The sequence below is a fragment of the Salvia hispanica genome, chromosome 4 (genome assembly GCF_029641045.1).
Source record: "Salvia hispanica isolate PSC_SH4W2 chromosome 4, Shi_PSC_v1, whole genome shotgun sequence".
NCBI lineage: Eukaryota > Viridiplantae > Streptophyta > Magnoliopsida > Lamiales > Lamiaceae > Salvia > Salvia hispanica.
In genome coordinates this window covers 19,717,191-19,859,575 of record NC_142695.1, presented here as the reverse complement: position 1 = coordinate 19,859,575, position 142,385 = coordinate 19,717,191, and the positions used below count along the sequence as shown (strand labels likewise).

The 142,385-nt window shown below is 38.0% G+C and overlaps 15 protein-coding genes across 23 annotated transcripts in view; 8 read left to right on the top strand and 7 right to left on the bottom strand.

The window, feature by feature from the left end:
• Positions 1-2,459, top strand: part of LOC125196302 (Calcium-dependent lipid-binding (CaLB domain) family protein) — a 2,522-nt gene extending 63 nt beyond the window's left edge. The window contains exons 1-7 of the mRNA XM_048094758.2: positions 1-278; positions 366-470; positions 542-668; positions 748-819; positions 1,642-1,687; positions 1,786-2,071; positions 2,157-2,459. The exon at positions 1-278 is cut by the window's left edge and continues 63 nt beyond it. Of these exons, the coding sequence (XP_047950715.1) occupies positions 236-278; positions 366-470; positions 542-668; positions 748-819; positions 1,642-1,687; positions 1,786-2,071; positions 2,157-2,203 (726 nt within the window). The 5' untranslated portion in view covers positions 1-235 and the 3' untranslated portion in view covers positions 2,204-2,459. The remainder of the gene's footprint in view (positions 279-365; positions 471-541; positions 669-747; positions 820-1,641; positions 1,688-1,785; positions 2,072-2,156) is intronic.
• A 2,974-nt stretch (positions 2,460-5,433) lies between these two features.
• CYCD3;1 (CYCLIN D3;1) lies at positions 5,434-7,168 on the top strand. 3 transcript variants are annotated; one of them, XM_048090940.2, is made up of 5 exons: positions 5,434-6,071; positions 6,143-6,344; positions 6,418-6,548; positions 6,632-6,667; positions 6,747-7,168. In XM_048090940.2, exons 1-5 carry the CDS (start codon positions 5,619-5,621, stop codon positions 6,768-6,770), a joined length of 846 nt encoding a protein of 281 aa, XP_047946897.1. In that variant the 5' UTR covers positions 5,434-5,618; the 3' UTR covers positions 6,771-7,168. The 3 variants fall into 3 exon arrangements, with proteins under 3 accessions (XP_047946897.1, XP_047946895.1, XP_047946894.1); XM_048090938.2 differs by having other exon boundaries at positions 6,735-7,168; XM_048090937.2 differs by having other exon boundaries at positions 5,435-6,071; positions 6,632-7,168.
• Positions 7,169-22,358: 15,190 nt separating this feature from the next.
• On the bottom strand, positions 22,359-26,857 carry LOC125192699 (cyclase-like protein 2). Its single transcript, XM_048090327.2, has 6 exons — positions 26,213-26,857; positions 24,552-24,596; positions 24,372-24,444; positions 23,309-23,406; positions 22,765-22,835; positions 22,359-22,686 (listed from the first exon to the last, which is right to left on the bottom strand). Exons 1-6 carry the CDS (start codon positions 26,625-26,627, stop codon positions 22,558-22,560), a joined length of 831 nt encoding a protein of 276 aa, XP_047946284.1. The 5' UTR covers positions 26,628-26,857; the 3' UTR covers positions 22,359-22,557.
• Positions 26,858-27,107: 250 nt separating this feature from the next.
• Positions 27,108-29,799, bottom strand: LOC125192692 (cyclase-like protein 2). The gene is made up of 6 exons (XM_048090320.2): positions 29,261-29,799; positions 28,771-28,815; positions 28,587-28,659; positions 28,213-28,310; positions 28,045-28,115; positions 27,108-27,838 (listed from the first exon to the last, which is right to left on the bottom strand). The coding sequence occupies exons 1-6, from the start codon at positions 29,616-29,618 to the stop codon at positions 27,716-27,718; spliced, it is 768 nt and encodes a 255-aa protein (XP_047946277.1). The 5' UTR covers positions 29,619-29,799; the 3' UTR covers positions 27,108-27,715.
• A 1,822-nt stretch (positions 29,800-31,621) lies between these two features.
• Positions 31,622-32,994, top strand: LOC125193399 (uncharacterized). Its single transcript, XM_048091181.2, has one exon. The coding sequence runs from the start codon at positions 31,689-31,691 to the stop codon at positions 32,847-32,849; it is 1,161 nt and encodes a 386-aa protein (XP_047947138.1). The 5' UTR covers positions 31,622-31,688; the 3' UTR covers positions 32,850-32,994.
• Positions 32,995-33,650: 656 nt separating this feature from the next.
• Positions 33,651-37,244, bottom strand: LOC125195707 (D-3-phosphoglycerate dehydrogenase 3, chloroplastic-like). 2 transcript variants are annotated; one of them, XR_007171775.2, is made up of 6 exons: positions 36,639-37,244; positions 35,966-36,342; positions 35,750-35,860; positions 35,552-35,647; positions 34,479-35,227; positions 33,651-34,287 (listed from the first exon to the last, which is right to left on the bottom strand). XR_007171775.2 is itself a non-coding variant. In XM_048093878.2 (5 exons), exons 1-5 carry the CDS (start codon positions 37,168-37,170, stop codon positions 34,556-34,558), a joined length of 1,788 nt encoding a protein of 595 aa, XP_047949835.1. In that variant the 5' UTR covers positions 37,171-37,244; the 3' UTR covers positions 34,350-34,555. The 2 variants fall into 2 exon arrangements, 1 of the variants encoding a protein (XP_047949835.1); XM_048093878.2 differs by lacking the exon at positions 33,651-34,287 and having other exon boundaries at positions 34,350-35,227.
• Positions 37,245-66,716: 29,472 nt separating this feature from the next.
• On the bottom strand, positions 66,717-70,320 carry LOC125196677 (putative LRR receptor-like serine/threonine-protein kinase At4g37250). Its single transcript, XM_048095284.2, has 2 exons — positions 68,443-70,320; positions 66,717-67,584 (listed from the first exon to the last, which is right to left on the bottom strand). The coding sequence occupies exons 1-2, from the start codon at positions 70,097-70,099 to the stop codon at positions 66,929-66,931; spliced, it is 2,313 nt and encodes a 770-aa protein (XP_047951241.1). The 5' UTR covers positions 70,100-70,320; the 3' UTR covers positions 66,717-66,928.
• A 2,884-nt stretch (positions 70,321-73,204) lies between these two features.
• LOC125192284 (uncharacterized) lies at positions 73,205-74,683 on the top strand. The gene is made up of 3 exons (XM_048089819.2): positions 73,205-73,253; positions 73,351-73,703; positions 73,901-74,683. Exons 1-3 carry the CDS (start codon positions 73,205-73,207, stop codon positions 74,681-74,683), a joined length of 1,185 nt encoding a protein of 394 aa, XP_047945776.2.
• A 271-nt stretch (positions 74,684-74,954) lies between these two features.
• LOC125197201 (uncharacterized) lies at positions 74,955-76,313 on the bottom strand. Its single transcript, XM_048095914.2, has 2 exons — positions 75,734-76,313; positions 74,955-75,639 (listed from the first exon to the last, which is right to left on the bottom strand). Exons 1-2 carry the CDS (start codon positions 76,067-76,069, stop codon positions 75,223-75,225), a joined length of 753 nt encoding a protein of 250 aa, XP_047951871.1. The 5' UTR covers positions 76,070-76,313; the 3' UTR covers positions 74,955-75,222.
• An 849-nt stretch (positions 76,314-77,162) lies between these two features.
• On the top strand, positions 77,163-78,419 carry LOC125192254 (B3 domain-containing protein REM10-like). Its single transcript, XM_048089777.2, has 3 exons — positions 77,163-77,373; positions 77,459-77,723; positions 77,815-78,419. Exons 1-3 carry the CDS (start codon positions 77,290-77,292, stop codon positions 78,246-78,248), a joined length of 783 nt encoding a protein of 260 aa, XP_047945734.1. The 5' UTR covers positions 77,163-77,289; the 3' UTR covers positions 78,249-78,419.
• A 7,571-nt stretch (positions 78,420-85,990) lies between these two features.
• LOC125195773 (Restriction endonuclease, type II-like superfamily protein) lies at positions 85,991-88,773 on the top strand. 2 transcript variants are annotated; one of them, XR_016137553.1, is made up of 4 exons: positions 85,991-86,280; positions 86,845-86,898; positions 87,141-88,222; positions 88,519-88,773. XR_016137553.1 is itself a non-coding variant. In XM_089069588.1 (3 exons), the coding sequence occupies exons 1-3, from the start codon at positions 86,271-86,273 to the stop codon at positions 88,085-88,087; spliced, it is 1,011 nt and encodes a 336-aa protein (XP_088925714.1). In that variant the 5' UTR covers positions 85,991-86,270; the 3' UTR covers positions 88,088-88,290. The 2 variants fall into 2 exon arrangements, 1 of the variants encoding a protein (XP_088925714.1); XM_089069588.1 differs by lacking the exon at positions 88,519-88,773 and having other exon boundaries at positions 87,141-88,290.
• Positions 88,774-88,928: 155 nt separating this feature from the next.
• On the top strand, positions 88,929-91,406 carry TIC21 (translocon at inner membrane of chloroplasts 21). The gene is made up of 4 exons (XM_048093997.2): positions 88,929-89,310; positions 89,739-89,996; positions 90,734-90,937; positions 91,107-91,406. Exons 1-4 carry the CDS (start codon positions 89,035-89,037, stop codon positions 91,218-91,220), a joined length of 852 nt encoding a protein of 283 aa, XP_047949954.1. The 5' UTR covers positions 88,929-89,034; the 3' UTR covers positions 91,221-91,406.
• Positions 91,407-91,664: 258 nt separating this feature from the next.
• On the bottom strand, positions 91,665-94,129 carry LOC125195874 (PRKR-interacting protein). Its single transcript, XM_048094144.1, has 2 exons — positions 93,685-94,129; positions 91,665-92,171 (listed from the first exon to the last, which is right to left on the bottom strand). Exons 1-2 carry the CDS (start codon positions 93,943-93,945, stop codon positions 91,905-91,907), a joined length of 528 nt encoding a protein of 175 aa, XP_047950101.1. The 5' UTR covers positions 93,946-94,129; the 3' UTR covers positions 91,665-91,904.
• Positions 94,130-94,238: 109 nt separating this feature from the next.
• On the top strand, positions 94,239-100,658 carry EMB2804 (tubulin folding cofactor B). 5 transcript variants are annotated; one of them, XM_048094141.2, is made up of 11 exons: positions 94,239-94,375; positions 94,835-94,963; positions 95,756-95,907; positions 96,387-96,505; positions 97,204-97,262; positions 97,626-97,667; positions 98,506-98,639; positions 99,214-99,283; positions 99,433-99,509; positions 100,118-100,186; positions 100,319-100,658. In XM_048094141.2, the coding sequence occupies exons 2-11, from the start codon at positions 94,865-94,867 to the stop codon at positions 100,371-100,373; spliced, it is 876 nt and encodes a 291-aa protein (XP_047950098.1). In that variant the 5' UTR covers positions 94,239-94,375; positions 94,835-94,864; the 3' UTR covers positions 100,374-100,658. The 5 variants fall into 5 exon arrangements, with proteins under 5 accessions (XP_047950098.1, XP_047950096.1, XP_047950100.1 ...); XM_048094139.2 differs by having other exon boundaries at positions 100,316-100,658; XM_048094140.2 differs by lacking the exon at positions 94,239-94,375 and adding an exon at positions 94,411-94,547 and having other exon boundaries at positions 100,316-100,658.
• Positions 100,659-101,194: 536 nt separating this feature from the next.
• LOC125193221 (cinnamyl alcohol dehydrogenase 1-like) lies at positions 101,195-103,762 on the bottom strand. The gene is made up of 5 exons (XM_048090983.2): positions 103,587-103,762; positions 103,333-103,446; positions 102,459-102,686; positions 101,954-102,393; positions 101,195-101,569 (listed from the first exon to the last, which is right to left on the bottom strand). Exons 1-5 carry the CDS (start codon positions 103,673-103,675, stop codon positions 101,367-101,369), a joined length of 1,074 nt encoding a protein of 357 aa, XP_047946940.1. The 5' UTR covers positions 103,676-103,762; the 3' UTR covers positions 101,195-101,366.
• Positions 103,763-142,385: the final 38,623 nt, after the last annotated feature.

Here is a 142,385-nt window from a genome sequence, read left to right as displayed (position 1 = left end):
TGCGACTTTTCAACTCAGTGTACGCGGTTGAGCTTTTTTGATCATATGCACAATTTGGTATAAGTAAGTAGTAAACCCTAATAACAAATCCCAAATCTATAATTTCATCACATCTTGTGCTTTTTTGATTTGGAGATTTGTATTCTGAAACCAAAGCAATCTACGATCCCAACTATACTGTGCACATAAAGTCAGCGGTTATCTTGCTATTCAATCTACTCAAATTTGCACTACAATGTCGGTCTCCGGCATCCAAGGTCAACTTCTCGAGGTCACAGGTGCGCTTTTTTTTTTTTTTTTTTACCCTGCTTCTCGAGTTTCGTCGATTTGATTTGTGTTTGAGTTTAATTTTTGGGGGATATCAGTGGTCGGATGTAACAAATTGAAAGACACCGAATGGATTTCAAGGCAAGATCCCTACGTTTTTCTCGAGTATGGAAGCAGCAAATTTCGCACCCGAACTTGCACAGGTTGGCTGATTTTGCATTGAATTAGTTGGTGATGTTGATGAGATCTGACCTGATTACTCCAATTTGTGTAGATGGGGGCAAAAATCCTACTTTTCAGGAGAAATTTGTGTTCACTCTGATAGAAGGGCTGCGGGAGTTGAGCGTCGTAGTCTGGAACAGCAATACTCTCACTTTCGACGATTTCATCGGCACCGGAAAGTAATATATCTATCTTAAGCAAATTGCTTTGCTTATATATTCAATTGTGGGATCTTGATCTTCAATTTGGCTTGTTCAGGGTTCCATTGCAGAAAGTTTTGTCTGAGGGTTATGATGATACCGCATGGCCTCTCCAGGACAAAAGAGGGAGGTACGAAATTAATGTGAATTGCATTTTGTGGTGTTCTTGGCTTCGTGATCCAGTCGGCTTAGCACCTTTTTCTCTGCATTTCAAATGAGGGTTGGTGTATCAAGTGGCATATATTAGATGGTTGGTTTGAAAATGAATGGAGTGCTAGTCGTAAAGTATTATTCTCGGTGGCGAATTAAATTGGCAGAGGTTGTCTACTGTGAGTGATTGTCTTTATCTTTTTGGGTGAATGGAATGTTATCACTGAATAGCCACAATGGAAGAAAATTAGATCCTTCCTTGACTTGAACTAATAATTATGACCAACAGTGTTAAAGTTAATGGCCCTGTCCTACTTTTTCCGTCACTCTCTTTTGTTTTTTCCTTTCGCCATTGGTTGCATTTGTAGCTGTTTGGTTGCTTTGGTCTTGGGTTGATATAGATTGTATTAACCAGTTTTCAAAATGTGGATTAGTCTTGGTGCTGTCTCTACTAGAATGCCTATTGGATATATAGAATTTGTACCCAAAGCTTATAACTTATAAGCATTCAAGATATGTGAAACTGCAAACGAGTTTTTATGCCTTTTAGTGGAGGCAGCGAGTAGAGTTGGGAATAGAGGGTTGAGAATCAGAGTGTTGTTCAATCTGGTCAAGATTATCTTACTGCTGAACAAATTGTGTTTATTCTCCTCTCGGGGACTTAAATAGTATTCCATGATAGAAGTAATGATAGTTGCATTAATTTTCTTTGCTGGACTCCTACTTTTATCTACACATTCACATGCTTGCATTTTGTATATGATGTGCGAGTAAGCTTCTAATATGTCTGTTTCATCTACAGGCATGCTGGAGAAGTTCGATTGATAATGCACTTTTCTAATGCCAAAGTAAGCTAGATTTTTCCGTTTCTTTGTTGAGCTTTTATTAATGAGCAAAGAGATGAGGAATCATGTTATTTACTTGCAAAGCCTCTTCTTCTTTTCAGAAGGCAGCGAAAAGCCACACTCCATCAGCTCCATCGTATTCAAATGCACCTCCATATTCAGCACCTCCACCAGTAGCTTCTTTTCCCCAGGCAAGCTATCCTCCATCGGGCTATCCTCCAGCACCTCATTATCCTTCCTACCCTCCAAATTCTGCAGCATATCCACCTATGCAATATCAACAACCGCCAGCTGCCACTTATCCTCCAACTTACCCTCCGACTTCATCATATCCGCCACAGTCGGCCTATCCCCCTCCTCCGCAGGACCCACATAACTACCCTCCAGGTATAGTTCTGGCCCCTAATTGTCTTGATGGACAACCCTGCAACTAAAGATCCAAAACTAACATGAATCATTTACTTCCTAGCAGGTCCATATCCTCCAGTTCCATATCTATATCCTCGACCACCGTATTGAGGTGTATTGCCCTCAGACAAAGTTCACAAAGAAAACAAACCAGCCAATAGCTGTCTGGTAGTCAAGCATCCTTAACGTGAAGTGTATATACTTGGTAGCTACATTGTCATTATAACGAAGCCTTCGTGTTCCTGAAACATTTTCGCTTGCTATGTTGCCTGTACCGTTGTATCGCATCTGCATCCTGCACACTATCCCTCCAGATTTTTTGTATCGCAATTACTATCAATTTCTCTCAATGAGCGTTTTGTGGCAATTGGCTATGGATGCGACAACAGTAGTAACTATAAGCCCAGCTGTTGATATTGAGTCAGTCACTACTTCTAAGGCTTTTCTTGGCATTTAGAAACAAGTTCGAATGGACCAAATTATATTTTAATATATAAAAAGTTGGAGAAAATACAATATTCAATCTTAACGTAATAATTGAAAAATAATTGTTCGGAAGACTCTGATTTCGTCTCTACACTTAATTGATTAGTCTTAATTCTCCCACTTCCAACTTCATCACAACTGTCAATCTGTCATAGCCTAGCAATTGTACTATGACCCCACCCCCATGAAATAAATTATGCAGATTAAATGCAGCATTATAATGTACTTATACAGCAGAATCACACTAATCATTTCCGGATTTAGAAAGTGGTGGACAAATGATTTGCCACTTGAGATAATGACAGATGGGGCCTTAATTGTCATATTTGAGGTTTGTTTTCTGAGACATAAAAATAGGCCTCTTTGACTTTCTTAGTATTTCACTTGTGATAAATCTTTCTATAGCTGAAGGAGTGAAGGTGATTTGATACCAGCAGTTGTTGGTTAATGGGTTGATTAAGATGGATAACAACTGTAATAATAAAGCTACTTTTTATATGATATCTAATCACCACCTTCTTTTGTTAAAATTCAGTTGCATTTAGTTGGCATCCTTTGACAAACCAATCCAAAGTTGATACCCAAGGCCAAGATTCAGTTTTCTCAAAAATTAATTCGATCTCAAAATCTCGCTTTAATGATCTTGATCTACACATATTTAAATGTGTTCGGAGGGAGCTCGAGCCCCCACCCATATTTTTTAATTACGATATACTGATGAAATACTTTTATTTTGCGTGAATTATTGTACAAAAGCCTATAACAAATTGGATTATAAGAAAAGTTCGTTTATCAAAATCATAAATTAAAAAAGTTAAAAATCCGGTTTCACCGATAATTTTTTCTACCTGCACTAATTGCATATTCATTCTTCCATTTAGCTTACATTGTGATGCACACTAGAACATTAAGAGAGATCAAAGAGATAAATTAGTTTTGAAGTGCAGAAAATGAAACATTAACTCCACCAACTACGTAGTTTGAGGCACCTAACAAGTCTTAGGCCCAACATCTTGATTATAGTAGACTTAAATTTGTGTATACATGTTAGTAGTGGTATGGAGTATTAAATAGTGCTGAAAACTGGGAGACAATACGGCACTATTAATGGCTTTTTCAAGCCAATAATCAAGAAACAAGTAACAGCCATGTTGTACCATAAAAAGTCCCTTTACTTTTATTGGACAAGTATGCATTAGATATGTATGTGTCTTACTATTAATCAGTAATTTTGGACAGATTGCACTTACTAAATGACAAAATAGTACAAGATTTTCTAATTCCTCATCAACTATTTAATTAACTTGTACTACCATATATATTTCCTTTATAATGGAGTTACAATTTTAACAATACAATGTTGGTTTTCATTTATATTTTGTCTATATAAATAGTGGCTAGTAGACTAGTAGTGGCCTCTTTTGGTGTAGCGGCGGGCTTGGACCAGCAATTGTGGGCTAATACTATGATGACCAATTCTACCTACGACTGAAATTGTGTTACATCCAAATATCTCATCATTAATTATGATAAGGTATTTATTGTTTTAAAAATAAGAAGCAAGTGTGTGATTGTTTAGAATTGTTGGTTGCTTTGATTATCCGTTCATCAATACAAAAAAAAAATCATGTTAAGAGATTATTTATTTTGTATAATTCATTTACTTTTATATGTTATTGTACCACTAACAAATTATTATCATATCATCTTGTTAATCTGTTATCTTGAAAATTTATTAATAATGACAGAAATCTGATAAGTTGTAATGTCAATTCATGTCGTCGAATCATAATTATGTGCATCAACGTGATACAAATTGTTGAATAAAATACGAAAATTGAATTTATCTCCATGGGTTTATAAATAATAAAGTATTAGTACATAAACATAATCATGAGCCATAGTCTTGGAATGAATGACTACCTAAACACTAACACATAGTATAATACTAATGATCAAACTGTTAAAGTAACACTGGCTTTGTACTTGATTTCATATAGTAATTTGCATTTGCAAGTACATAAGACATTGGCTTTGTACTTGATTTCATATACTACTAGTTCAAGATTCTTGATAACTTTATATTAGATCATAATTATGATTATCACAATCATTATTAATCAAACTACCGAAATAGTACAAGTCTTGAATTTAAGCACTTGGAATTGGAGAAAGATGGATGCATACACGATGATTGTGCAGTGTCTCTTAATGTTGCTTCCATCACATGTAGCTTTCAAGGGGCCCTGCCTTGTGTTGTGTGTGTGCCGTTAGTTTCGTTTCTCCCCGCCAATGTACAATTAAATCCATATATACTTACACCCTTTAATGAAGCTCAAATATAAAATCGAATAATATCCATTTAAATTACGTTATTTGGACAAAAGTTGACAAGGTTTGAAAAATATGACAGAAGATTTATTTATTCTCAATCTATTCGTCCGTCGAATTTGGGATGAAGGAAATGGTGATGTGACAATAAAAATTTCCAACGAAAACCAAACATCGTTGTTCAAAACAACGTTCTCGGTGATGAGCCTCAAAATGACAACGCTTCATCAAAAATAGAGAGTTATTTTCTGTATGTGTGTACATTGCAGGAAAGAGATAGAAAGTGAGGATTTAGGATGAAGCCACATTTTCTAAAATTGTGTTATGAAAAAGAGATTGAAATTTCCGTAAAAGACAAATCGAGTAAATAATGAAAATTCATGATTTAAAATATACGAAGCTCCGTATGTTTCATTCAAAATGATAGTAGTAATTAATTAATTACAGTGTGTAACAAAATCCAGATAAGAGTATATGATTAGCAATTTATAGGGGTAAAGAAAGGACAAGCGTGGCAAGCAGTCTGATAAAATCTCCCTCTTTATCGAACTCCCTTCCCTTCTTCCATTAACTCACACTCTCTCAAATACAAAAACAAACACCTACTAATTCTTTTAGATAGAGAGAGAGAATGGGGTTCACTTTACTTTTCCCTTCTTTTCTCGCATAATGAACAGAGCAGCAGCAACAACCCATCTTATCAGTATTAATGGCTATCGAGCAATCCGCCGAGAAATCCTTCCTCGACGCCGCCCTCTACTGCGAAGAAGAGAAATGGGGCGACGTCGATGAAGACAATGAAGACAACGATGACGATGACACCCTCTCTCTCTCCCCATTGCTTCTCCTGGAGCAGGAGCTCTTCTGGGAAGACGAGGAGCTCCAGTCCCTCTTCCTCAAGGAGACTCAAACACGCCCCACCATCTCTTTCTCTCTCTCTCCATCCAGAAAGGAATCCGTCCACTGGATTCTGAAAATCAACGCTCACTACTCCTTCTCCCCTCTGACCGCCATCCTCGCCGTCAACTACCTCGACCGCTTCCTCTCCTCCCTCGCCCTCGCCGACGACAAGCCCTGGATGATGCACCTCGCCGCCCTCACCTGCCTCTCTCTCGCCGCCAAGCTCGAAGAGACCCACGTCCCTCTTCTCTTAGATCTTCAAGTAAGGCTTATTATATTATTACATACTCTTCCAACAAATTCCCATCTTTGTTTGTTTATGTCTCGCTGCAGGTTGAGGAAACCAAATACGTTTTCGAGCCCAAGACTGTGCAGAGGATGGAGCTGCTGGTGCTCTCGGCGCTGCAATGGCGGATGAATCCGGTCACCCCGGTTTCGTTCCTCGATCACATCATAAGGAGGCTGGGATTGAAGAGCCACGTCCACTGGGAATTCCTCACCACCTGCCAGAATCTCCTTCTCTCTGTGGCTTCAGGTTCAACATTTGATTCCATTCCAACGTTATTTAAAAATAGATTAAATCTTTGATGTACTAATAAATATGACAGATCCGAGATTCACACTGTATCTCCCCTCTGTGTTGGCCACTGCGGCAATGCTTCACGTGATACACCGGTTGGAGCCGCGGCGTGCCGTTGAGTATGAGACCCAGCTTCTCCGCGTGCTCAAAATCAACAAGGTCGGTTTGGCTTTTTATTATTTTTAGTCTTGATCGAAATGGAGATTCTGGTAACAAATATTAAGTAAAAAAAATATGTGCAGGAAAAAGTGGATGAGTGTTACGAGGTGATTCGAGAGGTATTAGATTCAATTTCAAACAATGGATACAAGTACAACAATGGATTGAAGCGTAAAATTTGTCAAGTTCCACTTCCAGGTAGCCCAGATGCTGCAATTTTGAATTCGGATTGCAAGAAACCAAGACTTCATCAAATCAGACTCCCCTCATTAATTACACACTCTCCCTCTCCCTCTCCCTCTCCCTCTCTCAACATTTAATTTTCTATATATTCCTCTTAATTACTCCATTGTTTCTAAATGGCCTTTCCACCAACAACTTTGTGCACAAGGAGAAAAAAAGAAAAAATACTTATATATATATAGAGAGAGAGAGAGAATGAAAGAGAGAGAGTTGGTAGTGGCAGGAAGAGCTGGCATTTGTGAGAAGGGAGTAGTGAAAAAAAAGACAAGATGCAATGAAGAATATCTGCACTCTGTTTTATCTACTTATGTTCACTCTCTCTCGTATGGACAATTCATGAATTGAGGCATATCTTAATGTTAAACATCTTTCTTGTACATAGATATCTTTCCCTTTTTATCTCTCTCACATTTGGTGAATTATTTGCCATTACTAGCTGCTTTGTTTTGTTAGTAGATAAATAAAATCATCTGAAATTAGGAAAAAAGTTGAATTGTCGGTCACTGTGGTTTGACCTCGATTGAGGAGCTCTTTTTTTCCTTCTCTTTCATGGCTGGCTTTTCATATGTTTTGTTTTATCTAATGTCTGTATTTGGGAATGACAGTGGGCTTCTTTTCATCAATTTTTCACTGAAAATTGTTTGGGTAAATAGAAATGAAATGTGAAATTATTTGATATATGCATAATAATGTATATATTGTCTGTAACCTTTAGAGATGCATGCATGCATAGATTAATACTATTACTATGTAATTGTAACGCTATTTATTAAGTGGGTGCCACCGTGTGACAGTCATCATATATTGTGTATATCAGTGCTGCATGCATCATGCATGTGAATATTTGACTCCACACACATGGAAGAAAAATTATGATTAGGTCCTTGACATAAATGAAAGTCTTAAGGGTCTTCATAATTCTTTTTTTTCTTTTACAAACAGTAGAGATGTGCAAGTTAAAAAATATTGAAAAATGAGTATTCAGCAAATGCTCCATTTTTACATGATGTTTCAGTATTCCTCAATCTTATTGTCTTCATATAGTAGGGTCGATTCACGTGGATAAAGATTTAAGTGAACTATTTTTGTGTTCCACTTTTACTTTTTTCACATATTTTTTATTACTTTTTAAATTTTAATTATGCATGTTTCAGTTGAATTTATTGAACCAAATAAGATTTTATACATATAATTTTTAAAAAAATTATTATCACTTTTTTTAATTAATAGTATTGATTATTAGAGTTGATAAATTTAAAGTAGAGTATATGTTAATTAAAAATCTAAGCTTTTCAGATAAATTATTAATCATGATCTACTGAGCTTTTTATTTATATGTAATAATAACTAATTTAGGTATATGTGATATGGTAAATGTAACACAAAGAGTGGGATGTCCACCGAATTTCAATCGAGATTCACATACTATCCTTATGGTATGAAATTGCATTTATGAACTATCCTTCAAAATTTACGTCGACGATTTTTAAGATTCAGTGTAGAATTACTCCCTCCGTCCCACAAAGATTGTCTCATTTTTCTATTTTCGTTCGTCCCACAAAATTTGTCTCATTTCACTTTTTACCATTTTTGGTAGTGAACCTCATATTCCATTAACTCATTTCTACTCACGTTTTATTATAAAACTAATACTTTAAAAATAGGACCCACATCCACCGACTTTTTCAACTCACTTTCCATTACATTTCTTAAAATCCGTGCCGGATCAAAGTGGGACTATCTTTGTGGGACGGAGGGAGTATTAGTTTACATCTTATCTGATCACTAGTATTTCTTATACTGCTTCTTAGTAGAGTTTAACGAGAAAAAATATAATGCAAAATATTAATTAAAACAAAAAAAAAACGCATCTCGTGACATTGGTTAGATGAACTGAAGAAGTCAATATAAGGGCAGAAATAATTGTACGAAATGGCAACCAAAATTTGATCAGTATTAAAACAATAGTAGTAAAAGAAATACTCCTATGATACTGTGAAAGTGTGGAAAACTGAATACACATCAGAAATAATTGGTTAATTTCCTTTATTGAGTTTGGTCAACGTAAGACAATTGGATGGGAGACAAAATGATCATAATAGTGATTGCTGGTAGAGATTGAGCATATGCAAAGCATGCCCCCTCCTACCCAATCATAAAATCTAGCTTAATTAGCATCCAAATATTAAATTAATCTAGAAGATAAAATCGAACCAAATCAAAGTCCGAGTAAAATTGAACTCAGTAAATTGAAAATAGAACAATGAAAATTAAATTACATTGAAAAAAAACTGAAATTAAATAATAATATCCAAAAAATAAAAGAGTGAATTACATTTTTAGGCTTTATACTTTCAGTGACGAACATTTGCGGTCTCTATACTTGCAAAATATCATTTGCGATCTCTAGACTATACTAATTGCTCATTTTAAGATGCTTTTTCACCTTATGACTAAATTTTTGGACAAAAATGCCCCCAAAGTCTAAAGGACATTTTTGTACACTCATCCTCCAAAAATAGATACTTATTTTGATATTTATGTAAATATTAAATTTGAAAATGACCACATAAATAATTGGATTGCCATATACTACTATAGTATGTATAGTTATATTGACAACATAATATGATAATATTATACACATAAAAATGTAATCGCATTGCATTATTTTTCAAGTTAAGAAAAAAAATTATATTACAATTTTGTAATAGTACTAGTACTATTTTGGATTTTATGGATAAGACTTCTTTTTTCTTGTTTTATATTTACATATATACAAAAAATTTACGCATAAAATTTAGCATAATAAATTATACTTATGTGGTTTATATTATTTTTTACCGTGTATAATACTCCTGTTATCATACATAGAGTAATGGCACACCGATTACATAATAATATTATTATTTTAAATGCAATATGATTAATTTTTTTATGTGTTTAATAGTAATATATACACAAAATAATGGCACGCCAATATTGTAAATGCATTATGATTACTTTTTTATATGTACGTATAATATTATCACAATGTCAAATACATATTCCGTGTACTTCGTATATATATGGCATTCCAATTAATTTCATGGTAGTTTCCAAATGTAATATTATGCCACTTTATATAAAATGATTAAATGGATCTCTCTATTTTGTGTGCAATTGACGTGGCCTGTGAGCTTTTTTCAATTCCATTTGTCAAAGAATTAAATTAATGGTGAGGCACACTAGTTATTATGCCGTCATGGTATGGAATGACCAGAAAATTTTACTCCTAAACTATAACCAATCCAAACAAAAATTATCAAATAAAACACAAATAATAGTTCAAATACCCAATCTAACATAAATATCAAAATAAGTATCTACTTTTGGATAGCGAGTGTTCAAAAATACCCTAAGGCTTCTGGGGGCGTATTTGTCCAAAAATATGGTCAAAAAGTGAAAAAGCACCTAAAACGTGTAAGTGGTATAGTCTAGAGACTGCAAATGATATTTTACAAATATATAGACCCCAAATGTTCATCGCTGAAAGTATAGAGCTTAAAAATGTAATTCACTCAAAATAAAAAATCCAAATTTATATATAAAAAAAAAATCAAATGTCCTCATGCTTCATATATATAGTAGTAGTACTATTATAAAGGCATAATATGATGCAATCATAGCAATATCTAGGTAGTCAGATTATAACTTAAAAATATCATAGATATATCCCAACTTGATAGAAATGTAGATGTAGGTAAAACTAAGATTTTATAGCAGTTCAATAATCAAATCCGTCTGCAATTTTGAGAGGCCTAAATTTCAATGGTTAAAAGTGGAATGTGCTGACGTGATTTAGTATAGAAATACTTGGTTAAATTGTTGTAGCCTTTTTGCTTATAGGTACAAAATTAATTGAATATATATACTTTAAATACTATACACTTCATTATTTAATTTAAGTTTGGTTTTTATTTTGATTTTTTATGTACACACTATTTTTTAAATACGTTTTTAAAATTATTTGCGCACTTCTTGTTGACAATGTGTTTCTAATCTAATTAATAGTAGGTTTAATATTCGATTCACTATAACCACAAAAGATAAATGATTTGTTTTAAAAATATTTCACTAGTTATTTTACCTTCTTGTAATAGTAGTAATTAATGATCATGAACATTGATCAGGACATATACTACATTCTTGCAAGAAACTTGTTAATTAATACCTGTATAATTTAGGATGTTACTATAATCAATTGAGTTTTCCTAGGCAATGTCTCATGAGTTAAATAAATTCAACTTAACAAATAAATTGAATTACTTATGTGATTATATATTCATTAACTCAATAAAGATAAAAATACCATATACTTTTGCTTTTTGATTTATTATTTTCCTCTTTTTTTTCTTCTTTAATTTCCTTTTATTGGAGCACTAGAATAAAAGTTTACCACCCCTTTTGCTTCTTGGTATTGTCAATTTTGTAAATATGGAGAGTGTAGAGAATGTGAGCATGCCTAAAACCCTTTTGGCTTTTCTTATTTGGTTGTTTCTTTTTTCACGTGTTACACTCGATATTATTTTTTTACAAAAAAGCCAAATTAAATTAGTTATTAGTTATAAATATATTTTTTCCGTGCGTGACAACTGGTTTATTACATAATCATCCATCCAACATAGTAATATATACTCCACTTAATTGCTGAGCTCTTCGTGCAATCGTCATTATGCGTGTTCATAATCATACTGAAATAAAACTAAGATATTTAAGAGTTAGAATCGTAGACTAATTTAATCAAAGGCGTTTGAATTTTGATGTTTATATGTATATGTTCGTATAATTGTAGGATATGATTTTGCATTAGCTAACTTGATCTTGAAATCGTTTTACAGCCTAAATAAATAACATATTGTAATATAACTTAATCTTCCATCATCTATACAAAATTACACTCACACACACACATAATTATACACACTTCCGTCATCTATACAAAATTATACACACACTGACACACAGAAGTTCAATTGGACATGGATATTATGGTTGTTATATGGACCTTTTCATCTGTATGCACATTGACTCTAATTATACCAAATACAACATACTAATACATTGGATCAAGAAATGTGTGATTTTATTTTGATCTATAATTATTTGAATCAGTATAGTTATTTTTTTATTAACCAAATTATCATTATCACATTAAGAGAGATCTAAAAACTAACAATAACATTGATGATTTCAATGAAAGATCAAAAGCTGTATAACTAAAACTTGGAGACAAAATCTACGATTTTGTGGAACTTGTCTTTTTTTTTACCTTCTTTTCTTCTAGAGAAGGAGAGAGAATATGTGTGTTAATTTTGCATGCTTGTGATAATCATTTTGAGGGGAAGGTTATGATTACCGTTTGAACTGGTATATTTAATTTACACTTACCACATTATAATTTGTACTAGTTCGAACTACACTTAAGTAAATGTTTCCCCTTATAACACACATAGTAATTGAAAAAAAATATGATAATAATGTAATTCGCCTTACTACAATATTTTTTCAGTACAACTCCTACTTTACCAGCGAGGCTAGTCCGGAGCATAGCCATTGACGAAATTATCCTCATTTTGTATTCTACAACCTAAGCGCGACTAATTTGATTTAAGGGTTTTCTCGTCATTTCAACAAAACTCTACTCCCTCCGCCCGCGAATAGGAGTCTCGTTTTTCCATTTTAGTCCGTCCGCGAATAAGAGTCCCGGTTCACTTTTACCATGTATGGTAATAAGGTCTCACCTTCCACTAACTCATTCCACTCACATTTCATTTAAAACTAATATATACAAGTGGGACCCTTATTCCACTAACTATTTTCCATCTACTTTTCTTAACATTTCTTAAAACCCGTGCCATTGAGAAATGAGACTTCTAATGGTGGACGGAGGGAGTACTGGTTAAGTGGGCAATAAATTTTTCTCCAGTGCTCTGCACTCTGCGCTGCCTGAACAGAAATAATATGAGTATTATTAGTTATAATAATAAATTAATACTAACTGCTAATTGCAAAACAAAAATGCATTTCCATATTAAGTCAACTAAAATAATGGAAGGAGAAAACTGAAAAAGCATGAAAGTTAGTTTCTCAAGTAGGAGGAGAGAGAGAAGTCCAAACAATGAAAGATCACAAAGGTAAGTTTGTGTTTGTCCCCACAAAATAATTGTAGTATAAGTGTACGATGATGCTCAAGGGGTTTACTTGGTTCATTTTGACATAGGTCATTTTCCTTATTTAATTTTTAGAAAACTTATAAAAATGAAATCGTTGGATTGTATGATTAATAAAGACGCGGAAATAATGGTGAAAAGTAGTAAAAATATATGGGATGGAATTTTACCTTTTGATTTGTTTCTCCGGTGTCACAGCTGTAAAGCTGTAACTGTAAGGACCGGAAAATAAAAAATATAGGGAGGGAATGGGGTCACTCCACTTCATCCAAAATATTTGTTTGGTCCCTCAATTTATGGCTATTTATTGATTTTCCGCCACCTCTGCCTATTTATGGCTATTTACAATTTTACTCACATTTTCACTTTTCCGAATAGTGTTATTATTCCCTTCATTCATTCCTCGTTTTGCATAAATTCTACATTCCAAATTCCTGTTTTCATTCTTTCAATTATGCCGTGAATCTTCTTTCATTTAGTTTAAATTATCTTGTGGATAATATAGTTACATATGCACAACATAATTTTGAGGATTTATATTGATTTAAATAGTTTGTAGTTTGAAGTAAATGAATGCAATTTGGAGAAAACTTTTTTCCTTTTAAGGGATCAGATTTTAATTTCACAATATAAGTTAAAAATTTGAAAATCATATGTTTTTAGGTTTCATTTTTTTAGAAATATTTAAGAAGTGATGATCACAATATTTTTTTGTCGATTTTAAGATAACATCAGAATCTCTTAAGACTATCTTTATCAGCAACCTTGGTCGCATGCCATGTCATTTCCTTAATTAAAAAAATAAAAAAAATAAAATGGCGGTCGCCCTCTCTCCTCAACCGTGGTCTCCAAGAGGTAGACCACCAACCTAGGGGTGACAAATCATGCATGTTGTGTCGTTATCGTGTCGACACGATAACAACACGACACGATAACAACAAACACGAACACGACCCGTTAAGAAAACTCCAAACACGAACACGACCGCTATCCTCAGACACGAACACGACACGAACTCATTAATGTCACGAACCACTTCGGATCAACACTACACGATAACAACACATATGACACGACACAATAACGACACTATAATAATAATATCTTAATATATTAATATTATTTCTAATATTAAATTTTAATTTTAAAATTTTAAAGTTTTAAAAATAAATAAAAAATAATAATATTATAATATATTAATATTATTTCTTAACGTGTAACACGAACACGACACGAAGTTTTCGTGTCATTATTGTGTCGACACGATAAGGACACGAACCCAATAAGCTTTGCCACATACCCATTAATTTCGTGCGGGTTCGTGTCGTGCCAAAAATTGTCAGCCCTACACTAACCGCAAGATCTCCAACCAATTTGTTACATCAACCAATGAAATTGTGTCATTTGGCACAATCTCATTGGTTAATAAATATTTTGTTTAAAATTTAAATATTTTATATATATTATAATAAAAAATTATAAAATTTTTACCAAAAATCATTACTTTTCCTTCTCTACAAATGGAAATCACGTTTGTTATACTTTTGTAAGAAAAAAAAGTATTTTTTCCACATAATCCTTCTGTTTTGAGAATCAATTAATATTTCCTATTTGTATTTCAATTTTTGTAATTTATATTTTTGTTATTATTTTAGTTTATCATTTATTGTTATTTTCTATAAAGTTTATTGTGCAATTTTAAAATGTTTAAAATAATATAATCATAAAAATAAGCATTAATTAATATATGGTGTGGTTGGGTGGTCATTGATAAACTATCAAAATAGATATGGTTGAGTTGGATGAATATTAGTAAGGTTGATGATGATGTGGAGGAAATAAAAACTAATTAAATATTAAAATAATGAATGGTTGGATTAGATTGAATGGTTACCGATAAACATAGTAGTTTAATGGTGAAACTGGCCTCTAGTGCAAAACAAAGAGCTATTATAAGTCACCAGATAAAAAATAAGAAGACATAGATTGAATAATATAAATAAATTTATATCCATTATGATGTGTCATTATAAGGGTATTAATGTTATGTTTTAAAAAAAATTAAAAGCGGTGTACCCCGTTCAATCTAATTTCATTATATAGCATAATAGTTTAATTAACCTAGTGCCAATATTTATTTGGAATGGACTTAAGCCACCCAAACTTGTGTAATGTCTTATGTTGATATCATGTATAATGAGCAATGATATTCGTCAGTGTTATGCTGATATATAAACTTCTGATTTTGATATAGTGTATAATGAACAATGCTATTTCTCATGGCTACGATGATAACAAAATCAATTAAAAAAATCATAACAGAGGTCGGCTACTAAAATATTTGTGTAGTTAAATTATTTTTTATAAATATTGTCACATGTCATTATTTATACCATATCTTACGCTAGTTATTAATTCTAATTTAAGACGTGGTTCTCATTTAATAAAATATGTATGGAGTATATAACATGGATTATAATCAATCTCTGAAAAATTCTAGCGTCTGAATTGTCAAATTCATCATTTTAAATTAGTTTTAGTTTATTTTATAGGAAATTTATTTTTAGATTGTTCTAGCTCATAAACTCTTTATTTTCTAATAATAAACTATTTGTTGGTTCGATATTTTGACACTAGAAATTAGTTCTGGATACTATATCACGACCCTTTTTTTTTTATAAACATATTACAAAATATATATAAGGCATTAGATTTTAATCTGAACGATATGAATCACGGAACACGAGTTGCATCATATAGTTGTGTATTTCGCATTACAAGGGTTGGAAGGGCCCTTTAAGTGAATTTAGGTAACTCGATTTGTATAAGGTCTGATTTTTCGAGTGTAATTCTAGGGAAAATATCATTCACTCCCAATTCTATTTTTTTGTTTTAAACCGCATATGTTCTGAACCCGTTTTTGGCAGATCTGATTAATCCTACTCAGCTGATTTGCAGATTTGATTAATACTACTCAGCTGAGTCGTCTATATTATTAAAACAATCTAATCACATTTTGATACCGTAATTCCTGTGTCCAAACGAAATGTTTCACGAAACTTAAGAATGCCGAGAGCTTAATTTCCTCTAGTTTAGGCCCGACTAAATGACACCATATAAATAAAATTGGATTTAATTTGAATAATAGCTAAGATATAAAAAATAAATGAAAATTCAGTTTTTAATTTGTTAATTTTGTTTTGCATGACATTATTATTTCAGAGTTAGAAGTTTAGGAGAAAATAGACGAATTTTATAAACACATATGAGTTTAAGTTTTATTTTTAAAATAAATATGAAATGCGATATTATTCGTTCCCCAAAGTTGAGGCATTGGCGATTAGTGAGGAAGACACACATTGAAGTATGAAAGTAGTAATTAAATATGTATAGTTCATTTAACACTCCAATCTTAAATGCCTCGACTACCTCTATTGGGATTGGGAAGAAGCATTAATATCCAATGTTTCTCAGAAATAATAATTGATGATTGTGCCAAAAGAATAATAAAATAAACGGAAAAACTATTTGACAAAGAAAAAAAAATTATCTTTTAAAATATAAATATTTTTTTGATGGATTATAATTGATAAAATAGCACTATTCGTGAAAAAAGAAACATTTAACATTGAATTCATGCCCAAGTCCCCACACCGTGATGGGTCCATGATCTAATTGGGCCGGTAAGTGGGCCTTGGCGTATCTGCGAAGTGACCTCATTTATACTGTCCACACACTCCTCGCGTGAGTCAAATTATTACTCTCCTCCATGAACATTTATAGCTCCAAATATATTAACTTATATTTTAAATATCCAGAAAGAAATTATTTTAAAATTTAAATCAATTTTATTGATCTTGAAAATGAAATAATTATTATATTTCCGTGTCCGTAACACAATTCTGCATATCATTTGACACAACATGTAAAACAATTGTGCGTATGAAGTTGCGGGTGCACATATTACGTGCCATGAATTAGGCCTTGACCAATGGCATGGCGTGTCGTGTGCACATCATCCCTCCGCGACTAGTTTCGACTTCAACATTGTTTTATTTCTAAGTAAGAAATGTGAAAATTGAATAATATCTATTAAGTTTTCCAAGGTACAAGTACAGGAGCATATAATTTAAAATAATCGTAAAATCCATGAATAGATCATGAAGTCTCTATAGTGCACATGCACATAGTAAATGCCCTTTGAACACGATAAGCTTGGAAATTCATGGTGTTATGTTATTACCAAAGCTATTGTACAATATAGATACGATAAGACCAACAATGAAAACGAAGCACTATATCAGCACTATTAAATAAAAAACAAGACTCAGTTTTTGCAAATATATAAAAAATGATTTTTTTTTATTTTATTTTTATTTTATTTCATTTCGTTGGTACAACATAATAATGATATAACGCGATAAATTCAAACTATAGTCAATAAATAAAATAAAAGAAAATGACAATAAAATTAAAAACAGTAATGTTGATATGCTATTTGGAAAGGGAGTAGCTTGGAATTAAATTGGGTAAAGGTCAAGTGGGAAAATGATGGTACGAGAAACACATTAAAGAGAGTGGGTTTGAAATATGCCATTTTGTGCGTGATAGATGGTTCGTGCAATTAATAATTTTATTGGAAATCTTCAACCAAAGATATGAGACTGTGTGCATCTGCTCTTCCAGCAGATGAAACTTAAATACTAGTATCTTCATGTAGGACCTTTATTTAAGTCCTCTAACTCTTTTTTTGTTTTTCCTATAAAACAATTGATTATATTATTTTCCTCTCGAGGCCATTGTGTAGTATATGTGTTTGCTTCTAAATTAATCTTAGTGTATTGTGATCTCAACCATAAGTTGTAACATGATCTTTTTTTAATTGTTTTCTACAACAAGTTTTATGGTTTCTAAATTTTGAACTTAAAGTTCAAAGAAATAGCAAATTCAATTTCGATTAACATCATTAAAAGCATTCTTGTGCATACCAGTTTTAATGCGTGACATAAGTTTGTTGATTTAAAAATCTGAGTACTGAGAAAAAAGAAGAGTACACATCATAAATGAGTGATAACAATAAAATTTGGATATGTAAAGGTGGGATCCAACATCCAGCCCACAAAAATGGAACCCTATGAAGTCAAGTAATTTTGCCTCATTTGAGAGAAGGGTCGAGTGTGTTGAGAACGAGACAGGATCGAATCATTCAATGTTAGTGCTCCTTCGTTTATAACTAAGTGGTCCAAACCCTATGAAGTCAAGTAATTTTGCTCATTTGAGAGAAGGGTCGACTCTTGGTACTAGGGGTGTCGAAACAGGTAGCGGGTAATGGGTATTTCAATACCCGGGGTATCGGGTACCCGCTACCCGCAAAAATCGGGGTCGGGGTCGATCGGGTATTCAGTCTAGGATATTATCGGGTATCGGGTATACCCGTTACCCGAGCGGGTATACCCGATTACCCGACCAATTACCCGATTCAAACTTTAAATTTTACCCTTTATTTAACTCTCCTTTCTTATTTCTGCAGCTATGCTCCTCTCTAATTACTTTTAAATTTATAAAAATTAAATGAGTTTAAGCATATGATTACATCACAAAGTAATAAATCAGATATGTTAAAATTTTATTCTCCTACATCTACATTGACTAATGTTTGATATGTATAGCTAATTGTTCGGCTGCTTCACACCAATTTTGAACAACGTTCCATAGTACTTATATCACCATGTCAATTGAGCTCTCATGAATAGAAAAGTTGCAAAATGATAAAAGTATTAGCTGAATTATTTCTTTCAATTAATGAGTTAATATCTTACATTAACTTGAGCAATAATGGGATGAGAATATTTTATACTCTGTATTAGTAATAGGAGAAGCTTTTTAAGCAAAAACAATTCCCACATTGATGATAGATAAAAGGAGGCAGACCAAAATCTATATAACTAACAATAGTTTCTCATTACTTAGCGGGACATGCAGCGGGTGCGAGTACCCGCATATGCGGGTTCGGGTACCCGATGCGGGTAGTTGGGATGCCTGCATTGCTCTGCGGGTTGGGTATCGGGTACCATAAAACTTGAATTGTCGGGTTCGGGTACCCGCAAAATCAGGTGCGGATACCCGTGGGTACCCGTTTCGACACCCCTACTTGGTACTACATCATATTGTGTACCGAATCGAAATTGCGTATGTATAAAAATCACTTTTTTAATCAAAATTTTCAGCCTATCAAATTTTAAATATGACCAATTTCAATATACAGATATTGTACCACCTTTTTGATATGTCGTACCAAACTTTGGTATACCGGAATTTTACGGTATATAGGATTTCGGTATTATATATCACAATACCATCCTACCATTATATCGCTATATAATAGATAGAGTATTATAAATATATTTGATATATATACAAATACATTTGGTATTCACAAAATATACCGTTATGTTGGTAAGCCGTCAGTATAACTAATACAGTATGTGATACTCCCTCTGTTCCACAATAGTAGAATCATTTCATTTTTTATACTTGTTTTGAAAAATGATAGTAATAAATAGTTAAAATGAATAAAGATTAAAGTAAGAGAGAGAATAATGTAGAGAAGACTATTATCTACATTATTTTTTTTTACTTTACTCATTTCCCACTGTAACTTTTTATTAATATTATTTTTTAAAAACGAGTGCAGCAAATGGAATGACTCTACTACTGTGGAATAGAGTGAGTAGTATCTTTGAATCGACACTCTCGTATTCAAACTTGTTTTATTACATCCAGCGAGAACGTGCACCCATTATGTTTATTTCTTAATTAGTTCATTACCTAACTATTTTGACGTGATACTTGCAAATTTATACTCCCTCCGTCCCATATAATATGCAACATATGTTTTTCGGCACACATGATTTTATGTAGTGTTGTTTGTGAGTTAATGCAGAGAGAGTAAAGTAAGAAAGAAGAAAAAGTAAAAAGAGTATTGTTTCCATTTTTTTAGAAGAGTGAACTGCATAAAAGGTCCCTGACTTTTCGACTTGTTGCACCGTTGACCCCTAACAAAAAAAAATCCCACTTCAGGGGTCTAACAAAAACTAAATTCACAAACCTTGCATATTTTGCCATTTTTCGGACGAAATTGCCCAAATGGCTGGAAGGGCACTTTCGTCCGATTATCCATGAAACCTGCCACTCTGCACCCCTACGAAGTGACTACTAGGTGGCGTGTGTAAGAGATGACTCAGGCGACGCGACTGAATTCAAATTCGAAGTGATTTTGTGATGTATAAAATTATCTCTCTCCATCCCCTTTCTTCTTCCTTCCTTCTTCGTCCTTCTTCGTCTACCGTTTTTTTTTCTCCGTCGTCGTGTTGTGAACCCCACGAATCGCCATCCCATACTCGAGTTAGTGTGGTTCTGTTTAATTTTTTGTAGAGTGAACTGCTTCCAAATCGATTAGCATGGCAAATTAGGGGTTTAGGGTTTTCAGATTTCTGGGTTATCTACATTGCAAATTTTAGGGGATTTAATTTGACAGTCCAATACTTCCCGATTAGGCAAATCGATAGGCAAAAAGTGAACCGTGATTGTTTTTTTTAGCATATGATTCATTTTAATTTTGCAATTGTGGTAATAATTTTGGCAAGTTGGGCGACTGGATTTAAGCTTATTATTTGGGGATTTCATGTGTTGTTGTTTTTTTGCTTTTGAATTAAGTTTACAGCTGGTTTGAATTATGTTATGTTGAATTGAATTCAGGCCCAATTGCAATGTCCTCTTCTTCTTCTCAATCTTACGGGTCAAGCTTCAATTGGAATTGGCCTCGTCCTGAAATTGTGAACTGTAATCACGATCTTGAGGCGGAGCTTGTGATATCTAGGACGGCTGCTAACCCGGGTAGACGTTACTATCGCTGCCGTATATGGAAGGTTAACATCTTGTATTGTATTCAATATTTCAAAGGAATTTTGTTGGCAGAAAGTTTAATCACAAAGTTTTCTGTTGTGCAGGAAGATGACTGCAAGTTTTTTCGATGGGTTGATGCGGGTTTGTCCCCAAGCCAAGACAGTTACTTTCAAAGAGTGAAACTTGAACGAGACCAATTCGAGTCTCAGCTTAGAGCGAAATCGTTAATTGAAGGTGTTCTTGAAGAGAAATTGCACAAAAAAAGTGAGGAGTGCGAAGCGTTGAAGTTACAATTGGCAATGAAAACTGACGAGTGTGGAGCATTGACACTGAAAATCGCTAATACAATGAAAACATCCCGAAGGTTTAAATTCACAATCGTGTTGTTATGCATTGTAATATTTCTACTTTTGTAACAAATTTATGGTATGTAATTATCTTCTACTTTTGTAACAAATGTATGATATCTAATTATCCTTCTACTTTTGTTAACCTACTTTTGTAACAAAGCTACTGTCTTCTGTTATCTAATTATTTTATCCTGTTGATTTGTAAAATTTTGCATATGATGAACACCAAATATAATACACTGAACTGCACAAAAACATTTACTGTATAATTACACTGAACTGCACAAAAACATTTGTAATCACTGAACAGAGCAGGTAATAGGATAACAATCACATATGAGGACACACAGTATCAAAAATCACGGATGAAGTTTGCATGTTTTTCAGAAATCACGAATGAGGTTAACCATTCAAATTTGAAGCAACACTCCCAAACCCTCAATCAGTACCAACAAAGATGAAAATTACTCATGAACATTAGCATCACATTCAAATTCGTTAATAACTGTCAGTTTTAAGCATCAGTTCATCACTGCTATGCTACCAAAATATATAAGTTCATCCTTGCCACCAAAATACACCATCATTGTTTAACGTCGAATACATCCGGACGACCGCGTCTAGGAGACGGTGGCGGAGACGAAGACGGAGATGGAGTCGGAGACGGAGACGGAGACGGAGACGGAGACGGAGACGGAGACGGAGACGAAGACGCCGGCGGGCACGGATGCTTTTTCCGCCGCGACGACGAGGGCGGCGGTGCCGGAGGCTTTTTCCGCCGCGACGAGGACGAGGACGCTCCACCAGTAGCAGTTCGTTTTCGTTTAGGCGACATTGATGAATGGCGTCTGTGAGAGAGAGAATGGAGGGAATGGAGGGACTAAAAGTGAAAGTGAATTGGAGGGAAGTGAAAATAAGTGATTTAATTTATTTCCTCTCTAATATTTCCCTCAATCTATTCATCACAAAAAATTTCATTTCAGGTAAAACAAAAAATTTCACACTATTCTGCGTGTGAGAAGCGACTGTCTACTAAATCGACTAATTCATTTCAGGTAAAACAAAAAATATTTTGAGAAACGAATTAAGTTATGTCAAAATTTACGTTTTAAATGGGCTGGGCCTACTTCATTTTTATTTGGACTGTCTACTAAATCGACTAATTCATTCAACTCAAATTTTACAAACACACTCATTCAGTTTATTAAAATTTGGGTCGAGAGTAAATGAGACGGAGGGAGTAATATAGTTGAAATCAGCATACAGGAGAGAACGCCATGGTGATGTGAAGACAACAACTCATGGCTTGATGAGAATACATCTAATCGGAGATCCCTCGGCACCCGCCAATCTCAAAGGCAAGCAGTGCACTGAATATATTCCTGCTTCTGCACCATCAAGTTTCAGCCCTTCTACTAGGATTATTTCCTGAACAAATTCCACAATTTCAAACTCAAATGTATGTGCATTCAACAGAGTTTGAATACTCAGACAAGAAATCCTCACCCTTCCTTCAAGGAAAACATAATGAGAAGGAAGTAGGTCGTCAAACGCAGCCACTGACAGGTAATCCACTCCTACCATCAGAGATCAAAATGGTTTCATTTCAGCATCAGACTTATGTGGTAACACTAATAGCTAAGAACATGCTGGTTCGGACAGCACTTTTTAAGCAGCAGGAGTTTAAGTTGACATTTATAGCCCTATTGAGAAGGGTGAAGCAACACTTGTAATAAAAACCAATAGAACTGGAAGCTGTGGCCAGGAAGGATAGCAATGCAGGAGCCTATTGGATCAGTGTGATTATATAGTGAAAAAAAAATTGCACTTTCTTTGTAATCCAAGAAGAAGAGACATGTAGAAGGGATCATCTGTGGCCAGAAATTTGCTATAAAAACTGTGTAAGAATATACAACTGTGCATAAGGTGAAGGTACTGAAACATACAGAACAAACATTAAAATTTTGAGCTTGAAAGAACAAAAGTTTCTTCCATCTAATAGAACTCAATGGCGAAAAGATTAATATGAAGCAAAAAATTTAAGTCTTACCCACAAGTTTGATGTCAGTATTATCGACAAGCCACTGTGCCCCATCTTTCATGAACCCAACATAACTTGTGTCAAATGCCTTCTTGTACATCAGGCCTCTGAAAATAATTTATGCAACAATAATCCCAATTGGATGCTTTTAGAAACTACCCGATAATGTGCTGAAGTTAAAGTATACTTTCATGAAACATTGTGTTATGAAATTATATTAAGCATAAATAAGAGACAATACTTTATTCGTCCAGACATTAACCCAAAGAAATTTTCTTTTGGCATGTAAGACTAAGCAGTTTTACTTCATAGTAATTATTTGGAAAAAAAAAAATTTATTGAACATTTAGCTCACATTTTATACTGCCAACATTCTACTCCCATTTGGCTGAACCACAAAAACAAAGCATTACATTCTAAGAAAATAAATACTCCCTCCGTCCCGCTTTAGCAGTCCCATTGACTTTTCTGCACTCGTTTTGTAAAAATGATAATAAATAGTTAAAGTGGAAAAATAATAAAGTAAAAAAGAGAATAATGTAGATGAGACCCTTCTCTATATTATTATCTTTTTTACTTTATTATTTCTCCACTTTAACTATTTATTATCATTTTTACAAAACGAGTGCAGAAAAGTCAATGGGACTGCTAAAGCGGGACGAAGGGAGTATTAACCAAAATGAATTTACTTCAGACAAAGAATTTTGTCTTCTTAACTTATTCTGTTTCTACAGTTTGCTATCTAAAAGATTTTTGCCACTAAATCACTCAAACAATAGAACTTTTGGCACAACCATCCATATATTGGAAAATCTCCACTTTGCCATGTATAGAACAATGATGATGATTGATGAGGATGAACTTGCTGATGTCCAAAAATAAAATTTCAATTCTCACTCTAGTAATGGAGAAAACTGCTACCATTCTTGTTCAAGACTTCTCCATTATAAAAAGAAGGTAACAATTTCCCTCCACTAGACCCAAAACATGTATATGGAACACATTTCTTACCATACCTATGCAAACTCAACAAATAGTCGTAAGAAGAGTTTAGGAGTTACCAGTAATATACCTGTCCGTATTTAGTGTTCTGAAGAGTACTCTTCGTACTCCCTTTGGAATATTTAAGGTCTTCATAACTTCAGCTAAAACATGGACATGGCAATAGAAAGAATGTGATGATTACTTTAGTTATTCAGCAAGCACATACCAATTTGTTCATATAGTAACAATCTAGTTATATAGCTCATACCAGTGATATTTTTGTCTCTTGGAACATCTACAAGCAATGCATTACCTATTCAAAATAATAAGAAAATCAAGAAAATTGAATTGTGATAAACATAATTACATCAAGGCTGTAACAGAACTCAAAAGAACAGATAATTTAATGGGTAACACAAGATCTTACAATAACCAATTTTACAATGACAGCCTGTCGCAAATTGATATTAAAACAGATAAAAATGACAATAATAAAGAGATCAGATTTCATGTATAGCTTATACTTTCGCTCATAAAATGACCAAAGTCAAGTAATCAGAATTCCTGTGTAGTTCATATATTCACATATGTAATGTTTGAGCAGAATGGAAATCCAACTAGGTAAGATTAACCATCTGTACTGTTCTACTAATCTTACATCAATCCTCAAGGTTCACCTATTAGTCACAACCAGGCTTATGGCATCAAAGGGGAAAATACCTATAGCGCCATATCCCCCAAACTGTTGTGCGGCATCTCTTTAGTTTTAAAACAAGAGCATATACTTTTAACTCTCAAAATCTGCTAAACCTCAGAACAAAGTGTAAACCTCTTTTCACTAACCCATCTATTTTAATATGAGTGAACAGTGAAGAGCTTTCAAGCTGATTGTGAGCAGAGTTTCAGGCCATTTCATGCAAGAACTTATTCAAAGGTGGTTCTAAACATTTCATATACAGTCCACATGCCCAAACTCAATTGGGAAGTTCTCTAAACTGAAGAAATAGGAGGACATGGTGCTGACAATTGATATCATTATTACCATTGGGGACTCGTACATACTATCAACACCATACCCTTCATCATAGTAATTCAGTAATTGTCATTCGTGTGCCCAGGTGCATCTACATATGTTCCACATTGAACAGGTATTTTCATCTCAGAGAAATTGTAGTCAGACCCATCCTTCATGCCCATCAATAGTGTAAGGAACTGCCCAAGTCCCTCAGTAGAATCACCCACCGGTGTATGAGTAAACTTATGAGTAATATCAAATATATATCCATTTTCATATGCTTCCATTCTTGAAGGAGCATCAGCAACCCCAACGCAATCACCCGACCCATCACCATACCCTTCTAGGTACACAACATCCCATGGTAGAATAACCATACTCAGGCAAGTAATTGCTTGCACGACAGAACAAATCAGTAAAGCATGCAAATCCCTCATTTCTCTCACAGTTGAAGCAAACTTAGACTGTCTTATTCGCCTTAGTCAGGCTAGATGGCTGTATAGATTCGAGTATATAGCTAGAAGTACGTAGACCACTTATTTAAAGCCTATATGTGCATTTATACGTACTAAAATCGAGAAAATCGGATGACAAGGTGAAACGGTGAAACCTAATCCACATAAGATATGTTTTACAACGCAGTTGTTATCAGAAGAATGCCCTTAGATTCATGCACCGAATTTGGTACTACTGAACAAGCAAAAAAGATCATCAACTTCTCACCGAATTAAGTAAGTAGTTCCTATGTAATTTAATCGAGCACGAAACATTCAACAATAGCTAGTGACATAACACCAGAATCACGCAGTCAGAATCCCCCATTTCTATGTCTTATTAGCTAAAAAAAAAACAGAAAACAATGAATTCATTCGGATAGTAAAAAAAGGCCAATTAGTTAAGTGATTGAATGGTACCATTGAGAACATCGAGGTCGAGCGTGTCAACGTCGAAGCCCGCATCGAAGTAGTGATCGAAGACGTGGCCAGGCGCATCGACGTGGGTCCCGGTGTGGGTGGGGAGCTTCATCTCGGAGTTATTAGCGAGCTCCCCCTTTTTGATGCTCTTAGCGAGCCACAGGAAGTGGCCGAGGCCGTCGGGGGACTCCCAGGACGGCATGTCCGGGTGGTACCGGTGGCTTATGTCGATGATACGGCCGCCTCCGTACACTTCGCGGCGCACAGGGACTAGATCATCGGCGGCGGGAGTCCAGGGCTGATCGAGTCCGTATGGCGGAGGATAAGCCTCGTTGGAGGTGGCGGAGGCGAACGGGAACAGCGTATGCGACAGAAGCAACGCAGATGTTAGCAGGAGGAGTTGCGGCGGAGTCATGTCGCCGGGAATCCAGCTTCAGAGAGAGTAAGATAATGGAATTTGGGGATAATGATTTGGTATTGCAACTTTTTAACTACTACTCGTTAACAAATTCAGCAACCAGCAAACATAGAAGATTCTTTCAACTAATTAATTTGATGAATCGAATATATACTGATTTAGAAATTTAAGAGTCTCGTGAATCATCCCGGTTTCAAGATTTTGTTTTTTCAGAAAAAGTATAGGCGCATTCAAATACACTTCTAAAATTGGTCAAGTATTGATTCACGGTCTATTTTTTATCTATTCCAATTTCCAAATTCCAACGGAAATAATCCATTTACAAAAATACAAACAATTTATCTCTACTTTACTATATTCTTCTATTTATTCTTTTTATTTAACAAACAAAATAAATCTGTCAAACTAAAACAGCAATATTAATTTACGGCCACAACAAAGAAAACAGGCAATAAAAATATAGTAACAAAGACAAGAAACTTAAAAATATTATATTTATCGATTAAACAAGGTTAAATCATCACAAAATATCATAAAGTTTTTCTATTTTGGTTCCTCCGATATTTTAAAATCGGAAAGAGATCACAATTGGTGTGAGAGACAGAAAATCATGTGGACTAAATAACTGACAACTCAAACGACTTCGTTTGTTAAGATATTAATCGATGTCATTTCATCAAACTAAAACAGCAGAGGCAGAGATTCCAGATGTATCCGCTGCCCCGATTCAAGCTTGAGCACCGCTGGAACGTTTTTTGCTTCTCTTCGGAATCCGCCTGCTTATTGCCAGATTTTCTAGGCAGTGGCAGTAAGGGAAGAGCAGCGGGCGAGGGTGGTGGGGTGCAAGGCGTTGTTTTACTTGGACCCATCCAAAAATAGCTCAACTGCGGAGGAGGATTCCTGGTCGAAGCTCTCACGAAAGACTCGTAAAGTTGACTTCAATTAAGAAAAAAGGAGGCATTGAAGCAAATGTGCTGCTTGACGGTGTTTGGAGTATTATTTTATTTCTTCGACCAAAACAACATTGTTTAGTATACGTCAACAACCTAATCACACGTCCTCAGTTTACGAGACGCGTGCGTCACTTACATCAGAATACATCTAATGGGTGAACCCTCAGAACCAACCAATCTCAAAGGCAAGCAATGTACAGAGTATATTCCAGCTTGAACATCATCAAGTTTTAGCCCTTCAACTAGGATGATTTCCTGCAAATTTTGACCACAATTAAATACACTGTTTTGCAGTTGGTGTTACATGCTCCGAAAATTCAATTATTTAGACAAAAATATAAGATGAGATCAACAACGGATATAAGTTCATTTCAAAACTTAAACTCCAAAATCAGCTGATGGTATCTAAATGCAAGCAGACATATAAGCAGAGAGCACGGTATTTGAAAGGCCCAACTTACCTTGCTTTTAAGAAAAACAAGATGAGCAGTGGTTGCATAATCGAAAGCACCAACAGACAAGTAATCAGTTCCTGCAATGGAAATGGTTCATCAAGATCAGTTCACAAACAACAAGTGCAGGGAATTGTTAAAATAGCACATGAAAGCAGTTCTACTGTTATGTCTTACCCACAAGTTTAACATCAGTGTTATCTACAAGCCACTGTGCTCCATCTTCCGTGAATCCAACGAAACTCGAATCAAATTCCTTTTTGTACATTAGGCGCCTGAAAAACACCCGTGGACAAATCCCCAACTGGAAAAGCTTAAAAGCCTTAAAAATGGAATCAGTGAGCCGGTTTAATAATTTAAAGAGTGTTTAGAGTGTCTCACTTATGCAGAATGAAAAATGAGAAATACAGACTCTAAAGCCAAATACAAGCTTTGAGATGCTGAACCGGAAAACACAAAATGTCCTTAACCACATCAAAATGAGACCAGCTGACCAGAGTCATGCAGCACAAGAGCGAAACTATAAAGTTGCTTGATTAAGTTAAAATTACCTATCTGTATTTAGTGTCCTGAAAAGTACTCTTTTCACACCCTTGGGAATGTGTAAGGACTTCACTACTTGAGCTGAAATAGAGAAAACCAAAGAGATGAAAAGTGGAACGAAAGGACTAGGAAACAAGCACATCTACTCCAGCACATATATTTGAATCTATCATGAATGCAACTTTAGCATACCAGTAATATTCTTGTCTCTGGGAACATCTACAAGCAACGCAGGACCTGTCCAAACGCACAATTCATGACATTATAAACCATCAAATGTTAGCATATCTATATCTATATCAACGCAGAAGTTTAATACAACTCATTAACTAAACAAACCAAGCTTGACAGTATTTGGCATGTTAACTCGTGAGCAAGCTCATTATATAAGAACACGGAAATGAGGTGAACGGATTCCTAATGAACAGACCTCTTCAATTAGAGGGGAGTTTATAAATTGCTCATCTAAGAAGCAGGATATTATATAAGCCATATGAGACATTAAACCTTCACATCCAATTAAAAATGAAGTAGTAAACCGATTTGGGTAGAAACTAAGCTGACTACTAAAACAGAGATCATTCTATATAGCGTTTTAAAAGTGATAACCTAATTGCAGTGCAAAAATCCAATTCGAGCGGAAATCAACAAATGTAGAGTGAATTAAAGACATGAATTTGACCATTGAGTACTCTGAGGTCAAGGGAATCGACATCAAACCCTTGATCAAAGTAGTTGTCGTAGTAATGGCCCGGCGCGTCGACGTGAGTTCCGGCGTGAAGGGGCAGCTTCAACTCGGAGAAATTGAAGTCGGAGCCATTCTTCATGCTCCTCAGAAGGGTGAGAAACTTGCCAATTCCGTTAGGGTAAGTGCCCGCCGGTGTATTAGGAGTGAAGCTATGAGTGATATCGTGTATTTCTCCACCTTCGTAGGCTTCCTTCCTTAGAGGCGCATCGTTGGAATTGGACGGTGAAACAGCACAAGCAAGGATACAAATTGCTAGAGCAATAACAGGAATCCTCATCTCTCTCACTTTCATCAAAGAGTCTGTGTTTGTGGTGGGATTGATTGAAATTTTACTGTGTTTTAGGAGTAGTTAATAAACACAGGTTGTGACCAAGATTTCCCGGCTCCGCATTTCGGACAAATTGTACCTTTTCAATTCCAAGTCCAACCACCCCCTCCCCCAACTTCAATTCTATCCAATCTGCAAAGCATAATCAAAAATCAAAATTTACCATATCAAATTTTGACCAATTTAATACAATCGGTGTCCCTGAAGTCGGGGGCCAAGTGCAAGAGTGTTGAAAGGGAACACTTTTTATTTTGTTTAAATTTTTAATTTAATTGATTGTTGACTGTTTGATTCATATTTCATGGAATTAGAATTTCTGGTGTAATTGTTGAGTGACGTAAAGGTCGAGACTATGATGTGTTCTTTAAATTTCTATTTATTTAATTATAAATAAAATATTTGTAAGTAGTACTAATACGTGATCGGGTGCATTTTAATTTATTTCCTTTTTGAAGGTATTGAAGAGTGAAGGTATTGAATATTTATTAGAGCTACTCCAAGGGAAGAAGGTAAATGTAAAAAGTATATTATGTTTATATCTTTTTAAAAAGTGCAATATATCTTTTTGAAAATCAATCAACTCCAAGGATAAAAGGTACTCATATAAAAAGATATATTATTTAAAATAAAATAAAATAATAGTACAAAAATATTAAAAAAACATAAAGTGTAATACCTTCTCAAATATCTTCCCCTTGGAGAATGACTTTTTTATGAAAAGAAGGTAAATATGGTGGTTATATGATTTTACCTCTCCATTGATGGAGAGGTAAAGATACCTCTTCAAAATGAGAAAAAATATAATACCTTCTCAAATATCTCTTTCCTTGGAAAATGATTTTTTATGAAGAAAAGATAAATATGATAGTTATATTAGTTTACCTGTCAATTTACCTCTCCTCTCGGAGACGCTCTTACATTCTTATAAATCCTTATGAGTTTATGGTTGATTCATGTTTGATTTGTTGGAATCATAATTGGTTAAAGGTATTTTTAATGTAATTAATATTCCATATAAGTATATTATGAGAAAATGATGACAAGGTCCAAACTTAAAAATACTGTTAAGATATCAGAGGAACCAAACTTAATAATATTCCATATAACAAGATTTGTTAAATAAGATAAGAAATGCAGGTTTCGTGTCAAGATAAGCTCGGTTGAAGGTTTTTTCGTTGTTGTTTGGTAGACAAGAAATTATCTAGATTTTGTATTAATAAATCATAATAAATGAGGTAGAAATGCTATCCGACTAAATTTGTGAGTTACATATCTTTGTATTTTAAGGAAAAATTTGCGGGCTCGGATGGGCCATAGAAAAAACTACGGGCTGACATAATAGGTTAACTATTATATCAAACACTTAGAAATAGTCATATAAGTATCTATATCTAGGCATTACTAACTTATCAAACGAGCCCTAGTGTATTCAGCATATTACATAAGGTAACGTGGGTGTGGTGCACCAAAACGGCGCCGTTCAATCTCCATTTGAATAAAATTCCATTTTCCATAATTAAACCCACCGATTCCATCACCTTTCTTTTCATCTTTTACTCCTTAATTAAACCCCTTGCCCAGATTATTAGTACAAACTTAAAGTATAGAATTGGAAGAGTAAAGTCGTAATAATTTTTATATTGGAATTTGATTGATCAGATTATTTCATAGAATTCTTCTTTCAAAAACCAGCAAACACTCAAACCAAAAACCGCAAGAAGTCTATATGCAAAAAAACTTCAAACCATTCTTTCACCACTCTCTTAGAGTAACAATATTTATGTACCCCAGTTTTAAAATCTTGCTATTATTACACTCTCTTCGTCTTTAGTTTCTGGATCCAACTCTACATTCTAATATTTTCAATCCTAAAGGTATAATTTTAACGGTGCAAAAGTATAATTAAGAAGACTTGACCTTTTAATTTTTCTTGTTTCTATAATTATACAAGTACTGCCTTATCCTTAATATTCTCCCAGATTTTCTCCGAATTAAAATCCTCTCATTTTCCAATCATATCTCACATTTATCACCATGGCCGCCGCCAGCGTACTTCTCCTCTTCCTCCTCCTAGCGGCCATGTCGCCTTCCCTCTCATCCACCATCCCCTCCGAGACCGCCGCCCTCCGCGCATTCAAATCCGCCGTGAAGCCTTCCTCCATCCCTCCATCCTCCTGCCTCGCCACGTGGAACTTCTCTGCCGATCCATGCGCCACCCCACGCATCACCGACTTCACCTGCGGCATCACGTGCGCCGGCGACCGAGTCGTCCAACTCACCCTGGACTCGCAAGGCTACTCAGGCACGCTCACCCCACTCCTCTCCCAACTCACTCAACTCGTCACCCTCGACCTCGGCGAGAACGACTTCCACGGCCCCATCCCCCCTTCCATCGCCTCCCTCCCCAATCTCCAAAACCTAATCCTCCGCTCCAATTCCTTCTCCGGCCCTCTCCCGCCCTCAATCGCCGCCGCCAAATCCCTCCAGACGCTCGACCTCGGCCGCAACTCCATCTCCGGCCCCCTCCCCGACCTCAGCCCGCTCCCCGCCCTCACCAGCCTCGATCTCAGCTACAACAACCTCACCGGCCCAATCCCCCGCCTCCCGCCCAATCTCGTCGAATTGGCTCTCAAGGCCAACTCGCTCTCCGGCTCACTCACCGAGACCTCCTTCGCCGAGTTGACTCACCTGATGGTGGTCGAGCTCGCCGAGAACTCGCTCTCCGGCGCCGTGCCGTCGTGGCTCTTCCTCCTCCCGTCCGTGCAGCAGATCGACCTCGCCAAAAACGGCATCACGAGCGTCTCCGTCGCCGCGCCGCTGGCTGAGTCGGACTCGGACAGCGAGCTCGTGGCCGTGGATTTGAGCTACAACAAGCTGGAGGGGCTGTTGCCGGAGAAATTCTCCGATTATCCGGAGCTGCGATCGCTGGCGCTGAGCTACAACAAGTTCGTCGGGCCGATCCCGGGGCAGTACGGCAGGGAGGGATCGTCGCTGCGGCGATTGTACCTAGACGGGAACTACCTGAACGGTTCGGCGCCGCAGGGGTTTTTCTCGGGCAACGGGCAGGTGTCGGGCAGCTTCGGAGATAATTGCCTGCGGAGCTGTCCATCGGCATCGGAGCTTTGTTTGAAATCGCAGAAATCCGCCTTCATTTGCCACCAAGCATATGCTGGGAAGTGGGATCTAATTGCCTAACGTAAACACTCGTGCGAAAGATTTTAGAATATTGAACACTAGATTTATTTTCAAATTATACTAGTACTATGCTTTTCGGTCAAATTATGGTCGTTTCATGAGTTTTGAAATTACAATGGAATATATAAAGAATGAATGGCTTGTATTTGATGGTGATAAAAAATATTAAAAGAATGAAAATGTTATTCTTTAATATTTCATTTATATATGATTTGTGAATATTATTAATACAGTATAAGAATGGAATGAAATTAATTGAAATATAAATAATATACGTATATTACCGGCGTCCATTGATGAGACAATTGAGAAAAACTAAAATTCTTTGATTTAATATTTCAATTTCAAAGTACATTCCAATTTCAAAATCGGCGAGACACACAAAAATTAGAACAAATTTATAATTTAAATAGCTATTAACTTTTTAAATATCACATGATATACTTCCGGTATTGCCTAATCATGAACATTGAACAAATTGTCCGGTAGTCATAAATTTTGGTCCAATTTATATTTGTCGCCCAACTTTAAAAAATCGGTTGAAAATTGAAATAATTATGAGATTTAACGTTATTTGTAATTATCACATAACTAAATATTCCGTCAAATAGGCCACGTGGGCCAATTGAAAACATAGTTAAACCTAAGTTTTTAACCCAATTTTTAAATTAGCAAGATTGACTAAAAAAATTTAATTTTCACGGTCTTTTTCAGTAATTTTCCCCAAAACAAACTAGAAATTAGGCAATATTCCAAAAAAACGCAAGAAATTCTGTAATTTTCCCCAAAATAAACAAGAAATTCATAAACGTGAAATATTGAATAAACAATAAGCACAAACAAATCAACAAAAATAATCTCATACATGATGAATGATGGAAAGAAACAAAACCAATGAATCTTAACGACTATCTGGCAGATTAAATAGCAGTAACCAAGAAATTAGAGATATTGAAAGAAGGCGGCATGAAGAGCTTCTGCCTCTCCCAACGGCCGATGTCGTTGCGGTAGAGGGACGGGTGCCTGTCGATGCTCCAGAAGCACTTGGTGCACCTCGATCGCACCGTGTACACCCAGAAGAACCCATGACTGCCCGGATGGATGTACAGGTAGCACCACCGCATAGGGAAAGCCACGTGCGTGAAGCTGAACCGGTACGTGCTGTTTGGTGCCAGCTCGTACAACGAGTCTCCCTTGTGCGTCAACTGGCACATGAACCACACCGGGGTCTGCCCGTCGTTTGCCAGCGTTATTTCGACCTCCGGTAGCATCCCCTGCGCCCCAGTCCCTGGGATCACCATGCAGAGAATCGCCCCCACCAATGCAGCCGCGGCCCAGGCCGCCACCGCGTTAGTTTGTCCCGTGGTGGCCATAACATGAATGTAAGGGAAGGAATGGGATGGTCTCTACTTTATGGAAACTGAATGCCTTCTCATGCCTTCATTTTTTGTGTGTGGTATAGACATGATATATATTTTTAGAATGTATGGTGTGATAAAATAGAGAATTCACAACATCCACTAGATTAAAAACACAACCAATGATATGTGCTATAATTACTATAGTAAACAACCTTGCAGGATAAAATTAAGTAAGAAAATAGAGAAATTGCAAACAAAATTTTCTTACATTTTATCATTAGGAGCATACTCTCCTGGTAACAAAATTTGATGAGATGACCACTGCCAACTGGGGAGATACACGACTTAGAGCTTAAGGTAGACGAATTCCTCAACGGCCGAGATTTCACCAATCCTCTTCAACGACTGCTTGCTTGGTTCTTCATCTACTCCAATGGCCATCACAGCTTGCTTCCTCGGGGCTATCCTTCCAACGCTCATGAAGCTCACATTCACGTTTTCCTCTCCTAGAATGCTACCCACTTTCCCAATCATTCCTGGCTGATCGACTTGCCTGCACAAAATCAGACTGCCTTCCAAGCTCACGTCCACTTCAAAAGACCCCACCTTCGTTAGATGTGGAATTCCGTCCTTGACCCGACCTTCAACTGTGACCTCACCAGAATCAGAGATGGCACTGGCGAATTTTGACTCCACATTTGCAATTTGGACTTGGACAGACTCGAGTGGGTTTTCAGGTGAGCCGTCCAGGATGATACGTTCTTCAGTTATGCGGAGTCCTCTCTGTTTGGCTGTGAAATCAGCATTCACCAAATTCACGAAAACGCTTGAGATGGGCTCTATCAGACCCTTGGTGATCATGGATCGGAGCAACCTCGTGTCCAGATCGTCTGGCGCCCTTGCAGATGCATATGTAACTTTCACAGATTTCACGCCGTCCCCACCTGCAACTAACTGAACAGCAAGCCTGCCAAGCTTTTCACCAAGGGCAACATAGGGCTTCAGCTCGGTGAGAACCTGCATTCAAGGAAATCGTATATAAAACCATCAGCAGCTTATAGTTTCCTTCACAAGGAGTGCCGGATTGCTAAAGAGTTCATCAAACGAAATGATTTGATTATGACAATGAAGGGTTAGGGCAGAGCATGAGCAGTTTCACCAAATGCATCACTTGGCCCAAGTGGATCATTTCTGAATTCTAATGCCAGAGAACTATATTATGTTAATGAGTATCATGTTTATTACATGCTCCAAAGAAATACATCCCACAATGCCTCATTCAGGCTAAAGTTCACATTCACAATCGAGGACACAAGAAACCTACTAACACTTTTTGAGTACCTGAGCAGGCACCATAGGTGCATTGACAGCAGTTGCAGCGAGTTCCCCCTTTAGCGCACCCACCACAGCTTCAGCTATTTCAATAGCAACTCCTTCCTGGGAGTAAAACACGTCAAATTATAAACACAAGCAAGCAGAAATACAGAGGAACTGAGAAAGCAGTTGATATAAAACCAAGCTGAGAAGTGTTCAACAAACCTGAGCTTCCATCGTGCTGGCGCCAAGATGTGGTGTAGCAATCACATTTTCATGCTGTACCAACTTGCTATCCTTGGGCGGTGGCTCGACTGTGAAGACATCCAGTGCAGCCTGGAAAGAGAGACAAGAAAACCACAAGTGCTTCTTAACAAAATGATCCGCTTAAATATCAATTAGTATTAACTTATAGTAGCTACTTCATAACAAAAAGTATACCTGTGCTACAATGCCAGCATCAATGGCCTTCACCAATGCTTCTTCATCAATCACACCTCCACGAGCAACATTTATTATTCTAACACCCTTTTTCATCTTTGCAAAATTTTCATCATTGAGAATTTTAGAAGTAGCAGCGGTGAGGGGCATGTGAAGTGATATGAAATCAGCTGTTGAAATAGCCACATCAAAGCTCACAAGTTGTACGCCTATTGCATGAGCACGGTCAGCTGGGGCATAGGGATCGTGCGCAATGACATGCATACCGAGCCCCTTGGCACGCCTAGCAACTTCTGATCCAACCTTACCAAAGCCCATCACTGCCAGTGTCTTACCAACAAGAGACACACCAACGTATTTGTTCCTCTCCCATTTACCTGGATAGATAGATTGCAACACGATTACTTATAGAAAGTCGTCGTTAATAACAAGAATAAACCCCTTAAACCTCATACTAAAGAGGCAAATTTAGCAAAGAAAAAACTAATAAAGCTGTATTATGCTAGTGAAAAACAACCTCTTCAAAAGTCTAATTGTCATGAGCATTGTGATTAACAAACCATTAAACCCTAACTGTAAATTAATTAGCCTAATTGAATTGAATTGGAAAGGTTTGATACCTAATTGAATCAAACTCCATAAAAATAGTAATCATATCCAATGAATGACTGACCAGCTTTAACAGAAGCGTCGGCTTGAGCGATGTTCCTGGCCATGGCAGTAAGCAGAGCTATGCCGTGCTCGGCGGCGGCGACGGTGTTGGCAGTGGGAGCATTGACGACGAGGCAGCCGTGCTCGGTGGCGGCGGCCAGATCCACGTTGTCGATCCCGACGCCAGCCCTGCCGACGACCTTGAGCCTGCCGGCGGAGGACTCGAAGACGTCGCGGTTCACTTTGGTGCCGCTCCTGACAATGAGGGCATCGCAGAGGGAGATCTTGGTGCAGAGCTCCTCGGGGCTGAGGTTGTAGGAGCAATCAACGTTGGCGAACTCCTTGAGGAGGTTGAGGCCGGCCTCTCCCAGTTTCTCCGACACGAGAATCGTCGGCTTGGCGTCCATGGAGAGGACGACGAGGCGGCGGGGCTGGAGGTCGCGGTGGTGGCGGAGAGAGAGGCTGCTGAGGCCGAGGGGCCGGTGGCGCAGCCATGTGGCGGTGGTGGACGGCGACGACAGTTGGAGGCTTGCCGACGAAGCTGACGCCGCCATTTCAGAAACGGTGTCGTCCGGGTGTGGTGGGTGCTAAAATGCACTGGGGATGGGAGGGAGTGGAGACTGATGAAGTCGGGGGGTATTTTTAACTTTTATCGATTGTCCATTTTGGGTAAAATGGGAATTTCCAGATTCTCAATGTCCATTTCAATTTTCAAACAGTCTGACACTCTGGCAGTGAATGAAAATCGGTTACTTAATCCAAAAAGAATGACATATGAATGCGATGTTTTAGAAATCGGATCGGCAAGTGAACCAGTAAGATTATCGGTTTACGGTTCAACTAGTCCAACCGGTTGGACTATTGGTCGAACCGGAACACTGTACAAACATATACATAAATATTTATTTTATATTTACACGCGCATACACAATCAATTACCGTATTTAAATTAATAGCTACACATAATTAGTTAATTACTTATAAGGAGCCGTTTCGTTATCAAGATGTGTTATTAATGCTTTCGGGCCCAAATTTGGTTTATTATCAGGATCTGTCTTACACAATGATAATCCCATTATTTGGTTCCTCCACTCAACCAATTACAATAATCTCATCTCATTGTTTGGTTACTTTTGGTCGTATTGTTAGTAGTCTTGTAGTGACCCTTTTGTCCCTAAGGTTCTTCAAATATTTCGATGAAATTGAGTGTAAATACCGCGCCTCCTTCTTCATTTTTCACACTTCGCGCTTCCTTTCATTCTCGCAGCGAGGAAACCCTACACAGAAAGTGACTGCCTCAGGTCGTCGACGGCTACGAACATACTCAATCTCAGGTTAGATTTACTGATTTTGTGGCCAGATATCCATACGATTCCGTGAATGCACAGAATTGTAAATCGGAAATTTCTTAAATTGTTGACTGTATATTTTGTTCTTCAGTCATCTTCACGTTTTCTTTTGTTTTACTGATGGAGATCGAACATCAGTGGTTGATTAGTCGAATGCGGTCCCATTTTTACCTAGATTTTGTCTGTATAAAACCGACGCATTGTTTATTTTCCTGTCTGATCTTCTGTTTGCATTTGTGGTTATAATTTGCTTATGCTGTCTATTTGTTAAACTGACCGGGAGTAATTGTGTTTAGTGCGTCGATCGCCATGTCTGACTGAACCTTCGAGAGTTGTACATTCTGGAGACGGTAGCCAAGGCCATCAAGGTTAATTCTGTTATGAACAACCTTCTCCTCAATTTATGTTGTTATATTGTGGTCCTTTTACTCGAATTATAATCACGAGTGCCTGTTTTACTTTTTTTTTACCACAGGGAGTACCCAGCTCCGAAGGTCAAGCGTTCATAGAACCGACAAAGGGCGTCAATCTTGGTTTGATCGTGAAAAGGCAGTACTTATGGTTGCACTGAAGGATTTGGTGGCGCTCGGCCGGAAGTCAGATAATGGGTTCCGGGGCAGTTACCTCAGTAAGATCAAGGAATGGATGCAGAAGGAGTTCCCGAGGACTAATATAAAGACCAACCCACGCATTCAGTCTTAGATAACAGCGCTGAAAAAAAAGCTACAACTTGCTAGCAAAGATTCTTGATCGAAGTGGGGTTGGATTTAACGTGCATGGTGACTTCAAAATTGACTGCTCGGATGAACAATGGGATCAAATTGTGAAGGTTTGTGCCTTCTATGTTGTTGTTGAGTTCATTGATCATATGTTACTTAAGCTAATACATGTGCCTTAACAGTGTATACATGTCAACTGGTATTCTGTAGCAAGACAGCGGTGCACGCCAAATGCGCACAAGGTCTTGGCCATTTTGGGAGGATTAGAAGATTATTTTTGGCAAGGCCAAAGCCACTGGTGCGAATGCCGAGGGGGTAGCTGAGGCCGCACGAAACAGCTTTGATGAGGTGCCTGTAACTGAAATAGGGACAACAATGACTATCACCCCAGCTTTGAAGACTTTCTTGGTTATGAGCAAGTTCAGGCTACGTTTGGGGACAACTTGGTCGATGACAGAAGCGCCCACAACGGCCAGAATCCAACTGCAATGCCGGAAGTTCCAAAAACGATCAAGCGCAAGCGGAAAGTTAGTGAGGGTGATGATGCCATCGTGGAGCTCAGGAAACTGCACTCTGAGACCAATGCCTGTCTGGATACTTTGTCTGAACGTATAGGCTATGAAGTTGATTTGGGGAAAGATAGAAATGAAATCTTCCGCCATCTGAGCAACATACCTTACTTGATCTGTTTTTTTGTCTCTTATATATAATTAGACATATATGGACAATTTAGCCTTAATTAAAGGGTAGTGTGGTATGAGTTTTTTACTGTCATTCCATATGTGTTGCTGGTTTTTGTCTAGTATTATCTAACTGAACACATCGTATTATGAATGTGTAAGCACTGATGGTATCCTAGCTTTACTCACTGTTGGTGATTTCAGACTACTTATCAGCGCTGGTTGTAATTATCATTCATGGTGTGCCATTACATGTTTTATTGTTTGTGTTTTAGATTTACTACCTCTATTCGTGGACATGATATTAGATTTAAAAGTGAGATTTAAAAATAAATTAAAATTCATTATACTTAAACAATATTTGTATATAAAAGTAGTTCAATCTATGATTTTATACTCATTATACATTAATAATATATAGATTATTCTCATAATTATTTATAATGTTACCTTCTATTGTATTCTTTTAATATGACTATTATACCTGTAAATATACAATATTCCATGGACATAAAATTATACAAAATAAAATATGTTTACGATTCAAAGATGTCACAAATGTATGATATGAATGTACTCAACTTTGGGGCATTTCTTGACAGACTAATCCTCGTTGTCTTTCATTCATAGAAATCCCTTTCTCAAACGGTGATTCCATTATTAAATTTAAAATTACAAAAGTAAACAACCCATGCTATGTTGAGAATAAAAATGATGCAAATATTCCCCTCATGACAATGCGAATTCATATAATAAAAGGTAGATACTGACATAGATTAAAACTTCACCACAAAATAAGCCATTTAATACGGTGAAAATTGTTCTCGATGTATAAGAACTTGGTTGTCGATCATAGCTATGTTTACGATAATGTTAATGGAGTACATAAGATAGCCTAAGTAACACTAATATCATATGCGTGCCAAGCCAAAATATGAGGTGACCAATACATAGCTTGTCGTCAGATTCTTCTACGATTCATATGTTGGGCTTTCTAGGCATCCCCCACATGGTCTTGGGGCTATTTGAAGCGCATGAGTAAGCCAAGTTCGGGCTCATAGGTGGTTGCATGTGCGGCAATACACGGGGACCCCTTTTTCTCGACCTTGCGTTCAAGCTTACCTTTTGCGTAGGGCACATAGTAGCAAACAACAGTCTTGTTGGTCGACTCTCGGTCAACTAGGCCCCCTTCGTCGAACATGAGTTTACGTCTAGCAAACGAAAAACGAGGGTCGCTATTCACCTCGCCGAACTCAACTGATGGTTCGTTGATTTCAGGACCAGCAAAAACTTGACCCATTGTTGATTTGTGTCGGACAACACGATGATGGTCTTCTCGTGCTCTTCCCTCATGCGCATCCGAGGCGAACAAATCGCATAGTTTACTATAAGCTGGGTCGCCACGGTGGTGATAAGCACCGAGAAGATGGTTTAGCTTCAAGCAAATCAAGACATATACGACTAATCAGTAAGTTTTCTGCGAGGGAGTTTTGGTACTTACCTCAAGCGCTTCGTGCCAATTCGGAGCCACAACAATGACGACGTTGGTTTCAGTGTGCCAGAAAGTCCCCTCTAGCTTGACGATCTCATTGAAAGTTTTGATTCTCCTTTCCAGAAAGTGCAGTCGATCGACAAGCTCAAACCACTTGAAGGAGTGGCCCAACTGGTTCTGGATAGCGTTCTTGGCCTCGAAGAAGAAATGACTGGGGAAAAGGTTCCCCTCACATCCAGCGCCATGTTTCAAGGTGATTAACGTATCAAGAAAGACGACGTCAATCTCATGGCTCCACTTGTTCTCATATAGGAACGAGCATTGCGGGGGATGTTGTCTAACATTTTGAGAGAGAGGAATGGCTTGGGTAACAATGGGAGTGTATGCGTATATGTATCTACATTTTCACTGCATTTTATATGACAAACGACATTGAATACATGAGTACGATGCTTCAATTTTTTTGACATGTATCTATCTCATTAAATTTGCAGGAACCGCTGCAAAGCTCCACTAAATGAATGCACATTCTTTTTGTCATGGGGAAAGGTAAGTTAGACAAATAAAATGGGGTTTGTGAAGATTGACTACCCAATTTATTGAGAAGTGCCGCTTGCAGAGGATGCTATCATATCATATCTTCCACCTCTTGAGCCATCTCTCAACATTTACAACTCACACTCCACTATCAAAAAATTGAATGTATCTCTCAAAAGATGGTCATATTCAATATTTTTTCACCCACCACGATGGGTTTCATTCAATGTTAGATTGGAATAAATTTACAAAAATTTGTCAAATGACCATATCAACACTGCTACTTCAAACCAATACGCCAATTTTGCATTAATGATGTAAATACACATGCAATATAAGTAGAGTTTCTGCCAACATTCATCAAAACTCAAAACCATTATGAAAATGGATCCTACAAAATAGATTACTACATGTCCATAGGTTAAAATACCGTCTAAGCAAGCCATGAGACAAATAAAACTACATCATCCAAGTTCAAAATAAGTCACAGAGGAGACTAAAACAATTTGCCTATTACAATTCCAAGCAACAACAACATCACACCCAGCAAAACCTGAATGAACTGGCAGCAGAAGCGTGCGTCGGATTATCATAATTTAATAATTATTAATCGAATAAATAAATCACATAATAATCAGATCTATTTAGCAGATTATTTAGACAAAAGTTATTCGCGTAATTCTCACATGTATCATGCTCATAACTTGAATTAATCATGCTTTAAGAATATTGAAACCTAAAACATGCTTTTCTACGGAGCAGAAATAATACCTAATTAATTCTCCAAAGAATTGATGATGGCTAGCAGCTTCTCCACGTGACGCTTTGAATACTAGACCACAGATCTTCTCTCTGGTTCCCGAACTGTACTCCAATATCAGTGTGGGCTGATCTCAATGACTTAAATAAAGAAGACAGAAGAAAATCCTTTTCCAATTTGGAGAGAATTTCGAACTCCTCTTAGTAGAGGGGGACGAAAATTTTAGTAGTTAAAATTACGATTTCTGTCTCCTTTATTCTCCTATTTATATTAAGTTCCTTTTGGGCCCAGACATGGATCTATGGAAGGTTTTGGATATGGGCTCATCCAATTTACTTTTTACTAATTAAATCGAACCCACAATTTAATATAAGTTATAATTGGAATATTACGAGAAGCCACTACAAAAGTAATATTGAACTCTCCTCATCCAAATCCGAAATTATAAGTAATCCGGGTTTCCGTTTAACTTTCATTTCCCGTGGTTAAGATAAAAATATCCATTAATTAATTAATGTCTGCTATGGACTTAATTAATTAACTTCTTATTAATTACAAGAGTGGACTTAGCATGAAACGCTTATTTATTATTCATAGAGTGATCAAACTCCAACTAGCTAGGTTCCGAATAATATAACCTTGTTTCGCGCTCCTCTTGAGGACATTATCAAACGAGACTCACCTCACGCACGATTCAATATAATAGCAATCCTAGCACCGCTAGGTATTAATCACCAGTACCCAATATATCAGGATTATTGGGTTACGAAAAACCCACACCATTTGATTAGTCAAAGTAATGCATAATCGATACCGTATGCTCAATGCTAACCTAAATTGATTAAGAAACAAATATTTATCAAGACCTCGCCTTTCAGTAGATAGCCCAAGGACATGTCTTGCTGTTAGATCCGTTTAGTGCTTTACCACACCAATGTCATCTTATTTCAGTAAGACTTAGAAATATGCGGACTGACATTGCAACCTTTCACGATGGATAGTCTAATTCCATCTAGGTTGTGAAATTCATCTTTTTCTTTGTTTAGGACTGACCATGTTACCTTAAAGTGGACGCCGCCTACAACCGGTCTACTAAAACAAAGACTTAGACTTTGTTAAGTTAACTTATACATTTAAACATACATTAACATCCATTAAATGTAAAACATAACAACATTATGACAAAAATAATCTGTTTTATTCCTTGGAAAATAAAATAAGAGTTTTACAGTATTCAATCACTCGAAACGTGATTTCTAGTATACAAACTCTAACAAAACCAACACATGGTTCATCTTGTTTTCAGCTTGACAGTGGCCACAAACTCCACAACCATGAACCGATCTACCCATCTTGTTGCTCTTCACTGCATTAGTATTGCACAATCCTTTATTTGGACGATACTCTTGGTTCAACACAAAATCAAGGAGCTTCCCATTTCCAATTTTTCTATGGTAGTCATCACACCATAAAAAAGAACCCGAACGTTTTGCATTTGTAGGACATTTGTAGTAGTACCTCCCACAATGTATCGCATCGGGTCCCGCACACAACAGCTGCATCGTCCCTTCACCACATCCACACCAGGTATCAGGTATCAGGTCACTATCGATCGTTACCATCGAAAATAGCTTGCTGTATTGCTTTAAAAAGATAATTTAAAAATATCAGTACATTATAAATAAATGAAGCATTATGAAGAAGAAATAAAAAGGCAATCATGGAAAACAAATTACACAGTGTATTCGAACACACGTTGTTCCACATGGAGTTAGCCAAATCCTCCCGCATTTGTGTCCAAGTTGCAGAGGTTTCCACTTGCTCAACGAATTCAGGGTCGCCGTCGATTTCATCTAGAGCAGCTGCATGGGCGGCAACATCGACCTCCTGTTTGATTGGGTCATTACCCATTTCACCCCAGATAAAATTGTGTAGTAAGAAGCATGCCATTATCATTCGGATCTGGATCTTAATAGGGTAAAAACTAGCACTCCGAAGTATCCCCCATTTCATCTTAAGAACAGCAAAAGCACGCACGATAATGTTACGGGGTTTGCTATGACGTAATTTGAACAACTCACGTGCGTTCTGAGGTCTTTGTGTGCCAACGCCCCATTCCTTCAAATGATATCGTACATTTCTATACGGCGTCAAGAACCCTTCACAATTCGCATAAGCATTATCGCATAGGTAATAAGTTCCTAACAAAATATCACAAGTGGACAAGTTCCTCGTTATGTACTATAAATTAAATAATCAACTTTATTTAAACTGCATATATCTTAGACAAAGCTAGTGGGTAAATTAAACCTTTGGGCACCCTCAACCCTCTATCTGTACCAGTGGCGGACACACAGCCAAGGGAGGAAGGGCTTAAGCCCTCCCCAATTTTTTTTTTTTTTAATATTTTGTACTTCAAAAAATTTCAAAATGTCTGAAAAAATGTCTTTAGCCCTCATCAAATTACTGTATCTGAAGTCTAAAATGTAAAAGATTGAATGAGAAGGAGGGGCTGAAACTTGAAATTGCATAAGAAAGTTTTAAAAAAATGGCTGTCGTAGCCGCTTGAAGAAGAAGATGATATAACTAATGCTAATTAAATTAATAATAATACTCCTAGTAAAATTTGCAAATGTCAAATCTCACACCTATAGGCTACGCGGCTACACCTATATCACTTGTTCCACTTTTTTTATTAGTACAGTACGTTTTAGTGATTTAAAAATATTCAATTCTTGCACTGTAATTTCAAAATATCTAGTACTCCTACTACTCTACATGTTTTCACTACTATTATTAAATACAATAAGTTCAAATGTTTATCGTTCGATTCATTAGTCATTTTAAAATTTTGAAAACCTTTTTATCGTATATTATACTTCTTCCGTCCCAATTTAGATAAGTCGTATTTTTTTATAAAACTTCCCAACAAAATTAAGTCATTTTCCTTTTTGACTAAAAACAAAATATTCAATCACTCTTACTTAATTTTATCATATGTTCTATTATTTATTTATCTCTCCTACTTTTTTCTCTTCTCTATTTTATTCTACTTTTATTTAATCTATTCAACACAATTTCTTAATCTATGTGCCCAAATATTTGTACCAACTTAGTTCGGACAGGGGAGTATTATTAATGGCGTGGATTCCATCCACTGCCACTAATACTATTTCAACTAGTTTATCAGTTTATGTTTCAGACTAATTCAATATCACTTTCAAACTCGTGCCCTGCAGAAATCTCTATTTTTAAAGACGAAAGAAGTTTATATTCCCTCCGTCCCTAAAGAATATACAATTTGGATTCGACACAAGTTTTAATGCAAAATTTAAAAAGTAAAAGAGATATTGAAAGAAAAAGTAATTAAAGTTTTGTTAGGGGAGAATCGGTCCCACCTCATCGGATTTTTAAAATTAGAAAGTGCATATTTTTATTGTGGGACGGATGGAGTATTAACTAAAAAATTTAATGTACAGCCCCTCCCAGAAAATATTTCTGCGTCCGCCACTGATCTCTACCGACTGCATCCCTAAGCACACGAGAGTAGTCTGCAGAACCCTCCCACCCGGGTAGAAAGTATAAGAATTTCATGTTTCGATCGCACATGCAGCTAGTGTATTTGTAGAGATTTGCCCTTTCCGCATGCGATAGCGTGGCTTGTCCGCGTTACTGACAAGCACATTTATGTATGTCCCATCCAAGGCGCCGATACAGCCCTATGTTGAATCAACAACAAGCATAAAAAAAACAAACAAATTCTTACAAAAAACTGGGAAATTGCATATTCATCTAATCACACACCTATTGACCTTAAAATGTTTCCACCGAGAATTGACACAAGTGTAACTGGCTCTGTCTGTGGCAATAGAATGTCATAGAGCCTAAGGACTGCCCGTAGAACAAGATGAACATAATGCGAAATGGTTTCGCCAGAGCGTTTAAAATCAAAGCCAGTAATACGAACTTTCTTATGATGGGCTAGAATGCTGAAGAAAATAGCCACTTTTTCCTCTAACTTCACATATCTACCATTGCGCAATCCACCGACGTCTCTTAAAAGAATACACAAACGACCAAATGCATTCCTATCCATACGCAGGTTATTGAAACAGTCTATGTCACTTACTTCCACAAGTTTGTTTATATGTTTCAGCTGAGGAGACATCCTTTGTAACATCCTAGACCTTGTACGTGTCTCATTTTATATATATATTGTCTTTTGCATTACAAACCTATTAAAATTGTGTGAGCGAGTGTTATAAACAATAAGAACAAATAAGAGATTGATATTATTATTTTTATGGATAAATATTGATTTGATTTAGAAACAACTAAAATAGAAAATATTTTCTACACAGTAAATTATTAAAATAGATTATCATGTTATTAATACTACCAAATTATACTAATGAAATAAAAGTATTTTGTGATCACTTGTGAGATGCAAATAAGTTGTGTATATGTGAATTTTAATTATTATTTTCTATAATTAGTGTCCTATTTTTAATTAGTGACCAACACGTGTTTTGTTGGTCCTCTTCGTGTGGACACTTAGTAATTTATATGGAAAAAATATTACCAAAGTTAATCCTCATCTCTTCTATTTGATATTCAAAAATAAATTTAAATGTACTCAACGTTGAATTTATATAAATAAAGATAGTGGAAGCTAATAAACCGACTTTTGGAAACAATATATATATATATATGTATGTGCGCGAAAATGCTTGGGAGGAGAGATGCGGAGAGTATACAGAAATGAAGAGCAAGAGAAAGTTAAGTTTCATATGTTATTTTCTCTCAACAATAAAGCACTCACCATACACACTCACTTTTAATTACACGCATCTATATAGTACTCCCTCCGTCCCACAAAAGATGTCACACTTTCCTTTTTAGTTTGTCCCACAAAAGATGTCACATGAATATAAAAGTTCTCTATTTCCAAAGATGAGGTAGAGCTTTATACAAGCGAGAGCAAAGATGTCACACTGCTACTTCAAACCAATACGCAATGCTGCATAACATGCTAACTGCACTTTATGGGAAGGTGACATTTAACAAGTCTAAAGCAGCTATAAGGGAGCGTATAGTGGACTTCGCAGCAAAGGCCCTTGGATCGTTGCCGTATTGTTTTGGAGTCAAATCCGGCTTCAACGACATGAATTATATGTAAACCATTGTTGTTGACATGAATTATATGTAAAACGTTGTTGTTGATATGAATTAATTTGCAGGCACCGCTGCAAAGCTCCACTAAATGAATGCACATTCTTTTTTTCATGGGGAAAGGTAAGTTAGACAAATAAAATGGGGTTTATGAAGATTGACTACCCAATTTATTGAGAAGTGCCGCTTGCAGAGGATGCTATCATATCATATCTTCCACCTCTTGAGCCATCTCTCACCATTTACAACTCACACTCCACTATCAAAAAATTGAATGTATCTCTCAAAAGATGGTCATATTCAATATTTTTTCACCCACCACGATGGGTTTCATTCAATGTTAGATTGGAATAAATTTACAAAAATTTGTCAAATGACCATATCAACACTGCTACTTCAAACCAATACGTCAATTTTGCATTCATGTGACATTTAATTGATTGATTGAGCTTTGCAGCAGTGCAAAGCTCCACTATATTACATTCAAGCTCCACTATATAGTTCCACTGTATCAAACCACACTTTATACAAGCTTTTGACATTTGGTTACAAGTTGTTGACATTTCAATACAAGTTGGAGTCAGACTTGCCTCCGTGCTACTCGCTGATGAGGGCGTCCAGGCTGCCCCAGTCCTGCCAAGAGGGGTAATTACAATTACAATTCATGTTTTTAAGGTTAATTACAATTAAAAATCATGTCAACTATATATACTAGCCATGTCAACAACTAATATAATTATGTCAACTATGGTGCATATCGTGTTAACGGTACATACAAGTCATGTCAACTATGTTACACACTATGTCAACTACACGTACAAGCCATGTCAACTATACATAGAAACCATATCAACAACAATTATAAGTCATGTCATCTACACGTACAAGCCATGCCAACAACAATCAGAGTTGTTTTTTAGTTGTTAACATATACTAAAAGTTATTGACATTATTTTATTAGTTGTTGATATTTGATTTTGCTTTCTAATGACATCTATCTTATAATTTTCTTTATTAATTATGATATTTGTTTTCTGAGTTTTTGACACTTTATACAAGCTGTTGACATTTGGTTATAGGTTGTTGACATTTCAATACAATTTGTTGAACTGATTAACATTTGATATAACTGCTAAGTTCAAACTTCAGAATCCACAATAATAGTTTTAAAACCCATCCAACTATATAATTTAAGATTACTTACACATGGAGATGTAGTCATATAATTTAAGATTACTTAAACATATAATTTAATTATGCTCAATTATAATTCATGTTTTTAAGGTTAGTTACAATTAAAAATCATGTCAACTATATATATTAGTCATGTCAACAACTAATATAATTATGTTAACTATGGTGCATATCGTATCAACGACACGTACAAGCCATGTCAACTACGGTACATATCGTGTCAACTACACGTACAAGCCATGTCAACTATGTTACATACTATGTCAACTACACATAGAACCATGTTAACAACAATTATAAGTCATGTCAACAACAATTATAAGCCATGTCAACTACACATAGAACCATGTCAACAACAATTATAAGCCATGTCAACTACACATAGAAACCATGTCAACAACAATTATAAGTCATGTCAACAACAATTATAAGTCATGTCAACGACACGTACAAATCATGTCAACAACAATTATAACCAAATGTCAACTACACTTTCAAGCCATGTCAACAACAATTCAGTCATTTTATAAAACCAATATACTATTTAATCTTAGTTTTAGTTATTTTATTTTAACAATATTCTCTTCTTTCTTTTTCCCTTTCTTCTGTTGCTTTTCTTTGTTCGTTTCAACTTGTGCGTCATTCATTGGGCCTGCAGCTGGTGGTGAGATAGGAGAGGCTGATTCATTGGCTCACCCCTTTAGGATCATAACCTGGCGATGTAGGGATATTTTCTCTGTTTCTTTCTTCTGCATACCGCTTGTAAATTAGTTCTACAATGTTAGTATATAAACTGTAGGAGTAATCTAATGTCAACTCAAAGAAACATATGTAAACAAAATGATGTATTTACTTCATCAAAGAAATGTCCAAATTTAAAAGTTGGAAATTCAGTCAAATCTTCAAGAACTTCCTTTTTTTTCAGCAATAACTATTGATTCAGATATTGTTTTCCAGTGATCAATAGTATCAGGCTTGTCTTGAAGGAACGTCTTGGACAAATGAAGAAACTTGTCGGCCACATATTCAAGTGGAGTCGTTTGGCTTCCAAGTGCAGATCTATACATATCAAACACCAATCCAAATAAAAAAATTAGATTTGATGTGTGAGGGAGCTTCTTTAAGGACCTTGACAAGATTGATCTTCTCGTAATTCATGTGATTAATGTTTTTCACTACATTCTGTATGAATTCTTTTAGGAGTAGGTTCTGGGAAAACCCAACACCACTGTCATCAACATCAGGCATTTGTTGTTGAGGCACTTGTTCTTCCTCAATGGACCCAACTTCACCGCCAACGACTGCCTTTCTCTCCACCACGATATCATCTCCCGTCTCCTCCCCCATTACATCCTCTGGTCCAAAACATACAGTATATATATAGGGTTTTCATCTACCAAAAGAAGTCCTTAAGTATAGAAATACAGACTATATATGGACCGTCAGATTTGGAGATTAATGGCCATGATCTGGAATGACTCCTCGTTTTTGTTGGGTCATAATAAGACGGATTTGTGTCATGTGAGGGGTAAATTAGGAATCAAAAAAATTAAAAACCGTCGTTCCTTTTTTGAGTGCGGATTAATTGGGAGTCATTACTCCACACTCTCTTTTCAACGAAAACTCCTCTACTTTCCCTCAAATCTTCTTCTTCTTCCACAAAATCAAGAAAAACCCTACCTCTACACAAATCGGCTACTCCACAAAACCCTCATCCTAATTTACGATTATGAAATCGACGAGGTGGGTGAACCAAAAGCCTACTTCAACAATGGTCGACACTCGAGCTTCTGGATCGGCAAGACATAACGGAAAAGGTTAGTAAGATTTCATACAACGATTGACTTAAAATTGACAAAATCTGGCAAAATTTTCACTTCAATTGGTTGGATTTCAATTCAATCTGGTAGTTTTTAATTGTGTTTTTTTTTTCATAATCAAAAGGGCGTTCTTCCACAAAATCCTCAACTGAAGTGAGGCCTGGTATTGATGACACAAAACAAGGTTACAGTTATATTTTTTTTAACCTTATGTACCTATGCTTTTGAAGAACTCATGAATGGTATGGGATATGATGGAGTTACACCAATTATATGGTGACTTGCTATGGGAAAAACACCTAATTTTTATGCTTGGTTTGTGTTAATGTTATTCACTAATTTGTTGATATTTCAGATACAACACCACATAACAAAATCAGTCCAGAAGGGGAAAAAAAGAAAGGAACGGCTGAAGATGAGAAAAACTTCCATTACAATGACCTTGGAATGCTTTCCTCTTGTTTCTTGTAGACGATAGCCCATGTGATGAGCATTACTCGATACATTGGGTCATAGTAAATGATATTTATGTCATAGCATTGTTAGGTTAATTTGTGTCATAATATACCAACATTCGAGGTATGACATAAACTACTGAGTTCCAGAATGTCTCATACAATTTGATCGAAATGTTCGTATCAAACATATTGAATATTAGTACGACCGAATATTGGGTCATAATAAATGAATATTTGGGTCATAGCATCATATGGTTAATTTGTGTCATAATAAACCACTAGAAAAGGAGGGATCAACAAAGTGTGCATCAATTGAAGCTATTAATGTCGGGAGCAAGTATACAGCAGAAAATGTGAAATGTAGTAATCAGAAGTGAAATGTTTTGGAATTACTTTACATATTATTATGTAGATACTATTATGATGTACTTTGATGTTCAGTAAGTAAATGACTCATTCAAGGTATTGCCATGCTATAAATTAATTTTGATGGCCACTTTGTGATTTTAGGGCAAGTGGAAAAGGCGTTGTCAGGATAGGGGTCTAGCATCAGACGTTGCAGATATTCATGGCCGGTTACATTGGTTATTTTATTCACCAATTGAAATGAGGGACTTTAGAATTTTCCACTCATCACCTTGCTTTTGTAGTTTAGATATGTCATTGGATTTTATGTTTGACATCTTATTATATGTTATTTAAGAAAACATGGTTTGATTCCTCAGTAAATCTCCGTTGCATCTTGATATTGTGAGTTTGCTTTAGTTATTAATGTGACAAACTATTTGTATCAATAAGGGTCATTGTTATATGAAAATGTCTGGGGCTTGAAAAACTGAAATACAAGTCATTCTTTTATAGATTATAGAGCATAATAATGACATATTCATGTCATACCATCTATCACAACATAACAACGTCAAAAAAGAGTCATCATAGAACATAAAAAAGGTATATACGAGTCATAAAATATGCTATCACAGCATAATAATAGTATCGTCAGATCATATTTTACATTTCAAAATATGCTACAATGTGATATAGCAAAACTCAATCTTATTGCAGAAACACAGAACCACACCCAGATGTCATTTTTAGACAATATGGAGGTCGTTCTTAGTCGGTTTTAGGTAATGACCGTAAGCATGACCTAAAATGATCTAAAAATGACATCCGTATTTTGCAAATTCGGATTTTGTAATATGACCTAAAACAAACTAACCGTGTCTTATTTTATACTATGACTTAAAACAAACTAAAAATGACCTAAAACAAACTAACCATTATCAATGGAGTGATGAAGGAGAAGAAATCAAATGACAATCTGGTACAGAATATATAAACGATTAATTTATATTGAGGATGAAATAAAAACTTGTAGACGTAGAAATAACCGTATGATGATGATGAAAAAATCGCAAAGTGAAGTCTGGGTTAGAATTAACGGTGATTTAAAGACGACGATGATAAAATTGACTAATTTATTCGATAAAATTGATTCTGGTGAAGAAAGTGAATCATGGTTAATAATTTTTCACGAAGATATGGAGTGAGAGAAAGAAATCTTTATTGAAATAAGAATATTGCATGATTGTAGGGATTACCATAACAAGAGGAATATTGATGTACCAAAATTAGCCTTCATCGTTTATTTAAAATTTATAATGGAAGAGAAATCAAATTAAAATAGCCATCAGATCTAATCTTAAGATGAAAAAACCGTCTAATCCTAAGGTTAAAAGTTGGTATGTATTTCTTTATTTAAGCTCATTCTTGTTTTGATTAAAATCCTATATATATATATATATATATATATGGAGATGATCAAAACAAGTATGTGTTTAAATCCAGAAATGCAGCCCAAATCTTGGCTATAGGATTAGATGATCTAATGGTCAATAAATCCAAATCTTATAATATGACCTAAAACTACTTAATTATGACCTTCCGTGTTTTGGGTTAATTATTGACCATTAGATCATCTAATCCTAGGGCCAAGATTTGGGCTGCATTTCTGGATTTAAATGCATACTTGTTTTGATCATCTCCCTATATATATATATATATATATATAGGGGTGTATTTAGATTAAAACCATAATGTATATTAAAACATCAAACCATGTAAAATAATGTACATTATAGACACTAATAATGTACATTTTATTCATGTATAATGTACTGTCAGCATAATGTACAGAATTCATATAATGTAAATGTACATTATTAGTGTGTACAATATTTAGAACATTACATTATACATGAATAAAATGTACATTATTAGTGTGTATAATGTACATTATTTACATGGTTTGATGTTTTAATATACATTATGGTTTTCATCTGAATACACCCCTATATATATATATATATAGGGATGTGATCAGGTCCATAAGTGAAATTCTGTCAAAAATCAAAGCAAATCTCAACCATTGGATCCTGTGATGTAACCGTTAGATTAATGCCACGTGTCATCTAATAATGTAGATTGTGTAGTCTAATAATGTAGCTCGACGAATAATGTAACGCGCTTTAGTCTAATAATGTAGATTGTGTAGTCTAATAATGTAGTTCGGCTACTAATGTAACGCTTATAATGTAATAATGTAGCTCGGATATTATGATCACAATCATCCAATCTAAGGATCCAAGGGCAGAGATTCACTTTGATATTTGACAAGATTTCACTTATGAACCATAGCGCACCCCTATATATATATATATAGGGATGTATTCAAATCCTTTTCATATCTTTTGTCTTTTTTCCTTCTTAATCCTAGCCCCACGATTTTGTCATCTGACGGTTAGATTAATGCCACGTGTCATTTAATAATGCACATTTTCATTCTAATAATGCACAACGGCTAATAATGCAACATTATAGACTAATAATGCATTGATCACAACCATCCAATTTAAGGATCCAATGGCTAAGATTAAGAAGGAAATAGGACACTTAGGGTGCAAAGGAGCCTAACGCACCCCTATATATATATATATATATATGTACCACATCATTCATTCATTCATTTATTCATTCAGGAAAACGCTTCATATTTTGGAACGGAGTGGAGCCACGACTGTGCCTCACTGAAACACACCTCATCAAAGAGCTTCTGTCCAAATACAACAGCCTCTCCGTGAAATCCTGGCTCCAGCAGTAGGGCTCCAAGCATTTCATCGGCCGCGGCCTCTTGATGGCTAACGGCAACGACTGGTACCACCAGCGCCATATCAACAGTCAACAGTCAATTAGTGAAATCGATCCTGTTTATAATGTGAATATAACTATGTCAACAGTCATTCAAACAAGCATACACAATGTCAATATCCTGTTTATAATGCACAGTCTAATTAGTGAAATTGATCATGTTTATAATGTGAATATAACTATGACAACAGCAATTCAAACAAACATACACTATGTCAACAATATACAATATCATGTTAACAGATGTATACTTTTATAGCTATGTCAATAGCTATTGAATAAAATGTCAATAATCTTAAAAATTTAAACAAATCCTTAACTGGAAGGTGATGCTTGATGTTCTCTGATGTTCAATTGCGCTTCTTCAATTGCTAATCAACAAAAAAAATCATCAGAAATTGAATTCATAAGAAAACTGGTTATTCTAGTATTAATCACATCAAAATCATACTACTAATGAATCGAAGAAGGAAAATCCCCCCAAAATCAAGGAAAATCAGAGAAATCGTCCACAATTTCACATCAATGTCGCAACCAGATCGGCGCCAAATTATGGGAGGTAAATTGCGACGAGCACGGAATCAAATTTGGTATATTAAAACACATCTGGATTTATTCCGTTTTTTCCAGCAGCATTGTTCATTTCCATCTCTTCCGATTCTACCATCGCTAATCAACAAAAAAATTTAGCAAGAATCGAATTCATAAAAAACGAAATCCAGATGTGTTTTAATACACCAAAATCGAAGCAATATACTTAAAATTTGAATCAATTTCTTAACTTGAAAAAGTCGCTTCAACCGTCGCCGATTTGGAATGCCTATTCTCTTCGATCGATGCTTCAGCCAATTCAACTTCAATCGATGTTTCAACCGATTCTTTTCAATTTTGCTCTTCTATCGTCATTGTAGAAAACTCTGTTTGAATGTTTACGGTTTGAATTTTGAAGATCAGTGAGATTTTGCAGATTTTGAAGGGGTTCAAATTGTATGAATTGTATGAAGATTTGAAGATTTGAAGATGAGTTTAAGAGAGGTTTTAAGAAATTAGATTGAAATACGTTTTTATGTTTTAAGCTTTTTTATTAATGTAATTACAATTATACCCCCTTGTTGACATAATGTGGTATTTGTTGACATTTTGTTAATCTTGTGGATTAGTGGCCCATATTGCATCTCATTTCTCAATTTAGCTAAATAATCTCAACCTAACAAGACCCTATATATATATAGGGGAATGTTATATTGCTAACTCATAACTTAATTGTTAACTACAACTAAATAATAGCCATTATATATTCAAATTAAGGGCTTAGATCATTAATCCCTAAATGTCAATACGATCAACGAAAAACGTCAATAAGGCCATAAGATTAATTCCAAAAAATATCAATAGGGGTATTAATGTCAATTAACTACATGTTTAGTTATAACTAACTTTTAAAAGAAATCCCAAAACTTTAAATTCATATAACATATATCAAATTAAAAATAATTTCATAAGGATTCCAACGATATCATACATCCATATGTTCCGACGTCAAACTTTGAAAAAAAATTCAAATTTTTTAAATTTTTTCGTACAAGCAGAAATGTCAACATACTATATAAAATATGTCAACATAATACATGTAGAATGTCAATATAAGCAATGAGTTAACATTCTTAAAACATTGTGTTGACATTATCAAAGCATTGTGTTGATATTTTCGGAACACTATATTGATATTTTTATCCAAAACCCTAATTTGGAGTTTTTTTTTTATCTTTTTCGATTTAATTAATGAAAACGAAAATTACACTTGGCAAAATTATAGACCCCACGTTTTCTAAAATCCTATGGCCTTAAATTAGTTGTAGTTAGCATATATATATATAGGGGAGTGATCAATTGCTAACTAATTAACAATCTCAAACTAAGACTAAATCTTAGCCATTAGATTATAAGATCTAGTGGTTGGAATAATGTCACATGTATTATATTTTTAATTAAGAAAATTAATAAATAAAATTAGAGGGTATTAATGTCAATTCCCTCTCATTAAAATCATCTTCAAACTTTAAATTTATGTAACTCTCTCGATTTAAATTATTTTTTCGCAAAAAATATATCAAATTAAAGATAATTTTATAAGGATTCCAACGAGATCTCAATTGCATATGTTCCGACGACGTTCGGATGATGAAATTTCATATTTTTATTTTAGTTTTGGTAAATGTTTGATAACCAGATTTTTATCAACAAATACATCAAAAAATCTCAATAAAACCATGTAAAAATCTCAATAAATATGTGTTGATATTTTCTTGTACTAGTGTTGATATTCTTATGTCATATTGTTGATATTTGTAATACACTATGTTGATATAAAAAAACATTCATGAAAATTATCATATGATAACATAATGACGATATTACCCTTTTGTTGATATTTTGTCCACTATTTATTGAGATTCGTAAGATTTAATCTCATCCACTCATTTTAAAATCTAAGGGTGGAGATTTGGTCTTGATTTTTTGATCAGGGTGCTATAAGCATTAGAATATGACCATATATATATATATATAAAGACTGTTTTTTGTCCGTTGGATTAGCCGATCTCATCAATATCTAATGGCTAGATTAATTTGGAAGATATTATTAATTTAATCACTAATTATCATTAAAGGCCAATTTTGTCAATCTCTCATTTCGTTAGTTATGGTAAGTCCTATGATATTGCTATTTCCTCTATTCACTAACTAATTGTCAGCGTGACTTTCCAGTAAACAATCCTTAATTTCTCTCTTTCATATCTTCCATGAAGATTCATACGATCTTCATTTCATTTTCCGTTCTAATTAGTTTCCAGTTTGTTCTTCTTCTTTTTCTTCACGGACTTTGAGTTTGCATTCCATAATTTCAAAGTGACTTCAGTTTAATTTTTTTTGGAGTCCATTTTATTTGCACTGGCAGGTTGTTTGAAATTACTCATATTCGTGTGCAGATTTGTAGTTTAATGTCATGACTCGATATTGGATCATTATGACTCAATTTACACATATTTTTCCATGACTTAAATTTCAGTCTAGTATGACCCAGAAGAATACGTGATGTTTTGGGTCAACCGACAAAGTAATCTTTTATTTAGTAGTTTTATGTCATGACTCGTATATTCCATTATTATGACCCTGTTTACCCATACGTTTCCATGACTCGAATATCCGTTTAGTATGACCCAAAAGCTGAATTGTATTGTGTTATTGTTTGTGTATTCTTCGGTCGTGCTTATATTTGATTTTTTTTATTATGTTACAACCATGAGAAGAATAGTGTATTTGTTTTTTACAATATGTTCAATACATGAAAATATTCTTCGATCGTACTTATATTAAGTTTGTTTGAAACGAACAACTCAATCAAATTTTATGAGGCATTCTTGTACTCAGTAGTTTTATGTCATGCCTCGAATGTTGGTATATTATGACACAAATCAACCTAACAATGATATGACACAGTTATTCATTTATTATGACACAATGTATCGAGTAATTCTCATCACATGAATTGTTCAAGTTTTTCTCACCTTAAAGATGAAATAGCATATATTAACAATGACATCCAACCGACAGATGAACATGTTTTGAAAAAATAGAATTGCAGGCTCTAAACATCGATTCAATAAAATAGTGGCAATCTATAAAGAAATGAACAAAAAGTTTCAGAAGCTTTAGGTATGACATAACCATTGTTTAAGAAACGTAGTTTGCTATCATCCTTTCTACGTTGATCTTTTTTTTTCTTGCTCTCCTTTGCATAATGCTTGGACGCCGACTCTTTATTCAGTAATGCGCTATGATTATTTCTTGCCAGCATCAACACACGATTGTATTTTCCTCTTAGATACTGAAACACACCTTTGTTTTTAGTCGATAGTCCACAATTCCATTGACCTTCTCTTTCACCCATGTATACTTCAAGGTGTCTGAGCAAATAAACACCGCTGTCATCACTATTACCTGTCGTTCTCCAACTCATCCTCAACCTCTGAATAGGAACGTTGATCACTGTTTTGCAATGATTGTGACAACCAATCATGGTTAAATACTTACAAAAGAACGTCCTATGCAAGACATACACTGTGTCAGTATAAATAACATTTAAGTAGTTCTGTGAGGACTAATGTGTCACACATACCAATGTCTCCGGGGCACGACCGTAGGTGAATGACACAAATCCTACACAAGTATGACAATATTATTATATGGCACACAAAATGTAGTGCATCAATTTCTTGAATCATAGTGGAATAAGCATTAAAGTTTCTCAAGTTTGCAACTAACTAATACATTTTACATATATTATATGATTCAAATGTTATATACACATATCTTACACAAATATGACATTTATATTACCACATCACAGACACAATTAATTACATTCAAAGTCATTAAAATAAAATAAAGAAGCACAACTCAACTCAATAGTGAGAATACACAGCAGAGAGAGGAATATGTGACATGTTCCATCTGAATATTTTATATTCCTTGTCGTTGGTCATGTTGATGAATTATTTACACACTCCCTTAGTATGATGTGCAAACTATATCAACATAATGTTCAATGTGGTTAAGAATGACATAAGAGTGGACATTTGATGACATGTTCCAACTTTATTATGAGGTGCAATATCAGTACCATTAACAGTGGTTGTATGAGACATTGTTGTACTCAGTAGTTTATGTCATGACTCAAATAATGAACTATTATGACCCTGATTACCCATACTTTAGCATGACTCATGTATCCGGTTATTATGACCTAAAAGCACTAATGTTGTGCACCGTGTGTAAAAATGACATCCCAGTGGACAATCTATGACATGTTCCACCTAATTTACGTAGATAAGAATAAATTCCACCGAGTCAAACAAACCAATGTAAATGTTTAACCTTTTGCAGCATGTTTTAAGTTTCCAGCCCCTTCCTTCCCAATGGCAGAGGTTTCTACTTCCCCAATGATTGCATCTGTACAATAAAACAATGTTAATATTAATAGGTGACGTCATAAAACAACCATTGTGTAATAGAGATATCATATCAATCACAGCAAGTTATGATTTGTGTTAAAAGTAAGCACCTTTTCCAGAAATGGAAATATCTTCACCTATTTATTTATCTTTTTCTCCTTCAGCAACCATATTTGGAGGTGGTATACAGATCATCAACTTAGTTTCTCAAAAAGGACAGTTAAGTAAAGTAAATAGATATAACTTTAACCTTGTTAAAATGACCACCGGCTCAACAAACTATTATATGTTCCCACTTAATTATGTACTAACAATTATATTCCAAAGTGTCAAACCAATAAATTCATATTTACAACCTTTCTCCGCATTGTTTGCACTTGCTGCCGGATCTATCCCTTTCGTATTCCCCTCCAAACTCACTGCATAAAAACAATGTTAATACTGTGGCGTACTCGTCAATAAACAGCAATTGTGTAGTTGAGATACAGTCACAAGCATATCATGTTATGATTTATGTTTACTGACCTTTTTCATAATTCGTTAAATCCTTTGCATTTCCTATCCATTTTTCACTGTCTGCAGAGGTATTCGTTTGTAGTGCTGTATATGAAGCATCAACAATTTAGTGTTTAACATTTACACAAACAAAGAATAATAGTATGACTTATTTTCCATCAATTATATCTCGTATTTGTCCTTTTACAAAAGTATATCACATCTTACTTAACTCATTCTTCAGAAAACAGAGGTACAAAATGAGAATAGGTATATGTTGAACCAAGATACCAAATCGAGAAGTTTTTCAGTCGAACATGTAACAGAGCAGATTAAGAAAAAACCAGCGAACAAAAAACAGAGTGCCGAAAAAGAATTAAAACTTCATTACTTCAAATAATAACCCAGACAATGTAATCGACATACCTTTGTGGTTTCTAAGTTTTGGCGGTGCCTTCTTCTTCACATTAGTTCGTTGATAGACTAGGTCATAGCCAACAAATGGAATTGAAATTTGGGTCAGATTTGAGTTGAGTTTCGGTGAAATTGAAAAATAAACAAAACATACAAACCTTTTCCGTCATGTGTTCCGGTTCCAGAAGATCTAGTGTCCACCATGGTTGAAAAATACACTCCAGACGATCTTGAAGACGATTTTGATGCCCAGACGATCCCTTCTTCGGTGAATCAATTGTTAGAGCTTCCTAGGGTTTCGACGAATCTGATACCAAGATGATTTGGATGATTTTTAGTGAAGTTTGTAGGGTTTGCGGATTTTGTGGTGGTATTTGGGTGAGAGAGAGGAATTGAATGGCGCGGGAACCGAAGAATCCACTTAATAACGTGTGGATTAATGATCCCAATTAATCTGCTCTTGAAAAACGGAAAGGGCGGTTCATTGTATTTTCCATTCCTAAATTACGCTTACATGACATAAATCACTCTTATTATGATCCACAGAAAATGTTGAAAAACCCAGATCATTACCGTTCATTTCCAGATCTTACGGTCCATGTTTAGTCTGTATTTCTGTACTTAAGGGCTTATTTTGGTAGATGAAAACCATATATATATATATATATATATATATATATATATATATATATAAATCATAGTTAAAGAATATGCTTGATATTTCTGAGATGTGAAATAAAAGGTGAAATTTATATACACTGAGTTGTGGCTCATTGATAAGGCTAATTTCATGCATCGGTTATGTGGTGAAAAACACTTTATTCTACTGGGTCTAACGCAGTTTTAAGCCAGGTGTGTGAAGGAATTGCTAGATCCAGCTGGAGGCAAGGGACTAGCGAAGGGAAGTAAAGGAAAGTGAGCCGAGTTGAAGAGAAAAAAAATGGCTAGACGAAGGAAGTCAATAGCTGAGGGCAACAAAGACTATTCATACCTCGCTGGACCCACGTCTACGCCTATATATAGAAGAGCATGCAGCACACGCCAGATATATGATTTTGCTCTCAGCCCACACACTCACAAACACACTTGGGAAAAATGGGAATTCCGGGGTAGTTAAGGGTTTCTAGGGGTTCATCTTCGGCGAAAGTTAGTGGTAACACCGTCCTCACGGAGGGCGAAGAAACAATCAGTTTACATTCAGTTTTCTGCACTTTTATTCCGTCGAACTTCATTGTTTTGGAAGTCGATTGGTTGTTTGCTATTACCGTTATCTATGCATTTGGTTTATGTCATGATGGTGTTTATTTTGTGTTGATTTATGTTGATTCTGAGTTCTTTGTTTGAGGTTTTATTTCGGCAGTTGAATGTTACTCTCTGTTTTGGATAATTCTGTGCTTGATTTGGGAAATAGGTTGTGGATCTGTGTTGTTGTTGTTGATCGGTGGTTGTTTGGCGAATCTGTAGCTATGGATATACTTTTGGTCGGAGTTTGTTTCGGATGCTTGGATCCGGAGTGGATTTAGCATCCGAGGTTGGATCTGAACAGGGGAATCAAGTTGTGCATGGATTTCGAACTTTTTGCTCTCTTTTCATTTTACTTCGTCTAGTAGTCGCAGATCTGCTTAGTTTTAATTGTTCTTCGTTTAATTGCTTTAAATTTCAGTCTGCTTCGTCTTCGATCCACGTTCCATCTTTATTTTTTTTTTACTAAAACTTTTATGCAAATTGTTGGAGAAGATGATGTCGCTGTTAGTTAGTACTTTAGTTAGTTGTTTTCCAGCTTTTCATCCGTACTTTACCTTTTCAGTAAATGGTCCCCACCGTCAGTTCATTTCCCAGGTCTAGGTAATTTAGAAAATAGTTTCTTAGATCTAGTGTTTGTCTCATTTTCCAGTTATATGCATGATTTCTGTTCTGCCTAGATCTAGCTGTTAGCGTAGCAGATTTCACTCCAAGTTTAGTTTAATTTCCTCAACCCAAAAATGCGTGGCAACAGCCAACCCAAAAATAGTCCTGAATCCTTGAGCATGTTTAATTGCGCATTCATCTCTGTGGGATCGATCCCTACTTCCCTGTGCTAATTTTAGTATACGTGGTTGAGGGTTTTTGAAGCGGTATTCTGTGTGTCCGACGACCGAGATCTTCCAACGATCCGTGAGTTCCTAGACCCTGTGATCTAGTGGATTCGCTGGACCTAGGAAACTTTTTATTCCTTTCTGTGCACGCGGTCTAAACAAAAGTTGTAGTAGCAGCCTAGCTTCACTTATATAAACCACTAAATTTTCAGGCAAAGATATTGTTGATGTTTTGGTTGATATGAGTTTTAGACACTCCACGTGTTATCAGGGTTGGCGGCTGACGCATTATGACAACCTTCTCCTCCTCGTCATTTTACATGTTGACCAATGTATAAACATATAGAGTGGTGAGAGAGTCTCAATACAGTTTCAAAATGGTTTAAAATATGAAACAGATAAATATTGATTTCTAAGTTTATCTTATATGGGTGTTTTACGAATTTTACATATAGGTTAATTGCTTAAAAAATTCATATCTATATAATTATAAGAATATAGGACAAAGGGTTGGTTGGGGTGTGACAGTTTAGGTGGTATCAGAGCAGGGATAGGATCTCATTGGGATAATCTGCATTTGTACGTATCATATGAAACATGTTGGTCATATGTTGCCTATTTATTTGACTATGTCAGGAATATAGACATCACTGAGCATGTGTCACTGAGGAGAGAAGGGTCAGCCGCCCTGCATAATTGTTTATTACTACCTCTGTCCCTGAAAATTTGATACAGTTTACTATTTCGGTCCGTCCCTGAAAATTTGATACACTTCACTTTTACTATTTTTGGTAGTGGACCCCATATTCCACTAACTCACTCATACTCACATTTTATTATAAAACTAATACTTTAAAAGTAGGACGCACATCCCACCAACTTTTTCAACTCACTTTCCATTACATTTCTTAAAACCCGTGTCGAGTCAAAGTGTAGCAAATTTTGGGGGACGGAGGTAGTATATGAGTATTTATATATATATATATATATATATATATGTGGTATCACATGGAAATTATTAGTGAATATCTTGATTGGTAGAAATGTACTTATGATAGTGTACAATTGTTAATAGATTTTGTAAATATAAATATGAGATGTGTGTTATAGTATCTAGCTAACTAATCCTCCCCTAAGCCAACATAGTTATAATTGAATGCTCCCATAAGCAAACATAACCATAATAAGATTATATTACTTTCTCTTTTATTGAGTGGAAAGTTTTATCTAATAAATAGAGAAAAGTCAAACTATTAATTGTATCAGTTGAACTTATCAATCAGACCCATATTTATATGAAATGCAAAGGGAATATTTTTATCAAGACAGTAGTCATGAAATGATATGTGTAGACCTTTTTGTAAAATAAACAATTGACAAAAATATATTACGATGAGTTAAAATCTATACACACATAAGATTAAAGGAACATGAAAAGTATATTCGATTATAAGTGTGAATATAGATTCGTAAAGTATAAGTATTGATTTCTTAGACCATAAGTTTAAATTCATAGTTTTGTAATCAGTCCTAAGTTGTTGATTAAAATGTGCATCATTTAATTATATATAGTGTGTGTACTTGTGTGAATCCTTGAAGTTGAGAAAGTTATTCTTTTGAAAATGTGATATCTTGAGGGATCTCGTGTTAGAATAAAAGTGTATTGAACACAAGAAGTTTGTGATTTTGTAAAGTCAAAAGATTACTGAAGTATGGGGCAGAGTTTCCGACTGACAAAGAAGGTGACTGTGTGGGACTGGCCACTCCACATAATCCAAATCTTTGGATCGCTGACTCCCCAACGCCCTAAATTTGCCTCAGGATTTATTATTATTAATTCTTCTATTCTCATTCTTTTACCAAATCTTTTGAGTTGCAGCTGCATAATCTATAATTTACTTTCTTGATTAGTAAGAGCATCCACAATGGTCGGGTCGGATGATCATCCGCCCTAGTGTTCGCCCTAGTGATTGCCACATCAACATTTCTTAGTCCGACCTTTCCTTCTGCAGTGGTTTTGCCCTAGTGTCCACTCTATCAATTAAAACCCATTTTGTATTTAATTTTTAATGTTATTATTTTTTATTTTCGTTTTCAATTACTAAAATACCAAAATATATTGTATTAAACACCACAAATTTAAAAAACACCTACATTACATAAAAAAACTACATCATACTTAATTTTTTTAAAAAAAAACTACATTACTAAATTAAAAGAAAAAACTAAATAGTCATCTAAATCTAACTTCTTGTTCATATTGCTGGTCATCTTCTCAAGCCCTCGTCGGGCGGCCGGATCGGTTTCCTGATGAAGGTTGTTTTGTGCGTCAAGTATAAGCCTATACTCGCACACCTCACGAAAACCACCGAACTCCTGGATCATTGAGGCCACAAGCTAAGTAGATGGAGCAGGCGGAACCTGCGGGGGAGCCGATCCAGACGCGACCACCTTCCCTTTGGCTTGGGCTCTGACAGTCTTGTTGCCAACAGGACGCCTAAAAGTAAACGTAGGCGTGCCGGAACTCTCTTTCAGCTCAGCGTTGAGATCCATAGGTGATGGGACGTTGCTCGTGTAACCGCCAGTGGCGGTGTTTTTCGTCCGCTTCGCAGCTGAGGATGCAGCTGGTATCCCTTCGTCGAACTTTGGCTTGTCCTTCAAGATCAGCCAAATGTCGTAGAACTTGAACTGGCCATACTTCGACTGGTACTCGACCATCGACTTCTGGATGACATCCTCCATGCTCTCACCGCTGTCCCTTCCATCCCTGAACTTTGTGTAGATATCCCTGTAGTTGTTGACGTGGAGCTTGAGCCGATCCCAACACTTGCGGAGCTGCTCCTTGTTCCGCTTGTACGCCCAACTCGGCTTCGCCGAGTTGTATTTGGCCGCAATGCGATCCCACATCCTGGCCGAAGTCTGGTTGTTGGCGTGTATCGAATCCTCTGATATATCGACCCAACACTAACCCACCTTCATGTACTCCTCCATGGTGTAGTTTGTACGCCCCACGACATACTCGTTATTGGGATCATTGGATGGGAGTGGGACTGGGACTGCTAGCGCCTTTTCCCTCTGCGACGTCCTCTTCTTCCTCCTCGTCGCCTCTGGAGCGGAAGGTTTCCCACAACTCAGTTCCATGTCCTCAACCCGGTAGGCGTCTGTGTTGAAGAACGGATCAAACTCAGACTCGAAACGAAAGTGGACCCTACAGATTCAGGAGTCTCGACCCGGTAGTGTTCGTGGCCGGGCCAACGAGCGTCGCCTCTGCCACCGCCAAACATTGGCATATCGTCGTCGGCACTATTCGGGTTTGGGAATTGGCTGGGATCCATACTTGAGAAAAGAGAAGAGAAAGAGAATAGAGGAGTGATAATTGTGTGAAAGAAGTGAATGAGGAAGGGAGTATTTATAAATTTTGGAATTAAAAATAAAAATAAAATACTAAAACGTGTCGATATCGTCCTCGGTCGTCCTCGTCCGCCGCCTTGCAATGGGCGGACGATGTGTCGGACAACGCGTCGGGCGGACGACCTAGACGACCGAACTTTCGTCTGCGAGATCGTCCACGGTCCTGCAATGGGTGGACGATCGCGGACGAGGACGAAAAACACGGATCGTCCGCCCGATCTTGAAATCGTTGTGGATACTCTAAAAGATATTTGTTGATTATTGATGTGGGTTGGTTGGTCCATTTCCTTTTCTGTTTACCTGCTTGTGCTAATAAATTTCTTTTACTATAATATTACCAATGCATAAAATTAATCCTAAGTCAATACATGAATGCACACATCACAGGGAATCGTAAGTAATGGTTTTCTTTCCTTAAATAGAAAAACATATCTTATGTTTAATTTAATTTTTATTACTAGTGTTAAAATTATACATTGATTTTGTGTTTTATTTTTTTTTGGATTTGATGAAATAATGAATATAATGGATTTAAGTCAATAAATTATGAATTAAACCAGATGGAAGTACTCAACAAAAAAGAATCGAAACACCAAAGTACACTGTATAAGTACTTGTTTTGACGGAATTGGAATTTCAACCCATTTGAATATGGGCCTCCATCTATCATTTCCTTCTACAAACAAAATCCATTCGTTACACTTCAATATTTGACTTTCATTTTTAGAATTTTTTTCTAGATACGTGTTTCAAATAGTATATTGAATAATCAAAATTAGACCGCATATGATATATCCATATGAAATAATACTAACGTACAATGAAGTAGAAATCGATTGAGGATCTCCTCATTTCAAGACTTTACATTTATGTTACTCCACTTGATTACTACATTCTTCAATATCATAAAAGATCATCTAATTAAGAAAGCTAATTTATTTATCTGACCTACTAGAATTAACAATTAACACTGAAGTTATTTCTAAATGAGAAAAAAAAATCAAAAGAATATTGTTATTGAGATGATATCACTTGAGCAACAAGATGTTATTTCAAATAATAAACAACTCTTGTAATATGGACAAATCAAAACAAGTTTGACTTGCAAATTAATCTTTGTTTTCTTTTATCAATCTTTTAGAATTAATCAAATTAAATCAATTAAGTTGATTAAATTTTCCTGTCAAAAAGGCAAGTCTCTAGAAAGGTGACAGCCTCATGCACACCTTCCTACTAAAATTTCATGTTTTCTTTGCGACATAAATACAATCAAATCCTACACACATGCAATAACTTTAATAATTGCGGTTAATTGCTTAACAACAAAGCAAACCTTTATAAAAAAAAAAACACTCAATAATAACAATCTCGATACTAATAACATTATGATTAATCACTTTAATTATGAACAAGATTCACCATTTTCACATTCTAAGTCAAAAAAGACCAAAGTGAGGAAGCCCTTTATCTCTCTTTTTCCAACAATCATAGCCTTTTCCCTCCCAGCACCATCATTACTGAAAACAACATGGATATTTCTCCAACACATGAAGGGCATCTCTCATGCAAGGTCTTTTTTGAGGGACCAATGAAGCACAACTAAAAGCTAGCTTGAACCAAGCCAGCATGGCCTCCTTGTGGGTTGCTACGTCACCCCTTATCGCCATGTCAGCCATCATTAGGACCCGCTCCGGATCCTCAGCCACTGAACCAACGGTCCACTGGCTCAAGTCCCGGTCCGAGAAAACCTTTCCGGTCATCAACTCGAGCAACAAGATCCCGAAAGAGTAGACATCCCACTTGGTGCTGGGCTTGAGGTTGTTGAGGGACTCTGGAGCATGATAAGGGGATGTGCACCCCACAAACACGGATGGCCCGAGACAAGGGCTGCCGTTTTCGTGTAGATCCTCATGCAACGGGGTGGATCTCCTGCTCCCAAAGTGTCGGGCTGGGCCGTCAGACTTGCGGGCATGCTTGCCATAGATGAGCCCATGCATCCCGAAATCACTTATCACGGGCTCCATGTCAGCTGTCAAGAGAATGTTGCTAGGTTTAATGTTGCCATGCACATTTTTCTTGTCGTGGATGTAAGCTAGCCCCCTTGCTACACCTTTGGCTATGTTGACTCGGGTCATGAAAGGCAAATGGTATGGTGATGATCCAATATTTCCTAAAATGGTATCAACAATTTGATTATAAAATTGATATAAAAACAATGTCGTCAAGAAAAGTACTACCTCTGTCCCCGAAAATTTGATACAGTTTACCATTTCGGTCCGTCCCTGAAAATTTGATACACTTCACTTTTACTATTTTTGGTAGTGGACCTCATATTCCACTAACTCATTCTTACTCACATTTTATTATAAAACTAATACTATAAAAGTAGGACCCACATCCCACCAACTTTTTCAACTCACTTTCCATTACATTTCTTAAAATCCGTGTCGGTCAAAGTGTAGCAAATTTTGGGGGACGGAGTAAGTACTAAATAAAAGGGAGGGTCAAATTTCATGAAGTCAACAACATTAAAGAAATTACTAACTTTCCAATAATAAGAGTGGACTAGCTAGAATTTGAGCCCTTTTGGGCTATGGTAAGGAATCTTAATTTTCAGTAATGACGAATGCTAATCCTGATTAATTTATCATTTGTGACCTAAACATTCATGGGATAACTCTCTCTCCCTAGAGAAGTAGGAGGTGTGGTGGTAGCACATGCTTTTGGCTTATTATGTGTTTTTATATGCTCACATGGAGGTCCATTGGGAAGAGCATATTATATAATTACGTCAAGCATGTTCTCAATTCTGAAGCTGTCTTATGTAAGGAACATTGCTATATTTTTCCTAAATAATACAAAATACTATGGTCCCAAATCTCCGAGTCCATTCAATGAAGCTTAGCTTGAAAAAGATAGAGCAATGACAATCAGAATGTTCTCATAATTCAATCTCAAACTCCAAATTAAAAAATAAATAAATTTGTAAAGAAGAAAAAAAGGCTGAGGTGTTGAGAAATTAACTTACTGCAACCAACGTTGGACAAGCTGCCATTAGAGACATAATCAGAGATGACAAGCTTCTCGTCTTCTCCCCAATAGAACCCTCTCAATCTCACCAGATTCTGATGGCGAAGCTTTGCCACCGCCTTGAATTGATGCTCGAATTCCTTCAACCTCCCGGCGCCGCCGCTCTCTCCGATCCTCCTCACCGCAAACGCGGTCCCGTCTTGTAGCACGGCTTTGTAAACAATGGTGGCGCCGCTCGATCCTAGAACATAGGCCGAAGCCTTGAACAGCGTCTCCGCTTCCATCTGCGTCTCTCCGTCCACCATCACCAGCACTCTCTTGCTATTCAATTGCTGCTTTTCAATCGTAGGATGTTGTTGATCGGCGACGTAGTTGTTCTTTTCGTCACCGTCGCTGTCGCTACCTGTGGCTTCTGATGATTCCTCCGCGTTTTTTATTGTTAAGCAAGACCAAACTGGAGCCGTCATTGTCTCTTTGAAATCAGATTCTTTTTTGAATTCATATGCGGTGGCTGCCGGAATCGCGCCGCTTTTACCGGCGGCATTCTTTTTCTTCTTCTGGTGAATGTATAAAATTAGGGCCGCGAGTACTCCCACGGCAGCTAAAGGTACAACTGCGATTCCCGCGACAGCCCCCGGCTCCAGGCCGTGCTGCTGCGGCGCGGCCGGATTCCCGCCCGCGGTGGAATCCGGTTGCGCTATCGTTTTCGGTATGGCAGCGATCGCCGCCGCAGAAGAGGAGGAGGAGTTGGCGGCCGTGACATTCAGCGGCGATGAAATCGTGGAAGGAACCGTACACAGTTTATTCACCGGTTTGCCGCAGAGATCAGCGTTCCCGGCGTACGCCTCCGTCTTCTGATTCGACAGCGGCAAAGACGCCGGAATCTCACCGGAGAGACGGTTGAACGAGAAATCGATCGTGGCATTGGCCGGAATCCTCGACGCGAAGCCTGGGGGAACTGCACCGGCGAGCTGGTTCGACGAGAGGTTAAGATAGCGAAGATTCTCGCCGCCGAAGCCAGCTGGCGGCAGCGATCCGTTGAGCGAATTCGACGAGATGTCCAAGACCTGAAGCGATCGGATGCCAATCGGGATCCCTCCGGAGAGACGATTGCCCCGGAGGGAAACAACGGTGAGATTCTGAGAAGAAGCGACGCTGCGCGGCACATTTCCGGTGAACGCGTTGTGAGACAGGTTGAGAACGCTGAGAGCGGCGTTGGCGGCGAGGTCGGGTATGGAACCGGAGATTTCATTGGCGGAGAGGTCGAGGACTCGGATGTCGGTGGCGTTGAAGAGGGAGTTGGGGAGGGGGCCGGTGAAGGAGTTGTGGGAGAGGTCGAGGGTTGTGAGGTGAGTGAGGAAGCCCAAGTCCTCCGGTATGGTGCCGACGAGTCCGGTGTTGGGGAGAGTGAGGGCAGTGACGCGGAAGGGCTCGGGGAAGCCGAGGGTGTTGGTGACTTGGGCGCAGGCTACGCCGGTCCAGAAGCAGGGCGTGGCGTCGTTGTAGTCCCAGTTGGCGAGGACGGATAAAGGGTCGGAGAGAATGGAGTATTTGAAGGAGAGGAGAAGGGTTCCATCGAAGTTGAGAGATGAGGCAGCATGGAGGGAGAGAAGCAGAAAGAGAGAGTAGAGAGGGAGATGGATGGAGGTGGACATTGTTTCATGGACTTGGGGGAACTACACAGAGACGCATAGCTATTTCATGAGGAGAAAGAGAGAAAGAGAGAGAGGGTGAGCAACTTTGGAGATGGTTGTTTTGGTGAACAATAAAAGTATGGGAGAGTGAGGCTAGATAAGTTGAGCAGATGGGGTTAAGTATGGATGATTTGAAAGTGAGTGGAATGAATAAAAGTAATTTTCAGAGCAGTAAAAATGTTTTCTGCTTTTTTTTAGATGTAACTTTTGAATTGAGCAAAGTTTTATGCATGAGAGCTTTTCTTATATTTGAGCTAAATTACGACTACTCTTTGTGCATATATATATATGCTCATAAAGTGTTTGGCATGTGTTGATCATAAATTTCCGAGGACTTTTCTAGCTCCGTAGAAAAAAATTGTAGTGTACTACTCTCTCCGTTCCAAGTCAACTATTATTTCATCATAATAGTAGTTTGTCTCATATCTAATCAAGTTTGAGAAAAAAAAATTTGGAGTAGAAAACTCAACTAACAACACTAGTCATGAAATCTTGTTGTAAAACCTTGTTTCATCATAATAGTAGTTTGTCTCATATCTACATTGATTCCATTACATTTTTTAAAACCCGTGTCGGATCAAAGTGTAGCAAATTTTGGGGGACGGAGGTAGTACTACTACTAATTCTGAGACCAACTATAAAATGCCCATAACTCGTTTCTTGAGTATACTCTATATATACCTATAACATGGGTTGTCAACAAAAATTATACTATAGCCTTTCACCCCTTTATACAATAATAGCATAAACAATAAACTTTCACAATTTTTACAAGAAATTCCTCATTTTACTTATCTCCAATTCTGTGCATCTCAATCTGAAGTCGGCCTCTAGGTGACACCAGCTTAACCACACATAGCAACTATACTTCCTAGTTCCTAAGACAATGACACATGCTCGAAACAACAAAGCAAACATACAAAAGTCACATTGTGTCATAGTACTACAACTATTTAAAATCACATCTTATCCTATAATATATAATCATTTTGCCCGTATAATCAAAAAAATTTGGAGTAGAAAACTCAACTAACAACACTAGTCATGAAATCTTGTTGTAAAACCTTGTTTCATCATAATAGTAGTTTGTCTCATATCTACATTGATTAGTTTGATTATACGGGCAAAATGATTATATATTATAGGATAAGATGTGATTTTAAATAGTTGTAGTACTATGACACAATGTGACTTTTGTATGTTTGCTTTGTTGTTTCGAGCATGTGTCATTGTCTTAGGAACTAGGAAGTATAGTTGCTATGTGTGGTTGAGCTGGTGTCACCTAGAGGCTGACTTCAGATTGAGATGCACAGAATTGGAGATAAGTAAAATGATGAATTTCTTGTAAAAATTGTGAAAGTTTATTGTTTATGCTATTATTGTATAAAGGGGTGAAAGGCTATAGTATAATTTTTGTTGACAACCCATGTTATAGGTATATATAGAGTATACTCAAGAAACGAGTTATGGGCATTTTATAGTTGGTCTCAGAATTAGTAGTAGTACTACCTCCGTCCCCCAAAATTTGCTACACTTTGATCCGACACGGGTTTTAAAAAATGTAATGGAAAGTGAGTTGAAAAAGTGGTGGGATGTGGGTCCTACTTTTAAAGTATTAGTTTTATAATAAAATGTGAGGATGAATGAGTTAGTGGAATATGGGGTCCACTACTAAAAATGGTAAAAGTGAAGTGTATCAAATTTTCAAGGATGGAGGTAGTAGTATTTAAAATGTTCTCTCTCTTCTGCTAATGTCAGTAAGGAAAAAGGTTGGTAAGTTTATAGTCATCATCATATAAAATCTACATAATGCACTACATCTAACGATATAACATTTGAAAAAAAATGGTGAGTGGTATAAAAAAGTTTAGATTAGTGAAAAAAAAAAATCAAATATAGTCGTCAAACGCAAATATTCAACCCAAAATTACTATAGAAAAAAGCAGCGGACAAACACAATAAATCTAAAATTATTATAGAAAAAAGCAGTGGATAAACACAATATAACACAAACAAAATGGTACTCCAGTTCCAGTACACACACCTTGACATTATAATATGTTAGCCTCAATTATAAGAGATAAGTGTCGCACGTCAGCTTCAAGTCAAATAAGAAATTTTAAAGAATAGACACAAAATGCACAACTAAGTATGCATGCATTCTTTGGTGAATGTAGTACACAGCCTTGGTTGATATGATAATCTTTCATCTTAGTTTACTTCTCCCATCTTTATGCGTACTAGTACATTCCCACCACTACATAGTCTACATTTGAAATAAATAAAATGCTGTATATGAAATTGAAAATCTATTAAAAGTAAAAAGAGAGCACTCACAAAGGCTTGCAACTGTCATCTTTAGGTCTCGTTTGATTGCCCTGATAGGGTTGAGTGAGATAGGGTAGTTGTGTTTGGGTTTGCAAGATATGGGTGTTAGGCTTTATCTCATTCTTGTGTTTGTTTGCCCTGACATATGTTGTTAGATAACTTATACTGTTTTTGTTTTGTCACAAAAGAACTACGGATAAGAATGATATTTGTCATACTTGCCCTCCTGTTATTTTCATATTTACAGTTTTCTCCCCGTAAACCCTACCAGCCCTCCTAACAAAAGCAGAAAGGCGCCCAAAATTTTAATCCCGCGCCCATTCTCTATTTTGCTTCCAGAAAAGTATCAGTATCGTCTACACCCAGATCGTTGCAATTTGCACACTTGAAAGCTGAACTTCATCGACGGCAGGTAAGCTTTTATGCAAACGGTATCACTCCGCCTTCGTTGCTGTAATTTTTCGGTTTACACGGTGTTTTGGGCTTCCATGTGAGGCAGGGTTCAACACAAATTACTTATTCTGTGTCGCTAAAATCACTGATTACAAAATTTGTACCACTGATTGTTTAAATCACCCAATTAAAATTCATTTATTGGATAAAAAGCTATCTTTTTAGGGTTTAGCTCTGGGAAGCTTGTTTTCGGCTGTCTTTTAAATCCTTGTTGGTAATTTGTTGTATGATATTAGATGTTATGTATTGTATTACATTTTTTCAATATCTTGTAGTTTGATTGGTATGGCTTCCCACCACAATGGAATTAGCGAAGATGATGGAAGCCCAGAGGGTAAACGTTGTTCACCTTTTATGTGTATATTCTCATTATATTTTTGTAACCGTAACGTAATTTCTACGGGGTCCATTGTTGTCGATTACTTGTGTAGGCAGCAACGATTTGGCCACCAACGCAAATGCGAAAGCTGATCGGTCGAGACGCATCTGGTCGGTCCGGGAGGAAGAGATCCTTATGGCAACGCTGAAGGAGTTGGTTGCCAACGGTTGGAAGTCCGACAATGGTTACCGTACAGGTTACCTTGTGCGGGCGAGGGAGGCAATAAAGCGCGAATTTCCAAATACTGATATCATGCCACACCCGCACATCTATTCTAAAATAACTACTTGGAAGAGGAATTACGGTTCACTTAAGATGATGCTCAATCACAGCGGCATTGGCTTTAACTCAGACGGCAAGTACCGAATTGAATGTGATGATGAGCAATGGGCACATTTTGTCAAGGTTCGTATTCTGTTATTTGCTTCTAGTTTTGTATGTGATAATATTCCACAACCGGATTAATAGTTTCATATACTTTGTTTAAATTGTTGGGAACACATGACTGATATCATTCATTAATTTATTGGCATCCAATGGCTGAGTCAGTAACTATCTGCTATACTTTTGAACAATTGTTTGTGCCGATTGTTTGTGTACAGAAGGACAAACATGCCAAGTATATGAGGAACAAGTCTTGGCCCCAATTTGAGGACTGGAAGGAGGTTTTTGGTACGGATCGTGCCGATGGGGAACGCGGGGTAGACCTTGGTGAAGCAGTTGGTAAAATCTACGGGAGTAAAGCTGAAGTCGGGACTGAGGATGGGATATCTCAGCACATGACATTGGAAGAGCTGTTTCCTGACGAAGTATTCCCAGAAGGGGTCCTTCCCGAGATGGTCGACGAGAGCCAATCCGTTACCGAAGGTGGTTTGACTGCTGGCGCACCGGCTGGAACAGGGGAAGGGGGGGTGTCAGGCACTGCTGCAGCAGCGGGCGGGTCAGGATCTGCAGCAACGGGCGGGTCAGGATCTGGATCTGGGGCAGCCAAAAAGGTGCCCAAAAAAGTTATCAAAAAACGTAAAGTAGAAGACAAGATGGACGGAATAATCACTCTAATGGGTCAGATTCACACTGACACAAACGAGCGCTTGAAAGAGATTTCAAGTCGGATTGGGTATGAGTTCGATCTTAGCACCAAGCGGACCGAGGTTTTTGATCAGCTAAAAGGTATTTCGGGGCTAACGCTTAAACTACAGTTCTATGTGTCTAAGAAGCTTGTGAAAGAGCCTGAACTACTGGACAGGGATTGCCCGAGACGGCTCGTGCATCCTTTGTGTTTGATCTTTTGGACACCGATGGGAAGCTTTAAGACACAGCGGCAGGACAAATGGGTAACTGGGCTTTTGTGTGTTGTCGAACTTAATACCGTTGTTTCTTTTTGATTAGTATTACCTCGTTCTGGTTGAATTCAGTGACCTTGTATGTTATATTTTGACTGAATGAGTTGTGGATGATATTAGGATCTGTGACAGTATATGCGTCGCCACATCTCCTTATCTTTTGTAGATGGTTCTAACTTTGCACCCTCTTTGACGAACCTTATGTAATATTGGATTTGGCAGCCATGCCCCCTACTATTCTTCCTTTACTTATGAGTTTTGTGTCATGTGATACTCGGTGATAACTGTGATCCATGTAGTTAAAACTCATCCATAAAACTAACTGCTTTGTGATTTCATAAATAACCATTACACTGTGGTGATAATCCATCATGTTCTACGATGTAACACAACTTCTCAACAAAAGCATGAAAGAACCCCACATACAAAACATACAAACAAACTCTGAAATGCACACGTACACCCACATGATACCCTAGTTAACCAACACACATTATCTTGAACTACTTAACCCTTAGCCATTAAAAGCAAAGCATAAAACTAGTTTGAAAAACGATCAACGTGGCCCTAACATGGCTGATTTATGGGGCTCCTTTGCGTGATTTCGGAGGAGGACTCCATGATGCACATGACGAGCCTTTAGGTGAAGAGAATATAACATCTATTCCGGTTTTCAAGCGGGAAGGAGGGGCCGAAGCAGAAAGGTCGGGCAAGCATGAAACTTCGCCATCGAAAAGCTTGCGGCGAACACCATGGGATGGACACGACATCGGAGAGGTGACTTCATCGGAGTCAGCAGGTGAAGCATTGGGCTTTCCTCGTTTCGGTGCGTCCGGTACGTTGGAGTCAGATAACTCTATGACCTCCCTAGTGGTGTCCGAGATTGTAATCACCTCTTGAAGGATTTCGACCTTCACATCGTTTAACCCAAAGAAACTTGCGAGAAGGTTGGCTTCTGGTTCGTCCCGATGGAAATATGCAGCGGCTAAAGCATCCTTCTGTGATATCAATGAGCGAATGTTTTCAAATGAGAATTCACAACAAATTCTTAAATAAGATGTTTGAAGTTATACTCTGAGAGATTATAAGAACCTGGAAAAGAAGCTTCCAAGTTGAGTCGGCGGCACTCACGAAATGCTCATCAACATTCCACTGGACTCCATCAGTTTTCACCAACTTTTTGAACCTATGATACCGAGCCTTCAACAAAGCAATGCGAACTGATATGTCCTCAGTGGTAAGTTCAACCCCAAAAGGAAGGTTAATCACTGAACGGACATTGCGGAGCACATCTTCCGGCACATTTGCATCATCCCATTCACGTCCGCTTCGCAAAGTGATTAGTGTCGAAAGTAGCATGCTATCCATCTCTAACGTCCATTTTCCTCTATAGAAGAACATTGCTTGGGGAGGAATGTTGAAGCTCATTGTGGATTGGGCAGTGGGTTACTACGGATGATGAGCATACTGCTTTATGGTGGTTCTATCGACTAATATGCAGATTTGTTTTCCAGCAAGCACCACCGGCTGCATTAATGGTGTGTGGTTGAGATATTAATATTTTCTAGACGGCGTAGTCTACTCTATGTTCCTCGTCGTTCTTAATGCGCACTGCGTCTTAGCAGTGTGGTAGATACGAGGTGATGGATGCACAATAAAAAAATCACTTCGACACAACACTCCCACACATATGAAATTGTAATTTTAATTATCATTCATGTAGCTTTTTTATGTACACACGTGTTACAATGTAAAATAAGAATGTTGCATGTACTCAATACGTGTTATTAAAGAAAATTTTGTTGGAGAAAAAAAAGTATAGAAAATAACATCAACATTTGCCTCGTCATATGAAATATTATTTAATGGGTTATAATATGTATTACTGGAACCCACAAATGTTTTGTGTTAATGGAACTCATGTGTGTGATATTTTTTATCAATTCGGTTGAGATTCTCTTGTGATATGCAAGATTATATACTAATATTTTAATGTGCCGTTAAATCGGTGCGTAAAATGTATTAGCCATTATAAAGTACAATAAAATACATGTTGTTGACGATCACATACTATCCAAATACGCCTTGTATATTTTATTAGATAAAAATATTCTTCCCTCTCTCTCCATTTTCTATATACTTTTTGTTAATTACCACACATATTAGTTAAATAATATTAGCTAACGTTAGACACATATACGATCGATTAAATGATAAGGAGTGGTTCATTAGAATCGATAAAAAGGGAGAGTCATTATTGTTTCAAATATAATTGCCGATAACTAAGCGCTTATTTAGGCAATTCGAACTTAGTTTAATTGCACTATTTCATCACGGGTAACATCTATTCATATACTTCCAAAATAACATCTTCACACTCATTGATTGGGCGGGTGAAATGCCTGAAAATATGCAGAAGGTGGCGTCTTGTGATCGATTTCAAGGACTGCATTTATATGACCCAAAGCTACCAAAAGCTAACCCCTTCTTTTTCTTTATACTAGATGGCAGGAAGGGGGCAGTGTTTGGGCTAATCACATCATATCGCATGCACAGTCATAATTGTTGATTTTAGTTTTTAAATAGGCCATCCTTTCCCACTATATTCATCCAGCAAATAAACTGACATAGCAAGGCGAATAGGTAGTATGGGTGATAATGGTGCCATCGATTACCTTAGGCTTCCATCTTTCATGAAGAAGTTCTCGGAAGACACTAGCTTGAATGAGTTGGTAAGGTTTTGTTGTCCTCTGCTTTCTCTGTTCTTTTATGCTCTGTTTTGTAGACAAATTAATATATTGGATATTATTTTTCAAGCGCCTTCCACCGGAATTTGTGGCTCTTCATGGAGCGAATATCCCTTTCGACTGTCGCCTCGTGATGCCGCGGGGAAGGAGTTGGCCTGTTCGTCTGCTGAAGATAGCGAGTGGGTGTCACTTCCACGCTGGCTGGTCAGACTTTCGGATCATTCACAACATTGTGCACGACGATTTCCTTACCTTCACTATGGTCGACGATGGTATATTCCATGTCAAAAGGTATAACCCGCGGACCGGCTGCCCTCCAATTGGGGATGTTCAAGGTGTGTGTATATCAACTCCATTGTTAAAATTTTTTACTTTTTCTCTTTTTTGCTGACAATCACATCGGCTGATGCATCACTATACGAGAAGCCATTGTACCCGGTGAGTCCGATCACAGTGACGTCCCAGATGTTGATACGTCGGACGACTATGTGCCATCTGGAACAGAGGGTGACTCCTCGGATGACGATGACTATGCTCCCGACCAGGGGGTTGTAGATGACGATGGCTGCCCGATGTTCACCGTTACGCTTGATCCGTCGAACATCAACCGCACGTTAGAGATTCCATTCGCCTTTTGGAGGCAGCACATTCGCATGATTGCCCTGAATGACCCTGTTTACTTTAATGTGAACGGAGACAATTGGTACATTGTGCTCGACCACAATGATTCTAAAATTTGGGTGAAACGCGGGTGGAGAAGGTTCAAATATGGTAACAATTTGGTCGTAGGTGTTCGCTGCCATTTCAAACTAATTGACCGGAATGACGTCCAGTTTTATGTGTGGTTTGATCGCCCGTAGGTTGGCAGATTGTCGGTGGTCTTTGACGATATTGTGTTGCTTATTATGTAGCTTGTTGTGGGGTGATTATAGTTCACCAAATTTTCTCTTTCGGATTGTTAGAATTGCTATGGTAGTTTGCTATGTATGGGAGTCTGTATGTGACGGTTTTACACAATTAATCTCATTCAGATTAATGGGTAATGGGCAAGTTGTTATGCCAAAGTTTGTGTAATGAATTTGTTTTTGGTAAAATGCGTTTCTAAACAATTATGATTATCTCATTCCATCAATCAACTATTAAATAATCAGCATTAAAAATCTGGATATGCATTCTGATATATCATGTATGCTTTATAATAAGTTCAATCATAACTAGAAAAAGACCAAAAATAAATCATTTAGAGACAGAAGGAGTAACTGCGTTTTTAAACATGTCTCCACAGGGAAAACTCAAACTAGTAAGTTCATACATAACAAAGGTCCCAACAATCACCACAAATTATCAACGATTTCTCTCTGCCCACATAGCCCTTGCAAGATCGTCCCTTTTTTTGGTCCAGGCAGCTGTTGGTTCTACACAGCTGATATGATCACCACCGAGTGTGTTGTCGTTGTCACTTTCGTCGTCATTGTCAGTCTCATTGCCCAATTCAGCCTCTATAGGATCAACCACCATTTCACTTCTTATGTAATTGTGTAACAGAAAACATGCGATTATCAGTCCAGTTTGAATATCTATGGGATAGAAACTTGCAGATCGGAGTATACCCCACCGCATCTTCAACACGGCAAATGATCGTTCGATGACATTCCTCGCCTTTGTATGCCTTAAATTGAACAGCTCCTCCGGTGTCTGTGGTGCCTGTCTTCCAACCCCCCATTCCTTAAGATGGTAACGTATACCTTTGTACGGTGTCAAGAAACCATCCGCATTTGCGTAGGCACTGTCGCATAGGTAGTAGCATCCTGCAATGAACCACACTTTTCAAGTTAATTCAATTTATACCTATCCATCTTATTAGATAAAAAGATTCTACTTAATTCAATACCCACTTAATGCACTAATAAATATCAATTTAAATCTGGTCAAAGACTGATGAGGAAGTAAAAAAAGAAATTATTGAATATACACTTGAAAGCACAACACAGTTGCAACTTGTGTTTCATCTGATTAGGACATCTTAATGTAATAACTCAAAGCAGTGTTCAATTGATTAATGATAAGAGGGCACCTTTAGGAACTTTCAGACCTAACGGTCTGGTGACGGCATCCCTTAGAATTCTCGAATCAGCGGCAGATCCTTCCCAACCTGGAAGGAGGTAAGTGAATCGGAGCTGTGGGTCGCACACCGCCAAAGTGTTGGTTGTTATGTGACCCTTTCGGTTACGATATCGAGGAGCGTCAGCAATTGGGACGCGTACATGTATATAAGTTCCATCTAATGCGCCCAGACAACCCTGCATATAAACCTCACACTACATTAACGCATAACAGCCAATAGAATGTAAGATTATTCAAATCACTTTACCTTGAACCATTGCCACCTTCGGTCAGAGCACGATTCATCTATGGGTGTGGGCTTTGCCAGAAAGATACTATGCAGCGTGAGAACTCCGCGGAGAACAATGTGTATGTACTTTGACACCGTTTGTGATGAACGCATAAAATTGTACCCAACTATGCGAGATTTCTTATGGTGTGCAAGCACACATAAGAACATGGATACTTGTTCTTCAACCGTAACTAGTTTTTGATCAATTAGGCCGACACGGTCACGGAGAATACGACACAGCCGCCCAAAGGTGTTCCTATCCATCCTCAGATTGTCGATGCACGCTCTATCTGTTACACGAACTAGTCTATCGAGGTGCCGCACGTGAGCAGGAATAGAATCAAGGACCACAGACTGGCCAAGCCTGTCCCAGCGCTTACGCTTGCGGGTTTGCGGGCCAATCAATGTGATCATAAAAGATATGAGCAGCAAGTTTATTTGATAGTTACGTATAATTTCCTCAAGCAAAAACATTATGGTGGCCATGTCATTCTGCTGATTCACATTCTGGCCAAGGAAAGCATGTAAGCACAAATCAAACATCCATTTGAATTCGGGGTTTGAAACTACTTACACAAGTTGGATTTTATTAAACCACACAGCAACACAAGACTCAGAAAATATGTCGACTCAGCGGCACTAGACAATGCACATGTCAAACTGGATAATAGAAAATGGAAATGCAACAACAAATTGGATTTTGATGATAACCACAATATGCAATACAGAGCAAGTTCAAATAAACCAGTGCAAATATTGGGTAATAAATGTGGCGAGTATTCCAGTAACAAAACCCCACATAGTCACTACATTTTACACCATAAAGAATAATTGAACACTGATTAAGAAAACACAGCATTTTCGTTATGAAGCCATTGGGCGGCCATAACCACTGGGCATTGATATTCGCCCAAAAATATGCAGAACCGTGAAATTGAATTCGAATTTGTATGGGTAAGTTGATAGTTTGCATACCTTACGGAAATTGTCATCATTTGCCATTGCGAATAACCTCAGATTAGAAATTCCCAATTCTGGGCAGCGGAACCAGATAGGAAGGCGCTGCGCAACGAAATTAAACGAGACAATGAAAAAATGATAAGAATTCATATCAAATTAAGGCAATTCTTAAGAAATGACAAATTTTGCACGCTAAATTACCTCAAATCTGCGACTGCTGGAAAAGGATTACCAAAAATCTGTGGGGTGTAAAATTGTCGCCGATAATCAAAACTCGGATGCGGGAACCAATTTGCTTTGAAGCTCAAACATGAATGAGGGGTCTTTTAGACAATAAACCAAGCTACACACAACCTGGATCTGTGAGATAGAAAGATATCAGAGGTGAACACTGGGGTAGACTTATACAGAATGAGCTGCTTGGTATCATAATGACAACCGGGTAAGTGGTTGAATACCGGGTCCTTGGGGATCACTGTCAGGGCAATCAAAAACAAGATATACCCTAGATACAATGCCTTATCTCACCCTATCAGGGCAATCAAACGAGGCCTTAACATGTATTATTTGTCAGTATTAGAGAAAGTGAAGCATTCACTTTTTTTTACAATTGAAATTGACCATTTATTTACCAGAAATTCATGTATAGAAAGAGATATTTGTCAGTGGTTTTGGTGAATATGTGGTTGTTGTTTCTTTGCCTATACAACTACTCAACTTTGCAATACACAAGATGCCATTTTTTCAGTTAATATTTTCGTTTACATGAAATAAGCTGATATGTACTTGATTTCAAATTTCAAATTCTCATCGAAAAATGAACGAATTTTGGTGTATCTTTAATGGACTAACTTAGCCTTGTAGAACAATCTCAATTTCCCACGTAACTCATCATCGAAATGACACAGTAAAACAAACGCATGGGATCAAATATCTTGTCTCGTTATTAATTGAATAAAACTGCAATTTAATTAAGTATACTACTTTTGAAAGAAAATTCTCAGATTTTATTCATCATTTTCCTATAGTTTCAATGAGACACCCGTTGTGCAAATACGTAACTAAAACACCAATGTACAAAATGTGTAACATACATAAATATAAATTCAAATATAAATTCTCTCCCTCATTCGAATAGCAAAACCCCACGACTCGAAAACTTCATCTCCTCTAGCGAATGTGATTCTCCGATAAGCTGAGTTTTTTCTTTACATATTATATTACTACTATTGCCTATTGTTAATATTGAGTTTATCTGACTTGTAGAAAATTCGTCACATTTTCCACATCTATGGTTTAGAAATATTATTGAATTTAATTTATATAGAAGTTGAATGGATTATTTTGGATGTAATTGTGACGTTATTTATATTTTTGGTAAATATATTAGTATGAAATTGTTAAATTTAGTACTAAGGTTTAGTAATGTTGTGATTGTGTATTAGTGACTCAGAATGTTTGTGGTGTTGGAGAGCCTTCCGTTTTACATTTATAGAATGAACACATATCTCGGAGAATTTGGAATGGGAAAGATAGGGAGCAATTTAAATGCTGAAAACATGAGGTCGAATTTGGGATTTTGGTCTCGTCCATCGGTCGAATTTCGTACATGCGTGTTCTACATATATTACACATTTCGTAAATGCATGTTGCAGTTATGCATTTGTACAATGTGTGTCTCACTAAATACGCACTTCAGGATTGCGTCTTTGTAAAATAATAAGGATTCATCTGTTCAATTGGAAACCCTCCATTCTGATTGGGAACCTCCACTCTGATTTTGCCCAAACAAAAAAAAACGACCGAGAATTGGGGAACATAATTGTCATTTATTTGATTTCTTGACCAAGCAATTACAAATCTTCTTATCATTAGAAAAAAAAACGCAAATTTCCTCAAGAATATGATGCTGGATATTTGGTAAAAGAATTTTCAAGTCGTACGACTTTCATTTTTTTTGATTTATTTAAGAAAGACTCAAACCATAGAAGGTGAGCAAAGGTCCAACAAAATAAGGGGAAATAAAAGCTAGCAAAAACAGCAGAAAAACAATTAACAAAGCCTACATATCACAGACAAACACCGAGCAACCAAGCATCCACATTCCCTATACGCAGCCAACCACGGGAGAAGAAAAAGAAAAGTCCAACCCCGAGCTTTACCAAGCAACATACTTGCGACCAGTGGCGGACATAAGAAGGGGTTTGGGGGACCCATGGAACCCCCAACAATTTCAATAATATATATTGTACTATGCATAATGTTTATGTATTCACTTGCTAGCACAATTGGTAAGCATTCAAGTCTAGTATCATAAAAACCAGGGTTCAATTCTCTTCAAGCTTGGTTAGCATTTAAATATTTTAAAATGTATTTTTACTAGTATTTTTACGATATTTTTTATATTTCTTACTGCCATTACCCACAAAAAATTCTTTTATTGGAATAATTGACAATTTCAAATTTCTTTTAGCTATTTTCTATGATGATTTTTTATTTTTCTACTACTACTATTATGCAAAAAAAAAATCAACTTAAATATACATCATTATTCAACTTAATTATCTCATTACTCACCTCCCTCGTATCTTAATAATGTTACAACTTTTGGTTACATCGACATAAAAAAATACCCTACGTGTTAATAGGAGATCGGAACCCCCAACGAAAAAATCATGCGTCCGCCACTGCCTGCGACCTTTAATCTCCAATCCAACCTCTGATATTTCTCAAATCTTTTGTTGATCAATCGAGTGAGAGTGCAAACCTTGGGCACCAAATTCTAATCCACGAGTGAAGGCGCATAATTAACAATTTCTTCTCGAAATCCCAATTTTGTTCATAACCTTGAAAAATCATTTTATTTCCGAATAAACCAAATCGACCATGATATCACGTAGAACAAGGAGATCCACAACTTTCAGTCAAACTTGCGGAAATAAGCGCCCAACCAAAAAAGGAAGCATGCTATTGGTTCTCTGGGTAAGCAAAAGGATAAATTCTATCTGTTGCATTGCGGCAATATTATCAGAGGCTAATAGATTAAGCAATGACTATGGCAATTTAATCATTAATCTCATGATTGATAAATATTTTTGAAATAATAAAAGTATATTATCCCGACGCCTAAGTATATGCTTTGCAGAAATAAGCTATTTTCAAATCAGTTGCATATATAAGATAAAACATTTTCTGAATCAAGTCTCGAGTTGGTGTAAGAATACAATACTTATATAGTTATATGCATATTCAAGGAAAAATAAATAAAAAATGAAATTGATTTGCATATGGTATGATAATTTAATAGTACTCCAATCAAACACAATCTGTCCGTTAGCACCAATTTCAACACAAATTCAACTTTCAACTTCGTATCATAAGCAGTTGCAGGTGGGAGATTATTATTTCAAAAAAAATTAGTGGTTTCGGTTAATAAATTTTTTTAAAAATTTGACAATACTATCATATTTTAAGGAGTTGTTATCAGTTTTTCAGTGGGTGTAGTATAAATTACTATCAATCAAGAAAATGATTAGTGTCTGTTAGGTTGTTAGTTGCTACGGTCAAACTATGATAATTTAGTATAGTAGAAAACATCATATTCCATCCGTCCACAAAAAATAGATCACTTTTGCCATTCTGGAACGTTCAAAAAAATTGATCACTTTCTTAAAATGGAAAGTTTATCTCTCATACTTTTTCCACTTTTTCTTCCCTCTCTCATACTTTACTCACTTTTTCTCTCTATCTCTCTTACTTTACCTACTTTTTCTCCTATTCTCTCTTATTTTACCAATTCTACATTAAAACTCGTGCCATACACAAAGTGATCTATTTTTTGTGGACGGAGGAAATACTATTTTATGACTAATTATTTTTTAACTTAAAGAAATATTTTATAATGTATAAAAAATCGTACTCCTTCCGTCCAGTCATAATTTATAAGCGACTCACTTTTCTTTTTAAGATATCCCACTATAAGTGAGTCATTTTCCATTTTAGCAAAAATTAGGAATAATACTCTTTCCATCCCATAGAAATAAACTGAATTTCCTTTTTCGTCCGTCCCATTCAAATAGTCAATATCCATATATCAATTTTTTAAATTTTTTTATCATTCTCTTTTGCTTTATCATTATGGTCCCACCATCTACTATATTATTTCCACTACCTTTTTCGCATTCTTTCTTATTTTACCAATTAAATATCTTAACTCATGTAATCCCCAATTAGTTTATTTTTATAGGATGGAGGGAGTATCTTTTATTTCTCTTACTTATTCACCTACCTACTTTATTCTTTATTCAATCCTCTATTTTTTTAACTCTCATACTTTATTTTTTATTTTTTTTCATTTAACTGTTTAAATATCAATTTCTTAGATCTCATGCTCAAAAGAAGTGTCTTGCTTATGGTAGGACAGATGAAGTAACTGATTTTCATGTTTATTAAACTTGTAATTGAGTGTTTGATGTATTAATTAGAAAAGAAAGTTAAATTATTATTTTTAAAAATAAAAATGTATCTTTTTAATTTGAACAAACTAAAAAAAGAAAATGGATCATCCTGGAATAGAGGGATACTGATTTACCTTCTTGCCATTACCGATATCATCATTATTTAAGTAAAAAAAAAGTTAAAAATGATCTTGATTTTTACATGTACAGACCTAACACAATAAAAAATAAAGGAAAACGAAATGTTTTTTGAAATCGTTAAAATATCTAATTATTTCAATTGAATCTACCGCTAGGATTTAAAGACAACCATATTCCTTGGCAAGATACTCGGTTACAGGATCATTTAAGGAATACTACTAATTTTTTATGACTACAAACTCTTAACCAAGCCAATTGGTGTTGGGATTGTTTAAGGATTTTTTTAAATAATGTATTTTCTGTGATAATTCCTTTATTGATAAAAAAAATAAGCATGTGTGTAAGAATATGAAGTAACACATCATTCGTAGATAATTTTCATTCTTTAATTTGTACATCTAGAAGTTTAAGCGTTTAGTTTTAAGTGTTAAAATAAATTTTTTAAAATGAGATAATAACTAATAAGTAACTTTCAAACAAGTAATACTCCATTAAGTAAAAATATATTTTCATAAACATAATTTAAAAATATTCTTATTATACCAATTCATCCTCATTTTTCAGCCACTTAGACTAAGGGAGTTAAGCCCTTAAATAAATAGGATATCTAAGCCCAAACGCAAAGCCCAAATCTTTTTCTTCCCTTCTCTTTCCTACCCCTCAAGCAAAGAGTAAACCATCAAACATCGCATCTCCTCCCATTTCTTCGCATTTGCCGGAGTTTAACGCCGCCGTTGCTGCGTCTCCTTTTTTATAGACCTTCTACCTCCCGCCTCCACTGGAAGCAGCTCGAAGGAGTAGCAGCGCCGACTTAAGCAGGAGCAGCTGCCGCTGTCTTCCGCCGCCACGGACCACCAGTCACCGGAGGCGGCCGCTGCGCCTCAAGCCTAATTTCTGCGCAGCTCTCTGTATTAGATACATGACGCTACATGCGAATTGGTCGGTTTCTCACTCTTATACTGTTAAACCCTTCCTAAACCCTGCTCTCCGACTGCCTCAATATACCTGCTTATTATGTGTAATTTGTTAAAATTAATTTTGATTTTATTCTCTCTCATAATTGCAATGCCGAGCATGTTAATTTTTCGTTTGTGCTTGCTTGATTTTTACTTATTTTATCCTCAGATTACATGTCTCGGAATTTAGATTTTCAAGTGGTTTGCATGATGAGCATTCTTTTTGGCATTACGAACATTTTTTTTCATATTTGGAATCTTGGATACGGATGTAGATTAGTTTAAGCAGCTATGCAAGACAACTGTTTGATGAATTACGTATTCGAGTTATTACCTTGACTATGCATAAGTCATGATGATATGGAGTAGGAGTATTATTTTTTGGGGCTTGACATGTTTTCATATTTCACTGACTATATTGAGATAAAATTGAAATCAATGAGCTTATATTTGCACTAACTAGATACTCAAACTTTACAGTATTTTGTTCTTCGATGTGGTCTCATTAATGAACTGAGCAAGTACTATTCTACGCCTTGTTTTTCAGTTAGTGGTCGCCAAGATAGCAAAGCTACTTGCTCTGATGGTGGTGCACGTTTGAGTAAGGTTTCATGCACTCTCATGGTTTTTATTGCTTATCCCAGGTCTATGCTGCACTGACGAATATTTTTCTTGGATATACACTCTAATCATAGATATGGATGTTCGTTTTCTTTATTTACGTTTAGTGGAATCTTTCATTTTAATCATTTTCTATGCATCTTTGTGATTTGGGAGATGCGTTAAATATAGGTTATTCGGTGGAGTGATGGATACTAATATCTTCAAATTTATTTTGTGCAGTGAATAATTTGAGAAAATGTATTTCTTCTGTTGGATATTCTGAATTTAACAAGGATATATGCAACTTTGAGAAGGTTCCAGTTTCATTTTTCCACGGAAACTTGAGGAGGTACAGTGGTAATTCGAGTCTTGAAAGTTTTTCTAGTAACACTCATGATGTTCTTCAATCTAAAGGACTTCAGCATTGGTTCAAGAATTGGCAACACTTGAGAAAGAATAAACTAACAGCAAGTACTTTTGCTTTGGCAATTGGTTTCTGGCCTCGTGGACGGGCTAGATTATGGCTAGAGAAACTTGGAACAATCGAGCCATTCTCAGGTAATTTAGCAACTTGTTGGAGCAACATTAAGGAAGAGGTGGCGCTTGAACAATATAAGCTGTTAACTGGAAATACAGTATTGTATCCTGAATTCCAAGTGTATGGAGAGAAGAACCCTGCCGATAATTGGCTTGCTGCTTCACCCGATGGAGCTATTGACAGTTACATATATGAATTGCCCAGCCATGGGGTTCTTGAAATTAAATGCCCATTCTTCGGTGGTGACATGAGCAAAGCAGAGCCATGGAAACGAGTGCCACTGCATTATATCCCCCAAGCTCAAGGCTTGATGGAGATATTGGATCGAGATTGGATGGACATGTATGTCTGGACAGTCAATGGCAGCAGTTTGCTTAGGATACACCGCAATTTGGAATATTGGGACACTATGAAGATAGCACTGTCTGATTTCTGGTGGAAGCATGTCCAACCAGCACAAGAGATTTGCAGTAGAACAGTGATCACAAATCCACTGATTGAACTAAGGTCATTGAGACCATCCCCTAAGCATGAATTACATCGTCGCATTGTGTATGAGAGCAAACTCATTGTCGACAACTCCGAGCTCTTGTGGTGGGAGAAGTTGAAAGGAAAACAAAATTGTGGTGAGTTTGTTCGTTTTCCATAACAAAGGCACGAAGCTGCTAACTGTATCTAGTTTGATGTGAAGTAATCAGTTGGTGGATTTCGACTGATGTGTCACGCCCATCCTAAATTTAGTGATGCTCTCATATGAACTGAAACAACAGGAAAGTTAAACAATGTAAGATCTGAGTTTTTCCTTAATTTCCTTATTTATATTGTACAGTTGGAGTAGTTTATTTATTTCAATATTATTTCTTACAACAATTTTGAGGTTGTGTTGGCGTGTAGTAAAATCAATGTACTCATAATGCTAATGAAAAGCCAAATAATTTTTGTTTTCTTTCTTAGCAATATGGTTGAAAAATTAAGTAGTAGCAACTCTTTTTGAGTTAAGTTATGAATATCATCAAATCGTGTTTCTGCAATTTTTCATTATAATTTTTTATATTGACCAGGTGTAATTTTGTTTTACAGTGGCTGCAGAATACTCTTAACTTGGAATTAGAGCAGATTAAGATTGGCTGCGTTTGCAGTGCACTGATAGATTCTTGAGCTCAATGCGCCAACGACTGCCTCTTAAGGAGTAGTATTACATTAGTTTTGCACGCAATACTTAAATTTGGGATACATCATGTCAAAAGGAATTCGCGATATTAGCGTGTAAAATGGTGAAATGAATACTAAGAAATTGGACTGACTTGAATATATTTTTTTATCATTTAAAATATTGATGAACATTTTATATCTATACATATGAAACAGTGATGAAACATCTAATTTATCAAATTTCAAATATTATTATAAATTATATTTATACACTACATTGGTTTTATTTAAGCACGCCGAGGGCGAGAACGACGAATTTAAAAATATGAAAAAGTTAATTGAAATTCACGGGATCCTTTTCTAAATTTATGTTGCCCAAAGAGGCGAAAACTATAAGCTTGGCATTCCGGGAGCTTTAGTAGTATAGTACCTCATAGATAAGCTATGCAAACTCTTCTTCTGCCGGCAGCTCGCTCCGGCCTCGCACCTCCGCCCTTCAAGGCGGCGGTGACATGTAATGTCTCCCGTCATTTTCTCCGATTCAACACCTCCCCCTTTCCTCAATCATCTCTTTCTTCGTTGAAGTTTCTCCAGAGTTTATCCCCACCTTACATAATTCTCAATAATCACAGTGCCAAAACCCTAGCTTCCGCTCCCACTCCCACTGCTGCTGCCTATACTTCTCCAAGTGATGAATCTGAAAAAGCCAAACTCGCTCAGGTCTCTCTCTTTCCGTTTCTATGTGTTAATGTGGATTGGAGTTGTGCGACTATGGAATTTCCGGGTTGAGAGTTTCCAGTTTCCAGTTTCCAGTTTCGAGTGATATGATCTGAATCTAGGGTTTAGGGGTTTTCCCCTTTCAGTCGCACACTTGTACTTATTGCTATTTGACAATCGCAACCTAGAATTTCATCTTATTTTTATTTGGGCTGAATTAGTTCATTATTTAATGTTCTTTTAAGAACATTGCACGTTTCTTAATTCAAAAATGAAAACATTTAGCATAACAATTCCCTGAAATAGAAAACATTCCACTAAGTAATGCAGATCAGAAATTGGTTCCCGTGGAGTGATTTGGTGTCATTGGATTAAACCTGAACCTTTGATATTCCCGCCTGAGCTTCTATTTTTGAAATGCCTGTTTTCAGGTTTCGAAGAGATTAGAGAAAACTTCAAGGTACTTCAAGAGATTGGGAAGCTTTGGATTTTGGGGGCAACTGGTTTGCACAGTTGTGGCAGCTGTTATCCTTTCATTTTCTGTTGTCATTACTGGGAAAATCACATCACCTCCTACCTTTTATGCAACTGCTGGTGGTATTGCTGCTGCCTTCATTTCTGTGTTTTGGTCATTTGGGTATATTCGATTATCTGATAGACTTCGGAAGACAGCCACTGATCCTTCAAAGGTAATGATTAACAAATGTTTAGTGTATTTGTAGCACTAAAATGTTTTTCTTAATGTGTTTTTGTTAGCACCAAGTTTTTTATGTATTCAGATAACTGCTTTCGTATTAAGTCTTAATCTGCAATAAATGGTGGAACCACCACTATCTTGACTCTGTTGGTTTGGAAGATGTGGTATATGGTAAATAGGGCAGATAATTCTAAGAAAAATGATTATTTACTGTAAAACCTCTCGGGCTGAGTAAGGGTAGAGACTTGAGAATCAGAAGTTCCTTTATTGTAAAATCTCTCTGTCAAACACATAGATACTCCATTGTGAGGTATACAGGCCAGATATAGACCAAGAATAGGACCCTAGGGGCAGAAGTTGCTTATATAAGACATACTTACACAACCAGACTTTCTAACAAGGCGAATCCCTTTTTTTTTGTAAGTAGTGGATGTTGGTGAGTGTTTTCATGTCCTTGGAGTAATTTCACCACGCCCACTAATACGGAGCATAAATTGAGGCAGAGCTAAGTAATTTACGTGTATTCTGGGAATTCTGTTAATTGTGTTTGATTGCTAACTGAAAATTCAATCACTAAAACACACCTAGTACTTGCCCATTTAAGTCGTCATGTACTGATATAATAAGTGTGTAGTTGAGGCAATATCTCATTACATTTGTACAAGCACTGTATCTTGATTGCAAGTTCTGTATTGTTATGATGGTTTGACACATGTCATTTGCTTTCAGGCGCCTCCTCGTGCTGATGTTGTGAGAAGTCTGCAAAACGGCATAGGCATAAATGTCTTGGGCATAGGTGCTGCTATACTTGGCATGCAAGCGACAGTAGGCCTGTTGGTGGCTAAAGCTCTTACCACTTCAGCTACTCCTTATTATCAGGGCATTGCCCCTGGGAACAGCCCGGTTCTTGCCTTGGATGTGTTCTTGGTGCAGGTATCCTTTGTAACTAACTCCATATTCTCATTTACCACTACATATTTGCCCCTCTTCTCTACTTGGTGTTCTTCATTTGGATAGTGTTAGCATTTTAATCAGGGTGAAAGTTCTCAATCGTAGTAGCTTCTTTCCAGTTATATAACCATGTTTTGTGCTCTATTTGTAGGCATCTGCAAACACCATTATGTCACATTTTATCGGACTAGTATGCTCGCTGGAGCTATTGCGCTCCGTCACCTTGCCATCTTCAGAAACTGTTCTCATCCCAAAGATTGCCTAACTTGGATCAACTGTTGGGTGATAAAGCACATGAAACGGGCTTCCTGCAATCAATTGGTTGCTTGAACTTAGAAAAGAGATTGTTATTGACTATATTCGTGTATTTGCGGACTCTTTGAATGCAATTTATGTTTTTTGTTGCGGAGTTTCAAAAATAAAGTCATCCGCACTTGGAGTATTGCAATTATTAACCGAGTCAACTAATCATAATTGATGTTTGGTCAATCAACATTTTATAAAACCCAGCAAACTATGGAAAAAGGAGAAAAACTATTAATTCATTGAGTGGTACCAAATTTAAATCGTTTTTTGCAATTCTCTTATCAGTCTTACTTAGGAGAGACAGAGAGACGTCGCGAGGTCTTGAGCTCCCTGCTGCAAAATATCTCAAGTGTAGTATCCAGTAACTCACTACAAAGTGGAGCTGATCACAAGTCAGTCAAACTAAAAGAATAGCCATTATCCCATTTGATTGCAATGATAATGACCTAAACCACATACAAGTTGATTTTCCTCATTCAAGTTTAAACAGATTCAAGTTTAGTCAACTAGAAAGTAAATTTTGAACGTTTGGTCGATCTTCACTATGTCCAGCTTCTGTATCTAACACTTTAATGCCAATTATGCCATCATGCATAAACCAGAGATTGAGAATACGAGAACAAGACAGCAGTTCAATCGCCTCTTAAGCTTCCTTGTTGTCTGAGTCTCCACCTTCATCTGAAGATTGTTCCTTCTGATGCTCGTCACCACCAGCATCCGTTTTGCACTTTTTGTCTTTCTTCTTCAGCTTTTTCTTCAGACGTTTCAAGCGTTTTTTGGCTGTACGCTCCTCAGCAGCTTTTAATCTTTCCTCCCTCCTCTGGGCGAATTCGGTTATCTGTTTCCTTTTCTGGAAGTCTGCATCCATTCTTGCAAGCCGATCTTGTTCTTTCCGTCTCATTTGACGATACTGTCACCATTAATAACCCCATGAAAAGTTAGTAAAACTTCCATACAAAGGAAGTGAAGCCAGCCACATTATCATGTAAATGGAAAAGTCTTCATGAACTATTATCAAGAGACTCGAGAAAGGATTGGTTCTGAGGAGCCAAAGACACAAACTCAAAACCTAACAAATGAATGGGCCAAATGGATGCTTGCTAGCCTGACAATGAAAGAGGTATATAATATGCAATTGGAAAAACAGTGATTCTTACACCAACTCATATTAGAAGGTTACGTGATATACAAAAATGAAGCAGATAAATCAATGCGAATGAGATTAATCCATGCTATGCAGCTTGAGATTAATAAATGCAAAAGCATAAGGGATAACAGATGAATACTAATCTCAGCATGAAGTTGGACGAACATGTCGGTAGAGTTTAAAAAAAACATATAGAACATGTAATATCTTCATGATAGTGGATTTTTATTTCCCAAATACGAACACAACCCATATTATTAATTAACAACCAGAACTTCAGAAGTAAGCTTATTGAATTGAACAAAACACAAAGTCACACATCATAAAGTAACTTTCACTCTTCTACAGTGGATCCCTCACCCTTATGGTATAAGTAAAAAAACACGCCATGTTTCCTGTAACTTCATCTCCTGCTGTCAATACTTTATCTTTCTACCCAGTTTTTATTTGTCAATTTCATTAAGAACCAAATGATAAATAGTCTTGTATCGCTACATATTTAATCTGGACTTGTTTCATGACGTATCAACACAATGGTAGAATAAAATTCCTGATTTGGGTTGCTACTAAGCAGTACTACTAATATAAACTCTGTGGTCAAGTGTATATCAAACTAATGGCTGATTTAAATGCTAAAACTAATGAATATTAGTGCTAGTAAATAAATCATGTAATGTTACATTCTGAAGGGTCTTCAAAAGCTCTCTCAGTTACTGTTCCCAACCAATGTTAAAACCAGAATCAAGTAAAATGAACAGGTCTGACACCTGAGGTACCGAACTACCAAGTCAATAACCAATTATTCATGTATAGGCCAGATTCTTAGTCAAGACAGAGAGACACATGCTTTTATAAGTATGCCACAAGACTTTCCTTAATAAACTTAAACTACGCCACGGCGATATACTTCCAAATGTGGCAAACAAAACCCCCAAATATTTATCATCTCATCTCATGCCTAAGTAAGTCACCCCCTCAGACCCTACTCATACCGCCAAGTAATACATAAAAAAGATCGACAAGAATTATCACAGCACATAACTTCCACGAATCATTTTCAACATGTCCAGTCCTAAATTGAAGAAAGAAACATTCTGACTAGTGTTTGGTAGTTGGCACAGAGATTCATCCATACGAGTTTATTTTAAAAAATTCAAACTTTTCTAAGTCTAATAGATGGTAAAAACTAAGAACATTCTCCAAGTGACGCACATCAATCAACGTTTACAACAATTCAGTTTGCAAACATTTCATTGAAACAAGAAGCAAGCAATACCTGATGGAAATCACCAGAACCTGAACCGGCTGAACTGCCGGAGGTGTTGCTGACACGAACAGGAACGCATTCAATAATGCGCCGGAGCTTAACTTCAAGGTCCTCATCCTCGGGGTTGGCTGCAGGCGGCGTATATTCTACCAGAGCTGAGGACGAAGATGACGGAGGACGTGGTGGCAGAGCGGCAGGTGCTCTGTCCGCCGCCACAACCATCTGCAAATCACCGGCGGCGGCGGAAGTCGGCCTTCCCGACGATGTCATTTGCGATTTTTTCTGCAAAACCCCTCAACCCTAGGGTTTGGAATTTCGGGTTTTTGTAGTAATTCGACGGCGAGATTTGTGGTTTCAAATTAAATCAATGGATTGGTACAGGAGCTGCTGAAATTGATCGAATCTAACCTAGAATTATGGGAAGCTGGAGCATTTCAATTTATTGAGGCTGCACAGTGCACAGACGCATTGTATTTTAAATTTTCATTTTACTCTCGATGCAAATAAAATTTCTATTCATTATAAAAAAAGAGAATATTTAAAATATAATTTTTTAAATATTACGAAAACGAAAAGGTTAAGAAGAGAATAAAAGGGAAACACATAAATATTTGGAAACCTCGTGACGATCTACAATTCTGAGAACCAGGCATCGTTCTTCTCCTCTCATAAGAGTAGGCGCTTGCTTCAATCGCTGCAGGTCTGATTTTGAATCTGTTGATCTTCTGTTTTCAGTTTTTGAGAACAACCGCATTTCTTTTCCGGTGGATCAGTTGAAACTGATGTGAGAGAAGAGCAAGTGAATATCAATCCTTAATTCGATTTTTTTGCCGAATGCGTGTTTTCCACTTACTCCTGAACAGCTGAACTAGGTGTTGTCCGAATCTTCTTCTTAATCTTATTGCAGTTTCTGCAATTCAGTGTTGTGTATGAAACTTGAACAATTTGCTTATAAGGCTTAGCAGTAGTGGAGAAACAGGCATTCTGTTATCAGTAGTGTACTGATGGATATATAATGTTGTTTGTGAATGCTCATCTTAGTTTGAATTAGCTACTAAGATTTAGGGCAATTTTCGTTCAAAGTCCCAATGTGCTAAGCCAGTCCGACTCTATTTGCTACCTCTACATCAAGGATTCTGTTGTTTTGCTTGTCAAGCAGGGCCGATAAGCTAAGTGAGCGCTGAAGAATATGGATAAGTTACAAGTTCAAGGAGATGAGTCGGTTCTTTTACGCGTCACCCACTCCAACATCAAGAGTTTTGCTTCTGATGTTCGATTCTCTTTACAGGTATGCGAATCGTACCACCATTTTTTGTTTATATCTGGCTGATGTTTGATTTTTCATTTATTTATGTGGCAAACTTGTGATTTGCACTAATCAACAATACTTTGAATGAATTGTATTATTGATAAATGATAACCTTATGTACTGATAATGAGAGTTTGGAGGATAGTTCTCTGTATTTAGATATCCCGGAATATGTTCAAAACCTGACTGCTAGATACTCCATCCGTCCACCATTAGGAGTCCCATTTCTTTCTGGCGCTAGTTTTAAGAAATGTTAAGAAAAATGGGTGGAAGAAAGTTAGTGGAATAGGGTCCCACTTGTATATATTAGTCTAAAATGATATGTGAGTGGAATGAGTTAGTGGAATGTGGGGCTTCTTACCATTTATAGTTATAATGAACCGGGACTTTTATTCGCGGACGGACCAAAATGAAAAACGGGACTCCTATCCGCGGACGGGGGGACTACTAAATAATCAGTATTAGTATCTTCCCTGCTCTGCATATTGAGGGGGGTTTAGATATGGGAATGTCTGGAATTGGCACAAGGAAGTGATCCCTGATTGCTTAATCTATTTGATACTAGTGCTGGGACTTGAGATTTATTCTACATGCTGTAGAAGTTTTCATGGAAGCTATATTTACGAAATATTAAGTGAACTTTAATCAAAATCATGCCTGAAATTGTATGCATAATGCACCAGTGTCCTAATCAAGAAATCAAGAAACTTGATAACCAAATAGCTTATTCATAAGTGCTTGTTGCATAATTCTTTTCATCTTTTTTATCAGATGACTGTAGAAGCTGTAAAAGATAAACTATGGAAAAAGTGCGGCACTTCTGTTGAGTCAATGTGCCTCGAGCTTTATGATGATACAGGTGCTAAAGTTTCAGATCTAGCTGATAACACGAGACCCCTTGGTTTCTATTCTCCACAAGATGGGTAATTTAGATATTCTATTTAGTATTCTTCATTTGTTTAAGGTTTCTAGACAATTCTGGTGGTTGTTTTTACATTTTTAATCAATTTGTTTTTTTATTGTTGGAACTCTTAGTATTGGTATATTATTTGGAATATTTGCTTATATGTGTCGTTTTGATAGTTCACCGACCTATGGTCACTGTAAAGAAATAATGACATAAGGAAAACAAGATTAATAAGCTTTGAATTGTAGTTGTAAATAAGTTGATTAAATTGTTAACAGAATTTTGCACCAAATGAACCCCTATGTTTATCATACTTCGCAACCTACTCAAAATCTGCTGTATCTAAGGTTTTATAGCTTAAATTCCTTGTTCAGTATCCTTGTTGGCTTCGTTATTCTTTTCGTATTAATTTTCAATGACTGTAAACTTTATTTCCATTAGATATTTATTTTGGGTACCACACTCATTCTGATACTGGATTATTTGCTTTCTTAGTTTCCGGCTTCATGTCATTGATCTTGATCCTTCATCAGTTACGTCTGGTGGTTGGCTGGAAGATACTTCCCTTGTGGAGAAATACAAAATTTCTGATGAAGCATATAACAAACTTGATGGTATGCCATATGCCTTGTCATTGTTTCAATCTCTCCTCCATAATGTAATATTTTTAGCTCGGAGGTGACTTGTTTGTCTTCTCATGAATGTCCAAACTATTTTTGAAAATGACTTACTCCAATGGAGAAGACGTTAGTCATCAGGGCAACACGACAAGCTGTGAAATGGGTAAAATTTTGTTAGAGAAATGAAGCGAAGAAGGATCGTATGTATATGTCAGACACTTTTTTAAACGAAAATGGATATGTAGTTGGATAAATAAATGGTACGATGAAGGCCTGGGCCACTAGGCCAGAATGCACATGATTCAAAGCTCAATACTCTTCTCAACTGTCAAACCGCAAAGGACCATTATATGATAATTGATAGTATTGCATACAATCATAAAGGAAATCATAAAGGGAACTAAGGATGGATAGCATGCAGGATCCTCCACTTCGTGTAACAGTCTCATCCGCTCCACTCCAACATAACCGCACCCCCATCTTTATTATTCCTTGTTGCTGACATTGACACCCACTCAAATTGTGCAGCTTCTTCTCTAATCTTAATTTGTCAAATTTTATTTCACATTTTGTGCAATATAACAATTTTCTGCATTCAATTTTAAGTTCCATGTTATGGATATCACAGTTTTAATTAATACTATATCTTAATGTTGTGGGGTCAGAGAGAATTGAACTATTATTTATTTCAGGCACTTACAAAAAGTTCAAGGAAAGAATGGGAGTTCAACATTCAAATCTGGAGTCTAAAGTATGTTCTGTGTATTATTCTATCTACTTGCACTTTACGCTTACTTGTCGAGATTCTTTGCGCACGGTATTCCTCTAATTGGTTTAGGGTCATTTTCCTTCATGACAAATAAATTACTAGTATAATATTGCTCTTTAATGATCATGATTGAGTTGGCTTTATAGATTATTTTATGAATTTTGACCTTCATAAAAACTTATGAGACAGACTCTTCTGTATAAGACTACATAACTTTTATATTCACTATTACTACTTACAACACTTCTTATCTTGTAAAATATTATGGCTAAACAGTAGCTCTTATCTCTTTGCACTCTGTATTATTTTCTTGTTCTTAATTCTAGTTTCATTTATTGTTTACAGATTTCAGACAACTACATGGAGGACCTATGTGCAAACATAAAGGTTTGCTTTGCACCTTGACTCTTCATACCTTCTTTGTGTCACAATAGTTGTAATCTTGTAAAAACTTGCATATGGAATATCTAATTGCAAGTCACCTGTGGGCAGTTGTCATACTTTTCTTGTTAACATAAGCCTAATGTGGGCTATATCTGGACGAAACTTCTTCAAAGGCTGAACTGAACTTGGATCCAATTCTTTTTTAGTACTCCTTCCGTCCTAGCCTAAGCGAAGCGTTTCATTTTTGCACGTGTTTTGGAAAAATGATAGTAATAAATAGTTAAAGTGGAGAGAAAGTAAAGTAAGAAAGATACAATTATTCTCTTTCTTACTTTACTTTCTCTCCACTTTAACTATTTATCATTTTTCCAAAACACATGCATAAATGTCTTGCTTATGTTTGGTTCATGAGATTGAACATCACTACTTAATCCCATGTGGATAATCATATGATAATGAGTCATAGTGACCCCCTCCAACTAAAAAAATCTCAACTTAATCCTAGATTAATAATCATATGATTATGAGTCATAGCAACTGAACGACACCTAAGAGAATGATGTGTGGCATGCTTTCTTATGGTTTAATCCAAATTATGAATCCAATAGATCAACCTTCTATCTTATTTAATACACATAAACTTTTTCTTCTTCTCACTCTTCAGATAATTTTGACACTTCTATTATAAGTTATTATCCAAATTTTTTATTTTTAAATGTGCCCTTGTCAATTACACACAGCGTATTTTTCTGGATTCCGATGAGAATATTAGATGACCACAAGCTGCACGATGCTAACTCTTTTGGTCTATTCTTCCTTTTTTTTCCATCAAACAAAGTAGGTGGGAGATAGATGCCAAGTTGAAGTAGGGGAGAAACGAGGCATTGTCAAATTTGTGGGTCAGGCAGAAACACTTGCACCTGGTTTTTGGGTTGGGATCCAGTATGATGAACCTCTGGGGAAACACGATGGCATGTGCGTGATTCTCAACTTCGTGTGATTTTCTACAATAGCATCTATGATATTTTATTAATGAAGCAGTAAACACTTGATGGACTGAGATTTATAGTGGGTAAAATATATTTAGAAAGAAAAGCCTGTCACGGAATTAATCGTAGCTATGATTTTCACAACATCATTGTGCTTGTCTTGAAAGTAAGCTTTGGAATTTGAGTTGTTTATTATATTGTGCTTTGTTTCGGACGTTCTTCATATCCGGAGTTATATTTTATGTTTGAGTCGTTGACAAGATCCTATGGATTTAGATGAGGTTGATAATATCATAAAATACATAACATTCTGTTACAAGACTCTTGCAAATCAGAAGTTTATTTCATTCAGTGACCATGCATGTGATTGAGTTTTATTCATGGGTCAGGTTTTGGGTATGACATGGAAGTGGTGTTTTCTGACAATGAATAGGTGTAATTCTGGGTGTAGTGATTTCTTAATAAGTTTTGCCGATGTGTATTAGGTGGTTATTGGGAAGCTCTGGTATAGCTTGAGGATGTTTTGCACATTTAAACATGTCCATTTTTTTTGTTTGCAGGGTGAAAGGAAAGCGCTATTTTGAATGCCCTCCTCTTTGTGGGGGAATGGTCAGACCAGATAAAGTACAGGTTTGTTCTTAACTACTACTACTAAATTTGGTTTCCTTGCATTCTTATTACGGTAAATAACTGCTTCTTTGTAATTATAGCTCAAGGGGGTTGTGATTGTGTTAAATAAAATCATTTGAGTTGGGTATAATTTGTCATGGGTTATGTAGAGAGGTCTTGGAGACAATGTTGTCAAAGCAGAATGGCGGTCCATGGCGGTTCGCCCGAAAAATGCCACAGCGTATCGGTATGGCGGGATATGGCGGTCATTAATTAAATATATAAAATAATATTTATTTAGGGGCATGTTAGGGTGCCACCACCCCTTAAAATAACACCATACCACCATTCCTAGCCAATCATTTGTACACGTGGACGAATAATAAGCTGCCACGTGGTAAAAAAAAAAATCTGAAAAAGATGGCCAGCAATTTGTTGCTCTTTATACAACAAATTTTCTTGTCCAGCAATATCCGACACACTATACAACAATCTATAGATTGCCGTGTAGTGTTTGTAATATTGCTGTGTAGCGTTTATATATTGCTGTATAAGTGGTGTCACGGTGCCACTTTAAAAGGGTTGTCATTTTAACACAAACCTATTTATATATTCATATGTAATTCAAAAAATTAGAAAATAATAAAAATATAACATTAAAAACTCTAAAAATATGTAATAAAGCATAAAATAGAAAGCAATTATATAAAAGTCTAGTAATTAAAGTCTTTAGTTCAAGAGTTGGAGAAACTTAAAGTTTTGCAATGTTAGTCACCTGTGAGGTTGATTGTTTTCCTCTGCTGCATATTCTTATTCACCATCCTTGTTTTTTTTTTTTCATTTTGCGATGTTTAGGTTGGGGACTTCCCGGAACGAGATCCTTTCGAAGAAGATGAAATCTAAGTTGAGGAAAACTATAAAAAGGTATGCCAAAGTTTCTTGCGATGTTTGAATTCATATCCACCACTGTAGGAATATTTTGTTCGGTTTTGAATTCATATCCACCACTGCTGCATATTCTTATTCACCATCCTTGTTTTTTTTTTCATTTAGTAGCATTGAGTCAGCGCAGCTTTTGTTTTGTGGGGATAATGAGAGGGTTGTTGCTTGAAGACGATTTCAAATGTGTCATATCATATCAACTTTGTTTTCATATGATTAAGTAGTACTATAACTTAATTTTCTAAAGAGAGAAAATGATGCAGCTAGTTTTTCATGTTAATCTAAAGGTATGCCAGAGCTTTTGTTCGTGAGCTATGTTGGCGTCTAACACTGTTAAATGTTGCATGTTGTTTTGCCTATAAATATCGAAATGTGTAAAGATAAATGACAACATATCGTTGTTACATGTGATAAGAGTATTATTTACTTATAATAGATTAGTACTTCTATCTTATTTGGGTTCTAAATGTAAACCATTGATAATACAGGCGACTCGCAACAATCCTTTACTTATTAACACAAATGCACAACACCCAAATATAAACAAACGTGAAAAGATAAAGCTATGTTTTAATTGGTCTACAAGAAGGGGTCCTTAATTCTAAATTCAATATATGAGCCCAGCCCAACAATTGATAATCAGTTTGATTAATTAGATAAAATTATATTTTATAAATTAAATATGATTAAAATTTATGAATATTATTTTGATAAGTGTGTCTCAATACTTTATGTTAAGATAATGCTATAAGATTATTATCTTTACACATGGGCATTTGTCTTAGTCTTCTCAATATTATTCGCTCTATTATTTTACTTTTTTTTTACTTTAACTATTTCATAATTTTTTCAAAACGAGGGCAAAAAAGAAGTGACTCAGCTATGAGGGAACGAAGATAGTATTCCATAAATATTAACCTTCTTAATTGTCAGGAAAATCACACCAAGACACCAACTAAGTAAATATTCTATCAAGTCAAAGCGAGAGACTATTCTCAAATATCAATATACTAGTATATATATAAATTGTTTGCCAATTGCCACCTTCAACAATCTCACCAATTCTTATCTTAGACACAAAATATGAAACTGTAATAAATCCCAAATAGTATGACAGAAAACAACAACCTTATCAACAAATGAACTCAAAGCCATATATGTTTCACTGCTCAAGTGTGCTTCCTGCAACGTCAACTACAAATCTGTATCGAACATCCTTCTTTTCAAGCCTCTCAAAGGCAGTGTTGATGTAATCCATCTTCACCGTTTCAATTGTGGAAGAAAGTTTCTTATCCTTGCAGAACTCCAGCAATTCCTCCAGCTCCTTCATGCTACCAACGAAGCTTCCCACGATACTCTTCCTCCCTAAATTGAATCGAATCATATCATCAATGCATTACTTAAGACGTGTGTCATGTGAAAGTAGTAGCAGACTTATTTGAAAAATAATCTGAGATATAGATCAACTTTGTTTGATTATGACATTAGAGAAAGGTAGGTGATGGATGTTTATATGATAGCCAACTTCCTGGTCATGAAAGTTATTACTTAATCAACAACAACAAATCGACTCATTCGAGTAAATATTTCAAGATTCATATGGTTACTCCATGCATTATTTCCATTCGTAGATTAGTAAACCTTCATTGGATGGATGCACCATACATCCGGATGCACACAATCTTTCACCAACATTTTCTAGTATAAACTAAAAAGCATAAATAGACAAAGTGGGTTGATGAAACTCACCAAGCATGATCATTGGACTGACAAACTGTAAAGGGGTATTGATAACTCCCATCAAGATCAGCTTGCCGTCAATTTTCAGTAGAGAGAGGTAAGGCTCCAATGGGTGGCTCACAGGGATTGTGTCGATTATGTAGTCTAGTGAGTCAGCAGCTTCTTGCATCCGAGCAGCATCCGAGCTCACCAAGTAGTCGTCAGCACCTAGGTGATCCAACGCCTCTTCCCTCTTTCTTTCAGAAGAGCTGATAACCGTGACATGGTGGCCCATGGCCTTGGCAATAATAACTCCCATATGTCCGACCCCTCCAAGCCCCAAGATACCGCCTCTTAGGCCGCTCTGTTTTAGCCCAAAATGGTTGAGGGGACTGTACACAGTCACTCCTGCACATAGCAGTGGTGCAGCCTGCTCCGGTGCCATTCCATCAGGGATTTTCACCACAAACCTGTGAAACGAAGCAATCAGAGACAAACAAGATCATCCAATAAAACTAGTTGGAACCATGCTTACTTCTGATCAACAACCATAGCACTAGCAAAACCCCCTTGAGTTGGCTTGCCGTCGATGTAAACATCGTTGTAGGTCCAAATCCTCTTGTTGCAGTATTGCTCAATGTCTGCCTTGCATGGGCGACAGCTGCCACAACACCCGACGATGCAGCCAACTCCAACCACATCACCAGCCCTGAATTTGGTCACATTGGACCCTACCTCAACCACCTCACCAATCACTTCATGCCTATGAAGTAACAAAAGAGAAGTAGTCTTAAAGTTTGGAACAACAACAAACCATGATATGCTGACCAACATTTCTTGGACAAAATAAATTATACTCTTTGCCAACTCAATCTGGTCAGTATTCTATCAAACTATTAAGAGTCAGCCAGGTTTTAGATGTTCAATACACAATTAGCAACATCAAACATCAAATAACAGCAGAAGATACAAAAAGAAAAGAACATGATTTGACTCCACAAAATTTACCAAAATGAAAGAAGTTTAATCCTTTTAAGTGAATTAGACCCTTACACCTGTTCTAGCACATTTAGACAAGACCATAACTTCATAAGCAAACCAATGTGTGAATTTGTTAGTGAATGCTCATTCATCCAAAAAATGGAGAGAAGGTGATAGACAATGAAATGGAACTCAATTCTTTCTACCTGAATCCATCAATCTTCAATTCAAAATTAATTGCCCCTAAATCAAATGAATATTCTAAGGCAGCCTCTTCACACATACACATACGCACTCCATTAAAACACAGTAGAAAATCAGGAACTATAAGAAAACACACATCAGAACAGAACACCAAAGCTCAGCTTTAAAGAAAACGCAGTCACACACACACACACACACAGAAGAGAGAGAGAGAGAGGATATACCCAGGAACCATAGGGTAATTGGACATGCCGAGGTCATTCTTAGTCTGGTGAATATCAGTGTGGCAAATCCCACAGCACATTACCTTCAAATAAACATCTCCAGGCCCTGTATTTCTGCACATGCATCATTTTTTCCCCATCAAAAACCAATCTTTTCAAACAAAACAAACTAAAGTAAGTAACTAAGTAAGCATCGGAGAGAGAACATGCACTGATCATCAATAAAGCCCTATAAAAAGTAATTCTTGAAATACCTGAGAGTGTATGTATAGGGCGCGAGAACACCTGAAGGGTCTCTTGCAGCCCAGCCCACTGTCTTTCTTTCTACTTCCAAACTGCCCATGATTTTCTAACTATTAAACGATTAAAACTTCAAAATTTCAAGATTTTTCAAGAATGCTGTCAGCCTGTGAAAGTGGGAAATAGAGACGTATATATATAGTGACACGAGAATGGCTAAAATGGTAGAATTAGGACAGTATTAAAATAGTGTCATCAATAAGTGGGAATAGTGGGATTTGCTAAAATATTGACTTGAAATTTATAATTTATGATTATACCATTACTTTTAAAATCGTACTCCCTATATATTTAATCTTAAGATTATTTTGTATGGCAGGGTGGGTAAGAGTTACTCTCCGATGTTAATGAATGCGTTTCATTTTCTGCATTCATTTTGGTAAAATGATTATTAATCTATATTTTTTCTCTCTTCATTTATTTTTTCTCCATTTTAACCATTTATTACTTCAATTATTCTTTTTAAAAACGAGTGCAGAAGATGAAACATCTTTATTAACATGAAACGAAGGGAGTACTTCACTATAAAAATGTTGAATATAATACATATAGGAAATGATATGCTATACATGTTATACAAGAGCATCTCCACCGGTGGACGTCCCGGTCGGACGTCGCGGAAGTCCGACCGGACGTCCGCCATTGTGAAGGTTTAGGTCGGACACGGACGTCCCGTGAGGACGTCGGATATCCTCGCGACGTCCGACCAGACGTCCGCCATTGTGGCGTCAGTCGGACGTCCGAGTTAAAATTTAATTTAATTTTTTTTTATTAATTTTTTTAAAACTCTATAAATACGGTCGGACGAGGAGGAGTGAGAGCCGAGGGTTGTATTTCTCGACATTTTATGATTATGTAATTTTTAACTTAATTATGTTTTTTTTAAGTATTATGTAATTTTTTTTAATGAAGTATTCGAATTTTCCCGTATTCCGTGTCGATATTTTAATTCCGTAAATTTTAATTCCGTAAATTGAGTAATTGTGAATTTATTTTATTGCGGGAAGTCCTAGTGGAAGTCCTGCATTGTGCAGTGGGATGAGAAGTCCTAGTGACGTGGCAGGAGGTTTTTGTGGGAAGTCCTAGTGGAAGTTCTAGTGGGAAGTCCGCCACCGGAGATGCTCTAAGCTCCTTATGTGAGCACCTCTCATTTCACGCACGTTTCGATTTATATACTCCCTCCGTCCACGAAAAATAGGACACATTGTGAATGGCATAGATTTTAATGTGGAATTAGTAAAGTAAGAGGGAAGTAGTGTTAGTGAAATGTGAGGTCCATATTATTAGTAAGAGAGAAGGGAAAAAATACTAAGAGAGAAGTAGTATCAGTGGAATGTGGGGTCCATATTATTAGTAAGAGAAAAGAGAAAAAGTAAGAGAGTAGGGGTGAGAAAATAAACCGAAAAGCGAATATCCAAACCGATCCAAACCGAAATTTTGAAATTCGGTTCGATTTTTTCAATTTTCGGTTCGGTTCGGTTTTAAAAATTCTAAAATTTCGATTTTTCGGTACGGTTTGGTTGGGGCGGAAAAAAATACCAAAAAACTGAAAAACCGAATTATATTTTAAATATAATATTATACTATATATTTATTCTATTAATTTAATGATTATATCATGTATCTAATATATATTCTTTTAATATATTTTATATAATATGCATTATATATATTTTATTAATTTCATATAATATATAGTATTATATTCTATTAGTATATATAAAATAAAATATTATATTACTCCATTTTTTTTTTCTTCTGTTTTTCGGTTTTTTTGAAAATTTCGGTTTTTTCAATTTTGTTCGGTTTTTGATGTTTGATTTTCGGTTTTTCGGTTCGATTTGGATTTTGAACTAAATTCGGTTTTTCGATTTTGGTTCGGTCTGGGCAAAAAACCGAACCGAAACCCGAATGCTCACCCCTATGTGAGAGAAGTTGTTCAAAACTTTCATTTTTTAAAAATGCTCTATTTTTCGTGGACAACTAAAAATGGCAAATTTGCTCATTTTTCGTGGACGGAGGGAGTATTTAATTTGATACAACTATAATAAAAAATGTTATTGAAGCTCTGTCCACGAAATAATGTTCACATTTGCTATTTTGGTCCGTCTACAAAATAACGTCCACATTTGACTTTTTCCATTTTCAGTAAGTGGACCTCATTTCCACTAACTCATTACATATTTATAAAACTAATATATAAAATGAGACCCGTGTTCTATGAACTATTTTCAACTCACTTTCTTTCACGTTTTTTAAAACTCGTGCAAAGTCAAAATTGGACTTTAATTTATTGACAAAGGAAGTAGAGTATAAAATTTAAGTTTAGGGTATTTTTTGAGATTTTTAAGATTTGTCATAGATTCCTTAATTGCCATTACTGCACACATTAATCATATAAATCTGATTCATTGCGCAATCTAAGCGGTTGATCATCCAAATCAAATAACTCTAGTTTGGTCTTAGTTTAAAAAAATGAGCTTTGATATGCTCCATTCCCTAATAGTAGTGTAAAAAAATAACCAAATCTTAACCAAATAACCAAACACTGTTATTTTTACATTGATTTAGTTATAAAACATAGGTCATTTTTAACTAGTTTTAGTTGATACGAGTTCATACCCCTCGTATGAACTAAATCGGTTTTAAAATAACCTAATAGGTATAAGAAAATGACTTTTGTGTTTTAAACTCGTCCTTCCATTTTTTATCTAATGGTTGACGTATGGTCTTTAGTTGTGAATTAAAACTTAGTTAAGTTTTGATCAATACCTTGAGTTATAATTAAATTATAACTAAGCCTTATTTGATAACTACACCATTAGAGATCATTGGATTTAAAGATATAACGGTCCCAAATAGTGTCATGTATTAATATGAAAATATTATTTTAATATACTAGGGTATCAATTTCTTTATTATGCATGGTATTTTTCGTCATTCTCGTGTTGTCAACATATTATACTAAATATATCAACTCAATGACATAAATATGAAAATAATTAAATTAACATTTCACATATATTATATTGAGACGATATATATATATCATGTTGGCATTGAATTGATTATAGAAATATATGAAAATTCAAATTTAAACTTTATCATTTTAACATAAGCAATTAGATATAATTATAATCCTTACCAAATTACCTTTTGTACTCACCACCATCCAAGCTAAGATGACATATTTCTTGTTCGGCACGAGATTTTATGAGTTTTTGGTTAATGTGTTTAATTTTAGATGAAAATATGAGTGTAAGTATTAAATCGAATGAGAAAGACAAATGAATATTTTAATTAGAGAAAGAAAAAATTGTTGGATATATTAGTTGTTTAGAGAAATTTTCTTTATTATTTTAAAAAATAGAAAAATATCATCTTATTTGAGACAAACTAAAAAGGAAAACATTTAATCTTAGGTGACATTATTATTTTCAAAAAAGAAAATTGCTTATTACCGATATCAACACAAATGCATTTATATGAGTTGATATACGTAAGTCTTCTATTAACATTTATAACATGGTAAACAGAAGACATACGTATGTCACGTTTCGACATCGGTAACGTAGGTTATTGACATAGTTGTCAGTTATGATAGTTGTCCACCTAAGAGGACCCCTATGGGACAATTATTTTCCTAGTAGAATCCTAAATATATATAGAGTATATATTACACTTTGAAAATTATAATAACATACTTACATTGAAATTTTAAAATAGTGATTTAATGTGTTTAACTTAAGAATCCTGAATATATATAGATTATATATTACACTTTGAAAATTATAATAACATACTTACATTGAAATTTGAAAATAGTGATTTAATGTGCTTAACTTTTACCTATGTATTTAGCCCTACAACATTCAGTTCAATGTAAAATTAATGAGTTGGTTTACCGTTTATAGAATGATAGCCAAAAATCTTTAAATATGAATGATAACCAACTAATAGAATAGCCTAATTGGTATGAAAATATCATGATAGCCTTAAAATCTGGTGGATTAAATTTTCGGCCGGAGCTGTCTAACCCAATTTTCTATGGATCTGCAAAGAGATTATTCTACAAAATAAATAAAATCTCATTGAACAAGCATGTAATGTGTCACTATTAATTTTAAGTCAATTAAATATATTCAAGGTTTGATTCCGTTTTGTAGATATTTTTGTGCTGAACAATTAAATTTAAATGAATTTATTATGACAATCATCGAGCCTTTGAACGTTTAATTGATAAGACAGTTAGCAAATGTTTGTCGATAACATATCAGTTGAGTGACGTTTTTAATTTGCATTATATCCATGTAAGAAAAGACACTTGTTGCTTTTGTAAACACACACTCTCTCGCTTAAAGTATCCACATTTTTTTTTTACAGAAAATGAGCTTAAAAGAGATCGATTTGGTATTAAGCTTAGACAAATGAGTATTCTACCACTTGGCTTTTCATAATTTTGAGGGAACACCGTGTTTAATTTGATCTGCCAATACGAGTGGCATATGATTTCAGAAGAAGTTAGACGTAGTGAAGTAAGTATTTAGAAAAATATAGTTGAATACTTTTAATAAAGAAAGAGGGATGAAATATTTACTTTTAAGTATAGAAAGTAGACATCTTAGTGAGATAAACTAAAATGGAAAAATGAATATCTTGAAAATGGATCAAAGGGAATAACTAATTACTGTTACAAGTATTTAGGGTTTTCTTGTAATGAATTATTAGAGTATCTACAATACTGGAACAGTCACGCGATTCAACCACAAAAAATACTTGTCCGCCTAGTCATCACAGCCATGTCCCAGCCACATAAAACTTGTCCAATCACGTCACGGCCACGCCTCACATTTTTTTAATCGTTGGTATATTTTAATTGGACTAGAACAAAATTAAATTGGACAAAAATAAATAGAACGGAATGGAATGAAAAAACATATTGGGAATAGATATTTTATAGATAAAAATAAAAAAATAAAAAAATTAAAGAAAGTATCGCGACAGCGGATGCGTGGCTCACAATAGACCGCCGCGACACCACCGTCTCGCTGCCGCCCGCCACCAGGCTTCGTCGGGTACTCGGCTGTCCTCCATGTGCCGCGGGTCTCCTCCGGCTTGCAATAGACCGCCGCGGCTGCGCTGCACAACAGGGCGGCCGTCGTAGTTGGTCTATTGTGAACACTCTTACTAGTACAAGCAATTGGTAAGACAATCCACGATAAGGCCGCAAATTATGCTGCCATAACTTTATTGCAGCTTGTAAAATAATCCAACCGCCGCAAATATTCTTACTATTTTCAAACATAAAATTTTAACAATTTAAATATATGTATATATGCGTATGCATACAATATTTTAATATTACATGATTTACAAAAATCTATATTTAATTTTATAATATTAAGTTGAATATTATATTGTTGTAATATCTTGAATTTTTACTTATTTTTCACGAGAATTTGATTTAATTAACAGTAAATAGTTTAATAATAATATTTTTATTTGTCATAGATCAGTAAATAATTAAATTGTTAAAAATTTGAACAGATTTATATAAACAGCTATATAGGAGTAGTATCCTAAAAGAATAGAAGTTTTAATATCTATTTTGATACAAAATTTTGTTTAGCAAGTAGTACTCATTTTGATACAAATATAATACTACTCCCCAAATAGTAGTTTGGTATTCTTTCATGATATTATCCCCAAATAGAGATGTCAACTGGGCCGTGCCAGCCCGGCCCAGGCCTGGTATGGGCCGGCACAGGCCCGACCCACCAGTGAAATGAAGCGGGTCTGGGCTGGGCTCGCCAGTTGAGATGGGCTCCAATTGGGCCATTTTATAAACCCAGGCCCGGTCTAGGCCCAAGACCATCCGAAGCCCAACCCAGACCTAGGATCACCCCGGGCCCGGGCCCATCAGAGGCTCACCTTCTATAATTAGTTTTTTTAAATGTAATTAGGTGATTAATAACTAATAATAGTATATTTTTCTATTTATGCATATTATCTTGTGCACGAGACATGTTAATTTTTTCTATATCATTCCAATATTTTGGATGTCTCCGAATTAACTCAAACAGTAATAGTTTAATATTAACATAAGTTTCCAACTAAATTATGAATGAAACATTCAATCTTGATTACATCTAATTTTTTTTATAGTTTTTTTTATCCAAGACGTAAAAAAGATGATTCTGAAGTTTAACATTAAGAATATTACGTATTCAAACCTTAATATATGATGATAATTATAGAATTCTTTAAATTTGTTAGTTAGTTCATATACTTGTAGCTTTAAAAATACAACGTGAACCTATATGTCATCATCTAGTAACAAAATTAACAATATTGGTTATTTCTTTAGTTATACACTTATATTTAAATAGAATAATGAACATTAAAAATATTGTTGATACAAAGTCAATAAATGAACTTAAACACATTATTAAATTTAGATTTAGTTATTGAGATATAAAAATACAAGTTATATGTTTTATTTTTGCATATAATACATTTAAGATATCTTTAAAATACTTAAACAAAAAATTCAAACAGAGTCCAGCCCAGCCTGGGCCGGGCTTAGCAAAATTAGAAAAAGCCCGGCCCAGCCCGCCTCAGACATGGGCCTGAGCCGAGCTACGCCGGCCCGACCCACTTAACATCTCTACGACCCCAAATAATTTATAAGTAAATGTAAATGTATCTATTTTGCAATATAAGATCTCAAACATATTATTTAATCAAACACTAATGGTATGAATATCTTTACACACCAGACAATTGGATGGAAATAATTCACCAATTGATCTATCTATTTTTCAACATTGATTTTAAAGTATATTAATAAATTATTAAAATAAAATATTAATGTCATTAGGACTTCTTTTACAAACCAAATAATTGGATGAGGACAATTCACTACTTCAGTATTTTTGTGATATTAGATCTCAAAAGAAGTATATTATAAAAATTTCTTTATTAAAGAGCTAATGTTATTAGGATTTTTTACAAACCAAATAGTTGGATAAGAATATTTTACAGCGTAATATATCTATTGTTGTGATAAATAAGGCAATTGTGAATCGAGAAACAAAAGAACGTAAATAGACACAAAATTTACGTGGTTCATCAACGCTGTGTTGGCTACGTCCACGGGCAAGAACGGAGAACAAATTGTATTATGACTGCGGTTTTCAGATACAGATTGGATCTGATTGGATTTCAGATCACAGAATTATGTGCTCTACTCCCATATATATAGGTACATATGAGACGGACTGGGCCCAGGAAACATAATCCTATCCCAAATACGAAACCTAATCCTATACAAATTCAAGGCATACTAACAAATCTCCACCTTGAATTGAATTCTCCCTTCTTCCAAATTCATCATCATAATACCAGACGAATAAACTTCTCCATTCTTGCCTCAGATTTTCCCTCCACGGGCAACTAACAGCTCATGACATTAAGCAAGTCCAAACAATGTTGGAACTTGCTCTGTGGGACTGACTTGGTGAACATATCAGCAGGATTATCAGCAGTACCTATTTTTTTCACCTCAATTCTCTTCTCATCTCTTAGAAAATGATACCTGAAGAGCCCTATGATGGTGTGTCTAGAAGCTAATGATGGTTAGTGAAGCGTGTTCTTAAAAAATACTGAAGAAAACCCTCGGTCCAAGAAATCCGCTAGACACTGGGTCTAGGAACTCAGAGAACCTTGAGCTACCTGTCGTCGGGCACACAATCACTTACTTAACTCCCTCTTCAAAAACCCTCAACCCGTTTAGCTAAAAGAAACTAGTACGTGGAAGTAGGGATCGATTCCACAGAGATGAATGCGCAAGTAAACATGTTCAAAGACTTGGGGACTATTTTTGTCTTCGCTGCTGCCACGCAATTTTAGGGTTGAGTTTTTTTTTTTATCCTAGACTTGGTAATTGAAATATGCTACTCTAACAACTAGATCTAGGCAGAAACTTAAAAACATGCATATAAACCGGAACAAGCGAGACAATTACTAGATCGTAAGAACTATTTCCTAAATTAACCTAGGCCAGGAAAAACAACTGAAGGTGGGGACCATTTTCTGAAAAGGTAGAGTACGGTTGAAAAGCTGCAAAATAACTAACTAAAGGACTAACTAACAACGACATCATCTTCTCCAACATTTGGCATGAAACAACCAGTAAAAACAGAGCGAAAACGTAAATCGAAACGAAGCAGATAGAATTAAAAGCAACAAAACCGAAGAACAGTTAAAACTAAGGCAGATCTACGGCTACTAGACGAAGCAATGTAAAAACGAAAGAAGAAAATCAAAGATCCATGCACAACTCAGTTCCCCTGTTCAGATCTACACTTCGGATGCTAAATCCACTCCGGATCCAAGCATCCGAGACAAACACCGATCAAAATCATCTCCATAACTGCAGATTCGCCGATTCACCATAGATTAACAACAACAACCACAGATCAACTCATATTTCCCAGATCAAGTACACAAAACATCCAAAGCAGAGAATAACAATCAACCTCCGAAACAAAAGCTCAAAACATAGAATCAACGTAAATCAACACAAAATCAACACCATCGTGACGTAAAATAAAATTCATAGATAAACGATAAGTAGCAAATGAGCAATCGACTTCGAAAACGGTGAAGTTCGACGGAAATCAAAACGCAAAAGCTGAAAAGTAAACAATTTTATCTTCGCCCTCCTTGAGGACGGTGTTGCAACATAATTTCCCGAAGATGAACCTCTAAACTACCCCAGAATCCCCATTTTTCCCAAGTGTGTGAGTGTGTGTGTGAGCTGAGAGCTAAATCATGTATATCTTGTGTGTTGTATGCTCCTCTTTATATAGGCGTGGGAGTGGGTCCAGCAGGGGCTCTTTTGTGTGAATAGCCTTCTTTGCCCTCAGCTTTGGACTCCCTTCGTCTAGCCATTTTCTTCCTTGATTCTGCTCACTTTTCGTCTCCTTCCTTCGCTGGTCCACTGCCTTCCGTTCTTCCTGGACTAGCGAATTCCTTCACACACCTGGCTTAAAAATTGTGTTAGACCCAGTAATTGGTGATTTTTGATCACATAACTGATGCATGAAATTAGCCTTATCAAACTGCTCATACTTAAACCATACTTGTCCTCAAGTATAAAGACAAGAAAAAGAAATAAGGCGAATTTCAACGCATGGTTATCCCCTGATCGACTTTCTAGGCAACCGTCCCCACAAGATTAAGGTCAATCCAACAGGCTGCACTTCTCCAAATTGGCCCCTTCCCTACTTCTACCTAATCAATCTGTCAGTTCGTCAAGATAGCCTTTTACCTCCTCAATTGTTGGATTCACTCGATCACTCATTCCTCAAAGGGATATTAGGATCGAATCTCTCATAAGTTATTGTCACACCACTGAAGCGTCGGGTTATTAGAGTTTTTTCCTTTCTCTACTTCGTTCCCCCTTTTATTCCTGGGTCAGGTTACTATTGCTTCCTGCCCTTAGACATATTTCCCCTGGACTTCGTCCAGCTTATACCTCCTCTCTTTTTTTTTTTTTTTTTTTTTTTCTCTGGACTTTGTCCAGCTTATTCCTCTTTTTTTTTTTTTTTTCCATGGACTTCGTCCAACTTATAACTCCTTTACCTGGACTTCGTCCAACTTATACCTTCATAACCCAATTTCCTCCTATTTTTTCTCCTTCATGACTCTTCTCCCTGAACATTCAGCGGCGGCCCCATTTTACATATGTTAGCTCAAAATTGTATTAGGCTTATAACTCGCTCTTGTAGTGGGGCTTCACAACTAAGTTAGCTAAGGCATCTTCTATCGTTCTTACTTCATCCAGACTGACATCGACTTATTAAAGGAAAAGGCTTCTAAGTTGAAATACATCATGTCTTCAATTTCTCTCACTAAGGAGATCATGCCGTATTATATTCACCAGCTCATGCGACATAAACAAAACCTAGACTTAACGACTCTTAACATTATAAACACATACAAGCATTGACTCCCCTCCCCCTCCCACTTCACTCAAGCTTGTCCCCAAGCCATCGTCGTGAATGGGGGAAACAGGGCAGTCAATCCAATATACAACAAACAATATAACCAAATAAAACTTCTCACACTTAGACCGAGCATCGGGCTAAGTGGGAGATGACACATTTAAAACAGAAAATACAAACTTCTCACACTTAGACCAAGCATTGGGCTAAATGGGAGAAGGTAAACACATATAGCAAATATCTACAAAAATACAAACAATAACAAAGACATAAAAAAAAACAAAAATTAAACTAATACAGAAAATAAAAGTTACTTGGTCATGGGGGGGCAATTCATTTCTGGGTCTGGTCCCCTCGAGAGCCAGACTGGGGTGGGATTCCGGGTTGGGTCATCTTCACTTTCTTCTTCGCCGGTAGCTCCAGCTCTTCTTCCTCCTTCTCTTGCTGATCGGACACTGGTTTCTTTAACGTCAGGGACTTTGATTTGGATGGGATTAACACTGGCTTGGACGCGGATGGGGCGACCACTGGCTTGAGCGGGTGTGGGGGTCGCTGGATGGAGGAACTGCCCTGGCCGGGCTGCTTGACCTCACTGCTGGATCCAGGAAGCGCCTTCTGCTGGGTCAGGGAGAGTGTCTTCTCCACCCATTTTGACATTGTCATCATCATCTCCACGGCTTCTGCTATCCGCTCATTCTGTTTGGAGGACTTCATTGCCAGGTCTGCAATGTTCCCCCGCAGCGCCTTTATCTCCTCTCAGGCCCCGCTCAATTCTTTCCGCATCCCACCGAGTTCCTTCATCATCTCCTTCCTCATCACTTGCATCTCCTTCTTCAACTCCTCAACCTCCTCACTGGGTACAGCCTCCACAGCCTCCGACTCCGTCTTCACCTTATCTCCCACATCGTAGAAGAAGGTTTCCTTGCCGTGTGCCTGGAGCAGCCCTTTGTTGAAGAAATATTCAACGCTAAATGTCTCTGGGGGCTCACACATCACGACTAGAGGAGCGGTCTTGGCTATCTTCATGTTGATGTTCCGTTGGAGATAAGCGCCGAGGAGATGGCATGTGTACATATGTCGCGCGGGATTGCTTGTCATTTGATGGCATGCTTGGGCCAACCAGTAGCCGAGATGCACCTTCACACCTCTCGCCATACACCAGGTGAAGTAGAGGTCAGTGGTTGTCAGAGCTGAGTTCGCCGTTCCCATCAGATTGTAGCTAATAAATGTCTGGGCGAATCGGAGGATGCGGTCTTCAATGTGGGAGGCTTTGGAGTAGCTGGATTTGAACGCTCCCGCATTAGAGTGGGTGACCAGCTCCCATGCTGCCTTTACTTTAAACCCTGGTGTGTTCTTCGGTACGGCGACCATCCTCTCATTCCAGATGCCTTCGTCATCATCGGCCCTGGAAAACGACCCCATCCTCAAGGACCACTCCCTGATGCTCATCTCATGTTCTTCGTTGAAAAGCCTGAATGTGATGGAGTCCGCGTCGAGGTCAGAAGTGTTCTTGAGTCGGAACGTTGAGAAAAACTCTCGAGCTAAGTCCACCGGCACCTTTGGCTGGCTGTGCTTTAATAACCACTCAAATCCGATCGCGTAGATACACGCGCGAAACTCCTCATCGCATGCAATCATCTTAAGCTCTTTGGAACTGTACTGTTTCCCTGATTTTGCCATCTTCCCTGGGCTGCATCTCTCCTTGTATGTGGCGGCCCTTTTCTGATCATCAAAGCGTCTCATCGACTCCAATAATTCCCTAGTTAGCCAAAACTCCGGGCGCTCATAGTTAAACTCCCCATCAGATTCTCCGGGTTCGGAATCAGACCCAGGAGTAGGCTCGGCTCGTTCCTCGGTGGAGGGAACTTCGGTCAGAGGGGAAAGTGGCTCCTCAACCTCCTTGACGGAGGGAGTTTTCCTTGACCGCTTTGACTGGGTTGCAGTTGCTTGCTTCCCTTTCCTCGTCCTTTCCTTGACCAGGCGGCTATCCTCCGCCTCATCAACTGCTGCCCCTCGGGTTGGGAACTCTTCTTTCTCAGAATAGGCCAAGTCGTCCACTTCGTCTAGTAGACTCCTCCTGGCCCTCCGCCTCTTTGCTCTTTCGTCAATCCTTGGTTCGTCTTCATCCTGGTCATCCACCAGGTCCACAATCAGATCTTGCCCTTCTTCGGCGGGCTCCGGTACTCCAGTATCGTCGGGGTTCGTCTCCCCTAAAGGCTCCCTCGGGGTTTCCCCCATATCATCCACCATTGGGGTCCCCCCGTCAATATAAACAGGGGGTTTCCTCCCTGACATTACTCGGGGTTGCCCCCTCCTCTATTGGTTCAGGGGTCGTCCCCCTAAAATCCTTCGGGGTCTCATCCCCGGTCTCCATTGGGGTGTCCCCCTCAACAAACTTTTCCAGAACAGGGGTTTCCCCCTCGACAACTTCTTCTAACACAGGGGTTTCCCCCTCGGTAAATTCTTCTAGAATAGGGGTTCCCCCCTCAACAAACTCCTCACGAACAAGGGTTTCTCCCTTTTTCTCACCCTCAGAGTTAGGGTTTTCACTTCCTTGTCCCTCGGACTTCACCTTCTCATCACCATCTTTCAGCCTACCATCTGCCGCCAGTTCCCCCGTCGTCTCTTTCTTGTCCGTCTCCAGTGGACTTGTGCTTGGAGCGGTTTCCGCCTGTTGAAGACAAGAGTCCGGTACTCCGGTTGAAGCTTGAGGCCTTTCGTCGTGGGGCACTGCGGTTTGAGCCGTCAAATCAACAGGGATCGTCGGCGGTGGTGTGGCAGCCGCGGATGTCATCAGGCTGGCTGAGAATAGGGCGTAAACCTCCTTCGCTTTCTCGACGCTCCCCAATTTTTGCGTCAATTCCGCCAGAAGAACCGCTTCGTATGGGCTCTGTACGGTTTCCGATCCCGTGGCTGACACTTCCGACCGTGAACTCCTTGTGGTGTGAGTTGGATCCATCACTGTAATCTGAAATCAAAAGAAAACTTGGTAGAAATCGGGTTATGGTTTGCAATTCTTGAGAGAGAAACAAAGTAGAGAGAAGGGAGAGAATCTGCGGTTCATCGTTTGGGATTATTGGAGAGAGAAACTGGCGGTTAGCCTTTTTGGTGAAAAGATGGTGCGGTTGCAGGCGTGATGTAAGCAACCGTACACCTCCCATAAATATCGGCCAATTTGAAATTCAAATTATCTCCACCCCCCCCCCCCTAAAATTCCTTCTCTAGACTTTCTTTCCTAGGTAATTTCCCTGACCACGACTTTACACTTAAAAAGAAATTGAAAACGCCAGACTCCTAGGTCGAGGATAGAATACAAGACAAACGTTTTTCCTATGGAGTCTGGTGTTCTGAAAATATTTTTGGAAGATTTAGATTTTCTCTTTTTTTTTGGATTTTTACTTATTTACATAACACAATTAAACTATTTACCAAATCCGTTTGAGTATTCCCGAGATCCCCTGGTTCATTGTATATATTAAAAGAATGTAAACCAATTTACCTGACCCAAGAATTCATCGATAACATTTCCTTGTCTATCTAGGTGATAATAGAGAGTGCGCGTAGTGGCACTTCCTCCACTACACACAACTCAGAATTATCCCTATAGACCTTTACTCTATGACCATTAACAAGGAAAGGGATAGAGTTAGAGGCACTTCCCTGGATCTCTACAGCTCCATTCGCGCGGAGGCCGACAATGGTATATGGACCGATCCACTTAGACTTCAACTTTCCTGACATAAGCTTGTGCCGAGATTGGAAAAGGAGCACCTTCTGTCCCACATGGAGTTCCTTGACTCGGAGATTCTTGTCATGCCATAACTTTGTCCTTTCCTTATACCGCATAGAAGACTCATAAGACTCCAGCCTTAGTTCCTCCAGCTCTTGTAACTGTAACTTCCCCTCCTCTTCACAAGCTAAAGGTTTCATACTCATCTCTTTGACTGCCCAGTACGCCTTGTGCTCTATACCCACGGGCAGGTGACACATTTTGCCGAATACCAGCCTATAAGGCGACATTCTGATAGGAGTCTTGAAAGCAGTTCTGTAGGCCCATAATGCATCATCGAGCCTCTTACTCCAGTCTTTCCTCAAGGGATTGACTGTCTTCTCCAGTATTGCCTTGATCTCTTGATTAGAAATTTCTGCTTGGCCATTAGACTGAGGGTGGTAAGGGGTAGATACCCTAGGGTGCACACCATATTTCCTCATTAGAGCCTCGATGGTGCGATTACAAAAATGTGTTCCCTAATCCGAGATGATGGCTCGAGGAACTCCGTATCTGTTGAAGATATTGGCCTTCAGAAACTTTGCTACCTCCTTCGATTCACATGTCGTTGTGGCCTTGGCTTCTATCCATTTAGACACATAGTCCACTTCGACCAATATATATGTGTTCCCATAGGATGATGGAAACGGTCCCATGAAGTCCATCCCCCACACGTCGAAGATTTCGCAGACAATCACCGGGACCTGGGGCATCTCGTCCCTCCTTGAAATTCCCCATGTCTGTTGGCACCTTTCGCAACACTGACAAAACTCGAAGGCATCTTTATTAAGCGTCGGCCAGTAGAACCCACTATCCAATACTTTCCTCGCAGTTTTCCTTGGTCCAAAGTGACCTCCACACGCCAAGGTGTGGCAATGATTCAGCACATCTCTTTGTTCCCATTCGGGTATGCAGCGTCTGATCACTTGATCTGAGCACATCTTCCATAAGTAAGGATCATCCCAAAAGTAATATTTGGCTTCACTTTTAATTTTCATCTTCTGGGCCCGGGAAATTTCTTCTGAACTTGGCACCTCTCCCGTGACCAAGTAGTTTGCCAAATCAGCGAACCATGGTTCTGCGTTTAGTGTTCGCTTCCCCTTGTCGGATTCTCCTAGACCGGTTAATGTCAAAACTGCCTCCCAACTGATCGGTCTAGGGAATTCCCCTATATAATACAAATGCTCTTCAGGAAAAGCATCAGGTATGGCCTCTTCCGTTTTCCCTTGAAAACTTCTGCTCAAGTGATCGGCTACTCTATTTTCTGTTCCCTTTTTGTCTCTCACTTCCCAATCAAACTCTTGCAAAAGCAACACCCAATGGATTAACCTTGTCTTAGACTCCTTCTTTGCCAGTAAGTACTTTACCGATGCGTGATCTGTGAAAACAATAACCCTCGACCCAAGCAAATAGGGTCGGAACTTCTCGAATGAGTACACGACAGCCAACATTTCATTCTCCGTGGTATCATAGTTCTTCTGAGCTTGATTTAGAGTCTTGGATGCATAGAAGATCACATAACTTTTCCCATCTATCTTTTGACCTAGGACAGCTCCTACAGCAAAGTCACTAGCGTCGCACATTATTTCAAAAGGGTGATTCCAGTCTGGCGCCCTGATTATTGGTGCTGACACGAGTTTGTCCTTGAGCAGTTGAAATGATTGCTTGCATCCTTCATCAAAGACAAATTCCACATCATTGTGCAACATATGGGTGAGAGGTTGCGCGATTTTTGCGAAATCCTTAATAAACCTCCTATAAAATCCTGCGTAACCCAGGAAGCCTCTAACTTCTTTTTGGTTTGTGGGGTAAGGTAACTTTGATATCACATCCACCTTTGCCTTGTCCACCTGTATCCCTCTTTCAGAAACCACGTGACCAAGGACAATACCTTCAGACACCATGAAGTGGATTTTTCGAAATTCAGGACCAGGTGTTTCTCTTGGCATCTTCTCAATACTAAGTCAAGGCTGGCAAACAAGTGTCGAATGAATCTCCATATACGGTTAAGTCATCCATGAATATCTCAATGCATACTTCAAGAAAATCCGAAAAGATACTCATCATACACCGCTAGAACGTCCCTGGTGCGTTACACAACCCAAACGGCATCCTTCGGTATGCATACGTACCGAAAGGGCACGTGAATGTGGTCTTCCCCTGATCCTCTGGGTCTACGTAAATCTGGAAATAGCCGCTGTATCCGTCCAGGAAACAAAAATACTGTTTGCCAGCTAACCTTTCTAACATCTGGTTAATGAAGGGTAAAGGAAAATGATCCTTCTTCGTGGCTTCATTCAGCTTCCTATAGTCAATGCACATCCTCAACCCAGTCACCAGCCTAGTGGGCACCAGTTCGTTCTTTTCATTCTTGACAATCTGTATTCCTGATTTTTTGGGCACCATATGGTCAGGACTGACCCACTCACTGTCCGGGATGGAGTAGATGATCCCTAGAGAAAGCAATTTCAACACCTCCTTCAGAACTTCCTCTCGCATGTTCGGATTCAGCTTCCGTTGTGCATCTCGGTGAGCCTTCACACTTTCCTCTAGCCTGATGTGGTGCATCCAGAGACCAGGGCTGATTCCTACTAAATCGGAGAGGGTCCATCCTATTGCTTTCTTGTTCCGCTTGATTACCTCCAATAGTTCCTTCTCCTGCTCATCGGTCAAGCTACTATTGACTATTACTGGGAATGTCTCATTCTCTTCCAAGTAAGCATACTTGAGACCTGGTGGAAGTGTCTTCAGTTCCTTCTTGGTGTCATTCGTCTCCTGGGGCAAGGGATTTTTTTCTGCAACGTCAGGTAATGTGTCCTTCCCAGACCCAGGAGAATTTTCCAAACTGGCCACATGGGCGGATCCCCTTGATCTAGCTAACTTGGAATTTTTGCAAAATTCCATGATGGCTTCTGCTAGTTCCTCATCTGTCAATTCCATTGTGTTCATTGATGCACACCACCCTACAACTTCTCGATCGATTAAATGGCTTAACTCCGAGTTGTCAATTTGTTCCTGTATCAATTCAGTCTCAAGATATTCTTGGACCAGGGGGTTAATAACATCTATAGCATACAAATTTTCCACATCTAATGGCCTTTTCATTCCCTCATCAATGCTAAATGTATATTTTTCCCCATTATAGTCCAGACAAATTATTCCATCAAAAACATCGATAATGGTCTTAGCAGTACGTAAGAATGGTCTCCCTAAGAGCACACCACTAGACTCAACAGACTCATTATCATTCATTTTGATAACATAGAAATCAACAGGATATAGAAAATCATGCACCTTAACTATGACATTTTCTAACACACCTTCAGGACAGATGTAAGTTCTATCTGCTAACTGGATTACCACCTTGGTAGCGACCATCCTAACTCCTGTCAGTTTCTTGTAGATTGAAAGTGGTAAAACATTTATAGATGCCTGATAAACTCATGTTTTAGTCGGTTTAATTGGTATGTTGAGGTGCCTAATGTTGAGTTTTGATGCCTGAATTGTCTATTTCCAGCCAATTAACCTATCTTTTGGAGTTTCATGTGTTTGTTGAGTGTTCTAGGATAAGAAGATAAAAAAGAGGCAAAAATCCGGCCGATTGTGGATAGGAGGCAGCAGGGCCTTTAAAGGCTACACCCGGTCGGGTGAGTGAAGACACGTAGTTGTCACTGTGTGCATAGAAAGGAATAACAAGTTTCCTAGGTCCAACAAATCCACTAGATCACAAGGTCTAGGAACTCACTGGTCGTTGGAAAATCTCGATCGTCGGACACACAGAGCACTTCTTCAAAAACCCTCAACCACTTATACTAAAACCTAGCACAGGGAAGTAGGGATCGATCCCACAGAGATGGATGCGTAATAATCATGCTCAAGGATTTGAAAATTGTTTTTGGGTTGGCTGCTGCCACGCATTTTTTGGGTTGAGGAAATTAAACTAAACTTGGGATTTTAAACTGCTACGCTAACAGCTAGATCTAGGTGAAACAACAAAAGCATGCACGTAAACTAGAACCGAAATAATCGCTAGATCTGAGAAACTATTCTAAATTACCTAGATCTGGGAAATAATCTGACGATGGGGACCATGACTGAAAAAGCAGAGTACGGACGAAAAGCTGGAAAAACAACTAACTAAGGTACTAACTAACAGCGACATCATCTTCTCCAACCAAAAGAACCCCTTAAAACCTAAACTACCCCAGAACTCCCATTTCCCAAGTGTGTGTGTTTTTGTGTGTGAGCTAATAGCGAAAAAGATGTATCTATTGTGTGTTGCATGCTCCTCTATTTATAGGCGTTGAAGTGGGGCCCAGCGAGGTATAGATAGACTTTGTTTCCCTCTGCTATTGACTCCCTTCTTCTAGTCTTCTTTTCCTTAAATTCTGCTCACTTCTCCTTCATTCCTTCGCTAGTCTGTTTCCTCCAGCATCTCCTGGATCTAGCGATTCTGTCACACACCTGGCTTAAAAACTGTGTTAGACCCAACAAAATATAGTGCTTTTCACCATATAACCGATGCATGAAATTAGCCTTATCAAACTGCTCACACTTAAACCATACTTGTCCTCAAGTAATAAGACAAGAAAAAGAATAAGGCGAATTTCAAGCAAGGTTATCCCTTGACCGACTCTTTAGACTCTAGACCGACTCCTAGACCTAGACACAACTTGAAACTGAAACACTTAAAGAAAAACACATTAACACATATGCATGAGCTAGCTTCAACCTTTAGGCAACCGTCCCCACAAGATTAAGGTCAATCCAACAGGCTGCACTCCTCCAAATAGGCCCTTTCCCTTCCTCTACCTAGCCAATCTGTAAGTTCGTCAAGATAACCTCTACTTACCCAATTATTGGATTCACTCGATCACTCATTCCTCACCAGGGATGTTAGGATCGATTCTCTCTTAAGTTATTGCCATACCACTAAAGCGTCGGGTTATGAGAGTTTCCTCCTCTTTTCCTAGGTCAGGTTATTATTGTTCCTGGCCTTTAAACAACTTCCCCCTGGACTTCGTCCAGCTTATACCTCCTTCTTTTTTCATTATAATAATTTTTTTTTTATTTTCTCCCCTTTTTTTCCTTCGTCCAGCTTATTCCTCCATTTTCTTCTTCCCTCCTCTGGACTTCGTCCAGCTTATAACACCTTACCCTGGACTTCGTCCAGCTTATACCTTCATAACCCAATTCCCCTATTTTTCTCCCTCATGACTCTTCTCCCTAAGCATTCAGTGGCGACCCCTTTACATGTGTTAGCTCGAAGTTATTTAAGGCTTATAACTCGCTTTTATAGTAGGGCTTCACAACTAAGTAAGTAAAGGCGTCCTCTATGGTTCTTGCTTCATTCAGATTGACTTGGCTTATTAAAGAAAAAGGCTTCTAAGTTGAAATACCTCCTATTTTCAATTACTTTCACTAAGGAGACCATGCCTTATTATATTCATTGGCTCATGTGACACAAACAAAAACTAGACCTAAAGGCTCTTATCATGCTGACAAATACATGCATTGACTCCTTTCCCCCTCCCACTTCACTCAAACTTGTCCCCAAGCCATCGTCGTGAAGGGGGGAAACAGAGAAATCAATGCAACATACAACAACAGTTTATAAAAATAAAAACTTTTCACACTTAGACCGAACAACGGGCTAAGTGGGAGAAGACACAACAAAAATGGAAAACATAAACTTCTCACACTTAGACCAAGCACTGGGCTAAGTGGGAGAAAACACAACAAAACAGAAATTACAGACTTCTCACACTTAGACCAAGCAGTGGGCTAAGTGGGAGAAAACAGAGACAAATAACATATCACAAATAGACAACAAAAACAACGACATATAACTGAAAGCAAAAATTAAAAGTTACTTGGTCATGGGGGGTGGTTCACTTCTGGGGCTGGCTCCCTCGAGAGCCAGACTGGGGTGGGATTCCGGGTCGGGTCATCTTCACCTTCTTCTTTGCCGGCTGCTCCGGCTCTTCTATTTCCTGTTCTGGCTGGTCGGGTACTGGCTTCTTCATCATAGACTTTGGTTTTGTTGGGATTGACACTTGCTTGGGAATGGGTGGGGAGACCATCTGCTTGAGCGATTGCTGTGGTCGCTGGACGGCGGGACTGCTCTGGACGGGCTGCTTGACCTCGCTGCAGGACCCATGAGTTACCTTCGACTGGGTCAAGGGGAGTGTCTGCTGCAACCACTTCAACATCTTCAGTGAAAGCTCCACCGCCTCCGTCATCCGCTCATTTTGTTTGGCGGACTTCACCGCCAAATCTGCAATATTGCCCCGTAGGGTCTTCACTTCTTCCCGGCTTCCGTTCAATTCCTTCCTAATCCCCCCAAGTTCCTTCACCATTTCTTTCCTCATCAATTGCATCTCCTTTCTCATATCCTGGACATCCTTCCGCAGCTCTTCAACATCTTCACTCGGCATGGCCTCCTCAGCTTCTCCAGTCTCCGCCTTTACCTTGTCTCCTATCGAGTAGAAGAAGGTCTTGGCGCCATGAGCTTGGAGCAACCCCTTGTTGAAAAAATAATCAACGCTGAAAATCTCCGGGGGTTCGCACATGACTACCAAAGGAGCGGTTTTGGCAATCTTCATTTCAATGGTCCTCTGGAGGTAGGCGCCTAGGAGGTGGCAGGTATACATATGACGAGCAGGGTTGGTCGCTATTTGGTGGCATGCTTGAGCCAGCCAATAACCTAGGTGCACCTTCACGCCCTTTGCCATGAACCAAGTGAAGTAAATGTCGGTAGTTGTAAGAGCTGAATTAGCAGTTCCCATTAGGTTGTAGCTGATAAACGTCTGAGCAAATCGGAGGATTCGGTCCTCGATGTGAGAGGCTTTGGAGTAGCTGGACTTAAACGTTCCCGCCTTGGAGTGGGTGATCAGTTCCCATGCACTTTGAAACCCGGCATATTCTTCGGCACACCAATCATCCTCTCATTCCATATCCCTTCATCATCCTCGGCTTGGGTGAACAACCCCATTTTCAATGACCACTCCCGGATGCTCATCTCATGTTCTTCATTAAAAAGCCTGAAAGTTATGGAGTCCGTGTCAAGATCAGTGGTGTTCTTCAATCGGAAGGTGGAGAAAAACTCCCTTGCTAGGTCCACTGGCACCTTCTCCTGGCTGTGCTTCAGTAACCACTCGAATCCGATTGAATAAATACATGCGCGGAAGTCCTCATTGCATGCAATCATTTTAAGCTCTCTGGAGCTGTACTGCTTCCCAGACTTAGCCATCTTCTCGGCGCTGCATCTTTCCTTGTACACCGTGGCCCTTTTCTGATCGTTGAACTGCCTTATCGACTCTAGCAGCTCCTTAGTCAGCCACACTTCCGGGCGTCCTGGAATAAACTCTTCTTTAGCTTCCTCAGATCCAGAGTCGGGTTCGTGGGTAGGCTTGTCTTGTTCCTCGGCAGAGGGATCTTCGATCACTGGGGCAAGGGTCTCCTCAACCTCCTTGACGGAGGGAGCTTTCCTTGACCGTGTAGATGGGGTCGCCGCTGCCTTTCCTTTTCTCGCCCTCTCCTTGGCCAGGCGACGTTCCTCTGCTTCCGCAGCATCTGGAACTAAGTCATCAACTTCGTCGAGCAGACTCCTCCTGGTTCGTCTCCTCTCTGTCCTCTTGTCCACTTGGGGTTCATCTTCTTCCTGGTCATCCACCAGGTCCACGATCAAATTCAGCCCTTCCTCGACGCGCTCCGGTACTCCAGTCATATTTAGATCTGTTTATTCCACCAATTTTTCCGGGGTTTCCCCCACATAATCCACCATCGGGGTTGCCCCCTCAATATAAATGGGGGTTTCCCCCCGACATCACTTGGGGTTGCCCCCTCTTCTGTGGGTTCAGGGGTCGCACCCCTGAAATCAGTTGGGGTCTCATCCCCAGTTTCCATAGGGGGGTTTCCCCCTCAGCTACCAACGATTTTTGAACAGGGGTTTCCCCCTCAACAGTACTTTCCACAACAGGGGTTTCCCCCTCCGCAACGTCTTCTATAACAGGGGTTTCCCCCTCACCATCTTCCTTGCCCTCAGAACTAGGGTTTTCGTCACCTTGCTGTTCGGTCTCCACCTCTGCTCCGCTGTTCGTCTGTCCACCATCCTCCGGCCGTTCGTGCACCGCCTCTTCTTTTTCCGCCTCCCGTGAAGCAGTTTCTGCATGTTGAGATCCAGAGTCTCGAGGCCCTTCTTCATGGAGAACTGCCGGTTGCGCCGCTGAATCCGCCGGAATTGTCAGTGATGGTATGGCCGCCACGGATGTCATTAGGCTAGCGGAGAACAGGGCGTATACTTCCTTTGCTTTCTCGACGCTCCCCAATTTCAGCGTCAACTCTGCCAACAGGGCTGCGTCATACACCGTTTGCTACGAACTTCTGGTGGGTTGGGTTGAATCCATTACTGCAGATCTGAAATTAGACAAAAACTTGGTCGAATTTGGTTAGGGTTTGTGTTCTAGACAGAGAACGAAAGTAGAGAGAAGGGAGAGTAAATTCGGTTTTTCGTCGATTGGGATTATTGGAGAGAGAAGCGACGGTTGCCTTTTTTGATGAAAAGATGGTGCGGTTGCAGGTGTGATGTAAGCAACCGTACAACTCCCATAAATATCGGCCAGATTTTGAAATTCAAATTATCTCCATCCCTCCTTGACTTCTTCCTCCAGGCTCTCCTTGACTTCTTCCTCCAAGCTTCCCTCCTCTAGCTGATTTCCCTGACCATGACCCTATACTTAAAAAAAATATGAAGATGCCAGACTCCTAGGTCAAGGTTCGAATATAAGGCATCGGTTCCCTTCGGAGTCTGGTGCTTCGAAAATATTTTTGGTAGATTTAAATTGTATATACTTTTTTTTTTGGATTTTCTTTAGTTTGAAAAGCAGTTAAACTATTTACACATTCCTTTTGAGTATCCCCGAGATTCCCTGGTTCAGCACATATTTTCAAAAATGTCAACCCATTTACCTGACCCAGGAATTCATCGAGAATACCTCCTCGTCCGTCTAGGCAATAGTAGAGAGTGCGCGTAGTGGAACTTCATCCACCACACACAGCTCGGAATTATCCCTATAGACTTTCACTCTATGACCATTAACAAGAAAAGGGACAGAGTTAGAGGCACTTCCCTGGATCTCCACTGTTCCTTTTGCGCGGAGGCCGACGATGGTATATGGACCGATCCACTTAGACTTCAACTTCCCTGGCATCAGCTTGAGCCGGGAATGGAAAAGGATCACCTTTTGTCCCACATGAAGTTCCTTGACCCGGAGATTCTTGTCATGCCATAACTTCGTCCTTTCTTTGTACCACATGGCAGACTCAAATGACTCTAGCCTAAGTTCCTCCAGTGTAACTGTAACTTCCTCTCTTCTTCGCAAGCTATAGGCTTCATGTTCAACTCTTTCACTGCCCAGTACGCCTTGTGCTCAATACCCATAGGTAAGTGGCACATCTTGCCAAACACAAGCCTGTGAGACGACATTCCAATAGGCGTTTTAAAAGCAGTTCTGTAGGCCCACAATGCGTCACCGAGCCTCTTGCTCCAGTCCTTCCTTGACGAATTAACTGTCTTCTCCAATATCGCCTTGATCTCGCGATTAGGAATCTCCGCTTGGCCATTAGACTGAGGGTGGTACGGGGTTGACACTCTATGGTGAACACCATATTTCTTCATCAGAGCCTCGATGGTGCGATTACAGAAATGTGTTCCTTGATCTGAGACGATGGCTCGAGGAACTCCATATCTGTTGAAAATATTGGCGTTCAGAAATTTTGCCACCTCCTTCGATTCACATGTTGTGGTGGCCTTATCTTCTACCCACTTAGACACATAGTCTACTGCAACCAATACATAAGTTTTCCCACAGGATGATGGGAATGGTCCCATGAAATCCATCCCCCGCACATCGAAAATTTCGCACACAATCACCGGGACCTGAGGCATCTCGTCCCTCCTTGAAATTCCCCCTGTCTGTTGGCATCTCTCGGAACACTGGCAAAACTCAACGGCATCTTTATTTAGTGTCGGCCAGTAAAAATCGCTGTCCAGAACCTTCCTTGCTGTCTTCCTTGGTCCAAAGTGACCTCCACATGCCAAAGTGTGGCAATGAATTAGCACATCTTTTTGTTCCCATTCGGGGATGTAGCGTCTAATCACTTGATCCGAGCACATCTTCCACATGTAGGGGTCGTCCCAAAAGTAATATTTGGCTTCGCTTTTAATTTTCATCTTCTGGACCCGAGAAACTTCGTCTGAGCTTGGCACCTCTCCCGTGACCAAGTAGTTGGCTAAGTCAGCGAACCACGGTTCTGCTTTAAGTGTGCGCTTCCCTTTATCAGATTCCCTTAGACCTGTTAAGCCAAAACTGCTTCCCAGCTAATTAGTCTAGGAAATTTCTCCAGAAAATACAAATGCTCTTCAGGGAAAGCATCGGGTATGGCCTCTTCTGTTTCCCCTTGATATATTCTGCTCAAGTGATCGGCTACTCTATTCTCCGTTCCTCTTTTGTCTCTCACTTCCCAATCAAACTCCTGCAAGAGCAACACCCAATGGATTAACCTCGGCTTAGACTCTTTCTTAGCCAGTAAGTACTTTATTGCTGCGTGATCCGTGAAGACTATAACCCTTGACCCAAGAAGGTAGGGTCGGAATTTTTCAAATGAGTATACGACAGCCAACATTTCCTTCTCCGTGGTGTAATAATTCTTCTGAGCCTGATTCAGGGTCTTAGAAGCATAGAAGATCACATAACTTTTTCCGTCAATCTTCTGTCCTAGGATAGTTCCCTTAGCAAAATCACTCGCGTCGCACATTATCTCAAAAGGGTGATTCCAGTCTGGTGCCCTGATAATTGGTGCTGACACGAGTCTGTCCTTGAGCAACTGAAATGCCTTCTTGCATCCTTCGTCAAAGACGAATTTCACATCATTGTGCAACAAATGAGTGAGTGGTTGCGCGATTTTCGCGAAATCCTTGATAAACCTCCTATAAAAACCTACGTGACCTAGGAAGCCTCTAACCTCTTTTTGGTTTGTAGGGTATGGTAACTTTGATATCACATCTACCTTTGCTTTGTCTACTTGTATTCCTCTCTCAGAAACCACGTGACCCAGGACAATGCCTTCCGTCACCATGAAGTGGCATTTTTCGAAATTCAACACTAAATGCTTCTCTTGGCATCTCTTTAACACTAGATCAAGGCTGGCCAAACAAGAATCGAATGAGTTCCCGTATACGGTAAAATCGTCCATGAATATCTCAATGCATACTTCCAGCAGATCCGAAAAAATGCTCATCATACACCGTTGGAAAGTTCCTGGTGCATTACACAATCCAAACGGCATTCTTCGGTATGCATACGTACCAAAGGGGCACGTAAACGTGGTTTTTCCTTGGTCCTCTGGGTTAACGTAGATCTGGAAATAGCCACTGTATCCATCAAGGAAACAAAAATACTGTTTGCCAGCCAATCTTTCTAGCATCTGATCAATGAAAGATATGGGGAAGTGATCCTTCTTTGTGGCCTCGTTCAGCTTCCTGTAGTCGATGCACATCCTCCACCCCGTCACCAGCCTAGTGGGTACCAGCTCGTTCTTTTCATTCTTGACAACCTGTATTCCAGACTTTTTAGGTACCATATGGATAGGACTGACCCACTCGCTGTCGGGAATGGAGTAGATGATCCCTATAGAGCAAGCAATTTTAACACCTCCTTTAGGACTTCCACTCGCATGTTCGGATTCAGTTTCCGTTGTGCATCTCGATGAGCCTTCGCACCTTCTTCTAGACGAATGTGGTGCATACAAAGATCCGGACTGATTCCTACCAAATCCGAGAGAGTCCACCCTATTGCTTTCTTGTTTCGTTTGATGACTTCCAACAATTCCTTCTCCTGCTCCTTGGTCAGGTTACTGTTGACTATTACGGGGAATGTCTCATTCTCCTCCAAGTAGGCATACTTGAGACCTGGCGGAAGTGTCTTCAGTTCCTTCTTTGTTTTATTCGTCTCCTGGGGCAAGGGATATTTTTCTGCAATATCTGGTAATGCCTCCTTCCCAGACCCAGGAGAATTCTCCAGACTAGCCACGTGAGCCGATCCCTTAGATTTAGCTGAGTCGGGATTTCAGCAAAACTCCATGATGGCCTCTGTGAGTTCCTCATCTGTCAACTCCGTTGTGTTCATTGCTGCACACCACCCTACAACTTCTCTGTCAATTGAATGGCTCAACTCCGAGTTGTCAATTTGTTCCTGTATCAATTCTGTCTCAAGATATTCTTGGACCAGGGGGTTAATAACATCAATAGCATACAAATTCTCAACATCTAATGGCCTTTTCATCCCCTCATCTATGCTAAATGTATATTTTCCCCCATTATAATCCAAACAAATTGTTCCATCGAAGACATCGATAATGGTCTTAGCAGTACGCAAAAATGGTCTCCCTAAAGACACGCCACTAGACTCAGCAGACTCATTATCATTCATCTTGATCACATAAAAATCAGCAGGATATAGAAAATCATGCACTTTGACTATGACATTTTCCAACACACCTTCAGGACAAATGCAAGTTCTATCTGCTAACTGGATCACTACTTTGGTAGCAACCATCCTTACTCCTGCCAATTTCTTATAGATCGAAAGCGGTAAAACATTGATAGACGCCCCTAGATCACACATAGCATGCTCGACCTTGATGTCCCCTAGAGAGATGGGTAATGTGAACATACCTGGGTCCGTGCATTTTGAGGGCATCCTTCTTTTTTGTATCACAGCAGACACATTTTTCCCGATCACAATCTTCCCATCTGGTTTGGTCTTCCCTGCAATGAATTCTTTGATGAACTTGCTGAAAGCAGGCATTTTTAGGGCTTGCAAGAATGGCAGGTTGATTTCCAGCTTGCTAAAAATCTCCATGAGATCCTCTGTATCATCCTTCTTTTTCTTTGCTTCCCCCCGGTATTGAAATGGTTTTGTTCGCTTCACTGCATTTGTGGAACTCCCAGCCTGGGTTTCACCAACTTCCCTGCTTCCTTCCTTGTTCACTACCTCTGGTTCTGGATCTAGGAAAAATGGGTCACTTGGTCGAGGCAGAGATCCCCCTAAATCTCCCTTCTGGAGGTTATCCTGAACAAGGACTTCTCTGGGTCTAGGGCTATCCCCTTAAAGCACTTGACTTTTTTTCCCTTCACTAACCTGCATGGGTACCTCTTTGTCAATCTCCAAGGTCGGTCCTTCATAGCCCCGCCCAGATCTCAAGGTGATTTGACTAATGTTTGCTCGGTCTGGTGGTTTGACCGTGGCAGGAAGTTTCCCTTCATTTCCTCGCATCTCATTCAAAGAAATTGCGATCTGGGACAGTTGCTTTGCCATCATATCCATGGCGGCTTTATGTTCCGACTGAGCGTCTTGCAATTTGTGCACCACGTTGTTATTGGAATGCAATTTGTTTTGCATGAACTGCTGTGAATTCACTAGGTCGTGGACCATGTCATCCAAACTCCTTTGTGGCCTGGAGTTGAATTGATTAAAATTCGATCCTTGACCTTGGTTCTGCCCCTGGTTCTGACGATAGTTCCCTTGATTCCCTTGATGGTTGTTGTACTGATTGCTAGACCCTTGATTCCCTTGATGATTCGGTTGGGAATTCTGATAGTTCCCCTGGTTATTTCTCTGGTGAGGTGGCACATAGGAGCTCCCTGGATTGTTCTGATTCCTATTTCCCCAATTAGTATGTTCCTGATTCCTGTACCCCAGTTGCAATTGCCCCTCTTGACTTTTCCCTGACCAGTTGGACTGCCTCTCCGGAGGGTGTGCATAATTCGTGAGCTGCAGTGGGGGTGGCTGAATTTGATCATGGTCAGTCCATCTAAAATTTGGGTGAGTCCTCCATGGAGCATCCCCCTGTCTTCCTTGGTTCCAACTTCCATCTGGATTCCAACTCCCCATCGAATTTGCTTGAGCTTGACATTCTCCTTCACAGGGCTGACTGTAATACGGCTGAAGTTGCCTTTCCTCTGGACCAAGGGGGTTTCTCATTTTCTGCTGGAGCATGCGGATCGTATTTCTCAATTGCATTCAACAATGCTTTCTCCAGTTTATCTATCCTATCTTCCACTTTCTTGTCATCTTGTTCCGTTACTGCATTGGCTGACCCCCTCCTCAATATGCTTCGCGGGTTATCATAGGCCTTCTTCGCCTCAATCAGCCTTCCCAAAGTCTTCACTTGCTTTATTCTTGGTAAAATATCCCCCGCTCGAGGAATTCATTAGGTCCTTTGATTTAGGGTTTGCACCTTCGTAAAACAGATAGTAGGTCTCTGCTTCTATCATCCTGTGGTTCGGACAAGCATCCAGCAATCCCTTGAACCGGGACCAATAAGAACTCAGAGACTCATCATATTCCTGCTTGCACTCCTGAATCTCCTTCTTCAAGGCATTCGTCTTGTTGGAAGGGAAAAAAAATAATCCAAGAATTCCAGCTTGAAATCTTTCCATGTGTTAATCGAGTCTGGTGGAAGCCTCAGTAGACAAGTATTAGCCTCCCCTTTGAGGGAAAACGGAACTGCACGTAAACGGTAGTCCTCCTCAGTCACCTTGTTAGGGCGCTTTTGAATGCTACACAGCTTACTGAACTCGTTCAAGAATTCATAAGGACATTCGTTCCTTCGTCCAGAAAATGTGGGCAAAACTCCGAGCACATTTGTCTTGATATCAATAGACCTCCGACGCGGGTTTGAGACTATAGCATGGGCGGGTTCACCGTCGAGATGCGCGGTGAGTGACCCTATCTCCGGATCGGGATTTACTAAATGAGCCATATTTGGGTCTTCCTCCTCCTCAGTCTCGGAATGCTCTGTTTCTCATGACGACTTCGGGTCTTCTTCTCCTGACGAATTCCACTCCTTCTCACTTTCTGATTCCAACGGAAATGGGTCCACTGTTCTCAAACCTGATCTGGTGGTGATAGTGGACGTAGACTCCTTGACTTGCCACTTGTATCGGCCGCTCCCTGACCTAGATGAACTAGCCCAACTTCCAGAATGGAAGCATGTTTGCATAAACTGTCAAGGAGAACAAAATAACATAAATTAAATTATTTACACCAAATCCTCAAACGCAATAACAATAAACGCCATCCTTCCCCGGCAACGGCGCCATTTGAAGACACGTAGTTGTCACTGTGTGCACAGAAAGGAATAACAAGTTTCCTAGGTCCAGCAAATCCACTAGATCACAAGGTCTAGGAACTCACTGGTCGTTGGAAAATCTCGATCGTCGGACACACAGAGCACTTCTTCAAAAACCCTCAACCACTTATACTAAAACCTAGCACAGGGAAGTAGGGATCGATTCCACAGAGATGGATGCATAATGATCATGCTCAAGGATTTGAAAATTATTTTTGGGTTGGCTGCTGCCACGCATTTTTTGGGTTGGGGAAATTAAACTAAACTTGGGATTTTAAACTGCTACGCTAACAGCTAGATCTAGGCGAAACAACAAAAGCATGCACGTAAACTAGAACCGAAATAATCGCTAGATCTGAGAAACTATTCTAAATTACCTAGATCTGGGAAATAAACTGACGGTGGGGACCATGACTGAAAAAGCAGAGTACGGACGAAAAGCTGGAAAAACAACTAACTAAGGTACTAACTAACAACGACATCATCTTCTCCAACCAATTTGCATAAAAACTCAGAAGAAACAGGTATGAGCGTAATCGGAAAAAACAGAGCCGACTAGAATTAAGCAATTTAATGAAGAACAATTAAGAACTAAACAGATCTATGGATGCTAGACGAAGCAAAACAGAAAGTAAACAGAAAACTCAAAATCCATGCATAACTCGATTTCCCCTGTTCAAATCCAACCTCAGATGCTAAATCCACTCCGGATCCAAGCATCCGACACAAACTCCAGCCAAAAACATTCCATAACTTCAGATTCAACAAACAACCTCCGATCAACAACAACACCGCAGATCTACAGCCAAATTCCCCAGATCGAGCACCAAAGTGACAAAAACAAAGATCAACATGCAACTTGCCGAAATTAAAACTTTTAACAACAGGATCAACGTAGATCAACACGAGATAACACAAATATAATGAAAACCAAGAAATGCATAGATAATCAAAAACATCAACAACCAAATCGACTTCCAAAAGTGAAGTTCGAACGAAATAGAGTGCAAAAGAACCGAAAGTAAATAGATTGTATCTTCGCCCTCACGCGGACTGTGTTACGACGGAATTTCTCTGAAGATTGGACCCCTTAAAACCTAAACTACCCCAGAACTCCCATTTCCCAAGTATGTGTGTTTTTGTGTGTGAGCTAAGAGCGAAAAAGATGTATCTATTGTGTGTTGCATGCTCCTCTATTTATAGGCGTTGAAGTGGGGCCCAGCGAGGTATAGATAGACTTTGTTGCCCTCAGCTATTGACACCCTTCTTCTAGCCTTCTTTTCCTTAAATTCTGCTCACTTCTCCTCCATTCCTTCGCTAGTCCGTTTCCTCCAGCATCTCCTGTATCTAGCGATTCCGTCACACACCTAGCTTAAAAACTGTGTTAGACCCAGCAAAATATAGTGCTTTTCACCATATAACCGATGCATGAAATTAGCCTTATCAGTGAGTTTTACTCTTATAAATTCTACCCGGCCGGGTAGGACTTGAGGACTAGAAGGAGCCGGAAAACGACACCCGGCCGGGTGCATTTACAGCACAAATATTCCACCCGGCCGGGTATCCTGAAGACAGCGTGACGAGTCCAGAAAGGGGTCTGAAATGGTCACCCGGCCGGGTGGATTTACAGTTCATATATTCTACCCGGCCGGGTAAGTCAATTTGACGTGTCTGAAAGCTGAAAACGCGATTTTTGAAGTGGAAAAACGAGAAGAAAAGGCTAGGGTTGGATTGGACGAGATTCATTCTACCTTACCGCCTCCAACACTCACACACACCCCCAAGAACACTTCTAGAGAGAGAATTGAAGATTGAAGACTCCAAATCGGAAGATTGAAGACTTAACTCCATAGATTCGTTCCACAGGAGTTCTTAGTATCTATCTTTCATGTTTTTGTTCGGATTCTTTGTGTTAAACTTAGTTTTCTCCATGAACATGAGTAGCTAAACACCTTTTGTAGAATTCTTGGTGATGATGCATTAATTTCATAGTTTTTATCCAATTGATTTTGTTCTTACCTTGCTCTTTTAGTTATTTGATTATTCTTGGGTTTATTCCTTTCAATTGCTTGATCACCACTTGATTGTGTAGCATTCATTAGATTAATTGGGAGATGAAATAATTAATCTGGAAATAGGAATAATTCACACCTTAATGCAATAAAACTCGGGAGAGTTGAGGTTTTGAATGAGGTCTTTGACCTAATTGAGCTTTTGGGAGTTAGGGGTTTTAGGATTAGAAGGGGACTTCAATCCTAGCACCTAATCTACAGGTTTCTCACCTCAGGAGGGGGTTTAATCTATAATTGTGGTCGACTTAGTAATTCTAGAGACACCAAAAGGTAAGGCAAATTGATTGGATAAGAGCTTGGAATTGTGCATCGGATCCTTGAGTTCTACAATTTTCTTCGTATTATCTTTTCACTCAGTGTTTATTTGCTTTTACTTGTTTATTTGCTTACTATATGCTTTTATTAGTGTTAGAAAACAACCAAACCTTTCCCGATTCTCTAGATAGTAGTCAACATTTGTTCGTGGTAGTTAAGTTGATACAAATTTGTCTCTGTGGGATACGATACTCTTGCTTGCTAATTGCTACACTTTCCCCGTACACTTGCGGGTACTATTGTGTTAAAATAAGTTGAGTCAACACCCCTAGATCACACATGGCATGCTCGACTCTGATGTCCCCTAGAGAAATGGGTAATGTGAACATACCTGGGTCTGTGCATTTTGAAGGCATCCTTCTCTTTTATATCACAACAGATACGTTTTCCCCGATCACAATCTTTCTGTCTGGCTTTGTCTTCCCAGCTATGAATTCCTTGATGAACTTGCTAAAGGCAGGCATCCTCAGGGCTTGCAAGAAAGGCAAGTTGATTTCCAGCTTGCTAAAAATTTCCATGAGGTCCTCTGTATCATCCTTCTTTTTCTTGGCTTCTCCTCGGTATGGAAACGGCTTCGCTCGCTTCACCGCATTTGTGGAACTCCCAGCTGGGGTTCCGCCAGTTTCCCTGCTCACTTCCTTACTTTCTAACTCAGGCTCTGGATCTAGGAAAAATGGATCAGCTGCTCGAGGTAAAGATCCCTCTAAATCTCCCTTCTGGAGGTCATCCTGAGCATGAACTTCTCTGGGTCTAGGGCTGTCCTTGTGAAACACTTGGCTCTCCTTCCCCTTACTTTCCTGTGCGGGTGCGTCTTCCTCAATCTCCAGCGTCGGTCCTTCATAGCCCCGCCCGGATCTCAAGGTGATCTGACTAATGTTTGCTCGGTCAGGTGGCTTGACGGTGGCAGGAAGTTTTCCTTCATTTCCCCGCATCTCATTCAAAGAAACCGCAATCTGAGACAGCTGCTTTGCCATCATGTCCATGGCTGCTTTGTGTTCCAACTGGGCGTCTTGCAGTTTGTGCACCACGTCATTGTTGGAATGCAGCTTATTCTGCATGAACTGCTGCGAATTCACTAGGTCGTGGACCATGTCATTCAAACTCCTTTGTGGTCTGGAGTTGAATTGATTTGGATTCGACCCTTGTCCTTGGTTCTGTCCCTGGTTCTGCCGATAATTCCCTTGATTCCCTTGGTGGTTATTGTACTGGTTGTCAGATCCTTGATTCCCTTGATTATTAGGTTGGGAACTTTGGTAATTTCCTTGGTTATTCTTCTGGTGTGGTGGCACATAGGAGCTCCTTGGATTGTTCTGATTTCTGCTTCCCCAATTAGTATGATCCTGATTCTTGTATCCCAATTGCAGCTGCCCCTCCTGATTCCTCCCTGACCAGTTGGACTGCCTCTCTGGAGGGTGTGCATAATTGTGATCTGCAGTGGAGGCGGTTGACTTTGATCATTGTCAGTCCATCTAAAATTAGGGTGAGTTCTCCATGGGGCCTCCTTTTGTCTTCCCTGATTCCAACTTCCATCTGGATTCCAGCTCCCCATCGAATTCGCCTGGGCTTGGTAATCTCCTCCACCGGGTTGACCGTAATAAGGTTGAAGTTGCCTTTCCTCTGGACCCGGGGGTTTCTCATTCTCTTGTGGGGCATGAGGGTTGTACTTCTCAATTTCATTCAACAGTGCTTTCTCCAACTTATCTATCTCGGCCTCCACTTTCTTATCATCTTGTTCTGTCACTGCATACTGCATTGGCCGATCCCCTTCTCATAATGCTCCGTGGGTTATCATAGGCCTTCTTCGCCTCAATCAATCTCCCCAAAGTTTCTCTGGCTTCACTTGCTTTATTTTTGGTAAAATTTCCCCCGCTCAAGGAATTCATCAAATCATTTGATTCAGGGTTTGCACCTTCATAAAACAGATAATAAGTTTCTGCCTCGATTATCCTGTGGTTCGGACAAGCATCCAACAGTCCTTTGAACCGGGACCAGTAAGAGCTCAAAGACTCATCATACTCTTGCTTGCACTCCTGGATTTCCTTCTTCAGAGCGTTCGTCTTGTTCTTGTTGGACGGGAAAAAATAATCCAAGAACTCCAGCTTGAAATCCTTCCATGTGTTGATCGAGTCTGGTGGGAGCCTCAGCAGCCAAGTATTAGCCTCCCCTTAAGGGCAAACAAGATTGCACGCAAATGGTAGTCCTCCTCAGTCACCTCGTTGGGTCGCTTTTGGATGCTGCACAGCTTACTAAACTCGTTTAGGAATTCGTAAGGACATTCATTCCTTCGCCCAGAGAATGTGGGTAAAACTCCTAGCACATTTGTCTTGATATCAATAGACCTCCGGCGCTGGTTCGAGACTATGGCATGGGCGGGCTCACCGTCCAGATGCGCGGTGAGTGAACCTATCTCCGGATCGGGATCCTCCAAGTGTGCCATATTAACGTCTTCCTCTCCCTCGGTCTCGGAATGCTCTATTTCTGTAGACGACTTCTGGTCCTCTACTCCCAATGAGTTCCACTCCTTCTCACTTTCTCATTCAAATGGGAATGGATCTACTGTCCTTAACCCTGATCTGGTGGTGACAGTGGATGTAGAATCCTTGACCTGCCACTTGTATCGGGCGTTCCCTGACCCAGATGAACTAGCCCAACTTCCGAAATGGAAGCCCGCGTTCATAAACTGCCAAGAAGAACAAATAACAGAAATTAAACTATATACACCAAATTCTCAAACACGTAAACAATTTTCGCCATCCATCCCCAGCAACGACGCCATTTGAAGAGCCCTATGATGGTGTGTCTAGAAGCTAATGATGGTTAGTGAAGCGTGTTCTTAAGAAAAACCCTCGGTCCAAGAAATCCGCTAGACACTGGGTCTAGGAACTCAGAGAACCTTGAGCTACCTGTCGTCGGGCACACAATCACTTCCTTAACTCCCTCTTCAAAAACCCTCAACCCGTTTAGCTAAAAGAAACTAGTACGTGGAAGTAGGGATCGATTCCACAGAGATGAATGCGCAAGTAAACATGTTCAAAGACTTGGGGACTATTTTTGTGTTCGCTGCTGCCACGCAATTTTAGGGTTGAGTTTTTTTTTTTATCCTAGACTTGGTAATTGAAATATGCTACTCTAACAACTAGATCTAGGCAGAAACTTAAAAACATGCATATAAACCGGAACAAGCGAGACAATTACTAGATCGAAAGAACTGTTGCAAAATAACTAACTAAATGACTAACTAACAACGACATCATCTTCTCCAACATTTGGCATGAAACAACCAGTAAAAATAGAGCGAAAACGTAAATCGAAACGAAGCAGATAGAATTAAAAGCAACAAAACCGAAGAACAGTTAAAACTAAGGCAGATCTACGGCTACTAGACGAAGCAATGTAAAAACGAAAGAAGAAAATCAAAGATCCATGCACAACTCAGTTCCCCTGTTCAGATCTACACTTTGGATGCTATCCACTCCAGATCCAAGCATCCGAGACAAACTCCGATCAAAATCATCTCCATAACTGCAGATTCGCCGACTCACCACAGATTAACAACAACAACCACAGATCAACTCAGATTTCCCAGATCAAGTACACAAAACATCCAAAGCAGAGAATAACAATCAACCTCCGAAACAAATGCTCAAAACATAGAATCAACGTAAATCAACACAAAATCAACACCATCGTGACGTAAAATAAAATTCATAGATAAACGATAAGTAGCAAACGAGCAATCGACTTCGAAAACGGTGAAGTTCGACGGAAATCAAAACGCAAAAGCTGAAAAGTAAACAATTGTATCTTCGCCCTCCTTGAGGACGGTATTGCAACAGAATTTCCCGAAGATGAACCTCTAAACTACCCCAGAATCCCCATTTTTCCCAAGTGTGTGAGTGTGTGTGTGAGCTGAGAGCTAAATCATGTATATCTTGTGTGTTGCATGCTCCTCTTTATATAGGCGTGGGAGTGGGTCCAGCAGGGGCTCTTTTGTGTGAATAGCCTTCTTTGCCCTCAGCTTTGGACTCCCTTCGTCTAGCCATTTTCTTCCTTGATTCTGCTCACTTTTCGTCTCCTTCCTTCGCTGGTCCACTGCCTTCCGTTCTTCCTGGACCTAGCGAATTCCTTCACACACCTGGCTTAAAATTTGTGTTAGACCCAGTAATTGGTGATTTTTCATCACATAACCGATGCATAAAATTAGCCTTATCAATACCTCACATCAATATACTTAGTCCTCTCATGATGGACTTGATCCTTGGCTAAACAAATAGCACTCTGACTGTCACGGAACATAACAGCTTGATCTTGATGTAAACCAAGATCACCAACTAGCCCTTGCAACCATATTCCCTCTTTAGTAGCTTCTGTCAATGCCATATACTCTGCTTCAGTAGTAGACAAAGTAACTGCAGCCTGCAAAGTTGCTTTCCAACTAACAACAAAACCACTAAGAGTGAAAACAAAACCGGTCATAGATCTTCTACTATCGACATTTCCAGCGTAGTCAGAATCAGAATAACCAGTTACTAAACAGTGAGTATCACCTCCATAAATAAGACCAACATCAGACGTACCTCTCAGGTAACGAAAAATCCTCTGCACAGTTCCAGGATTTCTCATGAACCTGCTAACAACGCTGAGAGCATGCGCTATATCTAGCCTAGTACAGACCATGGCGTACATCAAACTCCCTACTGCATTAGAGTACGGGACTCGAGACATGTACTCCTCCTCAACTTCGGATTTCAGTGCAAGATCAGATGACAAATGAATGTTTGTGGCACTTGGAGTATCAATAGCCTTAGATGCAGACATGACAAATCTTGACAAAATCTTCTCAATGCAGCTGTTCTGTGACAGAGAAAGCTTCTTCTTTTCTCTATTTCTAGAAATCTCCATGCCCTGAATTTTCTTGGCAACACCCAAATCCTTCATATCAAACTCAACACTAAGATGAGCTTTCAACTTCTGTACTTTAGACTTCGACTTCGCAGCTATGAGCATATCATCCACATACAGAACAAGATAGACCATAGAACCATCATCAGCTTTGTTGTGATATACACAGCAATCATACGGACTCCTGCTGAATCCCAGCTTGATCATGTAGCTGTCAAACCTCTTATACCACTGCCTCGGATACTGCTTTAGTCCATACAAGGACTTCTTCAACTTGCACACATAATCCTCCTTGCCCGGAACCACAAATCCCTCTGGCTGAGTCATATAGATATCCTCCTCAAGAAATCCGTGTAGGAAAGCCGTCTTCACATCTAGTTGCTCAAGCTCCAAATCATAATGTGCAACTATCGCAGGTAACACTCTAATGGAAGTGTGCCTGACCATTGGTGAGAATATCTCATTATATTCAATCCCCTCCTTCTGCGTGAACCCTCTTGCATAGACGAGCCTTGTATCGAATGCCCTCATCTGGTGTAGTGCCTTCCTTCTTCTTGAAAATCCATTTGCAAGTGACAATCTTTCTCCCCTTAGGCCGTTGAACCTATTCCCAAGTCAGGTTCTTCAAAAGTGATTCTATCTCTTCTTCCATTGCAGCGAGCCACTTGGCACGCTCACTGCCCGAAACAACTTCCTTGTAGGTAGGTGGTTCATCTGTCGAAGGCTCATCTTCAACCTCATTGGCAACCTGCAGTGCATATGCCATCATATCCTCAAAACCATACCTCAACGGAGGCTTCACATCTGTCCTCCTAGCTCTGTCAATAGCAATGCTTCCTTGACGAGCTTGTGGATGAACATCCGAACTAGAAGTATCGGCGGCTTCAGCAGTAGTGTGTTCATCTTCTCCACCTTGGAGATGTGATTCACTCACATCTTGAGCGACTTGCAGCTCCACCTGTTCATCAACACCATCCAAATCCTCTGTAGCAAATAGAATTCACAGTAGAGTTAAGCATATAATTTTCATCAAACACCACATTCCGACTGAGAATAATTCTACCCTCTGAAGATGACCAAATTCTGTACCCCTTAAATCCTTCTCCATAACCAACAAATACCCCCTTCTTAGCTCTTGGCTCCAATTTACCCTCACTTACATGATAGTAAACAGTACTCCCAAAAACTCTCAAGATGGAGTAATCTACAGGTGAATCAGACCATACCTCGTACGGTGTCTTGCAGTCAATGCCAGTGTGAGGTCCACGGTTGATCAGGTAACAAACCGTGTTTACTGCCTCTGCCCAAAACCTTTTAGTCAAACCAGCTTGAAAAAGCATACATCTAGCTCTCTCCAACAACGTATGCTTCATGTGTTCTGCCACACCATTCTGTTGTGGTGTATGTCTAACAGTGTGATGGCGAACGATCCCTTCACTCCTACAGAACTCATAAAACTCAGACGAACAAAATTCCATACCATTATCTGTTCTCAATCGCTTGATCTTCTTCCCAGTCTGGTTTTCAATTAGAGGTCTTCCACTCTTTGAACTTCTTGAATGCCTCACCTTTATGTTTCATCATAAACACCCAAGTCATTCTCGAGTATTCATCAATCATTGACACAAAATACTTGTGCCCTCCAACAGGCTCAACACTTGAGGGACCCCAACAATCCATGTGAATGTAGTCAAGTGTCCCCTTCGTTCGATGAACACACTTCTTTGGAAACTTGCTGCGATGAAGCTTCCCCAATACACAGTGTTCGCAGAAATCAAGTTTCTGCACCTTACGGCCCGAAAGAAAATCACGATTCAATATGATTCTCATGCCACGTTCTCTCATATGCCACAACTTGGTCATATCCTTGGTTGCAACCTCGGATGATGCGATATCAACAGAATTTGCCACGATGGAACCTCTCAGAACATACAAGGTACCCCGTTTCAAAGCTGTCAGAACCACCTTCGAACCTTTCAAAATACGCATTACTCCACCTTCACCTTTGAAACTGAACCCCTTACTATCAAAAGTACTCAGAGATATCAGATTCTTCGTTATCTGTGGGACATGCCTAACATCGTTCAAGGACCAGAAGACTCCATCATGAGCCCTAATCCTAATTGAGCCGATGCCAACCACCTTGAAGACAACATTGTTGGACATGGTAACATTGCCTCCATCTATCTGTTCATAAGTGTTGAAATACTCCCTGTGAGGATAGAGATGATATGACGCTCCAGAATCCAAAATCCACACATCATTACAGTGTGGCTGTTCATCCGCAACCAAGCCAATTCTTCTTCCAAATTTGTGTAATTAGCTTCTGCCACAATCGCAAAACCGTTAGCATCTTCCTTCTTGCCCAATTTCTTCTTTATCCTTGGACAATCAGCCTTTCAATGCCCTCGTTCTTTACAATATCTGCAGATGTCATCTGGCTTAGGGTCTTTAGGACCTTTTGAACCTTTTGAGTTCTGCTTCTTCTGT

Bases quoted from the DNA above. Each gene is read 5' to 3' on its own strand.
- LOC125192699 (XM_048090327.2), bottom strand. From the start codon at position 26,627: ATGACTCCGCCGCAACTCCTCCTGCTAACATCTGCGTTGCTTCTGTCG. The intron at 24,445-24,551 runs GTATGAGCTATA...TCCATGTTTTAG, and splicing joins AAGAGACAAAAATATCACTG to CTGAAGTTATGAAGACCTTA. The intron at 22,836-23,308 runs GTAAGACTTAAA...CTCTGATGGTAG, and splicing joins TACTGACATCAAACTTGTGG to GAGTGGATTACCTGTCAGTG.
- LOC125192692 (XM_048090320.2), bottom strand. From the start codon at position 29,618: ATGAAAGTGAGAGAGATGAGGATTCCTGTTATTGCTCTAGCAATTTGT. The intron at 28,816-29,260 runs GTCAAATTCATG...GCGTTTGGACAG, and splicing joins TGACCTCAGAGTACTCAATG to GTCCTGCGTTGCTTGTAGAT. The intron at 27,839-28,044 runs GTAAGTTGGGCC...CAAAATTTGCAG, and splicing joins TTGTTTTTCTTAAAAGCAAG to GAAATCATCCTAGTTGAAGG.
- LOC125193399 (XM_048091181.2), top strand. From the start codon at position 31,689: ATGGCCGCCGCCAGCGTACTTCTCCTCTTCCTCCTCCTAGCGGCCATG.
- LOC125195707 (XM_048093878.2), bottom strand. From the start codon at position 37,170: ATGGCGGCGTCAGCTTCGTCGGCAAGCCTCCAACTGTCGTCGCCGTCC. The intron at 36,343-36,638 runs GTCAGTCATTCA...CTATCTATCCAG, and splicing joins CGACGCTTCTGTTAAAGCTG to GTAAATGGGAGAGGAACAAA. The intron at 35,228-35,551 runs GTACTCAAAAAG...CCTTGAATGCAG, and splicing joins CACCTATGGTGCCTGCTCAG to GTTCTCACCGAGCTGAAGCC.
- LOC125196677 (XM_048095284.2), bottom strand. From the start codon at position 70,099: ATGTCCACCTCCATCCATCTCCCTCTCTACTCTCTCTTTCTGCTTCTC. The intron at 67,585-68,442 runs GTAAGTTAATTT...ATACCATTTTAG, and splicing joins CTTGTCCAACGTTGGTTGCA to GAAATATTGGATCATCACCA.
- LOC125192284 (XM_048089819.2), top strand. From the start codon at position 73,205: ATGGCTTCCCACCACAATGGAATTAGCGAAGATGATGGAAGCCCAGAG. The intron at 73,254-73,350 runs GTAAACGTTGTT...TTACTTGTGTAG, and splicing joins AGATGATGGAAGCCCAGAGG to GCAGCAACGATTTGGCCACC. The intron at 73,704-73,900 runs GTTCGTATTCTG...GTTTGTGTACAG, and splicing joins AATGGGCACATTTTGTCAAG to AAGGACAAACATGCCAAGTA.
- LOC125197201 (XM_048095914.2), bottom strand. From the start codon at position 76,069: ATGAGCTTCAACATTCCTCCCCAAGCAATGTTCTTCTATAGAGGAAAA. The intron at 75,640-75,733 runs GTTCTTATAATC...TTGATATCACAG, and splicing joins CTTGGAAGCTTCTTTTCCAG to AAGGATGCTTTAGCCGCTGC.
- LOC125192254 (XM_048089777.2), top strand. From the start codon at position 77,290: ATGGGTGATAATGGTGCCATCGATTACCTTAGGCTTCCATCTTTCATG. The intron at 77,374-77,458 runs GTAAGGTTTTGT...TTATTTTTCAAG, and splicing joins ACACTAGCTTGAATGAGTTG to CGCCTTCCACCGGAATTTGT. The intron at 77,724-77,814 runs GTGTGTGTATAT...CTATACGAGAAG, and splicing joins TCCAATTGGGGATGTTCAAG to CCATTGTACCCGGTGAGTCC.
- LOC125195773 (XM_089069588.1), top strand. The intron at 86,899-87,140 runs GTAAGGTTTCAT...TATTTTGTGCAG, and splicing joins TGATGGTGGTGCACGTTTGA to TGAATAATTTGAGAAAATGT.
- TIC21 (XM_048093997.2), top strand. From the start codon at position 89,035: ATGCAAACTCTTCTTCTGCCGGCAGCTCGCTCCGGCCTCGCACCTCCG. The intron at 89,311-89,738 runs GTCTCTCTCTTT...GCCTGTTTTCAG, and splicing joins AAAAAGCCAAACTCGCTCAG to GTTTCGAAGAGATTAGAGAA. The intron at 90,938-91,106 runs GTATCCTTTGTA...CTCTATTTGTAG, and splicing joins TGGATGTGTTCTTGGTGCAG to GCATCTGCAAACACCATTAT.
- LOC125195874 (XM_048094144.1), bottom strand. From the start codon at position 93,945: ATGACATCGTCGGGAAGGCCGACTTCCGCCGCCGCCGGTGATTTGCAG. The intron at 92,172-93,684 runs GTATTGCTTGCT...TAATGGTGACAG, and splicing joins GTTCTGGTGATTTCCATCAG to TATCGTCAAATGAGACGGAA.
- EMB2804 (XM_048094139.2), top strand. From the start codon at position 94,865: ATGGATAAGTTACAAGTTCAAGGAGATGAGTCGGTTCTTTTACGCGTC. The intron at 97,263-97,625 runs GTATGTTCTGTG...TATTGTTTACAG, and splicing joins ATTCAAATCTGGAGTCTAAA to ATTTCAGACAACTACATGGA. The intron at 99,510-100,117 runs GTATGGCGGGAT...TGCGATGTTTAG, and splicing joins AAAAATGCCACAGCGTATCG to GTTGGGGACTTCCCGGAACG.
- LOC125193221 (XM_048090983.2), bottom strand. From the start codon at position 103,675: ATGGGCAGTTTGGAAGTAGAAAGAAAGACAGTGGGCTGGGCTGCAAGA. The intron at 102,394-102,458 runs GTAAGCATGGTT...TTCGTTTCACAG, and splicing joins GCTATGGTTGTTGATCAGAA to GTTTGTGGTGAAAATCCCTG. The intron at 101,570-101,953 runs GTGAGTTTCATC...GATTCAATTTAG, and splicing joins CAGTCCAATGATCATGCTTG to GGAGGAAGAGTATCGTGGGA.